The sequence below is a fragment of the Monodelphis domestica genome, chromosome 8, assembly GCF_027887165.1.
Source record: "Monodelphis domestica isolate mMonDom1 chromosome 8, mMonDom1.pri, whole genome shotgun sequence".
Taxonomy (NCBI): Eukaryota; Metazoa; Chordata; class Mammalia; order Didelphimorphia; family Didelphidae; genus Monodelphis; species Monodelphis domestica.
The window spans coordinates 120,140,870-120,285,048 of NC_077234.1; positions in this window are offsets into that span (position 1 = coordinate 120,140,870).

Here is a 144,179-nt window from a genome sequence, read left to right on the forward strand (position 1 = left end):
CTTACCTCAGTTTCTCATCCTGTTATCCCAATAAACCTCTTGACTTGAAAAAGGAAAGAAAAGAATATCTTTATAGTTTACTCAAGTGGGGAGGGAAGGAGTGAAAGGCTTCAAGAAGAACTGGGTGGAGAAAGTTGGTTAAGGGAGGGAGTGAGGGAGGAAGAAGGTTACATAGTAGATTGGTCCATCAGACATCAGTAGGGATCAATAGGCAAACCCCAGAATAAACCCCAGGGCATTCCTTTATAAGTAGTTCCCCTGTGTACCAGTATCCCTGTGTGGTGGCATCCCTCAGCATTTCTCATTTCTACCTCCATTAGAGTCACAGCCAGTTAGAGAACAGCAGTCACTGTAAAAGGAAACAGTTTACCATCAGTTTACCTTTTCTATTTCAATCAGTAGTAGTTTCAGTAAGTTTACATATTCTATTTCAAGGGCAGAGGTCAATGAATTTGATGTGCAAATCAAAAAAACTTGAAAGTGAACAAATTAAAAAACTCCAGATGAAAACTAAATTATAGATATTAAAATAATAAGTAGAAATTTAAAAAATCAAAAGTAATAGAACTATTGAATTAATAAATAAGACTAGTACCTGGTTCTTTGAAAAAAATAAAATAGACAAAGTACTGATCAATCTAATAAAAAAGAAGGAAAGAAGAAAACCAAATTAAAAGTATTCAAGATGAAAAGGGAGACCTCACCTCTAATGAAAAGGAAATTAAGACAATCATTAAAAACTACTTTGCCCAATTATATGGCAATAAATATGGCAATCTAGGTGATATGGATGAAAATTTACAAAAATTATAAATAGCCTAGATTAACAGAAGAAGAAGTGGAATACTTAAATAATCCCATATCAGAAAAAGAAATTAAATAGGCTATCAAAGAACTCCCTAAGAAAAAATCTCCAGGACCCCATGGATTCACAGGTGAATTCTATAAAACATTCAAAGAAAAACTAAGACCAGAACTCTACAAACTATTTGATATAATAAGCAAAGAAGGTGTTCTACCAAATTCCTTTCATGACAAAAATATCATACTGATTCCAAAGTCAAGCAGGTCAAAAACCAAGAATGAAAACTATAAACCAATCCCTTTAATGAACATAAATGTAAAAATCTTAAATAGAATACTAGCAAAAAGACTTCAGGAGGTGATCACAAGGGTTATTCATTATGATCAGGTGGGGTTTATACCAGGAATGAAAGGATGGTTCAATATTAGGAAAACCATCCACATAATTGAGCATATTAAAAAGCAAGCCAACAAAAACTACATGATTACCTCATTAGATGCAGAAAAAGCCTTTGACAAAATATTGCACTCATTCCTATTGAAAACATTAGAAAGTATAGGAAGAGAAAGGCCTTTCCTAAGAATAATAAACATTATATATCTAAAACCATCAGTAAGTACCATTTGCAATGGGGATAAATTAGAAGCCTTCCCAATAAGATCAGGAGTGAAACAGGGATGCCGATTTTCACCTCTATTATTTAATATTGTACTAGAAATACTAACAATAGCAATAGAAAAGAAAAACAAATTGAAGGTAGTGAAGAGAACAAGCTATCACTCTTTGAAGATGACATGATGGTCTACTTAAAGAACCCTAGATAATCAACTAAAAAGCTAGTGGAAATAATCAACAACTTTAGAAAAGTTGCAGTAAACAAAAGAAACCCACATTAATCATCACCATTTCTATATACTTCCAACTTATTCCAGCAGCATGTTAGAGAAATTCCCTTTAAAATCATCCTAGACAATATAAAATACTTAGGAATCTATCTGCCAAGACAAACACAGGAATTATATGAACACAACTACAAAACACTCTCCACACAATTAAAACTAGATCTATATAATTGGATAAACATTAATTGCTCTTGGGTAGGACTAGCTAACATCATAAAAATAACAATCCTACCAAAAACTTATTTACTTATTTAGTGCCATATGCATGAATCTACCAAAAATTTTTTTTTCTGAATTGCAAAAAACAACAACAAAGTTTATTTGGAAGAACAAAAGATCAATAATATCCAGGGAAATCATGAAAAAAAAAAGTGAAGGAAGGTGGCCTAGCAATACCAGATATTAAACTGTACTATAAATCAGTGGTCATCAAAACAATATGGTACTGGGTAAGAGACAGTAGGGAGGAACAATGGAATATAATTGGGGTAATTGACCTTATCAAGACAGTCTATGACAAGCCCAAGATCCCAGCTTTTATGAAAAAAATCCACTATTTGACAAAAACTACTGGGAAAATTGGGAAACAGTGTAGGAGAGATTAGGTTTAGATAGACATCTCACACCCTACACAAAGACAAACTCAGAATGGGTGAATGACTTGAACATAAAGAAGGAAACTATAAGTAAATTATGTAAACACAGAATAGTATACTTGTCAAATCTTTGGGAAAGGAAATATTTTAAAACCAAGCAAGAGTTAGAAAAAAAAATTACAAAATGCAAAAATAAATATTTTGATTACATTAAATTAAAAAGTTTTTGTACAAACAAAACCAACACAATCAAAATTAGAAGGGAAGCAACAAATTGGGGAAACAATCTTCATAACAAAAACCTCTGACAAAGGTATAATCACTCAATTTTATGAGGAGCTAAATCAATTGTACAAAAAATCAAGCTATTCTCCATTTGACAAATGGGCAAGAGACATGAATAGGCTATTTCAGATAAAGAAATCAAAACTCTTAATAAGCACATCAAAAAGTGTTCTAAATCTCTTATAATCAGAGAAAATAAATTCAAAACAACTCTTAGATGTCACCTCACACCTTTAAGATTGGCTAGGACAGCAGAGTGTGAAAGAGAGAAATTGGTAAGCATGCAAAAAGGCAGAAGCAATAGCTGAGTGATGACTTTTCAGTCAAACAAGAGGGTTCTGTTTTGAATGTTATGGAGAGAAACAGTTGGAGGCAAAAACCAACTGATGGCTGGACTCTCTGTGGCTTGTATGAAGGAAAAAGGCTAGATTTTCCTCTTTTGGACTTTGGAGACTCAATCTGAAGGAAGTCTGATGACTTTGAAGGCAGAAGAAAGGAAAAAAGTCCAGATATCTCTCTGACTTGCTCTGTTGATGATTGTGACTGAACCTCTGGACCTATCAGCCATTTCTCTCAATTGAATTATATCCTAACATCCTCCAACCTAAGACTCATTGTAGTATTAGGGAAATCCTCAACCCTCTTACCTCCATTCCTTATCTCTTCCTGCCTTCCCCAAATAAATCCCTTACTTAAGATAAAGAAGAAAAGAATTATTTTCATTTGAAACATCATAAACTCAACCCTGAGTTGATTTAGAGAAATCAGAAGGAGAATCACCATGGGTGGGGAGGCAAGAGGGAGGCTGGAAGAGGAAGGAAAAGGGAGGAAGGGAAGGAGAAAGAATAACTGCCTGATCTTTAGTTATCAATTACCAATCAATGTAGTCCTTTGTTATTATTTATTACAAGAGGAAAGTAGTAAATGTTGGAGGGGATGTGGCAATGCCTTGAGCAGAACCTGAGTCTCTACATTGTCTTCATAGACCTGACAAAGGTGTTTGACACAGTGAACAGGGACACATTGTGGGTGATCCTTAGCAAGCTTGGTTGCCCAGCAAAATTCATCAAACTGATGACTCTTTCATGTCGACATGACAGGGGAAGTCCTATCTGGTGGAGAGACTTCCAATCTCTTCAATATCTCCAATGGCGTGAAACAAGGCTCTGTCCTTGCTCCGATGCTATTCAACCTATTTTTCACCCATGTATTATGACATGCTGTGATGGATCTAAATCTGGGTGTCTACATCAAATACCAACTGGATGGCTCACTATTCGACCTTTGCCACCTGACTGCAAAAACAAAGACAACAGAGAGACTCATCCTGGAAGCTCTCTTCGCAGATGACTGTGCTCTCATGGCCCACCAAGAAAATCATCTTCAAACCATTGTGGACAGGTTCTCTACCGCAACAAAACTGTTTGGCCTGACTATCAGCCTCAGCAAAACAGAGGTGCTGTTCCAACCTGCACCAGGGAGGCCAACTAAGCAGCCGTGCATTATAATCAACGGCACGCAGCTTTCTAACGTCAACACTTTCAAGTACCTGGGCAGCACCATCACCAACGACAGGTCCCTAGACCACGAGATCAATGCCAGAATCCAAAAGGCCAGCCAGGCACTCGGGCAGCTGCGCTGCAAAGTCCTCCAACACAGTGGTGTAAGCACTGTGAGGAAGCTCAAAGTGTACAACGCAGTGGTCCTCAGCTCGCTCCTGTATGGTTGTGAGACATGGACACTGTACCGGAAGCACATGAAACAGCTGGAGCAATTCCACCAATGCTCTCTCTGCTCAATCATGAGGATCTGATGGCAGGACCGAATCACCAATCAGGAAGTCCCCGACAGAGCCAACTCCATCAGCATCGAAGTAATGGTCCTCAAAACCCAGCTATGATGGTATGGACAACATCATCCGCATGGACCCACAGAGAATACCAAGAAAGGTATTCTATGGTGAACTATCAGCTGGACTCAGGAAACAAGGCCGACCAAAGAAAAGATACAAGGATCAGCTAAAGTCCAACTTGAAGTGGGTTGGCATCACACCAAAGCAATTAAAACTTGCTGCCTCTGACAGAAGCAGCTGGTGAGCCCACATTAACAATGCCGCCACCACCTTTGAAGATGAATGACTTCGACATCTTGCCTCTGCGCGTGAACGCCAACACCAGGCCACAACCGCACCTCCAGTGACAACTGGTGTTCCATGGCTCATGTGCCACAAACTTTGCACCTCAGTCTTTGGACTCCAAAGCCATATGAGGGTACACTGTAGATGATAATGCACAAAGACAATAGTTATTCTCAGTCACTGAGAGACTACCACTAACTAGCCATTGGAAAGCCTCACTCAATCCATGATCAGGGAATTACTAGAATAAGAAAGAATTTATCTGGAAGAGAGGGGACTGGTTTCTCTAAACACTGATATGAGTCTCTCCTAAGCCTCAGGTTATTCCATTATGTGGATAAAACCATGCTGTAGAATCCATCCAATAAAGCTACACTTCCTGTCACAGAGTCTGAGTCTTCATTCTTGGAATAAGCTCATTGTCCTAGTCTCATCACTCTGTGACCACAAGAAGATTAATCAAGAACTAGAAAGTTTTTTTTTTAACAAATAAAATGATTACTCTAAGGAGGGAAATAGGAAAAAAGAAATGAAGAGAAATAAGAAGAAAAATATGTAAAAAATATAGAAAAATTGAAAAAGGGGTAAAAAATCTTATCTAAGCAGCAAAATGTAAAAATTGGAATGAATCAAAAAGAAGATAATGACAGAGAGAAAATCAAGTCTTAAAACAAAATCAAAATGTTGGTAAAATAAAAGAAAATGTAAACCAAAACAACTGACATGGAAAACATATAAAGAAGATAAAATTTAATATTGAGCTAAAACAAGACTAGGCATCATATATTTAGAAATTTATCAATGAAAACTCCCCACAGGCATAGTTTATAATAAAAAATAACATGATCAACAAAACCAATTATCTTGGAAGGCAAAAAAGGGAAATATTTAATTGAAATAATGGACTTAAAGATTTCTTGATAAAAAGATTAAATTTTGAGCATAAGGAATCAAGAAAAAAACATATGAAAGTAAACATGGAAAAAGGTTAACTGGATTTCATCAGACTCTTGTTATCATAAAGAATTTGATAAAGTTATCTATTAGAATAGAGAGCTTAGGAGTTGATTTAGTGTGCCATAATGGTCTTAAAATACAAAATGGAAAAGAAGATAATATAATGAGGGAGGTAGGAAAGAGGGAAGAAAAATAAAGAAAAATTATCCCATTATTGGGATCATCAAGGTGAAGAATTAAGGCAATGCAAAAGAGGAGATAGGGAGGGGAACTGGTGAAATTAAAGTTTATCTCCATTGGATCCTTCAAAAGAGGGGAAATGGAAGTACATACAAATAAAATTCAAAGTTGAGAAGAGAACTACTTCTCATTTACTACCTCTTATTTATAAGAAAAGAGATAGCAGAAAAAAAGATAAATAAAAGTTTTTAAGAGGGCATTTGGACTTCCGGTTAAGATGGCGGCTTAGAGAAAGCTAAAGCTCAGATCTCCTGAAAACCCTTCCCGACCGATCTCAAACGATAAGCTCCTAAGGCGCCGAAATTCAAAACGATCAACAGCACAGACCCTGGGAACCCTCCTCCTGGACCTGGACCCGGTTCAAAAGGTACGGCTCCCCTTAAAAGCCAGAACCCGAGATCACTCGGACCTCAGGGGTAGGAGCGCAGAGTCCAAGGCTCCCGGAAGCCGCAGCCCGGCCGGGCTCAGAGAGCAGAACCCTCAGGGCCTTCTACAGTCCCGGTGAAAGTTACTGCCTGGGGCTTCCGCTGCAGAGAGCTGGTCGAAACAACAGCAACCCTCAGGGCGGGCAAGACAGCCTCACGGGCTGGATCCTGCTATCCAAGTCGCAGTGAAAGTCCTTGCCCTAGAGCTTGGGAAAGCTGCAGCCCATCCCCCCGCAGGCCTACGAAACAGCCTCACGGCCAGCAATTCTGAAGGCAACTTCCTGAAAGCGAGCTAGGGGGAGAGTGTGGCCTCGTGGTCTGACCCTTCCATTCCAGTTCCAGTGAGGCATATTCAGTTTAACCCAGGGAAAACTCATAGAACCAACATCTGCCCAGGACTAAGGCCTCGGATCACCAGAGATAAGAAAAGCTAATCCTCCACATTCAGAAATGGCAAACTCCACAGAACCACAGAAGCCCCAAAATACCAAGAAAAATAAGAAGAAAGGGGCGACTTTGGACACATTCTATGGAGCCAAAATACAAAATACAGAGCAGACAGAAGATAATATAAAAGAAAATGCTCCAAAACCTTCCAAAGGAAATGGAAACTCTCCACAAACCTATGAAGAATTTGAATCAGAAATGACCAAAAAGATGGAAGCCTTCTGGGAGGAAAAGTTGGAAATAATGCAAAAGAAATTCACGCATCTACAAAACCAGTTTGACCAAACTGTAAAAGAAAACCAGGCTTTAAAGGCCAGAATCAGGCAGCTGGAAGACAACGATCGTGTAAAAGAGCAAGAATCAATAAAGCAAAGCCAAAATACCAAGAAATTAGAAGAGAACATAAAATATCTCACCAACAAGGTGATAGATCTGGAAAATAGGGGGAGAAGGGATAATTTAAGAATAATTGGACTCCCAGAAAAGCCAGAAATAAACACCAAACTGGACATGGTGATACAAGATATAATCAAAGAAAATTGCCCAGAGATTCTAGAACAAGGGGGCAATACAGCCACTGACAGAGCTCACAGAACACCTTCTACACTAAACCCCCAAAAGACAACTCCCAGGAATGTAATTGCCAAATTCCAAAGCTATCAAACAAAAGAAAAAATCCTACAGGAAGCCAGAAAAAGACAATTTAGATATAAAGGAATGCCAATCAGGGTCACCCAAGACCTTGCAAGTTCTACTCTGAATGATCGTAAGGCATGGAACATGATCTTCAGAAAGGAAAGAGAGCTGGGTCTCCAACCAAGAATCAGCTACCCAGCAAAACTGACTATATACTTCCAAGGGAAAGTATGGGCATTCAACAAAATAGAAGACTTCCAACTTTTTGCAAAGAAAAGACCAGAGCTCTGTGGAAAGTTTGATACCGAAAATCAAAGAGCAAGGAATACCTGAAAAGGTAAATATTAAGGAAAAGGGAAAATGTTATCTTCTTCTTTTACTCAAACTCTCTTCTATAAGGACTACATTTATATCAACCTATGTATACTAACATGTGGGGGAAAAAATGTAATGTATAAATAGGGGGTAAAGAAAGACCAAATAGAATAATCATTCTCACACAAAGATTCACATGGGAAGGGGAGGGGAAGAAAACTCCTATAAGAAGGAGAGGAAGAGAGGGGGGGGGGGGGTTACTTAAACCTCAATTTCAGGGAAATCAGCTCTGAGAGGGAAAAACATCCAGATCCATTGGGATCTTGAATTCTATCTTACCCAACAAGGGTAAGGAGAAGGGAAAACCAAGGGGGGGAGGGGGAGAGGGAGAACAAAAAGGGAGGGAAAGAGAGGGGGGAGGGGGAGGGAACAAAAAGGGAGGGACTAAAAAGGGAAACATCAAGGGAGGGGACAAGGGGGACTGTTTCAAAGTAAATCACTGGACTAAAAGGTAGAGCCGAAGAAGAAAAGGTTAGAATTAGGGAAGGCAATCAAAATGCCAGGGAGTCCACAAATGACAATCATAACTTTGAACGTGAATGGGATGAACTCATCCATAAAACGTAGACGAATAGCAGAATGGATTAGAATCCAAAACCCTACCATATGTTGTCTTCAAGAAACACACATGAGGCGGGTTGACACCCACAAGGTCAGAATTAAAGGATGGAGTAAGACCTTCTGGGCTTCAACTGATAGAAAGAAGGCAGGAGTGGTAATCATGATATCTGATAAAGCCAATGCAAAAATAGACCTGATCAAAAGGGATAGGGAAGGTAATTATATTTTGTTAAAAGGGACTATAGACAATGAGGAAATATCATTAATCAATATGTATGCACCAAATAATATAGCACCCAAATTTCTAATGGAGAAACTAGGAGAATTGAAGGAAGAAATAGACAATAAAACCATACTAGTGGGAGACTTAAACCAACCATTATCAAATTTAGATAAATCAAATCAAAAAATAAATAAGAAAGAGGTAAAAGAAGTGAATGAAATCTTAGAAAAATTAGAATTAATAGACATATGGAGAAAAATAAATAGGGATAAAAAGGAATACACCTTCTTCTCAGCACCACATGGCACATTCACAAAAATTGACCATACATTAGGTCACAGAAACATAGCACACAAATGCAGAAAAGCAGAAATAATGAATGCAGCCTTCTCAGATCACAAGGCAATAAAAATAATGATTAGTAATGGTACATGGAAAACCAAATCTAAAACCAATTGGAAATTAAACAATATGATACTCCAAAACCGTTTAGTTAAAGAAGAAATCATAGAAACAATTAATAATTTCATCGAGGAAAATGACAATGGTGAAACATCCTTTCAAACCTTTTGGGATGCAGCCAAAGCGGTAATCAGAGGTAAATTCATATCCCTGAATGCTTATATTAACAAACAAGGGAGAGCAGAGATCAATCAATTGGAAATGCAAATGAAAAAACTGGAAAGCGATCAAATTAAAAACCCCCAGCAGAAAACCAAATTAGAAATCCTAAAAATTAAGGGAGAAATTAATAAAATCGAAAGTGATAGAACTATTGATTTAATAAATGAGACAAGAAGCTGGTACTTTGAAAAAACAAACAAAATAGACAAGGTACTGGTCAATCTAGTTAAAAAAAGGAAGGAAGAAAAGCAAATTCACAGCATTAAAGATGAAAAGGGGGACAGCACCTCCAATGAGGAGGAAATTAAGGCAATCATTAGAAATTACTTTGCCCAATTATATGGCAATAAATACACCAATTTAGGAGAAATGGATGAATATATACAAAAATACAAACTGCCTAGACTAACAGAAGAGGAAATAGAATTCCTAAATAATCCCATATCAGAAATTGAAATCCAACAAGCCATCAAAGAACTTCCTAAGAAAAAGTCCCCAGGGCCTGATGGATTCACCTGTGAATTCTATCAAACATTCAGAGAACAGTTAATCCCAATACTATACAAACTATTTGACATAATAAGCAAAGAGGGAGTTCTACCAAACTCCTTTTATGACACAAACATGGTACTGATTCCAAAACCAGGCAGGTCAAAAACAGAGAAAGAAAACTATAGGCCAATCTCCCTAATGAATATAGATGCAAAAATCTTAAATAGGATACTAGCAAAAAGACTCCAGCAAGTGATCAGAAGGATCATTCACCATGATCAAGTAGGATTCATACCAGGGATGCAGGGCTGGTTCAACATTAGGAAAACCATCCACATAATTGACCACATCAACAAGAAAACTAGCAAGAATCACATGATTATTTCAATAGATGCAGAAAAAGCCTTTGATAAAATACAACACCCATTCCTATTAAAAACACTAGAAAGCATAGGAATAGAAGGGTCATTCCTAAAAATAATAAATAGTATTTATCTAAAACCAACAGCTAATATCATCTGCAATGGGGATAAACTAGATGCATTCCCAATAAGATCAGGAGTGAAACAAGGATGCCCATTATCACCTCTACTATTTGACATTGTACTAGAAACACTAGCAGTAGCAATTAGAGAAGATAAAGGAATTGAAGGCATCAAAATAGGCAAGGAGGAGACCAAGTTATCACTCTTTGCTGATGACATGATGGTCTACTTAAAGAATCCTAGAGATTCAACCAAAAAGCTAATTGAAATAATCAACAACTTTAGCAAAGTTGCAGGATACAAAATAAACCCACATAAATCATCAGCTTTTCTATATATCTCCAACACAGCTCAGCAGCAAGAACTAGAAAGAGAAATCCCATTCAAAATCACCTTAGACAAAATAAAATACCTAGGAATCTACCTCCCAAGACAAACACAGGAACTATATGAACACAACTACAAAACACTCGCCACACAACTAAAACTAGACTTGAACAAATGGAAAAACATTAACTGCTCATGGATAGGACGAGCCAATATAATAAAAATGACCATCCTACCCAAACTTATTTATCTATTTAGTGCCATACCCATTGAACTACCAAAATACTTCTTCACTGATTTAGAAAAAAACATAACAAAGTTCATTTGGAAGAACAAAAGATCAAGGATATCCAGGGAAATAATGAAAAAAAACACATATGATGGGGGCCTTGCAGTCCCTGACCTAAAACTATATTACAAAGCAGCAGTCATCAAAACAATTTGGTACTGGCTAAGAAACAGAAAGGAAGATCAGTGGAATAGACTGGGGGAAAGCGACCTCAGCAAGACAGTATACGATAAACCCAAAGATCCCAGCTTTTGGGACAAAAATCCACTATTCGATAAAAACTGCTGGGAAAATTGGAAGACAGTGTGGGAGAGACTAGGAATAGATCAACACCTCACACCCTACACCAAGATAAATTCAAAATGGGTGAGTGACTTAAACATAAAGAAGGAAACCATAAGTAAATTGGGTAAACACAGAATAGTATACATGTCAGACCTTTGGGAGGGGAAAGGCTTTAAAACCAAGCAAGATATAGAAAGAATCACAAAATGTAAAATAAATAATTTTGACTACATCAAACTAAAAAGCTTTTGTACAAACAAAACCAATATAACTAAAATCAGAAGGGAAACAACAAATTGGGAAAAAATCTTCATAGAAACCTCTGACAAAGGTTTAATTACTCATATTTATAAAGAGCTAAATCAATTGTACAAAAAATCAAGTCATTCTCCAATTGATAAATGGGCAAGGGAAATGGATAGGCAGTTCTCAGATAAAGAAATCAAAACTATTAACAAGCACATGAAGAAGTGTTCTACATCTCTTATAATCAGAGAGATGCAAATCAAAACAACTCTGAGGTATCACCTCACACCTAGCAGATTGGCTAACATAACAGCAAAGGAAAGTAATGAATGCTGGAGGGGATGTGGCAAAATAGGGACATTAATTCATTGCTGGTGGAGCTGTGAACTGATCCAACCATTCTGGAGGGCAATTTGGAACTATGCCCAAAGGGTGCTAAAAGAATATCTACCCTTTGACCCAGCCATAGCACTGCTGGGTCTGTACCCCAAAGAGATAATGGACACAAAGACTTGTACAAAAATATTCATAGCCGCGCTCTTTGTGGTGGCCCAAAACTGGAAAACGAGGGGATGCCCATCAATTGGGGAATGGCTGAACAAACTGTGGTATATGTTGGTGATGGAGTACTATTGTGCTAAAAGGAATAATAAAGTGGAGAAGTTCCATGGAGACTGGAACAACCTCCAGGAAGTGATGCAGAGCGAGAGGAGCAGAACCAGGAGAACATTGTACACAGAGACAAACATACTGTGGTATCATCGAACGTAATGGACTTCTCCATTGGTGGTGGTGTAATGTCCCTGAACAACTTGCAGGGACCCAGGAGAAAAAAACACCATTCATAAGCAAAGGATAAACTATGGGAGTGGAAACACTGAGAAAAAGCAACTGCCTGAATACAGAGGTTGAGGGGACATGACAGAGGATAGACTCTAAATGAACACTCTAATGCAAATACTATCAACAAAGCAATGGGTTCAAATCAAGATAACATCTAATGCCCAGTGGACTTACGCGTCGGCTATGGGGGGTGGGGGGGGGAGGAAAAGAAAATGATCTATGTCTTTAACGAATAATGCTTGGAAATGATCAAATAAAATATATTAAAAAAAAACAAAAAAAAAAGTTTTTAAGAGTTTCAAGAGAATTGAAAGGATGTCATGTTGCATAAAGGAGGAAACTGAAGGGGAGATAAGTTAAAGGACTCAGAGCTAGAGAAGCAGTATTTTTTTTCAAAGGTAGGATTTAAATCCAGGTCTTCCTGATCTTGAGGCTTACCACAAATATTTATTGACTGACTGACTGAAGCTATCTCCTCAGAGGCAGTATTTTATAACAAGAGAAAATTCTACATAGAAAGAAGTTAGCCATTTAGAAGAGAAGGGCCATATCTGATCCATTTTCCAGAAAACTTAGTACTAACAAACCAAGATAAAATGTTAAATGGTTAATTACTAGCCCTACAACTATCATTTTGTTTTCAAAGATGTTGGTCAGAAAGTAGAGCAGCTAATTATTTTAGTAATGATGAATTAAGTTACTTGATCCAGTTTAAATTATTTTTGTTGATATATGATGTATTTCTTTTTATAATTATTGCATTTTCATAGGAATAAATTGCTTTTCTATACTTGATTCATATTTTACATTGAGGAAGACTTCCGTCTTTTCTTTTCTTTAAAAAATAAGTTCTTTACCTCTCCCTCATGTTTAAAGAGATCATGGACATAGGCCAAAAAGTAACGATTTTCCCTTTGACTCCACAATGAGGTTTTAATGAGCCAATGAGAGTGAGAATATAGAATCTAATTAATCTTTAGACTCTAGCAATGAACTATGAAGAATAGCAATAAGCCAGGAAGGAACAGCTACAGAACTACCTGTGAGTTCCATCTGTTTAGTGTCTCAGTTATCTAAATGAATGAATAAATAAATAAATCATGCTTAGTATAGAGTTGTTCTTTTAAAAATTACAAGTCTAAGATTAAGTCTCATTCCACATCCAGAAAAAAAAATGCAATTTCCTACAGCAAATGCTAGTAGGAATTCCATTGGCCTGGGATGTTGCACTACATAAATGATTCATCAAGGTTGATGTGCTTGTCACAAAGGCATAAAATTGTCATGGTATCTTTTAGATGATGACTGTATATCTCACAGAGTTGCATTAAATGTAGGAATTGAATATTTTTCTGTCTGACCCTACAATGCTTACTGTTAATTTTCTCTGCCTTTCCTGTTTCAGTTGTTATAGCCTTCATTATTTAATTCCATTAGATCTTTCTTGGATGTCAATATGTTCAATATAATTGTGAACTTTTCAAGGTTGACCTTCTTGATTTATTTCTCAAGGCTATAAAGAGATCCTACCACCTGCCTCCATCTGAAACGTAAAATAATTAAATTGAAAGTAGTTTGATGGAAAAACAGTTAACCTTTTGCTTTAGTGCGGCCTGCTGCATTTACCTCAAAGGAACTCTTTAATTCTCCTGTATGAGTTCTGTAAGTCTCTAGATTTGAATGGAAATACTATTTCAATATTGATGGGACAAATAAAATTGCTATATTGTAATTGGGCAGGTAAGATATTTCAATGTTTTTTCAACACTAGGTTGGATCAAATGTACTTTGGTCTGATCAAAATAACATTATAAATGATCCAAATGCTTAAATTTTCTATGTTCTTCCACCCTTCCAAAAATGATCTAAAATACTTATAATAATTTTAATTTGGAAATCAAATATTTTAATTAAGAATAAACTGAACATCAATCTTTCATGTAAATTGAAATACTTTAGTCTTTTAAACATACAATTATTTTACTGCTGCAGGCATAGTCTCTATGGAAATGGCCTGGTATAAGATACAAAAAAGGCAGATACCCTGAAATCAGGGTTTTATTTCAGGTTCCAAAATCACATCCTTTATGATTTATCTTATTATAGCTATGAAAAGGGAATTCTTTGTTCCCTTTGACTATTCCAAGTTCACACTTGTGAAAGGGAATTCTTTATTTCCTTTTTTCTATTTTGAGTTAACACACCTTTTGATTGAATCAACATGAGCTTGAACAAGGTGGAGGAGATCACAAACCACTTAAAGAACTCACACCCTTAGAAATTCAATCAATTAGAAAACTGTGAACCTTTTGATGAGAAATTGACCATCAGATGATGACCTTAGGAGACATTTGATAATAGTTGACACCTTCAGAAAATGAGAAGTATGAATCTCACAGACACTGACCCTGGGTAGTTCTAGACAATGTGGACACTGTGATTGACCCTTGTGAAAGGGGGAAGGGACAAGGAGCCACTATAAAAGGCCCTGAATTTCTGGGGCTAGGGAAGTCAACTCTAAGAAGGAAGTCAGCTTCAAGAAGAAGGTCAGCTCAATGAAGAAAGTTGGCCTCAGGAGTGTGGATAGGAAAACTGAAACAAGTTTTGAACTTTCTGTATCTCAAGGGAACAAACAGCATTTGGGATGTTAGAGAGAAGATATTGAAAAGAGATATTAAGAAGAATTTGAGAGTTGGTAGGGGAAGGGTGTCACTTTGAGAGTGACAGTTGACCTTGAGAGATCTTTTTACTGGCCCTCAAACTAGAAGGTGCGCTCTCTCCCTGTCTCGGGACAGAAGTACCTCTATTCCTGATTTTCACAACTGTGTGCTCTACCTGGATTCCTGTGATTGTGTCATCAAATAAAAGGATTGAAGAGGAGCAGTTTGAACTGTAAGGCTGATCTTTAGGGGTGTCAGCCCAAAGAGACAGCCCCAACCAGCTTTGAAGGGGAGAGCCTTTTCTTCCACTTCCCATCTACTGCTGAAGACTTTGAAATTAAGAAAACTAGCACATATTAGCATAGACAGGAATAAAAGAAACCTTGCACCAGCCTGTGAAGCTGGGTCTCAGCTCAAAAGCTGAAAGAGATTTAAACCCAACTTAGGGAAATCCTGATTCCCTCTTCCCTGATACCTTCCCAATCCTAACTTGTTATTAAAAGTCATCTTTATTTAAATAAACTGAAGTCAGATAAGAAGATTATCATTTCAGGGGGCATAGAGGGAACTGAATCTAATGACAGCCATTCAACCATAAACAGTCCTTATTGAATCCCTGCTGGGTAACCTTGGGCGGGGGCTTGTCCTTCAGGGGCATCTGCCCTTACCTGTTGTGGGGTATCTTCAACATCAATCAATAGAGAAGACATCCCCTCAGGTTATCATAGTTGGTCCATTTCTTGGGAACCCCATTTTTCAAAGATATCCTCTCAAGAGGGATATCTCTCTCCTTTTATCTCACCAGCAGTCATATCCCTTCTGTCCCTTCAACTCCTCCGTGCCCTGTTACAAAACCTTCCTTATCCCCTATTCCTCTTCAATCCCTACAATTACTTTAAATATTACAGGAGTCACCTTCAGCTCAAGTCATCCTCTTGACCACCTCTTAGAGGGAACTTAGGTGAGTGAATAGCTGGATTTTATTTACTGACCTCTGAAGAGAGTTTAATTCCTATTGAAAGTCAACAAGTCCTGGCTGAGTCAAGAACCAGAGCAATATTTAGTTAGATAGGCTTATGTCTTCTCTACCCTTTTGAATCTCTGCTTTCACTCTTTCCAACTCTTTTGTAAATAAGAACTATTAAAGATTACTTCAATTTTGAGCTATAATACATTGAATAGGTGACCATAATTATGATTTATAATTTTCATATATTTAGCCAAACCATTAAAGTTTAATTCTTATAAAACAAATATCTGAGAATCCATCCCCTCTTCTATAAAATGAGGAAGATAACAATATACTGTCCACCTCATATTATATGAATCTTACAGCACCATAGAATGTGAATTATTATATGGCATATTAATGTATTTTTGACCTTTAGTGTTTTCCTCATTAATAAAAGCTGCATAATCCTACATAAGGATCAACTAGAGAAATTAGCTTGAAAGTGAGTCCTACATTATGACAATAATTTTCTGATTGAAACTTGAGGCCATTTAGCTGTAATTTTCCTGTGAGCATTAATTAATCAACAAAAATTTATTAAGCACCTATCATTTGTATGAAGATATCAAAACAAACCTGAAGAAATTTTTACCTTAAGTAGTATTGGAGGTAAACAGCCTTTTTATAAGCATATATATGTATATATGTATATATAAGTACAAAATATATATGCAATAAATATGAAGTCATTTTGAGTGGTGGCACTTTCTGGGATTATTGAGAAGAATCTCAATTCTCAGGTGGTATTTAAGATAAACTTTGAGAGATGTTAGAGCTTCAAAATTGCATAGATAAGTAATATTTACGATGCTGAAGGGACATCGACTAAACACTTGTAATGTGGGAGAGAAGCAGTTGAATTACAAGTGAAAATAAAAGATTTTCCTTTAAATACTCACTATTCCTTTGAAAACCCACTATTTGGCAAACATACCTATGAGGAAATTGGTAAATTTTCAGGGGAAAATGAGACTTATTTCAAGGAATTTTAATCTGAATTACACATGGCTGGATTTCAGGGGGTAAGTGAATTTGGAAGAAAAAAAAATACATCTTTCTTTTGCTAAAATTGGTTACCTTTGTATTCCTATATATTGTTACTGTATTTATTTTAAACCTCACCCTGAAAAGTTATAAAAAGGATATAGCAACTGAAAAGGAGATCATTAATAAAACAAAGGTTAAGAATTAGTCTTATGTCAATATTTCATACTATTTACCACAATAAATTGCAAATGGATGCATAGCCTAAATATAAAAGTGTAGATTATTAGGAAGCAAAAGAATGGAGAAATTCCAATTTTTATACCTACAGTAAAAACATAAAATTGTATTTCTTGCTTTTATGTAATTTATTGTAAAACCAAGTCATCTCATATAAGCGTTTAGTTCATTTCTGTAAGAAGGATGTTAGAGCGCATAGTCCCAGTTGTTAATTAATTGTCTAAGCAGTCATAGATAAGGAGAAAAAATAGCTTAAGAGTTCCTGTTATCAATCTTGGAATGTTAAGTAGAACACAACTTGACTAAATTCTATTTCTGAAAAAAGAAGCAATCATAGAATCAATTGTAAAAGCAAAAACTTACTACTAATATTTGATTTTCTAGGAATGTATGTTGATAACAGGGTCCTCAGATTTTATGACTCAGAGATATGACTCTCTTTATGCTTATGTCTTTTTTAAGAGTTATTGTCTGAGAGTATTAGTTTTAAAATTCTTGGATTTGTACTAGAACTTGTTAGTTCTATTAGCTAACATACTTTGAGTATGTATTTTTTTAATCAATGATTTGTATCAACTAACAAAAGCCTATAAAACAACTACAAACATCCACAGGATCTTTTTCATCACATACTGAGTATAATGACATAAATAAGTATATCTGCCCACAAATAAAGTCAAAGTCAGGTCAAGCTTAGAATTATCTCTCAGCTTTTCTATCTTTCTTATAGTAAAGAAAAAATTAATTTTAAAGGAGAGAGATATGAAAAGATTTTGAGCAGATTAAGCTACCTTAATTAGACTTAAAAATAATTATATTTGACAATAATTCTTAACAGAATGTTTCTCAGATAAATATGTGAGATCAAAAATACATAAGAATTGATACACACACACACACATATATATATACATATATATATATGGGATATTCAATAATTAATAGTCCAGGACTATGAAGAGGCAGTTTTCGAAAGAAGGAAGGAAAAAATGTCATAAAAATTTCAATAAGTAAGAAAAATACGACAAAACAACTCAACAAAAAAAATGAAAACAGTTCATACTATGAGGGGACAGGCATAATAATAGAAACTGGTGAAACTATGCATTGGTGCACTCACTCTGATAAATACCTAAATATATCAAAAGAATAAATAAAATACATTAATGTACAAAAAATACATGCGCCAGTGGGCTGGCAGTTGGAGGTATGCATAGCATTCATGCCCTGACTGAAACACTTTACAAAAATATGACTAATGAGATTCAAAAGCAAAGATTATTGCATAGAAATGTATGACAAAGTAAATGAAGGGCAAGACTATAAAACAAAACAAACAAAAAGAACAATTTAGCTAAAGGTGTAATTTAATCCCAAATTAATGAGGAAGAAACTAAAATTAGCATAATGAATATATGGAAGATGGACAACATCTGCATATATTTTTATGGCAAATTATCTTTGCCATCAAGGAGCTACTTTTGGATTCTAACATCACAGTAATGGATATGCTCCTATAGGAGTTGGAAAATGCAATAGAGAATAAATATGGGAAAGACAGAGACCTTTCTAATTATTCCTCCACATAATATGCCTATTCTCATCTCCTTGTCTTTGTATTGACTCTCTTCATTCATAGAACTCATTCTTCGTAAAGTGGCTTAAACTAAAATGACTTATGTTCTAAGTGGCATTGAATATTGTAAAACACACATGCCAACATAAGGCTGACCACAGTTTAGGTTGATAACCTTTTGTAGAATGAAGTAAAACAAAATAATTAATATGACAAAAATTCATTTTGACCTCCAATAAATTTATATTTTAAGAAAGTTAATGATGGAAAAGCAAAAGATTCATTTTTGCAATCTTATTTCTAGCAGTTCTATTTATGAAAATGGGATGAAAATAAGTATACAATATGAACACAAATAAACTTATTTTACCATAAGAAAAATAGATTATGTATTTTAATATAATAAATGGCAGGGGAATGAAGAACACAAATAATAATTTTCAGAATAAAGCTCTGTCATTAATGACTAATAAGTTCTGGTCTGATACATAGAAAATAAGACAAAATCCGTCACAAAAATAAGTAAGATGTGGTTTCTATGCATTTAAATCAATATAAAGCATATAGTTTTTTCTGTGTTTTAATAGGTAAATAGAAGTTAGATACATTATCGATATATAAATATATAGTATCATTTAAATATATTTTTCCATTTAGTTTTTTCTTTAAATTATGTACTTAATGATTTGAAACATTTGTACTCATCAAGATAAACTCATATTATCACATGGATTTCTGTATCTACGTATATTTGGGTATATATCCAATCTATAAAAATATCTATATTTTTTATATTTTCAAGTACCATGTTTGTTATTTTACCTTTTAAATACTTGTAAACTTTTCATTGTTTAGTTATGGATCTGAAGTAGACCTGTGATTGCACTAATATTGAAATGATGGTAATTCTGTTAAAAAGAAAGATGTAAGAGTGAAAAGTCAGGAAAGACAAAGACTGAGAAATGCTAAAAAGTTTGATTTGTACAGAACTCACAGATAAGGGCAGAAGGATATTTTGGTTTCTATTATCGCATCAGCAGAAATCTATCATTCGTATTTCACAAAGAGAATAGAAACTGTGCTTAGCATTATATGAATTTCAATCAAGTTAAAAAGTTTTTATGAACAAGGCTGATGACAGACCATTTACTGTACAGTTTTGTACATGTGTGATTTACTAGTTATTTAATATCTGTAAAATCAATTAGCCTCTCTAGATCTCTGTTTTCTCATATATGAAATTAATAAATTAGGCTAAATAAGCATTATAGTCTCTTCTAGCTCTATATTCTATATTTCCCTCCTTTTTAGTGGATTGAATATAACAATAATTGAACAACTGACTACATATTTTATAAGAAAAATAGCTTCAAGAAACTGCATAAATATTAATAAAAAATGAATGTAATTACCTTCTATGCTTTAGTCATGATCCCCAATGTTGTAGGTACAAAATGAAATAGTTTCTTATGTGGAAGATCTAATTGTCATTCTAAGAAAAAAAACATGTATATATAAATATTAAGTATTAGTTTGTGATATAGAGATAGAGCCCTGATTTTTCATTGTTTTTGAGAGCTCCCAAGTGACGAATTTCTTTCTACTAAGGCAACTTGGCACCATCTCAGTAATTATAGTTTTAGAGATATTTCTAGAGCAGTGAGAGAAAAAAATTCTTGGTTTTGTAGATGGCTCTATTAATTATAAAATGCTGCCACTAATACATCATAAAAAAACAATAAATCAATTAATAAAGATATATTAAGTGTTTACTCTGTGCTAAGCATGGAAGTGAGGAACATTAAAAAAAGAAGAAAATTTCTAGACTCAAGGAGTTCACAATCAATGGGGAGATAATCTACAAATAAATATATAAAACAAGCTATATAAAAGATTAGTAGGAAATGATTAATGGATAGACAGCCCTAGAATTAAGAAAGATTAAGAAAGACTGCCTGTAGAAGATGGAATTTTAGTTTGGGACTTAAAGGAAAACAAAGAAGTCATAAGGCAGAGGTGAGGAGGGAGAATATTTCAAGCATGAAGATGGTCAGAGAAAATGTCCAGAGCAGAGATATGAAATGTCTTGTTCTCCAAACAGCAAGGAGACCAATGTCCTTGAATCAAAGAGTATGTGAAAAGGAATATGAAGTAAAAAGACTAGTATGTAGTGCATGCTGCATTTTGAAAGGCTTTGAAATCCAAAGGCCTTTGTATTTTATTCTGGAGGTAATAGAGAACCAATGGAATTAATTGAGAAGGGGGATGAAGTTGTTTAGACCTGCAATTTAGGGAAATCATAAAAGTTGGGAAATTTTAAAATCATTCACTTAATGGTGGTTTCATTCAATAAAAGTTGGAGGAACCTGTATAATAAAATTAGATTCTGCACCTAATTCTCATGGATAGGGGGGAACCTGATTGCTAGGGTAGAAAGTCTGAGCAACTTTAAGAGAAGTGACAGGTCCATTCTGAAATTTCTGATGAAGGAGTAGAATGCCAGGAATTAGGGAAGGTAGGAAAAAATTCATGACGGTAATTATATATGAAAAAAGAGTAAAAGTATAAAGGAGAATAGATAATAGAAGGCAGGTCCTTATAACAATTTTATCTTAAATAGATATGGAAAGGAATAGAAAATATAATTATTAAATATAAAATTAAGAATATGAATTATGGGAAATGATTTTTTAAAGTGTAGGCACTTTTGTGGGCAATAATTGGAAGTAGGTTGATTATAAAATTATATTTTTGGGGAAATGGGATGATAGAATCTTATCAAAATAAATTTCAAAAAGATAAAAGATCTAATTTTAAAATTATGAAAAGCAGATAATAATGGATCATTTGAGTTTTCAAACATTTAGAAAGAAGAAAAACAGCATTCAATGAATTAGAAGAAATTATTACTGACAAGATATAAAAATTTAAATACTTAAAATGTTTTAGAACAAAAAGCATTAAAAGAAAGAACAAAAGAGACTGGGAAAATTTAAATTTCTGATAAATAATTGACATACAAAATGTATAATTAAAAACAAAGGATGAGTAAAAATTAGAATTCTGAATATATGAATATACACTTCAAGAGAAATGAAACATATCTTATCAAAACTCATAAATGATTGGTGGCAAAAAAAGTTTAAAATAAGAGAATGTCCTTCAGTTGGGGAATGGCTGAACAAATTGGGGTATATATTGCTGATTGAATACTATTGCACTCAAAGGAATAATAATGTGGAGGAATTCTATGGGAACTGGAACAACCTCCAGGAAGTGATGCAGAATGAGAAGAGCAGAACCAGGAGAACATTGTACACAGAGACTGATACACTGTGGTACAATCTAATGTAATGGACTTCTCCATTAGTGGCAATGCAGTGATCCTTAACAACATGGAGGAATCTAGGAGAGGAAAAAAAAAACATTATCCACATTCAGAGGAAAAACTGAGGGAATAGAAACTCAGAAGAAAAACAACTGCCTGAATACACGGGTTGAGGGGATATGGCTGGGGATCTAGACTCTAAATGATCATTCTAATGTAAACACCAGAAACATGGAAATAGGTTCTGATCAAGGACACATGTAATACCCAATGAAATTGCGCTTTGGCTGTGGGAAGGTTGGGAGGAGGGGCTGGAGGGAAATAATGGAAATCTTGTAACCAAGGAATAATGTTCTAAATTGACTAAATAAATTAATTTTTAAAAAAACCTCATTAATGAGGTGCAAATACTCTTAAATTTAAAGAAAAAAGTAATCAGCATCTCATATTACATTCCACAATAAACTTCAATGGATATATATATAACTTAAATACAATTGGTCATATCATAAACATATTAGTGAAACAGGAAAAGATATGCCTTTCACAACTTTTAATATGGAAATTATCTTGACAAAAAATAAAATCATCCTAGGAGAAATATTAGAAATTTTAAGCACATAAAATTGAAAAAAAATAAGTTTTATACAAACAATATAGAAGGAATAGGAAAAACAATTTTTATATTTATATTATTTATTAAAAGTATCTAAGACTTGTAGGAAAGACATAGGAAAATTTATAGGAAATAATTTCAAATATATAAAAATGGGAGTTTTTTTCTAATAAATAGTCAAATGATATGAACATGCCTTTTCCAAAATAAGAAAATAGAACTATTAACAACCAAATGGGGAAAAGTGCCCTAAATTATTAATAATAGGAGCATTTGAAATGAAAACATTTCCAATTTCCTACAATAATCCTTTAGCATATAAATCATGACCAAAAAAAAAAAAGAATGCCAATTTTGGGAGGAGAAATTGAATGATTTTCCTCTTTGTAAAGCTGTGAATTGGTCTAGACATTCTGAAAAGCTATTTGGGAGTTTACCCTCAAATTTATACACATGCACAAAAAGTATTCATACTTTTTGATATAGTTATACTGCTCCTAGGCATACACAGAGGGAAGCACCCATATATTCAGTTATATCTATAAGAGAACTATTTATGTAAAGATCTAGAAAACAGAGTACTGTCTAGCAATATCAGTTTAGGAATAGCTGAAAATATTATTCTATAGGAATGTGATGTAATATTATTACACTATAAGTAATAGAGAAAGGAACATATGCAGAGCAACCTGGGAAGACTTGTATCAACTGACAGAGTGAAGTAAGCAGAATCAAGAGAACAATACAATAAACACAGCATTATAAGGAAAACCACTTTGGAAATCTAACAAACTCTAATGGATACTGTGACCAACTATGATTCCACATGAATAGTCAATATACGGAGTGATTTTGTATGACTATCTTATTTCTGACAAAGGAAGTCTTTATTTTGTTCTTTTGTTGGAAGTATATTTATGAGCATGAAAAGATGCTAATAGTAATGCCAAAGAAAAGGAGAAAACATTATCAATGACATATTTTTAAATACACAAGAGAAAAGAAGGAAGTGCAGAAGGAGAAACACACAACTCTTCCATAGTGCATTAAACCCATTAAATTGCAAACATGATTGAAATTGATGTGGTTCTAATGGGGAAAGGCATGCTAATATTTAGCTGGTGGAATCAGTGTCAGAGACTCAAAATCAGGGATTTTTAGGCATAAAAGGTATCATGGCACATACAATCCAAACTACACCTAAACAAAAATTATTCCAGAAGACCACAAAAATGATAGTCAAGCCTTCATTGAAGACCTGTCTTTTTAGGGGAACAGGTGACTTCAAAGCATCATATTCACATCTTGGAATTTTTAGGAATGAATGATTAAGCATTTACTATGTGCTGAGTAATGTGATAAGAGATGGGCTATAAATCCAAATATATGCCAGAATCCCCTCTGAAGGAGCATACATTTTACTAGAAGGGGGAAAAATAAGTTCTGGGTGAAGTAGTGGAAGATTGTATTAGCAAGGTGATCTTTTTTTTTTTTTTAGAGATGGATCAAAAGTGATGTAAAGATGAAAGCAGTTGGTTCCAGGTAGAAGGGATTGACAAATTCAAAAGAAACATGCAAAGGTGGGAAATGTAATAAAGAAGCAATGTAGTGAAACAGTGCTGTATTTTTCTAAGCCATCCGGAGTGTTTTGATTAGGAGTTTATGCTATCTCTGAAGACTAATAACAATATTAAAGGTTCCTTTAGGTAAAATGGTAGTAAAAGAAAGTTAAAAGGAAGGAAAAGTCAATCTCCTCTTGAAGTAGCTCTGTCAATGATAATGATAAATGGAAGGAAGGAAGAACCATTCAACACTTATTTTGTAATAGCTTTCTTTTTCATGGCAAATGATCTTTGGATGTTTGAACAAAAATGGTTAGTAAGCAGTTAAAATCCAATAAATTTGAGAGAGAGATGATAAGGTTTCAGTTAACTTCCTTCAGTTATTTTGCATATTTAATAAACTTTAAAATTTTATGGAAAATGTGAAGATGCCAGAGGGCCAGAGTTAAGCAAATGATGTCCTAGTAATTAATTTTTTTTATTTTTCATTTTAAACATTTTTCCATGTTTACATGATTTCTTTACTTTTCCTCCCTGAACCCAGAGCTGACAAGCAATTCCACTGGGTTGGACAAATGTTATCACTTGATATCCAGTTCCATATTATTGAGTTTTTTGCCACCACAGAGTATAACTATGAACATTTTTGAACAAGTATTTTTCTTATTATCTCTTTGGGATATAAACCTAGTGGTGGTATTGATGCATTAAAGGGTATGCATTTGTTTAAAACCCTTTGTGCATAATTCCAAATTGTCTTTCAGAATGGCTATATTGATTCACGACTTGACCTGCAATGCATTAGTATCCTAATTTTGCCACAACCCCTCCAGCATTTATTATTTTCCTTTACTGTTACATTGGCTAATCTGCTAGCTATGAGGTAGTACCTCAGTATTGTTTTCATTTGCATTTATCAAATTATGTGAGATTTAGAACACTTTTCTATGTACTTCTTGATAGTTTTTATTTCTTTATCTGAAAATGCCTATTCATGTCCCTTGACCATTTGTTAATTGGTGAATGGCTTGATTTTTGTACAATTGATTTCGCTCCTTATAAATTTGAGAAAGAAGACCTTTGTCAGAGGCTTTTTTAATAAAATTTTTCCCAATTTGTTCCTTATCTTCTAATTTTGGTTGCATTGGTTTTGTATGTACAGAAATTTTATAATTTACTATAAGCAGAATTATTCATTTTTTATTTTGTAGCATTCTCTATCTCTAGCTTGGTCTTAAATTTCTTCCTTTTCCATACATTTTACAGGTATACTATTCTATGATCACCTAATTTATTTATGATTTCCCTTTTTATACTGGTCATTTGCCCATTCTGAATTAATTTTTATATAGGTTGCAAGTTTGTGATCTAAACTCAATTTCTCCCATACTGTTTTCCAATTCTCCCAGCAGTTGTTGTAAAATTGTGAGTTCTTGTCCCAAAAGCTGGGATCTTTGGGTTTATCAAATACAATCATGCTATTATCATTTACCACACATATCTTCCATTGATCCATCTTCTGTCTCTAAGCCTGCACTATATAGTTTTGATGATCACTGCTTTATAGTATAGTTTGAGATATGGTAAGGTTAGGCCTCCAGAGTTCACTTTTTTTTTCATTAGTTCTCTTGATAATCTTGATCTTTTGCTGTTTCAAACTAACTTTCTAATTATTTTTTTCTAATTCTATGAAAAAAAAATTTGGCAGTTTGATAGGTATGGCACAAAATAAGTAAATTAATAGATATGATTGTCATTTTTATTATATTTACTTATCCTATCCATGAGCAAATGATGTTTTTCCAATTACTTATATTTTTTTATTTGTGTGAAGAGTATATTATAGTTATGTTCATATAATTGCTGAACTTGTCTTGGCAAATATATTCCTAGGAAATTTATCTTATCTAGAATAATTTTCAATTATAAATACCCCCTAGAGAGCTGAGGAAGACTAGTCTCTCCAGTGGGTCTTGTAAACAAACCAGCTTTGAAATTGTAATATTTTGAGGATAAGAGGAAAAGAGAAAAAAAACAATGATTGCTAGGTGTATTGAAAAAAAGACATTTAGGGGCAGTCCCCTTTGGCATAACATATATATATATATATATATATATATATATATATACACAAAACAAATTAATCCAATACCACACAGTTCAAATCACCAAATCCCAAAGTTCACTCTGGATCTTCTGGTGCAATGTATGGCAATGTATGGTCTGTGCAGGCACCTTCATATTGCCTTCTCTAAAAAATTCACTTTCTGGATTCGGAGAGGTAGCATATTTCTTAACCTAAAATTACTCTCAAAAAGAATTTAAACTTTGCAATTTAGAATAATTATACATATTATATATATACATATATGTGTATATATGCATACATAATAAAATATATACATATACATACATAATAATTATACATTCCCTCCTGAAGAGGGTGTTGAAAAACACAGGGATCACTTAGGAATGCATGGCCATATGAATCATTTGGCAAGAGAAATCAAAAACATAAAAAAATCCAAATAAAAAAAGATAATTTCTGGATGAAATATAAAAGATCAAAGTCTTATGTGTAAAAGTTCTAAGTCATGGAAAAATAAATCTATAACAGGTCCTTGAATCAGGGCCCAATTAAAATGATTTAAGCAATTATGCATTTATCCAATCAGTAGCCAGAATTATAGAAAGTTTGCCACAACATGAAAGACAGAAAAGGGACTAGATTATAGGAGCCAGGTAGGTGCCAAATTTGAGATACTCAGTAGAATGTGGGACAAGGAAGACCTGTCTTTAACTCATGTTAAACAAATGCAACCTCATACCCCAAACAAATTCAAGTCCTCTTGTCCTTGGCTCAAAATTTTCATCAGTCCCATCAGGATTGCTTGGACTCTTTGACCTTGTGCTTGATTGGCACTATGCAATTTAGCTTTGTGTTTCTTTGACACTGTGCAATGGCTCTTTTTGTATTTCCTTCTCCTGGAGTGAGACAGAATCATTAAGCAAAGTCCCATAAATTTTTTTAAACAATCAATGGCATCATTTTTATAGTCTAAAACTTTTTGGGTATACATTGACATTATAGCAAATATATTTTAAACATATTACTGCAAAATAAAAAAAAAGTTTATGAAAAATATTCTCATTAAAAGAATGAGATCCATTTCCTTTTTAACTTAACCACTGTGTAAGTACAAAAGATTTTCAGAATAAAACAGTAATATAGTACATAAGCACATTCAAAGGAGTACCAAAGTCCCCAAAATTCACAATAGTCCAGTTAATTACAATAGCAAACAAACTCACTATCATATTTCATATATAAGCTGTTGTATGACATAAAAAACCTATGGACTGATGGATATTTTTCACAATTTTTACAGATATAGCTAATTTTTCAACCTTGGCAAATATACTTTAGAACAAAGAAAAACTTATTTGGGTCTAGAACATCACCAAGAAATCTATATTGTTCTGGTGGAAGTAAATTAATTTGAAGAAGTTTTTCAGGAGCTCTTTTTCCAGCTTCCTGATTCACAGAAACACCTTGGTAAGAATATTTCTTTGTTTCTCTACCTTTAATTTAGCATTCTTTTATATATGTGTGTGTGTGTGTGTGTGTGTGTGTGTGTGTGTGTATAAATCATCCATTCAGAAACTACTAATTATTAAAATTATTTCTGAAGACCCATTAGAATCATGATTAAATTCTTAGCTTATTAAATTCTCTAAAGGTTATTAGTCAGGTTAAGTTCAATCATCTTCTACATGACAAATAACAAATGAAAAATGGGAAAAAAAACTGTTTATGGGCTTTTACAATATGTTACAATATTTTGTTCAGTAGCCATAGAGAAAAGGTAAGAAAATATATCTAATAGTTAAAAAACACAGTAGATTAAAATGATTCGGTGTAACAACAGTATTGAGGACATTAATATATGAACCTAAAACAACAAAATTAAATTTTACACAAAACAATCAACAAAACACAATAAAATACAGAGGCTTTTACAAAACAATGGAATCTGAAAAGTCTCAAGATTTTCACTTCCAGTGTATTTAAAGTTCCTTTTTTAAAAATCCACTGAGATTGCTTTTGTCAGAACTGTGGAATTTCCCATAGTGAGGGAGAACTTGGGTTTGAGGAATCTCAAGCTGGAGGAATCTTTGAGACTGGGCAGGCCCAAATGGCAAAGTGTTGTAGGGGGATGAGTTTCTCCCCTGAATCTCAGGCAAGATAAGTGAAAGGATCAGTAGTAGAAAGAAAAAAAAAACATTCTAAATTTGGAAGCTGTTTGAAATAGGTGGCTCTTTCATAGAATATGCCATGCTTGTAATCAACTTCCTCTTTGGAAGTCTCTTCCTTCTTGTCCCCCCAAGGTAAAATGCTCATTTCCCTAGAGGGAGTTAGGAGGCTAATTGTTGCCTAAGGAAAAAAAAAAAGACACCCAGGGTTGATTTTTTGGTTTTGTTTTGTTTTACCATCTCCCCTGAGCAGAGGCTCCAAGGACTCCTAACAACTCCATGGCAGCAATCAGCCCAGCAGGGTTGTATTGGGAAGGAGGCCAATTTAGGAGTAGAGTCAGAGATCAGGAGAAGGATTTCAGGGGCTGGGGGCTAGGGCTGGGCTAGGTAAGTGATCTGGGTTGAGAAGGTCAAGAGGAAGCTGTATCAGCAACACCAGAGTCAGCAGGGAGGAACAAGTTAAAAAGGAGGAATGAGGAACAAAGGAGGAATGAGGACTCAAGCAGTTGGTAGAGAGAAGCAGTTTATCTCTTCTTAGCCAAGAATCCCCAGGCTAAAAATAGCCCAGCCAGTAGGGAGAGCAACAAACTGGGCAAAAAGTAGGAAAAGGAAAAAGCAGCAACTCCAAAGAGATTTGGAATTTGTGAGGGTGGGTGGGGTGGGCAAACAGTCTTGCCAGGAGATATTGGCTTAAAAAATTATCTAAGCTATCTTAAAAAAAAATTGAGAGAGTCTCTTGTCCCTTTTGGTCATCATTTGGAAATTTTAAAAATTTAATCTCTAATAATAAAAATGTCATATTTTATGGACATTTATTAAAGATCACTAGAAAACAAGGAACAAAGAGGATACAAATGAAAAACCATGTGCAAATGTCTGGTTAGCCATTTTTTTAAATCCCCACTCACCACCATCACTACTGGCTGCAAGCCCAAGAAGAAGCAGTAGTCTCCCCATTCTCATGATATCCTCTTTCTATAGGAGGTGTGTAATGAGACACAGTCATTGGGCTCCCAGGAAATGTAGTTCTTTTATTTTAGGGTAACAGATTTTCAATTATTCAATCAAATGAGTGGATGGGGATATGATTGGTGATGTAGACTTTAAATGATCACACTAGTGCAAACATCAACAATATGGAAATAGGTTTTGTTCAAGGACACATGTAAAACCCAGTGGAATTGCGTGTTGGCCAAGGGAAGGGTTAAAGAATATGATTCCTGTAACCAAGGGAAAATGTTCTAACTTGAATGACTAAATAAAATTTTAAAGAAAGATCCTGAAAAAATATAAACATTAAAAAGTACTAAGTACAAAAGGACTTTGTTTTAAAGAAATTCGAAACACTTGAACTCAGGCATGCAGGTTGGCAATAAAAAAAGTAACAGAAAAATAAAAATACATGAAATAAAAAAGATTAATTACAGGCTACATTCATGCTATTTTCTCAAGTAGCATAAAGTCTTCCAACAGGTCATGCAATCGCACATTCTCTCTGAGAATGTTGGTTTGGGTCACTACATTATCTACATTATTTTGCTCCATGTTTTATTTCCTACATCAATTTTTATCCAGAGTTCTTATTTATAACAAACCAGGTCTTCATCAGAGCCGTGTTTCTCTTTGTTTCATTTAATGCTATATTCTTATTAATAAATGGTCAGAAAGTATGAAACTAGTTATTCTGGAAGCTTTAATCAATCTAAGAAAAGTTATAAAATGCCTAGGAATGTTTCTGTAAGAAATACCTATTAAATATTGGGGTTTGTATTATGCACTATTTTCAATGTGCCTAAAGAGCTCTGATTATATTTGTTGTTTAAAATGAGGTCCTATTATAATCAATATTTTTTTTTAATTCAGGTTGACTTTAGGATTTCAGGAGAGCAATTAAAGGTGATCAGGAAGGTATTCTTGCAATAGGTGAAATTTTAGCTAAGATCTGAAAGAAGCCGGGGAATGTCAGAGACAGAGATAGAGAAGGAAGGCAGTCCATCAATGAAAATGAAGGAAGCAGGGAAATGGAGATTTCTCTAAGGAGTCCGGGTATAGAATACATGGATTAGAGTAATGCATAAAAAAAGATTAGAAAAGGACTAGGTGAAAAAGAGGCCTTTAAATAAGTATATGGATCTCTTGGAATTTTAAGAGCAGGAGGTCATCTCCAAGCCTTTGATCTCACACTCTCTACCCTCACCACCCCAAAGTTCTTCTTAATGAAATTTTCCATTGGGAGGAGGCGTGGAGGCTAAAAATCACTGCACCCAAAGCTTAAATTATCCTGAAAAAATCTGACCTTTGAAACCATCTCAGACCCATGCACTCTTGCTTGCCTCCCGTCATCCCAGATCCCTTTCACTAGGTCTCTGAGCACTAGAGGTAGATAATGTCTAGGTAGGTGTCATATGGATAGAGTTTGGGTTTGGTGTTGGGAAGAACAAGTTCAAATATGGCTTTGTCTCCTGTCTAGCCAGGCCTGAGCCACATGAGGTACTTATCCCCATGCTTCTGCTTTGTTCTTAAAGGGAACTGATTTTCCTCACACTACTTTCTTCCTCTGTTTCCACCTTCCACTTCCCAACCCCTATTTTTAAAGTTTCTCCTTAGGATGTGATTGAGGTTCTGTGATTCTCTCTGAGGTGACATGGCAAAGTCATTCACTTCTATATGGTCTCCTTTCTTGTGTTAAATGGGCAAGAAAATTAATCTTTGTAAACAGTCATTAAAATAGCATTTTGATGACAAAAAATTAGGCTGGCTAAATAACCATCTAAATATTATTGGGGCAAATTGGGTAGTGAAAAAGAGTGCTGAGTCAAGGATGACACCTAGGTTGTCCATATTGGGAATATGCTTGAAACTGGGAATTAGAAACTGAGGAGTTAGAAAAAGGTACATTTTAGGGGAAAAGATAATGAATGAATCCAGTTTGGGAAATGTTGAGTTTTAAATGTCTACAAAACAGGCATTTGATATGTCAATGACTACTCTTTAGGTTTGGGCATTCAAATAGGCATGATTTGATTTATCTTAAGTTCATCCACCTTTTCCACAGGGATATTATGAATAACAAATTGAAGACAAATTCCTCCATCTTTGTAAATTGAGTAGAAATCTCCTCATCTTGGGTTAAGCATTAACTCACCAATTCAAGAAGCTCCTTAACACTCTTCTCACCCTAATGAACACTCCAGAAGAACATTTTGTGTGATAACATCTGTTCAAGGGAACTTCAAACATTTTCCTGATTTCTGGAATCAGCTTGGTTATTCAGGTCAAGGCATCACTCAATAAACTCCCAAACAAGTTCAATACACTGGAGTCTTATTATTAAAATATCATGAGAAGCTGCCAGGTGTCATTTTGTTTTTAATGTAAATGTTTTATTGATGAAGTCACTTTCAGTCACTATATTGAGCATAGTTTTGAAGTCTTTTAATGCTGTTTTTCTTTACTTTCTTTTGGTCATAATATATATTATTTCCTAATTCTTTGAACTTTATCAATACACATCAATCATTACAAAATTCTTCCTCCCAAAAATTTGACTTTAAAATCTACTCTACACCTATGTTTTTGAATCCCAGACAGTTCCATAGGACCATCCAGCTAGCCACTGAACCCTGGCCAACCTCGGAATCTCCTTTTTTTTTAAGGAAATATAAAGTTTCTCTTCCTGAATTTTATCTTCATCATGTTCAATCCCTCTGATTCTTCGTGATCTTGTGAACCTTAACTTATCTATGCTGTCTCTGTTTTTGCTTGTTTGTTTGTTTTTGGAAAGGATATTGGAGGGGTTTATCATTTCTTTCTCTAGTAGACCCAATGCATCCTTTTGTCAGTTAGTTAATCAGATGATTAGAGATGTGCCCAATATTATATAATTAGGAAGTACTTAAGACTGGATTTTAACTTGGACCTTCCTAACTCCAAGGCTAGTACTGTATATCAATTACCTAGCTGCCTCAAATGTCATCTCAAAGAGGTTGAATAACAACATGATTTCCTTTAAATTGACAGTTTAATTAAATGTAGTACTTTCTAGTATTACTGGCTTTGTCCTTCTTATTAGTCCAGTTGATTTTTAACAAATTGGTTATTTACTTTAAGTTTTGATCTAATTCATTAGTTGTTATGATAAGTTCATCACTTAGAATACTTTTCACAAGGATATAGAAACTGTTAAGGAATATAGAAATTTAGGTTTGGTTTTGATTCTGTAAAACAAAAACATGATTTCTCTTTACATTTTTAAAAATTGTTGTCATTTTAAAATTCACTTCCATCTCTTCCTGATTCCAAGGAAGATGATGTAGCAAGTAAAGAGGCCTTTATTTTATTTCAACTTTGATTGACTTGGGTATTTTATTTTGGGAGATTTCCTTTGACGACCACTTAAATTTAGATTTTTTCGGTCTCAACCATAATTTCAACCTTTACACTACAAACTTTCCATTATCCCCTGTTTTTCCAATTCCCATTTCCTTCCTGTGATAGAGGCATGAAGAGAGAGAAGTTTTGCAGGACTTGAAGATCCAGCTGTCAATCAAGAGAAGATTCCAATGGAATGTTCCCAGCAGTGGCAGTTGGGGGTTTGCTGGCCACACTGAGAAGAGAAACTTGGCTTTTGGACTTGGACTTTTGGACTTGGACTCTGTCTCTCTGTCTCTGAGCAGTAGAAGCTGACCAGGAGAGAAGCTTTTGAGTTGGTGGTCTATTTGAGAGTTGAGCTGACCAGGAGAAAAGGAGAGATTTTGAACTTTGTTTCTTTCTGGGTTTAAGTTGAGAGACCTTACTGATTTTTTTTGTGAAGAAGAAGAAAGAAGATTTTGAACTACTCTTGTCCTCTGTCTCCCTAACTGTCTAAGAGTCACACTTGTGACTTCCCAAACCCTCAATTTTACCTCATTTAGATGAGGGATTTCCTCATCCCTCTTACCTCAGTTTCCCATCCTGTTATCTCAATAAACCCCCTGATTGAGAAAGCAACTGGAGTATCTTTATAGTTCACTCATAAGGTAGGGAAGAAGCAAAGACTTCAAGAAGATTTGGGAGGTGAGGGAGGCAAAAGGGAAAGGTTGGTTAAGGGAGGGAGTGAGGGAAGAAGGGGTTAGGAAATAGATTGAAGAATCAGCCATCAGTAGGGATCAGTAAGCAGACCCTGGAGTAAACCATAGAGTAAACCTCAGAGCAGTGTCCCCTGTGTACCAACATCTCTGTATGTGTGGCATCCCTCAGCATTTCTCACTTCTACATCCATTACAAATAAGCAGGTTTAGGTTCCTGTAGTAGCTCTCTCTTTAGTCAAAAGCCAGAGAACAGTTTATCTCTCCATTTCAACAAGTAATAGTTTCCACTCAGTTTACATATTTTATTTCATTCCTCAATAAATATTACATTGGAAAATATTTTAAAAATAGTTTCTTTTTGGTTATTGATAATCAATATTAGCTTTCCTAGATAAACAATTATGATTTCCTCTGTGACTTTTTCTCTAGTGTAAATTACATGTGTCTTTTTTCACAACATGATGAACATAGAAATAAGTATTGGATGATAACACAACTAATTTTTCATAGTTTGCTTTACATTGCCAGTGTCTTTCCTATAGTAAGGATTTAATAAATGCTCTTTGGATTTAATTTAATATTAGTACTACTATAAAAGTTACTTAATTGTTGTGATATGTCACCCATTTTTATCTAGAAAATAATCTGATCCAATTCTTTCCCATTCTTTAGAATTATCCTTTGAGGGGGCAGCTGGGTGGCTCAGTGGATTGAGAGCCAGGCCTAAAGAAGGGAGGTCATAGGTTCAAATTTGACCTCAGACACTTCCCAGCTGTGTGACCCTGGGCAAGTCACTTGACCCCCATTGCCTAGCCCTTACCACTCTTCTGCCTTGGAGTCAACATAGTATTGACTCCAAGATGGAAGGTAAGGGTTTAAAAAAAAAAACTATCATTTGACTTGTTTTCCTAGATCAATTTTTTGGCTGTTTTTCTTTTTTACTTTTCAATTTCCCCTGCCTTTTTATATTTTATAACATAATGGCATCTATCTCAATTGTATTTCTCCCCATTAAACCCTATATTATATTCATCTTCCTATCCTCATTACCTAGAGTAATGCCTAAGCCAGTAATGGTGGACCTTTTAGAGACATTGTGCGGTGTCCCCCACATCATAGTGCTGGGTGCACCCCCACCTTATTCCACATAGGCAAGTGAGAAAACATTTCCATTGTACTAATGGGTAGAGTGGTGGATGAAGTAAGGAATGTCTTCAGTGCTGGTGAAGAGAGGGGGAGGGCAGCGCTCTGAGTGATCTGTGCCCCAACACCTTTATTACCTCTGAGCCACCCACTTTACCCCCTGTGCACTCTCATTAGGCTGCTAGGCAGAAGGGCAGGTGATGTGGAAAAAAAAATGGTGTCAGGTACAGTGGAGAAGGGGAAAGGAGAAGGTCTGCTGAATTCTCTCTGCCTTTTTAGTGATGAACTCTTGGGGCAGAAAGGCATGGGTGCCCACAGACTGTGTGTCATCTTTGGAACATGTGCCATAGGTTTGCCATCACTAGACTAAGCATATAATAAATGTTCATTCAGCCTCTCTCTATGAAAACAGCAATGATTAAGCTAAATAATTTAGCCACCTATTTTTTAAAATTCTAATTATTTTACCAGCAAACTAAAACAAATTAAATACAATTATAACATTGATATCTTCTCCAAATTTCAAATCAGGCTTACCCACTCTAATTTTTCTAGCTTCTATTCAATTCATTCTATCTCTTGCATGGATCTTCTCCTTGGGCAGAGTATAATCACCTCAAATTCAGACTATTTATTTTCTTAATTCATGTATCCCCAAGAGCTGAGTATACCTGCCTTGCACAAAATAGGTACTTAATGACTTTTTGTTGAGTTGAACCAAATTAAACTGAATCTCCAGCATCTTCCCTTAGAGTATTTTAATAAGGTTCCTAAACTTGACACCTTTAATTTCTATAGCCAGATTTAGCTGGCAAGAGCCAAGCTACAACAATTTGATACAATTAAATAAACACTTACTAACTACTTGCTATATTCCAAGTCAAGTCAACTAACATTAATTAGGCACCTACTCTTTTATTAGCCACTATCATACACAATGGAGATACAAACAAACAAAATCAATTCCTTACCTCAAAAAATGTACATTCTGTTGGGAGATAGGGTGGGGTGGAAGAATAACATATACAAAGATAAATAGAAAATATATAGAAGAAAATATATGCAATTCAAGAGTACAATTTCAGAACAAGGAAAGGGTTAATATTTGGGAGATTCAGGACAGGTCTTATGTAGGCAGTGGCACTTTATTTAAGCCTCAACTGGTGATAAGAATTAAAAAAAAAATTTGATTAATAGCATTCTAAGAAACTGGTTATATATACATATGCATATACATACATATAAATACATATATATATATGTGTGTGTGTGTGTGTGTGTGTGTGTGTATTCATTGTCTATATGATAGTTACCAAGTACTTTTGTTTTAAATAATCTTCTGTTCTAAAAAAGCAATATTTGAGCAACCTATTTTTTTAAACCAGTAACATATTCATTTCAAGTTCACATTTGTATTGCCTATGCAAAGCTCTATACTAGGCATGGTCCTCAGGAATACATAGTTATTATATAAAGTACAATTTTCCCACATCCCTTCACTGGTGGATTTTTGTTTTAAAACAACTGTTTCCACATATAGGAATATGTGTTTTACATCGGTTTTATGGTTTTTGAAGACAATTTGCCTCAAAGATAAATAGATTAAATTAATTTGTATTTAGAATGTTTGCCAACATTTATGTGCTTTTAGAATTTGAATAAGATAAATAGAAAAACAAATTATTTGAGAAAGTTCTTTTTTGATTAAAAAAAAAACTGGGGAATCTGGAAAATAGTTTGACAGAAATGAAGTTTTGACCAAATAAAATTGATATATGATTCAATTAGTGTTTTTTGCATTTTTGTTCAGAAGTACCTTCCATATCAATGCTTATTGGGGTGATTTTTAGTATAAAGAGAGTATAAATAATAAAAAGAAAAATTTACCATATCCAATTTTGAAATGTTACTTAGAGATAATCAAAATAGAATTGGTACAGAAAATGTGAAGTGATAAAAATATTTATACCAACACTGATAAAAGTAGCATCTTATTATTTCTAAGATTAAATATATACTTTACGTTTATTTAATTATGTTTATTTAAAAACACAAAAAAATTATGTTTATTTAAAAAAATAACCTTTTACGACCTAATCCCTTTCTATCTTTTTACTCTTCTTATACTTTACTTCACTCCATGTATTCTTTAGTTAAACAATACTAAATTTTTTGACACTATTTGGACATAACACTGATTTTTTTAGAGGATGTTCCCCATACCTGGAATTCTCTCCTCCATCACTTCTGATCTGGACTTATCTGGTTTTCTTCATGTCTCAACTCAAATCTCAACTGCTACAAGAATTTTCTCCTGGTCTCTTTCAATTCTGGTACTTTCTCCCTAAGATTACCTCAAATTTACTCCACATATGTTGTATATGATTGGTCATGTACTTCCTCCTCCCTTATTTCGTGAGTTCCTTGAACACAGACGCTATTTTTATCATCCTCTGTATCCCCAACACTCTGTGCAGCTCTTGGCATGTAATAAATTCTTAATAAATTCAGATCCACTTGGCCTAAAAGGTTTATTTGTTTTAAACAAAGGATAACAGTCAAATTACTCTTAACATGTTATCATTTTATGTGGCACAGTTTTACATTTGTATAATTTCATAGTAGAAATGGATTAGGCAATAGTGAGAAATTGTCAAAGATGTAACATATTGCAGTTTCTGTGTTTCTAATCTCATATTGTAATATCTGTGTTTTTCATTCCAAAATTTTGTAATTTCATAAGAATGTCCTCACTTTAGTTCTAACTGTATAGCTTGTTCTAAGATGGAGTGTGTCTTTTGCTTCCTCTTTAATCTGAACAATTTTTAAAAAGCAACTTCCTTCACTTCTCCCCATCTGAGGACCAGTTCAGCTCTATGGTTTCCTCCTCTTTTAAAACCTTTCTATCCTTCATCATATTTCCAATTATGCCCAGCCAACTTTCAGGCTTAGGTAATTCCCACTATTTGTCACCTTCAGTACTCCAAAAAATGAACAAAAGTAAAGAAAATCATCCAACCATTCTTACAGGATCTGCTAAAATTTTGTTATATATTGCCTTAAATGGGTAATTTTAATATATATTCCTTATTTATGTACTATCTCACTTTCTGTAGCACTTCTTCCAAGTTATTTCATCCATTCTTCCTCAAACTTCCCATGACTTCCCACCACTCTCATCTCCTCAGCTATCTTTGCTCAGAACCTTGCTTCCTTTAAAAAAATGAGACCTTTTCTCCACTCATCTCCTATTTGGTACTTTATACAACTTTCTCCTCGGTAACTCCTATCTGACATGATGAAGAGACCTTACCCCTAACCAGCTAACCCCTCCACTTGTATAAGGGATCTCATTCCCTTCCATCTCCTCCAAAAGATTGCTACCTCTTTTATCCCCAATCGTTCACATATTTTTAATCCTTCCCTCTTTACTTGTTCATTTACTACACTCTACAAACCTGTCCTTTTCTCTCTCATTCTGAAAACAAACAACTTCAATTGGCCCTTCTAACTCTATGTCATCCCGTATCTTGTCTCTCTTTTTTAGGTAAACTCCATAGGTACCTTCCCTTTCTCTCCTCTCATTCTCTTCTTAACCTCTTACAATCTGGTCTCCACCCTTATCACTAATAACTCCACAATTACAAATTGTCTCAGTTACCAAATCCAAAGACCTTTTGTGTCTTTTTTCTCCTTGAGCTCTCTGCTGCATTTGACACTGTTGATCACTCCCTTTGTCCTGATGCTCTCTTCTCTCACCCTTTTTGGGACACTACTCTTTCCTGGGTTTCCTCCCAACTATTCAATAGCTCCTTCTCTGCTTCCTTTGCTGGATACTCCTCTAGATAATCCCCTCTAGCAATTGATGTCCCTTAGGGCTCAGTACTGAGCCTTGTTCTCTTCCCTCTCTAAATCACTTTCTGATCTTATCAGCTCCTTTGAATTTAATTACAATCTTTCTGCTAGTGATTATCAAATTTACCTTTCCTTCCATCATCCCTCTGCTGCCCTGAAATCTTCCATCTTTAATTGTCTTTTAGATATATTGAACTGGATGTTCCATAAAGATCTCAACATCATTTTTTCCAGAACAGAACTCATTTTCCCTTGAAGCCCACCCCAAGCCCCAACTTATCTTCCCTATTACAACAACAATTTAGGAGTCATCTGGATTTCCCACCATCTCTCATTTTCTATATCCAAGTTGTTACCTAGGTCTATTGTTTTTACCTTGACAGCATTTCTTGAATATATCTCCTTCTTTCCTCTGACAATGTTCCATTCTAATACAAGCCTTATTGCATCATATTTACACTATTGCAATAGTCTGCTAGTGGATGTGCCTGTCTCAAGTCTTTCCTGACTCCAATCTATTTTCCATTCAATCTCAATTGCGATCATATTATCCCTACTAAGTAAACTCCAGTAGCTTCCTACTCCCTCTAGGAAGAAATAAAAATTCTGTTTGGCATTCAAAACCCAGCCTCCTCCTATATTTCCAATTTTCTTATACTTTTAGTCCCCACGATGTACTACTCCTCAATCCAGTAACACTCACCTCCTGACTATCCATTGAATAAGACACTCCATCTCTTAGCTCTAAAAAGTGTTTATTTCCCATGCCTGGAATTTTCTCCCTCTTACATTCCAACTAAGTCCTCATGAAATTGTTACAGGAAACCGTTACCACTCCTCTTAATTTGTTAGTTAATTGATTAGTTAATTGATGTATTTCCTATTTGTCCAATATGTAACTTGCTTTGCATATGTTTGTTTGTATGTTGTCTACCCCATTAAATTGTAAGTTTCTTGAGGACAGGAACGATCTTTTGTCTCTTTTTGTAGTTTTGGTGTTCAGTACAGTGTCTGGTACATATCAGGTGCTTAATAAAAGTTTATTGATTGATTCATAATCCCTTTTCTCCATTTTTTCACTTAATTGCTTTTATTTGTCACATTTTGAAGGGAATGAGTTGAAATAACTGATATTCAGATGAAATACATGAATTAATTTATTTTTAAGTTTTAAAACAAATGTGAACAACTTCTATACTCAGAAGTTAATTCATTCATATTTTAGTAATTCAAGTATCTCTGAAGTCACCTTGGAAGTACTTCCTTATACATAGGCTGATATTTGCAGTGTACATTTTTCACAGAAATACCTAAATATATATTAAGTATGTTATTAATTTGCATATGCTATATTAGTACAAAATATTAAATATTAATTTTAAAATAGAGTTGGATGTACATGAAGAAATGTCATCAAATATAAATCCTTTTAAATTCACAAATTACTAGTTTTATATTATATATGTTATATTATATATATATTATATATGGTAGTGTGAAAAAGAAGGGATTATCACAGTCAATTTAATGTAGTATTTAGTCTATACATACCTATCCCCTCAATGGATAACTGACCTCATCACACTGTGGGGCAAAATTTTCATACACATAACCATATTAGAGAAAGCATAATTTGTGAATTTTTTTCTTATTCCCACTTAGAATTCTGGCCTTACCAGGATATGAACTGAAAAAAAAATAGTCTCATCAAAGATTTTTTAATACATTGCAAGTTTGTATTAATTGTTGGTCAATTTCAGTAAGTAATCATTATAGAAATGCTAAAAACTTTGAACTCAGGAGCTTGTTTCATTTATTTGTTCTTCTACCTTTCCATATATATGTCTCTTTTTCTTGGTAGAAGGAGATTCTTCCTTTTGAAGTAGTTCCCTATACCAATAAAATCCTGAGTCTCATACTAAAATAATCTGTCTATTTGGATTGAGTTGAATAAATAGCCCATACAATCAATGTTTTAGGAGAGTAAGTAGATGCTGTTCAAAGTTATCAGTGTTCTTATGCCAATTCACTTCTATCCTGACATTAACCATTCTCTTTTTTTCCCAGAGGATAGGCATGTTTTGTTTTGTTTTTTTTCTGAATAGTTGGAGTCAGCTTCATATGATGGTTAGAGCTGTCATATAATAACTATGATGATTCAGCTAAGCTTTGGGGAAATAACAAAATTCTAATATTCCTTCCTTATAATGATTATTCACACTTGTGGAGTCACAAGAGATGTACTCAATTAGTGACAATATCTAGATTTTATTTCAAAGAGAGGTTAAGTTCTAAATGATTAGACAGAATCTTTCACCTTTTCATTTCCTTACAAAAACAACAAAAGGAAGATAGATAAAATTCCAGTGCGATCTAGACTCCAGATTCAGAAAGACCAATTAAAGCAACAATTTCACCTTGAAAGCAGCACAACCTGACATTTTCTTTCAAGAAAGGCAGTGCCCTTCACACAGGTGATTTCTTAAACCAAATCTCTAAAAAACTTTATAAAATTAAAATATGTTCAATAAGTCTGTCACTTTGGGGGATGAAAGGCTGAACTGTTTGATCCCTGTATTAAAGTAATGACCTCCATTGGGTTGGAAATGAAGGAAAGAATTATGTCTCTCTAAGCATTAACTGACAAGTGATGTCTTATCAAAAGGACATGGGTCAACTTCCTTGATCTGTCTTGAAATCTGCATAACTTTAATTACACTCAGATAAGGTTAGTTATTAATTTAGCAACATAAAAGATGATCTGGTCTAAGGCCAAAACAGGGAATCACAATAAGGGAATGCAAAAGAGATGCTAAGTCTTTAAATACTGTTGATTTCCCATATTCCCTACTCTTTCAGTAATAAATGAATTAGTGAGTAGTAAATCATTTATCAAGTACTTTTTATATGAGAGACACAGTGATAAGTTGCACTAATGAAGGAAATTATGTTGATTTTAATTCAGATCAACAAACATTTGTTCATCTGTGTTAAAGGCAGAGTTGAAAATTACATAACAGCCAATTTCTGAATAAAGAAGATGTGACTACAAATACTGAAATGGGCATATATTAGCTGTGTGATCTTAGAAAAATCACTGATCGAAGTCTTTCATGTATCTTGCTAATACTATACTCTACTTAGTAGAAAAGAAGTCACTTTTTAGGCCATGGCTATGTGAAGGGGAAATAGTGCAGATGGCTTGTCCTTAAAAAGAACTTCTGTAAAAAGTTGAAAAATGTAAATAAATAAATGGTTTAGGTTAGATTAAGTGTAATGGGGGAAAAACTGTGTGCCCTCATAGATAAAAGAAGCATGAATCATAAACTCATAAATTTATAGTTGAGAAGAATTTTTGAGATCATGTAGCAATACATCCTTATTCCATATATAAAGATACTGAGATTAAAAATGGTTAATTACTTTCCCAATGTGATAGAAGCAGCAAGTAGCAGAAATGAGATATAAATCCAAGGTTGTTGACTCCAGATTATACTTGTTTTGCAATATATTTTATGTGGGAGAGTATCATGAAATAATTGGCTTCGTATGTATGCAGAAAATGATTGGACTAGTTGGGAATGGAAATAAGGGAGTCTATTACAAATATAGGGGATTGTTTGTACAACAAAAATGAACATAGTGCCAACTGAGTCACAACACTCTAGGCACAAGTATTTTGGAATGACCCATTCCCTAGAATATCAAGTAAAAATCTTCCCACAACATAGGCTAAAGAGATGCTAAGCCTTTATTTTCTGAGTTTGGCTTGTAAGAAGAGCAGGGAGACCTTGGACTCGGAGCTCAGGAAGGTTATATTATAATATTTAAGCCTAAAATATTTGTGCAGTTTATTTTGAGCAAACAATCCTCAGTGCTTGAAAATCTTGTAGTTTCTTCAGGTACACAGAACCAGGATGTTGAAGCAGCTGGGCACTTTCTACTTTTATAAAACAGGTTGGGCTCTGGTTCTGGGCTTGCATGGCAGTTGCTGAGCTCATTTCTTTTGAATCTAGGTCAAAGGAATGGGTCAGGGGTCTCTGCAGGAAAGGGGAACTCTAGCATATCACAAGGTTAGTGTATTCATTTATCATTTCACTTCCACAATAGGAAAGGGCATGGCGGACGAAAGGGAAAAAATAAATATTATTTTTTTGGTAGAGTATAGAGTAAGTGAATGCAAAACATTCTAGTATCTTTACCAAGAAAAACCCAAACAGGGTCACAATAGTAAGACAAAATTGAAAAATGATTGAACAGCAACAAAGGTTATATGAATAGAAATGCCAATAAACTAAATTTGGCAAAGTATGATGAAAAAGATCATGGAAGAACTCGAATATCAGACTGTAGGATCCCTATCTTATTTGTTAGGAAGAGAGGAATGAATGGCAGTTTTTAATTGGGTGAATCATATGAACAGATTTTGTCCACTATGTGAGAGGGGAGTGGAGAGAGATTGAACCAAGGCAAGACACCAGTTACAGTAATCTTGTGGTGAAGTTTTCACTTGGGATAGTAGCAGGGGAAGTGGAACATGAATCAGAAATGTGAAAAAAATACCCTCTATTATACAAGTATAATCAACTGAAGTTCAAAATTAATTGAATGTAGGATAAAGAGATGTATCAACAATCATTTGGAGGTTTCAGTCCTAGGTCACTAACTGGATAAAAAAACTGAGTTATAAAGTCCATTGTTATGGAACTCCTCTCTCTAGTGGATACACTTGTCTTACACTAATGTAAAGGTTGGGAAGAATTGATAAGAATGTGAAAAAATGTGAAATCCCATATTTTTAGTCCTTTATAGGATCTTTGGGCTCTGCAGGCTCTTTGGATACTCTGGCTTCCAACTCTTAGAGAGAAGATGCATAATGTGAACTTTAGAGCAATTTTTTTTTGAAAGTTTTTTTTTAATTTATTTTTTTCTTCTATATATTTTTTTTATTTTAAACATTATTTTATTTGGTCGTTTTCACACATTATTCACTGGAAACAAAGATCATTTTCTTTTCCTCCTCTCCCCCCCCACCCCCGCCTTTCCCTCTCCCATAGCCGACGCATGATTCCACTGGTTATCACATGTGTTCTTGACTCGAACCCATTTCCCTGTTGTTGGAATTTGCATTATAGTGTTCATTTAGAGTCTCTCCTCAGTCTTATCTCCTCCAACCCTGTAGTCAAGCAGTTGCTTTTCATCGGTGTTTTTACTCCCACAGTTTATCCTCTGTTTGTGGGTAGTATTTTTTTTAGATCCCTGCAGATTGTTCAGGGAAATTGCATTGATACTAATGGAGAAGTCCATCACCTTTGATTGTACCACAATGTATAAGTCTCTGTGTATAATGTTTTCCTGGTTCTGCTCCTTTCGCTCTGCATCACTTCCTGGAGGTTGTTCCAGTATTTTTTTCTGAGGAAAGAATAGGCATCTGAGAAGTCAACATGAGAGGACCTAGAAGTCTACATTATACCTCTCTTCAAAGATTGTTCTTCTAAAAACATTTGGGAATTTTCCTTTTGGTAAGATCTGGGAATCTCTTGTTTGTGCTGAATTACTTCCCTCCCAATGGGAGAATGTTTTCATTCTCTTGTGTCTAGTATATATATTCTGTTATATGTATACTTTTTTCTGATTTCTTCCTGGTTATTAATTTGGATAAATTAGATTTCTGTGCTATTAATTGTATGTGTATTTTGGACAGCTGAGTTATGCAGTGGGGTAGAGCTGTTAGTCCTAAAGTCAAGAAGACCTAAGTTCAAATTTGTAATAGGCGCTTACCATATGTGTGTCCCTGTGCAAGTAACTTAAAGCCTATTTGCTTCATTTTCTCATCTGTAAAAGAAATGGCAAGCTACTCCAGTATCTTTGCCAAGAAAACTCCAAATATTGTCATAAAGAGTGAGACATGACTGAAACGACTGAACAAAAAGAAGAACATTAGTCTGTTATCTTCCCAGATATAGGTAATACACATATCTGTGCAATCAAAAGATGTATTAGAAAGGAAGGGGAGATAGAAGAATAAAAGTTGCAATAAATAGAGTTAAGGAAAGGCTATTTTTAAGGATGGGGAAGAACTAGAATGCCAAGGTAGGAAGAAGTTCAAGAGGTAAGAAGTGCATTGCTTAGGTGACAGAACATTCAATAAGATTAAGAATGACCCTAGCCTTTGGGATAAAAACTCACTTTTTGACAGAAATTTCTTGAAAAAACTGGAGAATAGTATGGTAGAAACTAGGTATAGGTCAATATCTCACACCCTATACCAAGATAAAGTCAAAATAGGAATATGATTTAGACATAAAGAATGAAGCCATAAGCAACTATGAGGAACATGGAATAGTTCACCTGTCAAATCTATGAATAAGGGAAAATTTTACGACTAAGTAAGAAATAAGGAACATTACAATATGTAAAAGAAATAATTTTAATTATATGAAATTTTAGTTTTATAGAAACAAAACCAATGTAACCCAGATTAGAAGGATAACCACAAATCAGGGGTAGGGGATTGAAGAGAAAATTTCTCTGATAAAGACTTCATTTTCAAAAAATAGAAAACAGAGTTAAATCTGTAAGAACACAAGTCATTCCCTGGTTTTCAAATGGTCAAAGAATATGAACAGACAGAAAATCAAAGCTATCAATAATCAAATGAAAAGATGCTCTAAATCACTATTGAATAGAGAAATGCAAATTAAGACAATTCTGAGGAACTTACATCTTACTGGTCAATAGAAGAATAAAGGAAAGTGATAAATGTGGCAATGGATGGGGCAAAATTGGGAAACGAATGCATTCTTTGTGGAGATGGAACTTTATCCAATCATTCTGTAGGGCAATTTGGTATTATTCCCAAAGGGCTTTAAAAGTGTGCTTACCCTTTGATCCAGTTATATCACTACTAGGTCTACATTCCATAAAGACCAAAAAAGGGAAAAGTATTTATTTGTACAAAGATATTAATAGTAGTTTTTGTCGTGGCCAAGAATTAGACATTAAAAAAGGGATATCTATCAGTTGGAGAATGACTGAACAATTTTTGGTAAATGATTATAATGAAATATTATTTCACTATAAGAAATGGTGAACAATTTGAGTTCAGCAAAACCTGGAAAGACCTACATGAACTGATGCAGAATAAAGTAGGCAGAAGCAGGGGAATATTGAGTTACAGTAATATTAATATTATATAACGATCAACTGTGAAGGACTTAGCTATTATTAGTAATATGATGATCCAAGACAATTCTGAAAGACTTTTGATAAAGAATACTTCCATGGAAAGAATCATTGAAATTTGAATGTGGATAAAAGCAAACTATTTTCACTATATTTTATTTAAATTTTATTTTGGGTTTTTTTTTTATTATATGAATATTTTTTCACAATGATAAATATGTAAATATTTTTGTGTAATTATATATTTATAATCCAGATGAAATTGCTTATTTCAGAGAGGGAAAGGGAATGAAGGAAGGAATATAATTTGAAAATTATAATTTTGTAAAAAAAAAGTATATGGAAAATTGTAATTACATTTAATTGGGAAAATTAAAAATTAAAAAGTGGCCAAAATAAAAATAAATACATTGGGGTTGGTATAATAGGGAGGGATAAATTAAAGTACTGGAAACCATATTTAAGGTAAAAAATCTAGAAACAAGCACCTAGAAGTAATACCCTTAAAGTTGTCTGCTACAATGTCCCGTTTTAGAGATGAAATTGAGTTTTGGAGAGGAGCATGACTTGCCAAAAGTCACAAATCAAACAAGTGACAGAGCCAGGATTATATAGAAGTCTAACCTCTTGGTTACTAATTCAATATATTTTTTCTCAATAGTATTCTGGCTCCTCAGCTGCAGAATGACCATGGATATGTGAGGGTAAAAAGTTAGATGATTATGAAGACATGAGAATATTTTCATATGTGAGATCTTGGATGTTGAGTATCTGCTTCATGATTATGGCTAGGTTGTAATTAAAGTGATAGACTGAAGTTGAAAGAGATGTTGGTCATTAAAACTGAATAGTTTAAAATAATAGACATAATGAGCTATTACCATCTTATGGTTCAACCCTCTGGCGATAATCTCTTAATTTTCCTAGACTTATCTAGTACTCATAGCCTTTCCAATTTAATAAATCTTACTTTCATCCTGGCATAGACCTGGAGAATCTAGGATCATATCCATGCTAAAAAAAGGACTATAGTGAAGGAATAATTACAAAACAAATAATGAATAATCTTCATGAGAAGTATTATGGTGTATTAACTAGAACTCAGGATTTGGAGTCCAGAAGACCTAGATTTCAGTCTTGCTTCAGACTCTTACCAGTGTGTGTGCCCAAGGGAAAGTTTCTTTCTCTGGCTCTTAGATTCAAAGTAGTCAGTTATATGCACATTCTAAATCTAGTATACTCTGATCCATGGACATTTTCCTAACTAGCTTCTTTTAAGCTTCCCCCAAAACATAACAAAACAAACTAAAAACTTAGCTAAAAGAAGCAAAGTCTACCCAAATCAGCAGAAGCAAATGCATTAAAGGAGGATTAGCTTCAGGAAGCAATGACAGATGCAAAGTGCTTTGCACACATTGCTATGTGATGTTGAACATATGTTGTCAATTTAAAATTGCTTAAGAAATATTTAGCAAGGCAAATCTAACATACCCCTAGTTTGTAAGAATATATTGAGTTTATGCCTAGCTGCTTCTCCTTTCACTTTTGCCCATTTTACTGTAGGCTAAACAGCACCTTTTGCAGCATGATACCTAATTTATTTGCTAAAGTTATGTTTTAATTAAACCTCTTTGAGAGCTGCATTTTTTTCTGACATTGTGGTGGTTATTAGATATCTTCAGACCCATAGGTGGTAAATGTATTACCACTGTTAGAATTTCCAGGGCTATAGAACATAAACTGCTTAATAGATAAGAAATTAAGTGAGGAAATAGTCATTATCTTTGTGTGTGTGTGTGTGTGTGTGTGTGTGTGTGTGTCTGCTATATTATGCCCACATATACTATCTCACTAATTTTCTATTAGGATGGAGTCATTCCAGAGAACCAGGTCTTTTAGAATATCCTTAGAGTAGCACCTTGGGAAATTACTTAATAATCAAAAGAGCAATTTTAAACAGATATCATAATAGAGTCCATCAACGCTGACCCCTGAATGACATTACAGAGAAAACCACCCACCTCCTGTTCTCTTGGGAAGTGCCTTGGCAAACTTACAAGAACTATATGCATCGTATACAGTACCTAATTGTGTCTACTCATATACAGTTTATAAGGTGCTTCCTTAGCACTAACCCCAACAGGGTCATACAATGAGTATATATTATAATTATTTAAGGAATGAGAGAAGTGAGGTTCAGAGCAGCTACTAAGGACTACCCCCTAGGACTCTCTCTAGTGCACACTTCTTGCCTTTAGTCCTATCTAGCCTAGCCAAACTGGATTAATGTCCATCTTCTCAAGCATGACTGTTTTATTGCATCCTAGCTTTGGTTCATGATCTTTTTATAGTTAAAATATACCCAACCACCTTCATCTTCTGTTGAATCCTAGTTCATCTTTTCAAATCTAACTCAAATGTCAACTTCTTAATGAACTCTTCCCTTAAATAACTCCCCCCTGTCACTAAAAATCTCTCCTTCAGGACCACTTTAAGGCAGATACCATGTTGTTTACTTGTTTCAATACACACTAGTGTTTTCATTGGAAGTGGGAGTTCCCAATAATTTTTAGAGATTTATTTAGATTCCTTTAGTGATTAAGGTATTTGCCCAGTATGGATTAATGGTGGAACTTGAATCCACATTTGTCTAGTGTAAAAAATGGAGATTTGAACCAAAGACTTCAATCCCCAGAAGTCCTTTGTACTTCCCAGAATTCCCTATATTCTTACCTGAGTCCCCACCTGAGCAAGAACACAATTTTTATTTAAACTGGCCTTAACACCTACTTCCGCCACTCTCTTCCTCCACTCAGAGATTGCAACATGTTGTAAGTAGGCTGCGAATGGGCTAATCGTGCCCTGGGCACATGGCTTATTATTTTGTATATTGATTTCTAATAATCATTAATAAATCTCATAAAATGTAATACTTTTAGTAGAGAAACTAATTTAACTTTTACACTACGTATGAATGGGACTTTCTGTGCTTTCAAACTTTGATCAGGCTTTGATCAGATGATATTATAGTGTGTATATATTTGTGGTTTTGATCAGATGATATTAAAATATATAATATTTATGGTTTTCATCAGATGATATTATACTATTTATAAGATTTATGATTTTGATCAAATGATATTATACTGTATATAATATTTGTGGTATCATCCCATGAAATTATAAGTTTATGGAGGCAGATATCATGCCTTACTAAATTTCTATTTCTGCCAATGTGCATCACTCTGCACTCCATAGGCAATTAAAAATTTAGACCCATTGTATTTTATGGTCACAGAACTGAGAGTGAAAAATCTCTATATTTGGGGCTCAATTGTGCCTTTTGAGTATCTGTGTGATCTTGGGCTAATTAATGAATCTCTCTGAATTTCAAATACCTCAATATAAAATAAAGAAATGAATGAAATGAGTTCTAAAATTCATATTTTCAACTCCACAGTTCTTTTAGTTCAATAGTATATTTATAGGACCTCTTTAGGCCACAAAGGAGATACCAACATTATACCAAGGATGTCAGTGATTACTGTCCAATCTCAGTATTTAAACTCAAACCCACACATCTGTGTCACCCAGACAAACACATACATGAATATATACACATACCTAAACCTGGTCCATTTTCTAAATAGATTTAAATAGAAAGTTATATTGGGGTTTTCCCACAGAGATTCAAACATTTATTGATTTTCTTCAATGCACAGGTGATTTAAAAACACAGAGAGCTGCAAATACTCATTTTGAAGACATAATAAGGCTATTAGAATAAATAGACCATTACTAAGCCTCCAGTAGTAAATGGATTTCCTTCATGAGCTTCATTAATGCCAATAAAATGCCCAGACAAAGTTCTCTATTTATGACTATTTATTTTTTCCTACTTGATTTTTTTGTCTTTGCCATTCTCTTCAACAAGTCTCAAATGTTGTTTCCAAAAATAGAAAACTAAATTCAGAATGATGGTTGTTTTTACTCATATTCAGTTCCATAAGTGTGAAGGAAAGTGAACTGTGAAATTACAGGTTAAAATTTTACTACTTAACTGCTATCATTGAGGGTATTCTCCATAGCTTTCTTCATCAACTACTTAAGTTTCCACCCTTTCCCTCACCTCACAGCTATTACTCCTAAAAAAGAGGAGCTCACATGGGGATGATCAGATCAAATGTTCTGTGCAGGAAGGTGAAACTAAAATGTTCAGTTCCTCTAGCCAAAATTATCTCTCTGTTGTGTCCCAATCTCTCTCTACCTCATTCTCTGACTCTATTTTTCTATTTCCCTATACATTTCTCTGTCTCGGTATCAATCTATCTTTGTCTTTGTCTCTTTCTGTCTTTCTCTTTCTGGCTCTCTCTCCCTCTCCATCTCTCTATCCCCTACTCTTTTACCTAATAGAAAGTTCTATAGTCATTAGGATCATAGTATCATAGAATGAGAACTAAAAGTAGCCTTAGAGAGCATCTAGTACAAACTTCCTATTTACAAATGAGAAACCTGAAACAGAAGTTAGATGATTCACCCTTCACTTTTAGAGTAGTAGATGACAAAGCCGGTATTTTAATTTCTTATATCAATCTCATCATTTTCTCAATTCTCATTATTCCCACTTATCAGATCAAAAACTGAATTTAAGATATATTTAAAAGACTCCCTTTTGCCACTCAGGAAAGAAATATGTTTTAAATCCAGACCCTCCCAACTACAAACCCAGATTCCAAGTCAGAGACAACATGCTATAGAAGTGAGTATAAATGGGTTTCTAGTTAAGAAGAGTTGGATTAGAAAATAAATTATCAGCTTTTACTATGTACACGATCTCTGGAAGGTAATTAAGCTCTCTGACTCTCAATTTCTTCATCTATGAAAAGGTCAAAACAATAGCTCAGTTCCTGAAAACCAAAGGAGATAATACTAACAAAATGTTTTATATATACATATATATATGTGAACTGCACTGATTATGTATTCAATTGTTTTGTCCAGATAAATCTTTTAATTCTCCTATATTAAGTAAACTATAATATTGTCATCAATCTGAAAAAAAATAGACAGATATAGACAAATCATTATGTGGCTCCAGGAATAAGTTACCAAAGATCTATCAACTTTTACCTATACAATGTCAAAATCTACCTTTTTTTCCTAAATTGGATTAAATTAACTTGATAATGAGTTTCCTCCATTAACGAAATACCAAAAGAGTCCCTGATATGTATATTTTTCCATATACCAAAAATTTTTCATTTGAAACTTGTGAAATGCTGTGTCAAGTTCCACTTTCCACTATGTTCCTATTCATATTAGGAGTTATCCTCTCTCCCCATCTCAAGCATGAAAGAATGACAGAGGTGAGGTGTGCTGTTTTTGAACTTTCATTATTTTATTGAACACAAATGATTAATCCAGCTCCTCTACATGCCAGTCTAACTGACTCAGAGACAGTGAAAGTTCAGAGCAGCAGGGAAGTGGTCTAGGAGTCAGTGACAGCTGAGGTTGCAATGAACAGATTTTACAGGCAGGATCTGGAGCTGTCAAAGCTGCCAGACAACACTCACATGCTAAATACTCCATTTGAAACCTTTGGCAAACCATTCCTTGTACTTTACCCTGACTTTGTTTCATCTCTGGTCTACTCAGAGATCTGATTCTGGCTGTAGCAAGATACAACAGCTGGAGCAAATGATGAATTTTGGCAAGTATTGGAGGAATTCCTCTCTTAGCTAACCCAGGAGTTCAAGAGGAGTAATTGATCTTCAATCTCAAGAGACTTAACATACTGAATCCCTCAGGGTCCAACACTGTCACTTCTCTTTTTTTACTTCACTCTTTAGTGGAAAGTGAGGACATAACATGGCCTTCTAGGTTTCAAGTGCATGGATGACACCTCTTATAGTATTTAATTTATATCCATTTCACTTGGTGGCAGAATCAAGCCATTGAAATACCAGTTGAAGAGTTCCTATATCTTAAATTCCTCTTTGACTTTATAATTTTCCATAAATTACAAGACTCTTGAAAGTGTCATAAAATATCTAACAATTATAATATTGTTCATAAATCATCATGCTAATTTTGTGGGGAAAATGATTTTTATGCTTAATGCATTTCAGAAATTTACTGACATAAAATATATAGTTTTGAAAAGGATAGTACATAATGCATTTGTTTGGAATGTGATATAATTTGTCAAGCATTTATAATGCCTGCTATGTGCAAGATATACTAGTCCCTGGGAATAAGATAAATAATCAAAATTTTTGGAATTCAAGGAGATACAAAGTTTAATTACTTCTAATAAATATGAAAACAAGACTACCAGTCATTCCATTTCAATAAAAAATAACTGCCATTTAGATAGGACTTTAGAGTTGGCAAATGTCTTTACATAGATTATCTCATTTAAGTCTTACAACAGTTTTTTAAGGAAAATACTAGATTATTCCTTTTTAAACTTTCTTTTATTTGGCAGATTACAAGTCAATACAGTCCTTAATAATTGTTTTCTGGGGGGCAGCTGGGTAGCTCAGTGGATTGAGAACCAGGCCTAGAGACTGGAGGTCCTAGGTTCAAATCCGGCCTCAGCCACTTCCTAGCTGTGTGACCCTGGGCAAGTCACTTGACCCCCATTGCCTAGCCCTTACCACTCTTCTGCCTTGGAGTCAATACTGTGTAGTGACTCCAAGATGGAAGGTAAGGGTTAAAAAAAAAAAAAAACAATTGTTTTCTGATATTTTTGATCCATATTATTCTTTCCTCATTTGAATAACCCCCTTTCCCAGGATGGAGATAAGTTATACATGTGTTATTATTTCCATGTTCATCATATCATCAAAGAACACACACATTACTTACACCAGAGAAAAATTATTTAAGGAAATAAAATGAAGAATAGTATAATTCAATGTGTATTCAAATTCCATCAGTTCCTTCAATGTTGATAGTGTTTTTCATCATGAGTCCCTTACAGTTGTCTTAGAAGCTTGCATTGCTGGTAATTGTTAAAGTATTCACAATTGATCATCATTATTTTAGTCCTGTTACTATGTAAATGTTCTCCCAGTTCTCATCACTTTATTTTCTATCACTTCATATATTTTTCCAGATTTTGGAGTGATCATCTTGTTCATCTTTGCTTAAGGGATAGTAATATTCCATTATAATAACATATGAAATCGTATTTAGTCAACCCCCAATTGATGAACATTCCTTTAGCTTCCACTTCTTTGCCACCACCAAAAGAGCTACTATAAATATTTTAGTACAGGCAGGTCTTTTTGCCTCTCTTTGATCCCATTTGGGATATAGGCCAAGTACTGATATTGCTGAATCAGAAGGTATGTACAATTTGATAGCCCTTTGGGCAGGGTTCCAAATGATTATATCAGATTACTGCTCTACCAATAGTTTTTAGTGTCCCAGTTTTTCCACATCACCTTCAAATTTTATCATTTTCCTTTTTTGCTATATTAATTGGTATGAAAGTTATGATGTGGAACTTCAGAGTTGTTTTCCTTTGCATTTAACTATTTTATAGATCTTTGGAAGGTTTTTTTTTTTTTTCACGTGACTAAAGACAGTTTTTATTTTATATCTGAGAATTACTTATTCATATAATTTAACATTGGTACTTGCATAAAATGTTTTCTCAGCTTGTTTTTTCCCTTTAATCCTAGTTTGCATTGGTTTTCCTTGTGATTTTAATTTAACATAGTCAAAGTTTTCTATTTTCTATCTCATAATGTTCTCTCTATGGTACTGCCATGAAGTCTTCCCTTATCCATAGATGTGAATGGCAAACTATTGTATCATCCTATAATTTGTTTATGTTATCACACTTTATTTCTAAATGTTGGCTTTACTTTTGGTATATGACATGAGGTTTTGGTCTGTGCCTAATTTCTTTCATGTTGTTTTCCAGCTTTCCCATTAAAATTTTGTTATTGTTATTGTTGTTGTTGTTGTTTTAATTAGTGAATTCTTCCAAAAGCTTGGATATTTGGGTTTGTAAAACCCTAGGTTACTATAGTCATCAACTACTGTATAATGAATGCCTAATCTAGTCCATTGATCCACTACTTTATTTCTTAGTCAGTACCAGATTGGTTTTTAATACTTGTCATTTTATAATAGAGTTTGAGATCCATTACAGCTATTTCAGTTGTTGTTATCCCCAATGTATATGTGAAGAAAAAGAGTGTCAGAAAATTTAAGTGGTAGTCACAGAACTACTAAGTAGCTTAAGATAGGATCTGAATTCAGGTTGCCCAATAGTCTACTTACTATGACCCATTATTGTCTGCTGAAGACTTTAATTCGGGAAGTGTTCTCCTATATACTGTGTATATACACAGTACTATAGATATTTCTCCTTTTATTTTTCTAGGAAATTCTCTTGAAATTAAATATTGTATACTATCACAATATAGTTATCATTTCTGACACTTTGGAATTCACATTCTCTACCTTCCACCCACTTCTTCCTCCCTTCTCAAGACCTATATGATATAGGTTGCAAAAATATTGATCATATATTATATATTTCCATTTTTGTCATGTTTTAAACCAAAACATATTGCTTATACAAGAGAAAAACTGATGGAGGAAATAGATGGAGAAAGATATGTTTCAATATGTATTTGAAATCTGTCTGTACCTCCTATAGCAGTGGATAGCCTTTGGTAACATGTGTCCCTTAGAGTTTTCCTGGACCCTTTTCTTGTTCATAATAATCAAGTCATTCACAGTTGAACATTATGCATTATCATTGTAATTGGGTACAACATTCTCCCATTCTTCTGGTTCTGGTCACTTTACATTGTATCACTTCAAAGATATCTTTCCAAGTTTTGGGGGGGAATCATCCTGTTTGTCATTTATTATGGCATAGTAGTATTTGATTAAAATCATATACCACTACTTATTCATCCATTCCCCAACTGATAAACATCCTTTTAGTTTCCATTATTATTTTGCAACCAAAAAAAAAAAAGCTGCCAAAAATACTTTTGTACCAACAGGTCATTTCCTCTTGTTTTTAAACCCTTCGGGATACAGATTTAGTAGTTGTATTAATAGATTTAAATATATTTAAAATTATACATTATATTTTATGTACATTATATATTTATTTATAGAAATATAGTTATATAATATTTATATACATTATATATTTATAAATTATAAATAGATTTAAATCTATTAATAGTGATACTTTGGGCATAGTTCCCGAATGATTGTAACTGAAGCTCCAACAACAGTATCACTATAAAATTATCAATATTGAATGTTTTGTATTTAGCTTTTTTCAGTTACTTTTACTATTTTTCCTAAATTTATTGAAAAAAAAAACAACAATGTAGGTTGCATGGAAAGACCCAGGGACAATCTTGAAATAATCCATTTGTAGCCTCAGATATAATAGTAAGAAAAAGACAAAAAGGACATAAAGTGCTGGTCAATTCTGACAAAAACAGTGATTATCAATTCTTTACTCATCACTATCTTCTATTTTATTATTATTAAAAGAGGATTCTTTTTTCTTTGCTTATTTGTTTTGGGGACGTGAGTTTTAGGTAAGCAAGTTTTAAAAATAAATACTGTAAGCAATTAATAGAACAAATGCAGTCATTAGAAAAGATGCTCAGAATTAATTAACCAGAAACTGTTAATCAATATTATTATATTATTCATATTTTGCATGAATAGTAATAACCTTCTAACATATTCTTTTGAAATATCTGCCAACTCTAAAATTTTTTCCTTCTTAATTTTTCTAAATAAATATCTCCATTCTATTAAAACTGTGTTGCTTTCAATACTGGCCCCCTTAAATTATATTTTAAAAATCACATATGATCTTATCATGTTTGTTCTCCCTTATGACATTATGTTTTATCTTGTCTACTGTGACAGTTTATTTATATATCCATGACTTCCTTGTTAATTTTTTTGCCATTCAAGCATGCATTTCTTTTGTCTCGTTTATTTGTAAGGAAAATAACCTGATATACTTCAAATGCCCCTTTGTATATTGAACTTACTTTTTCATTAATGTTTAGTCTTACTTTTGTAGAGTATATCAATTTGTGTTGAGATCCTTTGATCTTGATATCATATTATTCCATTCCTTTCTTTAATTTATGGTAAATCCACACTAGTCTTGTGTTATTTGAATTTGATTTCCTTTACTCATGTTAATGTCCTCCAATTCACTTGCAGAATTAGTTATTTGCCATTAAAACTGTTAAATTTAACTAGTATGTGTTAGATTTTTAGAGCACAATATTTTTCCCACCACAATAGAAATAAAATCTAAAGATTTTAAAAATATTTTTTGAATTTGAAACTTTTTCTTTGTACAGATATTCTGGTAATATTTTTTGTATTTACTTTTTAATTATAGTATACATGCTTTTAAAATGCTTTATCCTCTTCTAGGAGATCAATGATCTTTGATTTATTTTTACACATTCTGTCTTTGAGATGAATATATTTTTCTTGTAATTTTTTTTCTTTTAAAGTTATTGATTTTTTATTTTTCTTCTTCCAAACTGTCCCTTATATTTTGTGTATTTGCATTTCTTACCTATTATTCCTTCTTTTGTGAGATTTTCCACCATGGATTTAAGGATTACCTGTTTTTTCCCCAATTCTGATGATGATTTCTATTGTTCAGACAAAAAAAAGTCTGATTTTCCTATGTTTATTTCTTTCTTCAACCATTTGGGGACCATTTCATTATCTTTTTTGGAAACCAAAAGTTGTTTCTTTTCTGGTATTGATTACTTTTCCTTTGTCTTGCAATATTTATTGATAGATGTCTAAACTTATTTAGATGATCTAAATATAATTTTTCCTTATGTAATTAATAATTTCCTTTTGGCTTATTTACTCCTGCTAAATTTTAATGATTTATTTTTCTCATTTTTGTCCTCATTTTTAATTATTACTTGCTTTCTGATTTCTTTTCCTTTGAGTAGGCTATTCAACCTTATAAGCTAAAATTCAAAATTGTCTATTCTTGCCTCTTATTCTAAGTTATAAAACTCATTGGGCAATTTCAAGGGCTTTAGCTTCTGCCCATGTGACTCGATGGCAGGCCCCTTTGCTTAAAGAATGGCAAAGGCAAACACATAATGATATCTGCTCCTATTTTCTCTGTTCCTCAATGTTCTAAGTATACCATTTTCCTATTCCAGCCAGAGCGAGCTTTAGGCTTTTTGTACACTGAACAAAGAGGGTAGATTTGCATTTTCTTGCAAGCCAATAGGTTGATAGATGAATTTCTGTCAAAATTTACTAATATCTTGTGGAAAAGATATTGAGTGAGCATTTTAATGTTTAGGAATTAGTCATCTTTACTGTTAGCACACAGGGTATTACATTGTTCATTCCCTAGGAGATTTAGATTGTGAAGACAGCTGAAATTGTTGTATTTATTCTATATAAAAGCCATGACACTCACAGTATCTTGTCCTCTGTGTTATTTGTCATGACTTAGGAATTTCTTGCAATAACAAAAATAGTGTATAATAATCAATTGTGGATAACTTAACTATTATTAACAATGCTAGGATCTGGGACACTCCAAGGGAATAAAGATGAAAAAATGGTATCACTGCCATAGAAGTATCTGAAAGAGTCTGAATGCAAGTTGAATCATACCGTTCTTCACAGTATTTCTCATCAATTTTCTCTAATGTAAGCAACACGTGACTTAAACATGATGGACATGGAAATTTGTATTGTAAGATAACACATGTAGAACCTATGTTATAAAATCTCCGTTCCTGGGGATTGGGGAGTCTTGGTTGTGGGAAGAAGAAAGAAGACATGGATCACTAAATATCAGATATCAGAAAACAGTTGTTGGAAATTGTATCAACATCTAATCTGAAAAAAAATTAAAAATTAAGAAAAAAAGCAGTTTATTGGGATGTTTCTATTTCCTCGTGTGTTGTATTTGGAGACTGGGATAGTTCAATCAAAATATTTTGACTTTATATTGTCATCTATAGAGAAAAATATCTGTTATAAAAATCTCAACAATTTAATTTTTTAATTCTATTGTCTGGTTTATATGGAAATTGTTTTCCATGACTTCACATGTATAATGCATATCATATTGTTTGCTTTCTCAATGGATAAAGGAGATTCTAGAGTGAAAGAGAAAATATGAAAATTATATTTAAAAATGAATATTAAATTACTGTTTTTAAAACCAAGCATTGCTTCATTTTTTACCTTGAGGTAATCTAGTTTATCCTCACAGAAGTTTTTGTAATTTTTTTCTCTCTTATGAGACACAGTCACCTTATTCTTCCAAAATTCCTTGTTAGATTTTACAAATGAACCTATATTCAACCACTGTTGATCTTGATATCCCTCAATTTTGCAGAGAAATTAAATATGTTTTGCCCAAGATAGTTTCTAGGTTTTTATGTTTTTTATTATAGGGAATGTCAATGTAAATCCTTGTAAACATTTGCCAATTTCAAGAGTCAGTGGCTTGTTAAATGGGTCATAATAATTTTCTTAATCACATGCCATGCATTCTTATTTAAATCCTTTGTTCTAATTTGGCATTATGTTTGATCTTTGCCCTGACAAGTGAATTTTCTGACTGCACATGGACATGTGATTTAAAATCATGTCTTCAATGATAAACAGTCCTCTCTTATATATTGTTTCATCTTGTGATATTATTTATTTATTTTTTCATTAGATCTCTTAGTCAAGTTTCTCTTCTGGAAGATAGTAGTCATTACTTATAGTTATAGTTACAGTTAAAAGCATTACTGATAACTCAATCATCTAAAATTTCTTATTTTTATTAACAATCATAGTTTCCAACATATTTTGTCACTATTCTCTTCCATGTCCAACTATGCATTCAACCTGTTATTGACATTGATGTGTTGATTCAATTTTTTGAGGAAACTACTGAGTCCTTCTTAGGATTCCTTACATTCTCATCCTCTGCAACAGATGTAACTATTCAACCAAATTCTTATCATGAACAAAGCAGTATAAAATAACCAATTGTTACATGAGATTTTGTTTATATTGTCTTTGGAAGCATAATTGCACTGATGTTTTCGATTTTTTTTTATTACTCCACATGTGAATCATCCTAATTTATGAGAATACAAAGAATTCCCCAAATGATAAATAAAAATATAAATAAGCAAATCTCAGTCATGAGAAAAAATGCTTCAAATCAATATTCATTAAAGAAATGGCTATTAAACAACTCTGAGACATTGACTAAATGACCAAAAAGGGGAAAGATACAAATATTGAAAATTATGACTCCGGTGCCTTAAAAGCAAATATAGTCTGTTACCATTTCCATAGATCAAACCATTCCATTATGGTAATATGTGGTCAAACTTGTGCTCCATTGTTTGAAGCTTTGAGAATTCAGAATCATCTCTACACTGTCATAACTCACATATTTAGAGGCCTTCTCCTTTCCTAATTGGAAAAAAATATCTGTTTTTAAGGGAAAAAAAAACATAGATTACCATGAACTTTGAACAAAAGTTGAAGTAATCATGAAACACTAAAATTACCCTATTAGCAATCCATTTTTGTTTTGTGACTTGGTTTATACAGTATATTCTTTTAAATACTCATTTCAAGTCAATAATTTAAGAATTCCATCCTCCATTTTATATGTGAGAGAACTACAGCTGAGAATCACCTTTCTGAACTTATTCTGAAAATAAGTAGCAGAATTGCGATTCAAACCAGGGTCTTCTAATTCTTTTTCTTTTTTTTTTTCCATACTATGAAACATTTGCCATGCATTTATTGTTCAGGAAGTTGTCTGATATCCATCATGGATGAATTCTGATGCTATGCAACTTCAGCCATACTTTTTTTTATATCCCTCTATTACATGCTCTCATGTCTCTATTCTTTAAATATCTTTGGGAAAAAATTAGACCGTTAGATTTAAAAAATGCTACAGTATTCCTACCCATGATTTCTTATGTTTGTAAACTCTAAATGTATAAATATGCAATGTAATTCCCTAGCACTCACATTTTCCTCAATACCATAATTATATTTGTGAAAGGAAATTCTTCTTAAATATACTTCCTAAAATGCACAACTCCAAATTTGTTGTACAATATCTTGGTCCATCAACGATGCCTTCATTTTTTAAGTTCTTCCATCTTTTAATTAGGGCAGCTATGTGGGCCTGTAAGTTGGAAGAATCATCTTCCTGAGTTAAAAATTTTGCCTCAGACACTTGCTATCTATGTGACCCCAGGCAAGGGTGTGAGGATACAAATGAGCATATATTTTAGTCATTTAATTATAGACACTTTCTGGAAAGTATTTTTACTTCAAGAGAAATAAAATTTTAAAAGCACATATATACTAATATTACAATTATAATCATTAAAATTCCATTTCAAGTATTGAAACCATAGGACTTTGTTCCTACAATCACAAAAAAAGTGAAAAAAAGGATGCAGAGTGAGGTAATGTTCCTTTGTAGCTGACAGATATATATTATTTTTCCTCTCTTGTTGAAATAAAATATGTGTGTGCCAAATATTTACTCAAAATTGCTCTATTAGATTAAAACATATCATCTTTGGACGTTCAGAAAATGTTATTTCCTCTGTAGTTTTAAGTCAGCTGGTGCCTTGAATAAATTGAGACATATACTTGAAGAAAAAGCATTCCATTATTATTGACTATTATACACATTATTTGCTTCACTTTAAGTTGTCACTTGTTTCACATAGCCTAGTGTTTTACTCTCTAGGATAATGTATTTTATTAGTCCTGTTTTACTATAACATCTGGTCTTATATCTTCCTAGGGAAAAGAAAGAAACAAAAACATCATTCTATCCATTCTACTGTTGACACAGCTGCTTCTCATTCTAAATATCCTAGTAGCAGCAGGGAGATGTCCTGAGTTATAGCTTCTTCAAAATAATAACAAAGTGGTCTGGCATCACTCTCTACAACCCAAAATATGCTGCCAGTATGCTCACTGGAATTAGTATAGAAAATCATATACATGCTCTTGTTACAAGGTTAGGACTCTATTGGATGCCAGTTCTATGATACTCCTTTCTGACCATAGACGTGTTTTGTTACTTCCTCTTTGGGTCTGTTCACTGTGAAATTGTTGACCTTGTCAACCTGTTTTATTTTTCACCTACAGTATAGACATACCTTGTGTCCCTGCTTCTTGTTTGTTTAGAATATAGTATTAGCTACTTTGATATTGAAAACTGAGAGAAATCATACTTATTGAAATAAAAATTTTATGTGCCAAGAAGGTGTATACTACAATATCTAAACTATTCTAGTTTAATATAATTTTTTTTAGGATCCCAGATTCTTAGATTATATGAGTCTTTATATATATATATATATATATATATATTCCTTGCAGGAAAAGTTTCATCTTTTATCTTTTGAATCTAACATCTATAGTTATATGCTAATTTCCATCCCCTTCCTATGGTTTCTGGTATCTTAGTCTATCAATGATTCCCTCTTTTTAAAAATTTATTTAATTAATTAATTAATTAAGAATATTTTCCATGGTTATATGATTCATAATATTTCCCTACCCTCCAACTTCCCTCCTCCTGTAGCCAATAAGTAATTTAACTGGGTTTTATATGTATCATTGATCAAGACCTAATTCCATATTATTATTTGTATTAAAGTGATCATTTAGAGTCATTATTCCCAATCATATCTCCATCAAACCATGTTATCAAGCAGTTGTATTTCTTCTGTGTTTCTACTCCCATAGTCCTTTCTCTGGATATGAATAGCATTATTAGGATATTCCTGGATTATTGCACTGCTGCTAGTAGAGAAGTCTATTACAATCAATTGAACCACAGTGTATCAGTCTCTGTGTATAATGTTCTCCTGGTTCTGCTCCTTTCACTCTGCATCAATTCCTGGAAATCTTCCAGTTCATTACTCCTTTCGGTGTAATAATATTCCGTCACCAACAGATAAAACAATTTATTCAGTCATTCCCCAACTACAAGGCATCTCCTTATTTTCCAATTTTTGCCACCACAAAGAGAGTGGCTATAAATATTTTTTGTACAAGTATTTTTCCTTATCATCTCTTTAGAGAACAAACCTAGCAGTGGTATGGCTGGGCCAAAGGGAAGTCAGTCATTTAAATCCCTTTGGGTCTAGTTCCAAATTGGCTCCCATAATGGATGGAAATTAATTCACAACTCCACCAGCAATGAATTAGTGTCCCAATTTTGCCACATCTTCTCCAGCATTTATTACTTTCCTTTGCTGTCTTATTGGCTAATCTTCTAGGTGTGAGGTAGTACTGCAGAGTTGTTTTGATTTGCATTTCTCTAATTATGAGAGATTTAGAATGCTTTTAATGATTCCCTCTTTTGTAAGTTCTTCTTGATCAGGTCAGCTATTCAGCACAGTGGATAGAATATTGGGCCCAAAGTCTGAAAAGTTCATCTTTCGTATTTCAAATCTCACATCAGATACTTACTAGCTGGATAACGCTAAACAAGTCACTGAATGTTGTTTGCCTCCATCTTCTCATTTGTAAAATGAACTACACAAGTAGGTGGCAAATAATTTGTGTCTTTACCAAGAAAATTGCAAATAGGATCATGAAGAGTTGAATATAACTCAACAGGAAGAAGAATCTTTTGAACTCTAATTGCTTTTATTAGCATTCATTAAAAATATATTTATTCATCTTCCAACTTAATAAACTCTAATCTGACTAACCCTAATAATCCTTAGTATATTTCCTGTTTGTCTCCTTCATTTGTCAGAAGAAAATCTACACTCAATACCTTATGTCTTTATAATCCATTTTGTCCATAGTTCTCCACATCTATCTCCATCTTCTAAAATATCCTCTTCTACGTCATCAGTCATGTTTTAATTGCTAAGTCAAGTAGATTTTTTATTAGCCATTCTTTAGCATTTGATGTAGTAAGCCTTCCCATGCTTCAAATTAATTGAACTTCTACAAAACTACAATATTTTGGTGCTGCTTTTATCTTTATTAAATAACTACTTTCTTCTATTCCCAAGCCTGAATTATTATATATCTGTGATTTTCTTAATGTTCTGTCCATTTGAATCATCAGTTTTCATTGTGATTTTAACTATGATCTTTGAATGAGTAATTCCAAAATATATCTTTAGCTCTTTTTTCTTTAGCTCCAACCTCCAAATATCCCATCAACTTTGATGTGCTTCTGAATCCTTAAACTCAACATGTTTAAAGACACATTTTTCACTTTTACACCCCTGAAATGAAATCTCATTCGAGTTTTCCTATGGATTCCCATCATATTGTGATCCTTGCAAGTGAAGGCCCCCCTAAATCATAGTGTTATCCTCGATGGTTCCTATACTATCTCATATTTTCTTCCCATTACCAATTGTTCACTAATTCTTATTGATAATGTCTTCAAAAATGCTTGTTCTTTCCCTCTATTCCCATTGGTACTATCATAACCCACAACTCAATCATCTTGCACTTGCCATATTATAGGGTTGTATATCTTCTTTCCACGTCTCTTTCTCTTTTCACTCACTGATAGAATGGTACCATATAAATCTTAAGACACCACTTTATTCCTCTTACTCTGTACTAATAACTGATTCCAAATTTTCAGCAAAATAAGATCCAAATTCCTTAGCTAAGTAGTGAAGACCCTTTTATTATCCATTCCTCATCTTATTTCTTTAGCTCAATCTCTCACCACTCCTCCATTAGTCCTAGATCTGGTGGCACTTAGGTTGAACTTATTCAACAATCAATAATATTCTTGGCTCCATATCTATACTTAATGCTGAAATCATTCTTTTTTATACTTTTATCAAAATTCTATATTTTTCTATTGCTATCTGGTTCTAATCTGACTATTTCACACTGAGAATAATATAGAGCAATCAATGGTCACTTTAAATTTTGATCCATCGGGTAAATCAGATGTGTGGATCTTTCTTTGCCTATGATTTTCCTCTGGCTCCCTTCAGTTGTTTTGTTGATTGACTCATCACCACAATCATCATTACCAATATTTCCAAGTGCCTACTCTTGTCAATAGCAAAACTCTCAGTGCTTAAGGTAGGACTGAGAAGCCTTCTGGATAACTATTGCCATGGGCCCTGCTCTAGCCTCTTTTCTTCAGTATATATAGGCTACGTAGAATGGATTTAAAAACACAAATTATATTCTACATGGATAGAACTTCCCAGTTGTTCTACCTATATTGACTATCTATATCATAATGAGAATTAGAGAAGCAAACATTATTACTGTAAGCAAGGATATTAGATATTATCTATTTCTCATATCTTCTGAGGAAAGGTGATAAGGAGACAGGTTAATTTGAATCTATCTCAAAGTGACTTCTCACTGCCTAAAGAGACTTCCATTTCCTGTTGCACCTGCACAATATAACTTCAGGAGAGAATAAAACCAATACTTTCCTCTCATCTAGATAAAACTCCCATCTTTTTTTGTTATTGATATGGTCAATTTACTGACAGTTTTCCTAAGATAGATCCAGACCTACATTATTGGTATAAAACCCACAGTCATAATATTTGATGTTGATGATATATTTTTATAATCTAATTAAAGGATTTTATTGGTATAACTTTTCCATCCCTTCTGAATTCTAGTGCCTTTCCTCTTTTACTCATTTTGTATATTTCATGTATATAACTTGTGTGGATGTTTACATTTGAGGTTATTGTTTTGTTTTTGTTTTTGTAGCTGTCAACTCTTAGCAAATGACTTTGAATTATAATCCTGTAAAAATTCAGAAATGATTTATTAAACAGATAGTACATGAGCATTTATAAAGGCGAATATTGTTGAAAAACAATAAAATATACAAAATCATAGTTAATTTGAGGAATAGAAAAAAACACTTAGGAAACCAAATTACCAGTAACAAAAATAAAAATGAAAAAATTGTAACAAATGAAGAGAAAAATTAAAGAAACTATTGGGAATTATTTTTACCAATTGTAAGCCAATATATCTGACAACCTAAGCAAAATAGATGAATATTTAAAAATATTAATTGCCCAAATTGAAAAGGAAATTAATACTTAACCTAAACCATCTCAAAAAAAGAAATTGAGACTTCCAGGTTAACATGGCTGCAATCTAGATGCGAATTGCTTCCTCTCCCCAGCACCGAATGAAATAGACTACCTCAAAAGAGCATAAAAATCACCTTTGGAAGAACAGAGGGACTCTCCAGTACCCCACAGAAACAAAGGTACATAGGGCTTGAACATTTCCACACTATAAGGAGGAGTAAAAGCTTGCACAAAAACGTGAACTGAGCTGCCCCTCACCCCTCACCCCCCACCACCAAACCAGAGTAAAGTATCAGAGCACTCACTGGGACAGCGAGTGACTAAGGAGCTTCTCTGTCTGGGGGGGCACACCAGGGTCTTTGGGATCTAAAGACTGCTAGGAAATGACCTCTCAGCACGGTTTCACAGGTAAATCCTGCACTGAGCAAAGGGGTGGCCACACTGAGAGGCTGCGGTAAGCAAAGGGGCGGCCCCGCAGAGCATAGGGGCCCGCGCTCTAAGAAAGCTCTTAACCTGGAAAGTACTACTCTGAGGCAACCTAAATTCACAGAAAACCCATACATATCACCCAGACACCAGACCAAAAAGGAAAGGGGAATAAAACCAGGAAAGGGATGGCTCACATAGCCCAAAATCAAGCCTCCAGGAAGAAAGGGAAAAAGGTGACTATTAAAAACGTTTATGGCAGGAGTACCCAAGAAAAAGAAGAGAAAGAGGATGAAACCCAAACAAAATCAAAACATGCCTCACAAAATGGAAATAATCCACAAGCTCTGGAAGAACTCAAATTGGAGCTTATCCAAAAGATGGAAACTTTCTGGAAAGAAAAATGGGAGAAAGAGATCAGCAGTCTGATAGACAAGACTTCACAATTGGAGAAAGAGCTGGAAGCATCTAATAGAAGGGCAGACAAAGCTGAAAAGCAAAACCAGTACCTAACAACCAGAATTAAGAAAATGGAAGGCAGTGAGCATGCAAAACAGCAAGAATTAATAAAGTAAAGCCAAAAAAAAAAAAGGAATTAGAAAAAAAACACAAAATATCTCACTGAAAATGTCACAGACCTGGAAAACAGAGTAAAAAGAGACAATGTGAGAATTATTGGTCTGCCCGAAAAAACAGAGATAAACACAAACCTCGATGCTATACTACAGGAGATTATAGAAGAAAATTGCCCACATGTTCTGGAGAAAAGGGGCAAAATAGAAATAGAAAGGGTTCATAGAACACCCTCTATACTAAATCCCCAAAAGACAACCCCCAGGAATGTAATCGCCAAATACAAGAGCTTCCAAGAAAAGGAGAAAATCCTACAAGAAGCCAAGAAGAGGAGCTTCAGATATAGGGGGGCTCCCATAAGGATCACACAGGACTTAGCAGCTAACACACTAAGAGACCACAAAGCATGGAGCACAATATTTAGAAAGGCAAGAGAGCTGGGTTTCTAACCAAGAATCAACTACCCAGCAAAACTGACTATATACTTCCAGGGGAAAGTATGGGCATTCAACAAAATAGAAGATTTCCAAGCATTTGCTAAGAAAAGACCAGAGCTCTGTGGAAAGTTCGATATCCAAGCACAGAAAGCAAGAGAAACATGAAAAGGTAAATATGAAAGAAAGGGAAAAGGAGATAAATCTTATCTTTATCTTTAAGTCAAACTCTCTTCTATAAGGACTACATTTACATCAAATAATATATATTAATATGTGGGGAAAATGTATTGTGTAACTGTCAAAAATTGTATGCACCATAAGAGTAGTTAGAAGAATCATGCATAGGGAAAGATAGGGTCATAAAGAAGATTTGGTGAAAGGGGGGGGGGGGAAGAAAGGAAAAAGGGAGGGGGGAAGTGTTGACAATACTAAGACTTACTTCAAGAAATGGGGGGGGGACTAAATAGAATGATCTTTCCCATACAAAGATACACATGGGAAGGGGAGGAGAAGATCTTTCTTATGAGAAGGAGAGGAAGAGAGTGTGAAGTGGTATTACTTAAACATTACTCTCAGTGAAATCAACTCTGAGAAAGAAGAACATCTAGATTCAGTGGGATCCTGAATTCTATCTTATCCAACAGGGTAAAAAATAAAGGGAAATTAAGGAGGGGGAGAGGGAAGAGAGTATAAAAAGGGAGGGAAAGAGAGGGGGGAGGGGAAGGGAGCATAAAAAAGGAGGGGCTAGAAAGGGAAGCATACCAAAGGAGGGGACTAGGGGGACTGACCTAAAGTAAAGCACTGGTTCAAAAGGACATAGCTAGGGAAGAAAGGTCAGAACTAGGGGAAGATATCAAAATGCCAGGGAATCCACAAGTGACAATCATAACTTTGAACATGAATGGGATGAACTGGCCCATAAAACATAGACAAATAGCAGAATGGATTAGAACCCAAAACTCTACCATATGTTGTCTTCAAGAAAAACATATGAGGTGGGTTGATACTCACAAGTTTAGAATTAAAGGATGTAGTAAGATCTTTTAGGCCTCAACTGATAGAAAGAAGGCAGGAGTTGCAATCATGATATCTGATAAAGCCAAAGCACAAGTAGACCTGATCAAAAGGGATAGGGAATGTAAATATATTCTGTTAAAAGGGAATATAGACAATGAGGAAATATCACTAATCAACATGTATGCACCAAACGGAATAGCATCCAAATTTCTAATGGAGAAACTAGGAGAATTGAAGGAGGAAATAGACAATAAAACCATTTTAGTGGGAGACTTGAACCAACCACTATCAAATTTAGATAAATCAAATAAAAAAAATAAGAAAGCTGTAAAAGAGGTGAAAGAAATCTTAGAAAAATTAGAGTTAATAGACATATGGAGAAAAATAAATAGGGACAAAACGGAATACACCTTCTTCTCAGCACCATATGGCACATTCACAAAAATAGATCATACACTAGGTCATAGAAACATGGCACTCAAATGCAGAAAAGCAGAAATATTAACTGCAGCCTTTTCAGATCACAAGGCAATTAAAATATTGATCGGCAAGGGTACATGGAGACCCAAATCAAAAATTAATTGGAAATTAAATAACATGATACTCCAAAATCGGATAGTTAGAGAAGAAATCATAGAAACAAATAACAATTTCATTGAAGAAAATGACAACGGCGAAACATCCTTTCAAACCTTATGGGATGCAGCCAAGGCAGTACTTAGAGGAAAATTCATATCCTTGAGTGCATATATTAACAAATTAGGGAGGACAGAGACCAAGGAATTGGAAATGCAAATCAAAAAACTTGAGAATGAACAAATTAAAAACCCCCAGAAGAAAACCATACTAGAGATCCTAAAAATTAAGGGAGAAATTAATAAAATAGAAAGTGACAGAACTATTGAGCTAATAAACAAGACTAGAAGCTGGTACTTTGAAAAAACAGACAAAATAGACAAAGTACTGGCTAATTTAATTAAAAAAAGGAAAGAAGAAAGGCAAATTAATAGCATCAAGGATGAAAAGGGGGATCTCACCTCCAATGAAGAGGAAATTAAGGCAATCATTAAAAACTACTTTGCCCAACTATATGGCAATAAATAAACCAACCTAGATGATATGGATGAATATTTACAAAAATATAAATTGCCTAGACTAACAGAAGAAGAAATAGTTTTCTTAAATAATCCCATATCAGAAAAAGAAATCCAACAGGCCATCACAGAACTTCCTAAGAAAAAATCCGCAGGGCCTGATGGATTCATCAGTGAAATCTATCAAACATTCAAAGAACAGCTAACCCCAATACTATATGAATTATTTGACATAATAAGCAAAGAGGGTGTTCTTCCAAATTTCTTTTATGACACAAACATGGTTCTGATCTCAAAGCCAGGCAGGCCAAAAACAGAAAGAAAATTATAGACCAATCTCCCTAATGAATATAGATGCAAAAATCTTAAATAGGATATTAGCAAAATGACTCCAGCAAGTGATCAGAAGAGTCATTCACCATGATCAAGTAGGATTTATATCAGGGATGCAGGGATGGTTCAATATTAGGAAAACCATCCACATAATTGACCACATCAACAAGCAAACCAACAAAAATTACATGATTATTTCAATAGATGCAGAAAAAGCCTTTGATAAAATACAACACCCATTCCTATTAAAAACACTAGAAAGTGGACTTCCGGGTAATCATGGCTACAATCTAGACGCCACACGCTTCCTCTCCCTGGCACCGAACGAAATAGACTACATCAAAGGAGCATAAAATCATCTTTGGAGGAACAGAAGGACTCCCCAGTACCCCACAGAGGCAAAGGTACATGGGGCTTGAACATTTCCACACTAAAAAAGAAGGAAAAGCTTGCACAGAAAAGTGAACTGAGCCGCCCTTCCCCCACCCCACCTCCCCCACTAAACCAGAGTGAGCTACCTGAGCGCTCACCGGGACAGCGAGTGAGTGGGGAGCTTCTCTGTCTGGGGGGGCACTCCAGGGTCCTTGGGATCTGGGGACTGCCAGGAAAAAACATCTCAGGGCGCTTTCACTGGAGAATCCAGTGGACCTGGACTTGGGGCGGGCTGCGCTGAACAACGCGGACCACGGGCTGATTATCTGGGCGGAGCTGAATACCTGGGCTCAGAGGCTGGGAAGAACTAGTCTGAAGCAACCTAAATTCACAGAAAAACCGCTCATATAACCCAGACCCCAGACCAAAAAGGAAAGGGGAATAAAACCACCAAAGGGATGGCTCACATTGCCCAAAATCAAGCCTCCAGGAAGAAAGGGAAAAAAGTGACTATTGAAAACTTTTATGGTGGAAGTACCCAAGGAAAAGAGGAGAATGAGGAGGAAATCCAAAAAAATTCAGAACACGCCTCCCAAAATGGAAACTATCAACAAGCTCTGGAAGATCTCAAACTGGAACTTATACAAAAGATGGAAACCTGGAAAGAAAAATGGGAGAAAGAGATCAGCTGTCTGACAGATAAGAACGCTCAATTGGAAAAAGAACTCGAAGCATCCAATAGAAGGGCAGACAAGGCTGAAAAGCAAAACCAGTCCCTAATGACCAGAATTAAGCACCTCGAAGAAAGTGAGATGATAAAACAGCAAGAATCAATAAAGCAAACCCAAATAATTAATGAATTGGAAGAAAACATAAAATATCTCACTGAGAAGGTCACAGACCTGGAGAACAGAGGAAGATGAGAAAATCTCCGTATTATCGGTCTCCCAGAAAAACCAGAGGTAAACAACAAATTGGATATTATTCTACAGGAGATTATAAAAGAAAATTGCCCCCATGTTCTGGAGCAAGGGGGCAAAATAGAAATAGAAAGGATTCATAGAACACCTTCTATACTAAATCCCCAAAAGACAACGCCTAGGAATGTAATTGCCAAATTCAAGCGCTTCCAAGTAAAGGAGAATATCCTACAAGAAGCCAAGAAGAAGAGTTTCAGATATAAGTGGGCTCCCATAAGGATCACACACGACTTAGCGGCTAATACACTAAGAGACCGCAAAGCATGGAACACGATATTTAGAAAGGCAAGAGAGCTCGGTCTCCAACCAAGAATCAACTACCGAGCAAAACTGACTATATACTTCCAGGGGAAAATATGGGCATTCAACAAAATAGAAGATTTCCAAGCATTTGCTAAGAAAAGACCAGAGCTCTGTGGAAAGTTCGATATCCAAGCACAGAAAGCAAGAGAAACATGAAAAGGTAAATATGAAAGAAAGGGAAAAGGAGATAAATCTTATCTTTTTCTTTAAGTCAAACTCTCTTCTATAAGGACTACATTTACATCAAATTATATATATTAATATGTGGGGAAAATGTTTTGTGTAACTCTCATAAATTGTATCATCATAAGAGTAGTTAGAAGAAACATGCATAGGGAAAGATGGGGGCATTAAGAAGATTTGGGGAAAGTTGGGGCAAAGAAAGGAAAAGGGAGGGGGGAACCGCGATAATACTAAGATTAACTTCAAGAAATAGGGGGGGAATCAATAGAATAATCTTTCCCATATAAAGATACACATGGGAAGTGGAGGGGAAGAACTCTCATATGAGAAGGAGAGGAAGAGAGCATGAAGTGGAATTACTTAAACCTTACTCTCAGTGAAATCAAATCTGAGAGGGAAGAACATCTAGATCCAGTGGGATCCTGAATTCTATCTTATCCATTAGGGCAAGAAAGAAAGGAAAATCAAGGAGGGGGAGGGGGGAGGGAGTACAAAAAGGGAGGGAAGGAGAGGGGGGAGGGGAAGGGAGCATAAAAAGGGAGGGGCTAGAAAGGGAAGCATCTCAAGGGAGGGGACTAGGGGGACTGACACTTTCTCACTGGTTCAAAAGAAGAAAGCTAAAGAAGAAAGGTCAGAACTAGGGGAAGATATCAAAATGCCAGCGAATCCACAAATAACAATCATAACTTTGAACGTGAATGGGATGAACTCACCCATAAAACGCAGACAAATAGCAGATTGGATTAGAACCCAAAACCCTACCATATGTTGTCTTCAAGAAACACATATGAGACGGGTTGACACTCACAAGGTTAGAATTAAAGGTTGGAGTAAGACCTTTTGGGCCTCAACCGATAGAAAGAAGGCAGGAGTTGCAATCATGATATCTGACAAAGCCAAAGTACAAATAGACCTGATCAAAAGGGATAGGGAAGGTAAATATATTCTGCTAAAAGGAAGTATAGACAATGAGGAAATATCACTAATCAACATGTATGCACCAAATGGTATAGCATCCAAATTTTTAATAGAGAAACTAGGAGAATTGAAGGAGGAAATAGACAGTAAAATCATATTAGTGGGAGACTTGAACCAACCACTATCAAATTTAGATAATTCAAATCAAAAAATAAATAAGAAAGAGGTAAAAGAGGTGAATGAAATCTTAGAAAAATTAGAATTAATAGACATATGGAGAAAAATAAATAGGGACAAAAAAGAATACACCTTCTTTTCAGCACCACATGGCACATTCACAAAAATAGATCATACACTAGGTCATAGAAACATGGCACTCAAATGCAGAAAAGCAGAAATATTAACTGCAGCCTTTTCAGATCACAAGGCAATTAAAATATTGATCGGCAAGGGTACATGGAGACCCAAATCAAAAATTAATTGGAAATTAAATAACATGATACTCCAAAATCGGATAGTTAGAGAAGAAATCATAGAAACAATTAACAATTTCATTGAAGAAAATGACAACGGCGAAACATCCTTTCAAACCTTATGGGATGCAGCCAAGGCAGTACTTAGAGGAAAATTCATATCCTTGAGTGCATATATTAACAAATTAGGGAGGACAGAGACCAAGGAATTGGAAATGCAAATCAAAAAACTTGAGAATGAACAAATTAAAAACCCCCAGAAGAAAACCATACTAGAGATCCTAAAAATTAAGGGAGAAATTAATAAAATAGAAAGTGACAGAACTATTGAGCTAATAAACAAGACTAGAAGCTGGTACTTTGAAAAAACAGACAAAATAGACAAAGTACTGGCTAATTTAATTAAAAAAAGGAAAGAAGAAAGGCAAATTAATAGCATCAAGGATGAAAAGGGGGATCTCACCTCCAATGAAGAGGAAATTAAGGCAATCATTAAAAACTACTTTGCCCAACTATATGGCAATAAATAAACCAACCTAGATGATATGGATGAATATTTACAAAAATATAAATTGCCTAGACTAACAGAAGAAGAAATAGTTTTCTTAAATAATCCCATATCAGAAAAAGAAATCCAACAGGCCATCACAGAACTTCCTAAGAAAAAATCCCCAGGGCCTGATGGATTCACCAGCGAATTCTATCAAACATTCAGAGAACAGTTAATGCCAATACTATACAAACTATTTGACATAATAAGCAAAGAGGGAGTCCTACCAAACTCCTTTTATGACACAAGCATGGTACTGATTCCAAAACCAGGCAGGCCAAAAACAGAGAAAGAAAATTATAGACCTATCTCCCTAATGAATATAGATGCAAAAATCTTAAATAGGATACTAGCAAAAAGACTCCAGCAAGTGATTAGAAGGGTCATCCACCATGATCAAGTAGGATTTATACCAGGGATGCAGGGCTGGTTCAACATTAGGAAAACTATCAACATAATTGACCACATCAACAAGCAAACCAACAAGAACCACATGATTATCTCAATAGATGCAGAAAAAGCCTTTGATAAAATACAACACCCATTCCTACTAAAAACACTAGAAAGCATAGGAATAGAAGGGTCATTCCTAAAAATAAGAAACAGTATATATCTAAAACCATCAGCTAATATCATCTGCAATGGGGATAAACTAAATCCATTCCCATTAAGATCAGGAGTGAAACAAGGATGCCCATTATCACCTCTATTATTTGACATTGTATTAGAAACACTAGCAGTAGCAATTAGAGAAGAAAAAGAAATTGAAGGCATCAAAATAGGCAAGGAGGAGACCAAATTATCACTCTTTGCAGATGACATGATGGTCTACTTAAAGAATCCTAGAGACTCAACCAAAAAGCTAATTGAAATAATCAACAACTTTAGCAAAGTTGCAGGATACAAAATAAACCCACATAAGTCATCAGCATTTCTATATAATTCCAACACAGCTCAGCAGCAAGAACTAGAAAGAGAAATCCCATTCAAAATTACCCAAGACAAAATAAAATACTTAGGAATCTATCTCCCGAGACAAACACAGGATCTATATGAACACAACTACAAAACACTTTCCACACAACTAAAACTAGACTTGAACAATTGGAAGAACATTAACTGTTCATGGGTAGGACGAGCCAATATAATAAAAATGACCATCCTACCGAAACTCATCTATCTATTTAGTGCCATACCCATGGAACTTCCAAAAAATTTTTTTACTGATTTAGAAAAAAACATAACAAAGTTCATTTGGAAGAACAAAAGATCAAGGATATCCAGGGAATTAATGAAAAAAAAATACAAAGGAAGGGGGTCTTGCAGTCCCAGATCTCAGACTATATTACAAAGCAGCGGTCATCAAAACAATTTGGTACTGGCTAAGAGACAGAAAGGAGGATCAGTGGAATAGACTGGGGGCAAGCAACCTCAGCAAGACAGTATATGACAAACCCAAAGATCCCAGCTTTTGGGACAAAAATCCACTATTTCATAAAAACTGTTGGGAAAATTGGAGGACAGTATGGGAAAGATTAGGCTTAGATCAACACCTCACACCCTACACCAAGATAAATTCAAAATGGATGAATGACTTGAACATAAAGAAGGAAACTATAAGAAAATTGGGCAAACACAGAATAGTATACATGTCAGACCTTTGGGAAGGGAAATACTTCAAAACCAGGCAAGAATTAGAAAGAGTTACAAAATGCAAAATAAATAATCTGGATTACATCAAATTAAAAAGTTTTTGTACAAACAAAACCAATGTAACCAAAATCAGAAGGGTAGCAACAAATTGGGAAACAATCTTCATAAAAACCTCTGACAAAGTTTTAATTGCTAAAATTTATAAAGAACTAAATCAATTGTACAAAAAATCAAGCCATTCTACAATTGACAAATGGGCAAGGGACATGAACAGGCAATTCTCAGCCAAAGAAATCAAAACTATTAATAAGCACATGAAAAAGTGCTCTACATCTCTTATAATCAGAGAGATGCAAATCAAAACAACTCTGAGGTATCATCTCACACCTAGCAGATTGGCTAACATGACAGCTATGCAAAGTAATGAATGCTGGAGGGGATGTGGCAAAGTGGGGACATTAATTCATTGCTGGTGGAGTTGTGAACTGATCCAACCATTCTGGAGGGCAATTTGGAACTATGTCCAAAGGGCGATAAAAGACTGTCTGCCCTTTGATCCAGCCATAGCACTGCTGGGCTTGTACCCCAAAGAGATAATGGACAAAAAGACTTGTACAAAAATATTCATAGCTGCGCTCTTTGTGGTGGCCAAAAATTGGAAAATGAGGGGATGCCCTTCAATTGGGGAATGGCTGAACAAATTGTGGTATATGTTGGTGATGGAATACTATTGTGCTAAAAGGAATAATAAAGTGGAGGAATTCCATGGAGACTGGAACAACCTCCAGGAAGTGATGCAGAGCGAAAGGAGAAGAACCAGGAAAACATTATACACAGAGACTGATACATTGTGGTACAATCGAAGGTGATGGACTTCTCCATTAGTATCAATGCAATTTCCCTGAACAATCTGCAGGGATCTAAAAAAAAATACTACCCACAAGCAGAGGATAAACTGTGGGAGTAAAAACACCGCTGAAAAGCAACTGCTTGACTACAGGGTTGGAGGAGATAAGACTGAGGAGAGACTATAAATGAACACTATAATGCAAACTCCAACAACAGGGAAATGGGTTCGGGTCAAGAACACATGTGATAACCAGTGGAATCATGCGTCAGCGATGGGAGAGGGAAAGGCGGGGGGGAGGGGAGGAAAAGAAAATGATCTTTGCTTCCAGTGAATAATGGAATAATGTATGAAAACGACCAAATAAAATAATATTTAAAAAAAACACTAGAAAGCATAGGAATAGAAGGGTCATTCCTAAAAATAATAAACACTATATATCTAAAACCATCAGCTAATATCATCTGCAATGGGGATAAACTAGATGCATTCCCAATAAGATCAGGAGTGAAACAAGGATGCCCATTATCACCTCTATTATTTGACATGGTACTAGAAACACTAGTAGTAGCAATTAGAGAAGAAAAAGAAATTGAAGGCATTAAAATAGGCAAGAAGGAGACCAAGTTATCACTCTTTGTGGATGACATGATGGTCTACTTAAAGAATCCTAGAGATTTAACCAAAAAGCTAATCGAAATAACCAACAACTTTAGCAAAGTTGCAGGATACAAAATAAACCCACATAAGTCATGAGTTTTTCTATATATTTCCAACACAGCTCAGCAGCAAGAACTAGAAAGAGAAATCCCATTCAAAATCACCTTAGACAAAATAAAATACTTAGAAATCTATCTCCCAAAACAAACACAGGAACTATATGAACAAAACTACAAAACACTTTCCACACAGCTAAAACTAGACTTGAACAATTGGAAGAACATTAACTGCTCATGGGTAGGATGAGCCAATATAATAAAAATGACCATCCTACCCAAACTCATTTATCTATTTAGTGCCATTCCCATTGAACTTCCAAATTTTTTTTTTTACTGATTTAGAAAAAAAAACATAACACAGTTCATTTGGAAGAACAAAGGATCAAGGATATCCAGGGAAACAATGAAAAAAACGCACAAAGGAAGGGGGCCTTGCAGTCCTTTATATCAGACTATATTATAAAGCAGTGGTCATCAAAATAATTTGGTACTGGCTAAGAGACAGAAAGGAGGATCGGTGGAATAGACTCGGGGTAAGTGACCTCAGCAGGACAGTATACATCAAACACAGAGAATCCAGCTTTTGAGATAAAAATACACTATTTCATAAAAACTGCTGGGAAAATTGGAGGACAGTGTGGGAAAGATTAGGTTTAGATCAACACCTTACACCCTACACCAAGATAAATTCAAAATGGGTGAATGACTTGAACATAAATAAGGAAACTATAAGAAAATTGGGCAAACACAGAATAGTATACATGTCAGACCATTGGGAAGGGAAAGATTTTAAAACCAAGCAAGCCTTAGAAAGAGTCACAAAATGCAAAATAAATAATTTGGAATACATCAAATTAAAAAGTTTTTGTACAAACAAAACCAATGTAACTAAAATCAGAAGGGTAGCAACAAATTGGGAAACAATCTTCATAAAAACCTCTGACAAAGGTTTAATTACTCAATTTTACAAAGAGCTAAATCAAGTGTACAAAAAAAAAATCATCCCATTTTCCAATTGATAAATGGGCAAGGGACATGAACAAGCAGTTCTCAGCCAACGAAATCAAAACTATTAATAAGCACATGAAAAAATGCTCTACATCTCTTATACTCAGAGAGATCCAAATCAAAGCAACGTTGAGGTATCACCTCACACCTAGCAGATTGGCTAACATGACAGCTATGCAAAGTAATGAATTCTGGAGGAGATGTGGCAAAGTAGGGACACTAATTCATTGCTGGTGGAGTTGTGAATTGATCCAACCATTCTGAAGGGCAATTTGGAACTATGCCCAAAGGGCGATAAAAGACTGTCTGCCCTTTGATCCAGCCATAGCACTGCTGGGCTTGTACCCCAAAGAGATAATAAGGAAAAAGTCCTGTAAAAGAATATTCATAGCTGTGCTTTTTGTGGCGGCAAAAAATTGGAAAATGAGGGGATGCCCATCAATTGGGGAATGACTGAACAAATTGTGGTATATGTTGGTGATGGAATACTATTGTGCTAAAAGGAATAATAAAGTGGAGGAATTCCATGGAGTCTGGAACAACCTCCAGAAAGTGATGCAGAGCAAAAGGAGCAGAACCCGGAAAACATTATATACAGAGACTGATACACTGTGGTACAATCGAAGGTGATGGACTTCTCCATTAGTGGCAATGCAATGTCCCTGAACAATCTGCAGGGATCTAAAAAATACTATCCACAAGCGGAGGATAAACTGTGAGAGTAAAAACACTGAAGAAAAGCATCTGCTTGAATACAGGGTTGGAGGGGATATGATTGAGGAGAGACTCTAAATGAACACTCTAGAGCAAATACCAACAACAAGGAAATGGGTTCGAGTCAAGAACACATGTGATTCCCATTGGAATCATGCGACGGCTATGAGAGAGGTGGGGAGGTAGGGAGGAAAAGAAAATGATTTTTGTTTCCAATGAGTAATGTTTGGAAATGACCAAATAAAATAATGTTTAAAAAAAAAGAAATTGAATAAGCCATCAATAAATTTTCTAAGAAAAAGGCCCAGAGCCAGATGGGTTCACAAGTGAATCACACCAAACATTTAAAGAACATTTTTTTTCAATAGTATATAATTTATTTGGAAAAATACCTGAGGACGAAACTGTAAGAAATTATTTTATGTCACACATATGAAATTAATACCTAAACCAGTTAGAGTCAAAACAAAGACAATTATAGATGAATTCCCTTAATAAATATTGATGTAAAATGTTAAATATAATACTAGCAAGGAGAATGCATCAGTATTTCACAAGGATCATATATTATGACCAGGTGGTTTTTATATAAGGAATCAAAGGCTGGTTCTATAATAGGAAAATTTACAGCAAAATCGACCACATTAATAACAAAATCAACAGAAAACATATGATTTCCTTAATATGTACTTTTAACAAAATACAACAACCATTCCTATTAAAAAATACTTGAGAGCATTGGAATAAATGGAATATTCCTCAAAAGGAAAATGATCAGAACCAGGAGAACCTCTCCAAATTTGATTAAGTTGTCTTCTACATGAAAGATCATGTCTATTCAAACTCAATGACAATCACTAGGTCTCTACTAGAAGGATTTCCATTTCAGTTGGACATGCCTGAACCTATAATTACTAGATTAAAATTTGAAGAACCTATAGTCACCTTAATATCTTGATGAGGCATCAGACTGGGACTTGGGATATATTAGAATTAAGGAGATTAAATCTAATAGTAATACCAATAAAATTATTTAATTGAATTGATAACATGAAACACACTAATACAGAATAGGAGACATTATGATTCCTCTCCCCTACTGGATCCCACTACAGATCTCAGCTTTTTAGGGGACTCCTGATGGGGAAAACCCCTGTATTAATGACCATTAGTACTTTTTCTAGGAAATGATCTTAGACAATTTCTTGGAGGTTGAGAATGTAATTTAGATGGTGCTCTTTATGTGAGATTTTTTCTCAGACCTTATTATTCCATTGGATCAGAGGCAAATTGGCTGGGCTTTTCAAGAAAGAATAGTCCCTCTTCTAAAGCATTTCAGCACACGATTTTCAATCTAGTCTTAGATATTTGACTATGAGCACTGAGGTGTTAAGTGACATGCCCACTAGCATATTCACTGTGTGTCACAGGTACAATATGAAGCCATGACCATGTGATTTCAAGGTTAGCTCTCTGACAGCTTTATTGTGCTGTGAAAGCAATATTACTAGAAGAATAGTGACTAGAATGAAGAGGATTACAAACCTATGGTACTATACAATGCTCAGACTATGCCTGAAATATTTTGGTTATTTCTTAGAAACACATTTTAGGAGGGATATAACACACTAAACATCTTGCAAAGAGAAATATTTATGATGATGCATAATCTCAGAATAAAAGAGTCATAAAATGTTGGAGTTGGGTAAATCTTCAGTGACTATTTAATTTGATCCATAATGATATAAGAATTTTCACTATAACACTTCTAAGAATTAAACAGCCTAATGAAGTTTCAACTTAAAAATCCCAATGATATTCAGCTCATCTAATATTAATACTTCATTTTGCCATTTAGAATAGTTTTGATGGCTGGGATTTTCCCCCTTCAGCTGCATATAAGTTAACTTAAAATTCATTATATCAGTATCGATGAAAAGAATCAGCTGTTAAGTCTAGAGAAGGGAAGATTGGAAGTGTATTATCCCTAATTTCAAATATGTGAAGGGTAAAAGTAATTAGTTATATTATTTTGGAATTAATCAAAATTCAGTTCAATATAATCAATAAAAAACTAATGTTAAATAAAATCTTACTGTTAAATTTGTCCAAGAAATAAAATGATCCAGTTAGAGAAATAATGATTTCCCCATCAATGGAAGGTTTTTTGTTTGTTTGTTTTGTTTCAGGTATATTACACCGATGGGGGAAAAATCACTCTTCAATTAGCCTAGATTATGTGTAAGATCCTATTTAATTTAATTATTCTTTAATTCTATTATTTCTATTTAATCACAAGTAGAGGATTTTCTTTTCTTTTTAAAATAGAGACTTCGTAGTTCATATGCATCAAATAATACTGCCTAAGTCAAAGGTTTTGTTGTTCTTGCTCATGGAAAAGTAAAATAGGAAAATGTAATGAAGAACTAGTTGTTTATAAATATAACCAGTATTTTAAATTCTTGGGGGTAAATTTAGGAGTTTTCACTAATATATTATACTTATGGTCACCAGGTATTAATTCAAATCCCAATAAAAATACTCAAGTCAGTTTGGGAATTCTATGGTGGTTTAATTAACATAGAGGGAAGGGATTAAGAAGAAGAGAGAAGGAAAAGGGTATAAGATTTCTCCAGCCTAGCCTAAGCCAAGGTGAGTTCAGAGACCTCAGCCACAAGGCCTCCTCAGAGATGAGGGGCCTTCTAGGAGGATAGTGTTTTAGAAAAAGTAAAGAAAAAAAAAAGAAATCACTCTAAACTTTGAGAGAGTTCAGGGAAGATGCCTCACTTGACCCACACCAAGACGCCAAGACGCTAAAACGCTGCCATGAGCCAAGCCACTAGTTGAAGCCAAAGTCTTCAAGAGAGAGACCCTGAGTTCAACTCCTCTGCCACCAAAGAGAGAGAAAGCACCATATCATGACAAAAAAGAGATGTCCTGAAAGGAAGTGATGTGAATATGTAGAATTTTTTACATCATTTCCTGCATCTCCCATGTACCAATGATAGCTTAAGCTTGACTTAGGACAGCCCAGGGGGTCTGTCAGTTGTTTCTTATTTGTCATTTGCTAGCACATGTCTGTCATAGGCCATCCTTCTCAACACTTAATGCTTAAGTAGGGGTGTATATATTCCTGATTGCTAGACTAAGCAGGGTGGAGTAAATCTAAAAATTCACAAACTGGTTCAGCTATAGAATATGGTCTCTGTGATATACAATTTTATGTGTTAGTCATAAAATTATATGCTTTCTGCCTCATATTAATATAACAGATGAGCAAAGGTTTTCAAAATGTTCATAAAACAATGTTTTCCAAAATTATGAATTTTAAAATTTGTTATTTTAAACTTAGAAGAAAAATTATTCAATATGCTGAAATATAAAAAGTTGATAACTTCATGTGTCAACATTCCTTCTCATAAAATGAAATAAAAACCATCTCTTGTCGTGAATCAGAAAAATCCTCACAAATTTCCTATTAATTCCTTTGGATCTTTAGTCATTTCACAGTCTAATGAAATAAGGACCATCAGTCCTATGTGAGCAACTGAACTGCCCTGCCCAGCATTTGTCCTCCTATACACACACACACACACACACACACACCTAACTCATTTACCAGCCCCTATTCTGCTGTATTCCCTTCAAGACAAAAAGAAGGGAAATTACTTAAGCAAAAGCAATATCTAATGATCATCTCCCCAATTTTTACCCAAATCATTCATGTCTTGAACCATTTTAGAGCACAATTCACAAAAAATCTTGCAAATATGAAACAAACTCTGTACAAAAATCTTGTCAAATATGAGACAAAATGTTGATTATTCTAATTTTTCTAGCAAAAAAATGGAAAAAGAAATGCAGAAGTGCATGGCCTGATTGGCTTGTGTACATTTATTCATATATGTATGAATATTTATGTAAATAAATAAATATATATGTATACTTCTCTATGTATAAATAAATACATATGTAATATTTATAGTCAATATATTCCTCCCCCTTCTTTAACTCCCACAAAGCCCGTAAAATGCTTTGCTTCTATTTGTGGCTAATGAAGCTATTTGTACTTAAGGAAAGAAGATTTAGTTCCAGCATTGCTGTCATTAAATGTGCAAAGGTAGGAACTCTGTGAATATGGAACTGACATAGTCTACCTCTGTGACATCTCATGCTGAAAGCTTGCCTGCCAGCCTGTCTATCGATTTACACATTTATACAACTTTGACAAGCATGCTATTTTAGCAAGAAACAATAGGAAGTGGAGGACAAAAAAAAATATCCTTCATTGCACTGAGCCTCAGGCTTCCCAGGACCTAAGCCTAAGGGAATTAAGAGGCTCCTTCCTCCTATGGTGAATTTGTTGTCTCGTTTGAAGCTTCCAATAGACCCCAAATTCCTTTTCCATAATGTTGAGTTGGAACATGACCTCAAGGTACAATTTTATATTAAATGGATAAATGACTGCAGGTACTACAGGACAAAAGGCACACAAATGCTAGAAAAGCTAAGACAATAAATTGAATGAACAACCAGAAATGGTATATAAACTTATTCTAACCCTTCAGTATAACAATGTAGTCTATATTGTACTGTGACTTGGAGCTTTTGGGGTTCTCTCCCACTAAGCAGAAATGAGCTTCAGAGAAAGACTCCTGATGACTTCATTTCACAAAAGCTTTTGTTTGGGGCTTTATTTCTCACCAAAAAATGCCATTCATTTCATTTTATGATGTTATAAAAGACTTCCATACCCATAGAGCATTGTCATTGAAACTTATTATCAGTATTCAAACCAAAAAGAAAGGGAGCTAATAGGGCATTTCCATTTTTCATTATTCCAGATCAACAATACAACACATGACATTATTGCTAGCATTCTGACTCAGATCATAGCAAAACTTTTTTACCTTAGGAATTGTAATAAGAATTTAGTCCTTGAACCCTTGCAGTCTCCAAATAGCATATACAATATGACTTCTTTTCACTATTGTTGTTTTCAACAGAATCACGTGAGGTATTTTATAGTTATTACATAGATGAAAGCATGAGCAATTTTTATCTAATAATTAAATTTTAAAAGAAAATTGCTCAGACCAAATGGATTTTTCATCTACTATATAGAAGAAAACATGAGCTGTTAATAACTAATTATTAAATTTCAAAAGGAGAGTGATCAAACAAAATGGTTTTTAGCTCTATAGATTAAGAATTCAATAATCTCTACTTTCAAAGTTTCAGCTAGTTATAATGCAATAAACATATATTCCAGTTGGACTTGGTAGGCAAGTAGAAAGTTGAAGAATATGGGTTAGAAATTTTTGGTTCTTTTGGGGAACTCAGGAGTGCTGGCTGTGTGACCTTGGGCAAGCAATTTAACTTAGCAGTGCTCCAGTCAACTCTATAAAATGAGTAGTTGCAATTACTGAGCCAAATTATTAGAAGGACTTTTTTCATTTGGAGTTCCCTCCATCAGAGATGTCAAGCTCAAATAGAAAGAAGGGCCATAAATCCATCAATATGAATCTTGTAAGTCATATATTGGCTCATAAGCATAAATATTAACATCTCTATCATATTGTACTTTTATTAATTTTCTTAAATCCTTCCCCCTTACATCCTAATATGGCTCCAGTAGCAGTGAGACAACATGTTTGATACTTTTGACTTTGAAATAAAAGGAGGAAAAAAAGGAGTTTGGACTAAAACACTTCAAAGATCCCTTCCAGCTCCAAGTTTTCAAATTCATATAAAAAAGAAATGGCTATATATGGCATTCATTTAGAGTTATCCTGCATTTTCTTCCTGTGATTATGAGGAAGGGAGGAAGAGAGGGGAAAAAAAAACTTCCATTTTAACTCTTCAAAATGTTTCAATTTTCAGTTTTGGTTCCATTTTATTTAAAAAAATATTTAATAAGTGTTTGCTAAGTGAGGAGTTGCTATAGTAATAAACAGAAATATATAGACCCTTTTATATAATACACTACAACATTGACATAATGATCCCTCTTTATTCCCCTTAATTTTTAATCATATAACTTCCCCCTTGAAATATGTTTTTTTTAATATGTTCAATTATATTTATGTTTTAAAAGAGAAACATTTCAGATCTAAACTTTTATTGGTTTGTCAAGGGGTAGTTCATAAATTTATTTTTGCTAAGATATAATCATCATTTTCAAACTTTTATAAAGGTCCCTCCCATTTCATCATCAAGCAGTCTTTAGTCATCCCATTCCTCATTATTTTCAGTTTCATCTTTACATGTATGAAGCTGTATTAAATGGATAGACTATGAATCAAGAACAAAGTGAGTCAGATTATATTTCTTCAGCTATCACTGATTCAATATATGTAAGCATTCTATAAGTATTCTCATAAGTTAGATCATTAGAAATTAAATTCTTGGGGACAACTGAGTAGCTCAGTGGATTGAGTGCCAGACCTAAAGATGGGAGGTCCTGGGTTCAAATCTGAACTCAGACACTCCCCAGCTGTGTGACCCTGGGCAAATCACTTAACTCCCATTGCCTAGTCCTTGCCACTCTTCTCCCTTGGAACCAATACACAGTATTGATTCCAAGACAGAAGGTAAGAGTTTTTATTAAAAAAAGAAGAAGAAATAAAATCTTTTCATTAGAAATTAACATCTTAACAAGTAATGAATTAGATTTCCTTGCTACAGTAAAAGGGAAATGATGTTTTGTGAGTTTTCTTTGACTTTATTCAGAGAAAATGTTTCTTTCCAATGAACATCAGCTGAATTCCATTATGAACAATTTTGCTTGCCAAAGAAAAGAATGGGTAGGATTATATATCTTTATTAGCAGTCTTCCTCCTAGCCATGTAGCAATATACCCTGTACCTGAGCTCTGACACTTATTCCCTGACATTTCAAAAAGCAAGTAGAAAATGTCAAATCCTACAACTCTACTTAAGGGCATAAACTAAGTATGGGCAGAGAATCTTCTCTAGTTTCTCCACCTTTACAGGTCCAGACTATATTAGTTAAGGAAGGGCCAGAAACAAGGTAAAGAGTCATAGTAAATAAAATGAGATTTAAAATGCTTAATTTTGATCCCTTGGAGACACTATGAAACTTACTGATCTTGCTAAGTAAAAAGGGACAAAAACCTAAGGAAGAAACATGATTCTTCAACTCTCCCAAATGTAAGAATGTGGAGTATGGTAGCTATTTTCTCAAATACATTTTTCTTCTTCAAATGAATGGTCCAAGACACTTTTTGATCCTTCTCTTGATTCAGCTCTTACCTTTCAGCTTATAGATTTGAGAAACACTGAACTATTAGGCTCTGAGATTAGAGTGACATGACCCTGAGCCAAGTGGTTCATCTATGTCTATCATAAAAAATATAGCAGACCTTGGAACCACGGAAAAATATTCTAAATTAATCAATTAAATAAAAATTTCCAAATAAAAAAATAAAAATATAACAGATTTAAAAAGCTGTGAAAAATTAATGATTTTAAAATCTTAGATTTTCTGTCAATTGATTCAGCTTTATCTCCTTCCCTACCCAGCCTCCCTTTATATGACTGTCTTTGCACCACGCCTACTATTGCTAACTACTTTAATCTCTCCTGCTATCAAGTTCTGATGACATTGCCTCCTCTTACCACGCTATTCTCTTCAATTTGAACTTTGAACATCCTTGGCTCTATGTCATTCCTATATTCCCAGTTTTTGTTGTGGTGATCCTAATCTTAGAGATTCTGTTCTGAGTCATGGATATGGGATTCCCATCATGCATTTTTCTATGTATCCAATGAACTAGAATTACAGTAATATAAACACATTCCACAGGGATGGATTTTTAAGCCTGCTAAACATATATAGACTCTGAAGACTTCACTAAAAATTAAAGAATCACAATTTTTTTTCTTTTAAAATAGCATTTTATTCAATACCTCCTAAAATAATTATTATAATAATAATTTTCGGGGGGGGGGGGAGTTCCTCACTTTCCTTTTTCCTGAATTTTGTGTTTGAGAATTACATGAAGTCATGGAATGAACACTGATTTTATTGTAAGAGGGCCTGTTTTCTAATTCTGGTTCAGCTAATTTCTATTTGATCTTGGGCAAGTTAATTAAATCTCTCTGAAACAGTTTTCTCTTCTGTAAAACAAAGGCATTGGAAGAAATAATCTCTAAAGTTCCTTCCAACTCTAAATCCCATGGCTCCATGAACTGACCAGAATAAATGAAAATCCAAATCTGCCAAATAAGAGAAAGATAAAAACCTTAAAAGAACACATTAGAACTGAAAGCAGAACTATAGGGCACTATTTCTGTGCTGAAACTTGCTCAGCAAATCCCAATGAAAGTACTACTTAAAGTTGGGAGGGCTGAGCCTGTGCCCTTTCCACTGAACTCCCTTCCATTCCTCCTACACAAGGAGGAAGGGAAATAAGAAAAAACACTCTGAAAAGCCACGGCTTCAATCATTTTCCTCTCTCTTTTCTTTTAGTACTGGATACAAATAGACTTTCTCTTTCCTTCTGTCCCATCATGTGCCATAACCATTTCTTGTCTGCAAATGCCTAGAGGCTAAGGTGATAGGTGATACATAAATTCTTAAATGAAATGGAACAGAGTTTTGGATTGGGGGAGAAGAAAAAAAAAGAACAGGCTCCTTAAAACTGGGTTGCTTTTCCTTTTATTTTGCTTCTATGCCTCTTAAAAGGCTAACAGTCATTTGATTTTATTTTCCTTTTAAATGTTTTTCTATTACCTGCCTATATATGCATACACATATATATTATGCGATATATTGCATTTGTTGTATATTGATAATGATACATATACAAACACAGACACATATGTACATACATTTACACAAAAGCATACATAAACATGATGTCAGCTTTGCACCCAGTAATTTTTTCAGCTGTCACCATTGTTTTCAATTCATATGGACATAAAGAAAAATACTTAATGAGAGCGATAAAAATAGCTTTTAAATTGCTCCTTAGGACCTAACTTTAATACTTGATCCAGTTTGAGATTCTAAATGTCATATAAACTCACAGGCAAAAAAAAAATGGATCAAATACAAATATCCTTCATAAGTATGTTATATCATGTTTTACATTTAAAATACAATGATATATGAGTGAAATATATATTTAAAGATAAAAAAATCCTCTGGACATCTAAAACATACCTTTAACATTCAGAATAAATTCAACATATACATACAGATTTTAATAATTTCTACTTGCAACATTTTTTCATATGGTTTCAGATTCTTACATTTATGAGTCATAGTTGTGTTAGCTGAGGAGTATGAGTAGCAGCCTACTGACATTTCTGTATACACTGACAATAAAACTTGCCTCCTTTTATAACTTCCTAACACTTTGAGTTTTATTTTTTCTCTCCATGCAGACCTTCTGCATTCATGATGGCATTAATTTAAAGTAGCCTTGATAAGATCACAGCAAGAGGTTAGAAAAATTAAAGCTGTCAAAAACATACACAATTAAAATTTGTAAAATTAATGGGCTGCAAAATAGGAAAGGGTTTTCTGTAGGCAATCCAGATGATCAGGACAACAGGAGACACTATTAAACTGATCGTGATAAATGTTGACACAGAAGTCTCCATGTCACAAAGTATACTTATTGGGAAAATCAAAGGCAAAACTCAATTCTCTGCATTATGGTCAACTTGTTTTGCAAATCATATAAATTTTAGGTCATAAGTCTCTGTCCAAAGAACCTAAAGACTTTGGAACTCTCATGTCACTATATTATAAAGAACTTATAACTGGAATATCTTAAGGAATTAAGATAATTCCTGGACTTCATTTTCAATACATAAAATTAGTCAATATGATGTCGCACCTGAAAAAATATTGTTTTTGTTCTTTTGAAGGAAAAAGTAAATATATGTACATAGTATCTGTGACTATATGGATATAATTGAGTCTGTGGAAAAGCTAGGGCAGCTGGGGGGCTTAATGGATAGAGTGACAGGCCTACTATCATGAAAATTCATCTTTCTGAGATCAAATTCTGCCTTAGTCAAAAAATAACTGTGAGACTCTGGGCAAGTCACTTAACTCTATTTACCCCAATTTTGTCATCTGTAAAATTAGATGGAGAAAGGGCAACCATCCTAGTATCTTTGCCAAGAATATCCCAAATGGGATCACAAAGAGTCAGACATGCCTATAAACAACAAAGGGGGGGAAGTTGTCACATAGCTTTCTTTTATAAGTATAGATATTCTATTATTTTAAATTTGGTCTTTAAAAGTCTGAAGGGAAAAAGAGTGTATTACTTACTTTTGAAAATTCTCTTCCTGAACTAGAGAGTCATTTGGGGAAGATATATAATTAAACAACTTAATGCTAAGAAACTTTTAGAACAACTCAGAGGTCAGTAGAGCCATTACTGATAAATCTCTATTATAAAATCATTAAACAGTTATGCATTATATATACAAGTACAACATCTCTCATTTTTCCCACTTTACTCACTAAAATAGGGCCACGTAGAACAGAGTGGGCCCAGTAGAACAATGGCATTAAATTCAGTAGAAATAGTAGGCCACCAAACTAAAAATAATGATCTCCTTGTGCTGTCTGGTTCATCTAGCTGCCCTAGCTTTTCCATATACTTAATCATATGCATATAGTCACAGTTACTTATTTTTTGTTTACTTATTTTATATAAGTATATAAATATATATTTATAATGTTTACATATGTAATGTATACTTATTCTTTCAAAAGAAATTAAACCTTTACTTTTCTAAGTGCAATATATGATGTTGACAAATTATATTTGTTTTAAAATCCATAAATGATAATACATAATTCCTTAAGATAATCAAGTCATGAGTTCTCTATAATATTATAGTATGACAGTTCAGAAGTCTTTAGGTGTTTGTATTTTTTAAAAGATGGCATTTATTTAAAAGATAGCATGTTAATATTATATATTTATTAGTATGTATATTGTGTTTTTATTCATTTTCTTAAATAATTCCCAATTACATGTTAAACTGGTTCTCCAAAAGGGGATACAGTATATTTGGCATCTGTACAGTAGAGCACTAAGAAAATCAAAAATTCACAGACAACAAATAGTGAAAGGGTATAAATAGGCAATTCTAAGATGAAGAAATTAAAACTATCTTTTGTCATAAAAATGCTTCAAATCACTATTTTAATACTTATTATCATACACTTAGTAAGTATGACTAAAAATTTTAACTCAAAATGCATTAAAATTATGCATTAAATTAACTAATTACATTTAATTAGAGAAATACAAATTACAACAGCAAGGTACCAAGTTATCTCAGGTTCATAAGCTCAAATTTCCCAAATACAAATGCTTGAGTCTGGCAAAGAAAAAGTTCAAAATAAACTGAATAATTTTTTACAAAAATATTTATAGCTGCTCTTTTTCTGGTGGCAAGAAATGGAAACTAAAGGGATGTCCCTCAATTGGGGAATGACTGAATAAATTGTGGTATATGATGGTGATAGAATACTATTGTGCTGTAAAATGTAATGAATTAGGATGATTTCAGAATTGGAAAAACCTCTGTGAACTGAGGCAAAGTGAAATAAGCAGAACCAAGAGATTATTATACACAATAACTTAAATATTGTGAAATGATCACATGTGATAGAAGATGCTCCTAACAGCAATACAATGATCCAGGATAATTCTGAGGACTGATGGAAAAGAATGCTATCTACTTTCTGAGAAAGAACTGTTGGCATAGAAATGCAGGTGAAAATATATGATTTATTGCTTGTTTATTTTGGTATATAGTTTGGGGTTTGGTTTCTATAAGATTATTTGCTTACAAAAATGAATATTATGGAAATATGTTTTGTATAATAATGCATTTATAATCCTGATTGAATTGCTGTCAGTCCCAGGAGGGGGGAGGAAAGAAGAGAGGGAACAAATATGGATCATATGACTTTGGAAAACTTATGTGGAAATTTGTTATTAAAATATATAAAATAAAATAAATTACAGAAAAGGTACTTACCTGGGGGTTGAGGGGGGGGAGAACATATGAATATTGTTTATTTTAAATGTCTCTGAATAGTAAAAAATGGAATTTAATCAAGAAATGGGGACTACCAATTTTTGTTTAGTAAAGAATATATCTAATTTTTAATTAAGGGTTTGTTCTTCTTTGAAATCTTTTATGAATTTTTTATCCAAAGATAACATTAGCTAGCAATAAGTGAATATGTTCATCATTGAATTTATATTTTGAAAAAAAGTTAATGGGATTGACGGTATCAAGTGACTCACAATAGCTAGCTAAAGGACTAAAGGAAAAAGGATGAGAAATTTAAAAAAAGACAACTATAAATGTGCATTCTTATAAACCAAAATTCATGGTGGTGAAAAGAAATCACAATCCTAAATAAAAATTTGTAACTTGAGGAATGATTGAATGTTTATATATGGTTTGCCATTCCTTCTCCAGCTCATTTTACAGATGAAAAAACTGAGGTAAGATGTTAACTGACTTGCCTAGGGTCACATAACTAGTAAGTGTCTGAGGCCAGATTTTAACTCAGAAAGGTAAACTTGATTCCAGCTCTGCACTCTACTTTCCAAGTCCTTAGAAAAGAATTTTGTGAATGGTTCTTGTAAAAAGAGCATAGAATTGCCAGCACCATTCAAAGTGCAATAAGCATGGCCGACCCTCAAAATGGGGGCCCTCTAAGGGAATTAGCTAATGGGTAAAAGGTGCCAGCATGGCAGAAGTATATTCTAGCTGAAAAGGTGTTGAAGACTCCCCATGACACTGGAAGCCCTTTTGAGGGCAGAGACTTGGTTTTGTGCCTTCCTTTCTTTTCTATCCTCATTGCTCTACACAGTGCCTACCATATTTTGACTTGGCTTTAAGAAAACCGAATAAACAATAATAGGGAAATAGGTCTTGATCACTGATACATGTAAAACTCAGTGGAATAGTGTGTTGGCCATGGAGGGTGGGGGGTAAGGGAGGGAAAGAACATGAATCATCTAACCATGGAAAAAGATTCTAAATTATTTAATTAATTAAATATTTTCAATAAAAAAGAGAAAACAGAATTTTAAAAATCATTATTTAATTGACCACACACTTTAAGTAAATGGTTTTAATGACTTTGAAAGAAAGAAGATCTTCTACATGAGCAAAAATTTGTTGGTTCTGTTTAGCTTTGTATATTTAAGTGGTTTGCCTATTATTAGATAGGCCAAGGTAACCAAAATAATAGTAGCACAAGTTGACGTGTTACTTGAAGGTTTAAAGAACATTTTCATCAACATCCCTGGGAAGTAAGTACACGTTATAATTATCTCAATTTTACAGATGAAGACATTTATGCATAAGGGATAAGTGACTTTCCAGCGCCCACATAAATAAATTTTGGAAGCAGGATTTAAATCAAAGTCCTTCCTGTCTACAAATATACCACACTTTTAAAATCACCACTCTGAAAATCTCCAGCATTTGGATGTTAAGACAAAACCTGGTACTAATTATATCAGTTTTTGCTAAAGCATAGAATTTGGTATGTGGTAGAGTCTTTTTATTGTTCTTTTAATTTTTTTAACAAAATTGTCAGGTATTTAGTTAATATTTTTGTCTGTCCAATTAAATACCATTTATATTTGCTGTCTCAATCATATGGATTTATAGACATATAGTTTTTCATGTTTCATTTGAATAACCTCAAAGTTTATAAGCTCCTTGAATTCAATGACTGTCATAGTCTTTTAAAAATTTTTATGGTTTAATATGTTTTACCAATTGCATGTAATAACAATTTTAACATATATTTTCCAAAATTATGAGATTGAAATTGTCTCTCTCCCTCCTCTTTTAGCTGACCCTTCCCTGAGATGGTAAACCAGTTAATCTAGGTTATACATGTATGATAATGTCAAATATATTTACATATTGTTCATTTACTCAAAGAAAAACAAACAATCAAAAATAAAATCCAACACAAGTAAAATAAAGTGAAAATGTAAGGCTTGATCTAGATATAAATTCCATCATTTTTTTCTCTGTAGATAGTATTTGATCACAAATGTATACTTCAATTTTTATTTCAGTCAACTAATGGGCATCCCCTCAATTTCCAAGTCCTTGATTCAAAAAAAGAGCTACTATAAATATTCTTTTATGAATAGAGCATCTTGTCTGCCTTGTTTTTATCTCTTTTGAGATACAAACCTAGTAGTAGAGATGCACAGTTTAATAGTTTTTTACACTTAATTCCAAATTGCTCTCCAGAATATATATATATTCAGTTATTTTGCTTAGAATATCATATTCATTAGTATATATTTGGTTAAAATACCTTCTCATGATTACCTTAATTTCTTCTTCATTGGATATTAATTGACCTTTTCAGTTGTGATATTGGTAAATTGATTTTCTTCTTTTTTTAATCATGTTAACTAATTGTCTAAGCATTTATTCATAGTTTCATAGTCAAAACCTAGTCCTATTTATTAGTTCCAGTTTTTTACTCTCAATTTTAATAATTTCTCAATTGTTTTTAGATTTTCCAATTTAGTCTTTAATTTGGGATTTTTAATTTGTTCTTTTTCTACTATTTTTTAACATTAGGTGAGCAATTCATTCATCTGCTGTTTGTGTTTTATTCAGCTAAGCAATTAAATAATAAAATTTCCCCTTATTACTATTTTTGCTATATCTAATGAATTTGATATGTTTCCTCATAGTTGTCATGCTCTTTAATGAAATTATAAATAACTTCTAGGATTTTTTTGACCCACCTGTTTTTTTTAGAATTAGATTACTTTTGGGAGGGCAGAGTCAAGACAGAACGGTAGAGGCAGCAAAAGTTCAGACCTCTGAAAACCCTTCCTTACCGATTACAAACTAAATGCTCCTAGTGTACTGAAAATAAAACCTAACAGCAAGACAGAGCCAAGGAACCCTCCTGATGGACTCAACTTAAAAGGTATGCTCCCAAAAGCTGGCATTTGAGAACACTTGGGTTTAAGGGGAAAGGAGAAGAGAGGTCCCAGGACCCCTGCCCCACCTAGAGTGCTAAGCTTCCAGAGGCAGCTGGAATGTCTGAGTGGGCGAGGGTGCTGCTCTGGAGGCAGTACCTTGCGAGTAATCCTGTGCCAGGCTCAGAGAGTTGAACACAGGTGGTGGGAAAGCAGTTTGAGAAGAAGTATAGAGCATAGAGCACAGAGCAGGCAACCTAGTTCCAGGAGTACATATCCTTCCCCCCTTTCCAAGTTTTTGATCTCAGGGCACATCCAGTTCAACCCAGTTGGACTTAATCCCATCAAAGCCTTAAGAGGGCAGAGAAGATAAAACTCCAACATCCCTCCCCCACAGACTGAGCTAAGTGATTTGCTGACAAAGCTCCAAGGGTGAAGGCTGACAGAAAAACACAAAACAACAAAAAAATGAGAGGAGCAAAAGCACAGGCAACTATAGGGAGTAAAGAAGGGGCAAATATGAGCAAGCAACAGAAAAAGAAAAAAGAAATTACAATAGACAGTTTCTATGCAGGCAATGAACAAAACAAATAGAACAGAGAAGGAAGAGGGAACACCAAACAAACAAAAAAACCAAACAAACAAAAAAAAAACAGAAACTCTAGTGAATTGGATATAGTCTTTGTAAGAACTCAAAATAAAATTCAAAATACAATTAAGAGAGGCTGAAGATAACTGGGAAAAGAACATAAAAAGCAAGATAAGTCATCTAGAAACAGAAAACAGTGTCTTGAGAGCCAAAATTAATCAGCTTAAAAATGAGGCAAAAGAGAAGAAAGATGAGGCAAAGAAGATGAAAGATGTGGCAAAGAAAATGAAAGATGAGGCAGAGAATATGAAAGATGACCTCCACAGAAAATCAGACCAGAATGAGAAGGATGACCAAAAAACCAGTGAAGAAATCCAGTCTGTAAAATCCACAATACAACGATTAGAAGCAAGTAACTTCAGAATGCAGCAAGAAAATATAAAACAAAATCAAAAGAATGAAAAAATTGAGGAAAATATGAAGTACCTTATTCACAAAACAGAAGATTTAAAAAATTGTTCCAGGAGAGACAACTTAAGAATAATTGGTCTACTGGAAGACCATGACAAAAGAAAATGCCTGGGCATCATACTACAGGAAATTATCCAAGAAAACTGTCCCAATATTCTAGAACAAGAGGGAAAGTGGAGATTGTAAGAATCCACTGATCACCTCCAGTACTTAATACTCAACTGACAACAACAAGGAATGTTATAACCAAATTCAAGAACTGTCAGACCGAGGAAAAAAATATTACAAGTTGCTAAGAAGAAGTCATTCAAATACCATGGAACCAGAGTGAGGATAACATATGATCTGACTGCATCTACACTGAGGGACCAAAAAACATCGAATATGATATTCTAGAAAGTAAGGGAACTAGGTCTACAACCAAGAATCAATTACCTAACAAAGTTGACTATATTCTTACAAGGGAAAGTATAAATATTTACCAAAATAGAAGAATTCCAAGCATTTGTCAAGAAAAGACCAGACCTGAACAGAAAATTTGATGCCCAAGTACAGAACTCAAGAGAATCATCAAAAGGTAATTAAGAAAGAGGGGGAAAAAGAAAAACAAAAAACAATAAAAAACCAAGAAAAACTTTTTTTAAGAGACCCAAAAAGTTAAAATGACATGTATCCCTATATGAAAACAAGTCATTAATAACTCTTAAAATATGTTATCGTCACCTGGGCAGCTAGAAGAATTACACTTAGAGGGAAAAGTAACAATCTGTTACTATGGTATGAAGGGTAAAGAGATTGGAGATAGGAAATACTCAACTCTTACATGCATTGAAATTAACTCCAAAAGGTAAAATCAATCTAATACATCCTGGCCGAGAATTGATTTGTGCCCTAAAGGGAAGTAGAAGGGTAACAAATGGACTTGTGGGGAGGGAAGCAGTACAAGGGAGGGAGAGGCTGGGGGGGCTAGTATAAAAAAGACTATAAAGTTAATAAGAGGAGAATAAGGAGGGAAGGGGGATAGAAAGGAACTAAAAATAAGGGTGGGAATTAGGGGGTCTGATTAAAAACAAAACATTGGTGTAGAAGAAAATAGTGAAAGGAGGAAAAGCAGGACTAGGAGTAGAAATCAAGATGATGGGAAATACACAGCCGGTAACCATAACTCTGATTGTGAATGGAATGAACTCACCCACAAAAAGCAAGAGAATAGCAGAGTAGATTAAAAAGCAAAATCCCACCATATGCTGTTTACAAGAAACACACACACAAGGAAGGTAGGCACTCATAGGGTTAAAGTAAGAGGATGGAGCCAAATCTATTTGGCATCAACTGATAAAAAGAAGGCAGGAGTCACAATCATGATATCTAACAAAGCCAAAGTAAAAACAGATCTAATTAAAAGAGAGAGGGAAGGTAATTATATCCTGATAAAAGGCAGTATAGACAATAAGGAAATAACACTAATCAATGTGTATGCATTAATGGCATAGCATTCAAATTTCTAAAGGAATAACTAGTGGAGCACAAGGATACAAAAGAAAGAAAATACTAGTGGGTGACCTGAAGAATCCTCTATCAGAACTAGATAAATCAAACTAAAAAATAAATAAGAAAGAGGTAAGAGAAGTGAATGAAATCTTGGGAAAATTAGAGTTAGTAGATATGTGGAGAAAAATAAATAAGGACAGCAGCACATGGTACATTCTCAAAGATTAACCATGTAGTAGGGCCTAAAACATTGCAAACAAGTACAAAAGAGAAGAAATAATAAATGCAACCTTCTCAAATCAAAATGCAATGAAAATAATAATTAGTAAGGGTACATGGAGAAGCAAATAAAAATTAATTGGAAATTAAACGATATAATTCTCCAGAATATGTTAGTTGAAGAACAAATCATAGAAAAATTAATAATTTTATTGAAGAAAATGAGAATGATGAGACATCCTTGCAAAATCTATGGGATTCAACCAAAGCAGTAATCAGGGCAAAATTTATATCTTTGAGTTCATATAGTAACAAATTATAGAGGGCAGAGGTCAATGAATTGGGCATGATAATTAAAAAACTAGAAAGTTAACAAATTAAAAATCCTCAGATGAAGGGTAAATTAGAGATTCTATAAATCAAAGGAGAAATTAATAAAATTAAAAGTCAAAGAACTATTGATTTAATTAATAAGACTAGGAGATGGTACTTTGAAAAAAAACAAATAAAATAGACAAATTATTGGTCAATCTAATTAAAAAAGGAAAGAAGAAAACCAAATTGACAGTATACAAGATGAAAAGGGAGACCTCACCTCTAATGAAGCAGAAATTAAGACAATCATTAAAAACTATTATGCCCAAATATATCACAATAAATATGGCAATCTATGTGATATGGATGAATATTTACAAAAAATATAAATTGCCTAGACTAACAGAGAAAGAAATAGACTACCTAAACAACCCCATATCAGAAAAAGAAGTTGAACAAGCCATCAAAGAACTCCATAAGAAAAAATCCACAGGTCCTGATGGATTCATAAATGAATTCTATCAAACATTCAAATAACAAATAATCCCAATATTATACAAACTATTTGACAGAATAAGCAAAGAAGGAGTTCTACTAAATTCGTTTTATGACAAAAATATGATACTGATTCCAAAGCTAGGCAGGTCAAAAACAGAGAAAGAAAACTATAGACCAATCTCCTTAATGAATATAGATGTAAAAATCTTAAATAGGCTACTAGCAAAAAGACTTTTATTAACAAGCAAACCCACATGATTATCTCAGTAGATGCAGAAAAAGCCTTTGACAAAATATAACACTCATTCCTATTGAAAAAACTAAAATCATAGGAATAGAAGGGCATTTCCTAAAAATAATAAACAGCATATATCTAAAACCATCAGCAAATATCATCTGCAATGGGGATAAACTTGAAGCACTCCCAATAAGATCAGGAGTGAAACAAGGATGCCCACTATCACCTCTGTTATTTGACATTGTACTAGAAAAACTAGCAGTAGCAATTAGAGAAGAAAATGAAATTGAAGGTATTAAAATAGGCAATGAGGAGACCAAGCTATAACTATTTGCAGATGGCATGATGGCCTACTTAAAGAACCCTACAGAATAAACCAAAAAACTAGTAGAAATAATCAACAACTTTAGCAAATGTGTAGGATACAAAATAAACACAAATAAGTCATCAGCATTTCTATATATTTCCAACACAGCTCAGCAGCAAGAATTAGAAAGACAAATATCACTTAAAATCACCCTAGACAATATTAAATATTTAGGAATCTATCTGCTGAGACAAACACTGGAAATATATGATCACAACTACAAAACACTCTCCACACAATTAAAGCTAGATCTAAAAAATTGGAAAAACATTGATTGCTCATTGGTAGGACGAGCTAACATAATAAGAATGACAATCCTACTGAAATTAATTTACTTATTCAGTGCCATGCCCATTGAACTACCAAAAAACTTTACTGAATTCTAAAAAAAAATAACAAAGTTCATTTGGAAGAACAAAAGATCAAGGATATCCAGGGAAATCATGAAAAAAATGTGAAGGAAGGAGGCCTTGCATTCCCATATATCAAACTATACTATAAAGCAGTGGTCATCAAAACAATATGGTACTGCCTAAGAGATAGAAAGGAGAATTAGTGGAATAGTCTTGGGGTAAGTGACCTCATCAAGACAGTCTGTGATAAGGCCAAAGATTCCAGATTTTGGGGAAAAAATCCGCTATTTGATAAAAACTCCTGGGAAAATTGGAAGACTGTATGGGAGAGATTAGATTTATATCAACATCTCACACCCTACAGTAAGATGAACTCAGAATGGGTGAATTACTTGAATATAAAGAAGGAAACTATAAGCAAATTAGGTAAACACATTACAGTATACTCGTTAGATCTTTGGGAAAGGAAAGACTTTAAAACCAAGCAAGAGCTAGAAAAAAAATCACAAAATGTAAAAATCAATATTTTTGATTACATCAAATTAAAATGGTTTTGTACAAACAATCAAAAATAGAAGGGGAGCAACAAATTGGGAAACAATCTTCATAACAAAAACCTCTGACAAAGGACTAATTACTCAAATTTATAAAGATCTAAACCAATTTTTTTAAAAAATCAAGCCATTCTTTAATTTATAAATGAGCATTTAGACTCAGGAAATGATTTCACTACTTTTTTAATTCAAGAAATGTGAATGTAATACTAAGATTCTTGATCTGAGTTATCATAAGTAAATTATTAGATAGAATGGTTGGTGTGGTTATTTCTGAACTTAAACAAGTGTATTGTAACCCTTGGAAATTCATCTTGTTAGAACTATACAAAAATAATAGAAATGGCACATTAACTTCACTGAAATTTCTGGTTGTCTCTCAAAAATTTTCAACATGCTAAAAATGTTCAGTTAAAGTTCTCAGTATGTGTGTTTCCTAGATTTTTATTTTTTTTTTAATCTATGCCAAGGCCAATATTTCCTTGAGTAGAGATTAGAACTTTAGACTTTCAATTTTTCCTTCTGCCTTTAGCTTGATGGGAGAATAACAATAAAATATTAAGTGGGAAGAATGTTGAGGAAGTTGCATGGCTTGAGTAAATCCAGAAAAAGAGACAACAATAGCATCATGTTTTCACCTCATATAGGGAGGAGAGAATGAGATGAAGATTTTGAAATGAATTCTGATAAAGGTAAGGCACTTCAGGACATCAACTTCCATAAGATGGAGTTTGGTGCCTCAGCTCTCATTCCCCTTTGTAGAAGGAAAGGAAGTCATGAGTGAGCATGTCTTAGAAAGAGTTAAACAGAGGTCATGGTTTCAATGGGATGATGTCATGAAATCAAAAGGGAATAAGTAAAAGATACAATGAAATGCCTATACTAGGCTATAAATTAAAAGTACAAACTCAAGTAAGGTCATACAAAACTGGATAATTTTTACTTATAGGTCTCATGATGGAATAGATGTCTGCTTTATGAGTTCCAGCTTATCCAGACTTAAGTGGTAATTTTTGAATCCTTTCTCTGAATCAGTAAACAGGCTTTTTATCTATTTTGGTTGGAAAAAAACCTTAATATCAACAAAATCATAGATCTTTAGAGTGTAAGGCAGAAGATAATAAAGACTAATTAATGGGGGTTATGTGACTTACCCCAGGTTGCACAGTGTTTAAAAAAATTAAAATGAGAGGGATGTACCCCAATGCAGGAGGCTTGGACCCCGAGGTATGGAGAGAGGGGAAGAGAGAAGAACCTCCTTCTTCCACAAAACAGGATTCAGCAGAGACAGCAGATGTAATGGGTTGGCTCAGAGAGGAGAGGGGGTTAGAAGATTTTCCCCATTCTGCCTTCCCTCTTTAGCTAATGCTGCTCTCCCCAAGTCGCTCTTGTCTCTCTTGTCCCCCCCTCCTCTAATTGAGACCAAAAGGTCTCCCCTTGATGCATTCACTCACACTCAGCTTGGGGAAGAGATAACTTTTAATGTTAACTCAATCAGGTAATACAAAAGGAATAATGGGCGGGGGATAATGGGAAAAGGAAAGTGGGGGAAAAGGGTCCCTGTCTCTAAACCCTTTTCCTTCTTCCTCAAGTTTAGGGGGAACTCAGGCCTTGGCAGCTTGAGCCTCCTGAGAGAAAGTCAGGTTGACTCACCTCTGGGCAACAGGAGCTGAGATAAAGTCTGCTCAGGTTTCTCTTTAGAAAGTCCCTTCAATTGGGAAGTGTTGGGGGAAAGGATTTCTAGTCACCAGCAGGAAAAGTGGCTAACCCTCAGGAGAAAGTCTTTATCCACCTTCTCTCTTCAAAGTCTTCAGACAGAGAGATCCTCACTGTTCTCCAAGCCAGAGTCTTCTCTCCTCAGGATTCACTCCTGGGGCCCCTCCCCCATCAACGTGATCAATTTCACACACTCTTCAGTCTAGCACTTTTTCTCTAGTGACAGCCTCTATCACAACAGCTAGGAAATGGTTGAGGCATGTTTTAAACCCAGGACCTTCCATCTCCAGGTCTGACTTTTTATCCACTGAACTACTTAGCTGTCTCCTATGTATTTTTTTTTTACTATTAAAGAACAACAGTTTTAAGACCAAAATGTCTAGATGATACGATTTAACAGATTTCTAATTAACAATATTCCTTATTGACAATATACCTTTTCACTCCACAAATATTTAAATACCTTTAGGTCAATGGGGAGGTTAATATAGAAAATTATAAAAATCTCAAGAATTGACACAGATACCATATAGCGATCATTCCTATCATTGGCACCTTTTTATCTTCTTTGCTCCCACCACCCAAATCAAGGAACTTTTTGTCTTTCAGAAAATATTTTTGACTACTTTCAGAGATCCTCTTCTCATCTATAATATAATCATGGTAGAAGTAGTAAAATGTAGCAATTAAGAAGCTCCCATCAATAATTTCAATTTTTCCCTCATAGATGGGTATGAATGTGGTCTTTTGAATTACATATAGTTTGTTTCATTCCATAAAGCAGTGTTGTCAAACTCAAAAAATGGAAGCCTGTAGGCTATGTATTGATTTAGAAAAACACAAATTAATATTACTTATGTTTCATTACATATTTTATTATGTATTACATATTGCATTATATTATTTTATTAATTTCTTAAACAGTTCACACATACATTATAATCAAGTTGGGAAGCAAAGATGGCACTCTGGAGTTTTGTAACCAAAGGATGAAAGCTCTTTTGGCTTTGCTTCAGAGCCTAAAGGATACAAGAGATATGACCTATTTTCTCAAAGCATTTATCAATATTCCAATGAAAAGCAATTGAGAGGTTTACTTTAAAAAAAAAAACAAACAACTTACCTTTTATCTTAGATTCATTACTTTGTATTGGTCCCAAAGCAGAAGATCAGTGAAGGTTAGGCAATGGGGGTTAAGTGATTTACTTAGGTTCCCACAGCTCAGAAGTGTTTGAGGTTATATATGAACCCAATAATTCCTATCTCTAGACCTTCCTCTTAATCCACTGAGCCAACAAGCTGTCCCCAAGAAGCTTACTTTCATATTTCTACTATTTACTTTCAGTTTACCAATTGTAAGTAACATGAATTATGTTAGGAAAAGGAGAAAAAATTGTTCTTGTTTAAAGTGCAGATTTAATATCTGATTTAAAAATTTTGAAGGAGGTGACAAAGTTTGGCAGATATAGAAAAAATGACTGTTCAAAATTGGGAAATGATGGAGAAAAACATGTAAGAGTTGGAAAAACAAAATAAAATATTTTTTTAAATTCTCAATTAGGGTGAAAGAAGGTATTGAAAGGAAATTTTCTGAGAAGAAAAGTATTTAAATACCCTGGGAAGATTTAAGGAAGGGCTGCAAAGTAAGAGTGAAGAGCTTACATAGGATTCTCAATCCTGTCATCATACTATGTAAGCTGAAGCCAGGGAAGACATTTTGACTTTGACTTACTATCTCATTTATGCAGGCTGTCCAAATTTAGAAAAAACAAAAATTAAAGAAAAATAGAAATACTTCTATATTTATATTACATATGTTCAGCTGATATTGCTTTCTACTTAATCAAAAGAGAAAACATTTTAATCTCAAAATTGTTAGAGTGAATGGAAAATTATGATTCTCTCTATAAAACAATGAATACCTATTAAAATATTCTTGAAAAGTGGGACTTTGATAGAATCTATATTTTATGTGGATATGAAGATGAATATCCCAGCTTATTTTTATTTCAAAGAATTACACAGAAATGTTCACCCTTCCTTCTTTTGAGGGTATACTAGAAAGATAGTTTAGATTTTGAAAATACACTAAAAATTAGTGACAATAGACTGCTGTCTAGAATCCTTAAGTAAGTAAATGTATTTAGTTTTATTTAAGCCAATTTCAACTACTCCACACCTTAATAGAATATCTTCATGTCTTTCTATGACTAAAATAAACCATTAATGTATAAAGAATTTTGCTAATGAGCCTCCAAGAACATATAATCCCCCCCCCCCAGTACCATATTGGAAGCCTTTCCCCTCCTCTCTTACATGAGGTTAGAAAAAAAATGTCTCTTAAAAGTTAAGGATGGGTCCCATATTAATAGTATTCAAACTGAAGGCACAAAGTTAAAAGAACATTTATCCCAAGAGACTGAAATCTCAAAAACTCAAAAAATCCAAGAAGTTAAGAATAGTTCCCTTTTAAATAGTGCTTTAAGTTTTACAATGCCTTTTTCTCTTAATGATGCTGTGGAATCAGTCATTATTTTCATTTTACAAATGAGAAAAAGAAATTCCAAGGTGTGAAGTGACTTTCCCAGATTCTCTCAGCAAGTGGGTGTCAGGTGTTTTAAATCTAAGTATTCTTTCACTCGAAAAGGCTAAAAAACAGAAATAAAGGACTGAATATTCTTTACATATCTGAATTCTAGATTTTTTCAAGTCTCCTATCAAGACTGTTTCTTCAACCTCATTTTAATAATATTCTTGTGTTTTTTTTCACCAAAAAATTTAGGAATAAAAAGGAAAATATATGCTTTTACAGATTCTTCCCTAGAATCCTAGAGTGGGATTGTAATTATTTTTGTAACTGTATGGGATTTATATCTCGCACAGTTAAGTAAAGGGGATACAGAAGATATTTGGGATTCAGGAAGTCTCTACTTCAAAGCTTACCTGAGATATTCCCAAGATATGTGAACCTGGGGAAGTCACATAACATCTTTCAGTCTGTTTCTATATCTATAATATAGGCTAAAAATAACATATACTTCTCCAAGTTCTTGTGACGTTCAAATGGGATAAAATATAGAAAGAACTTCTCAAATCTGTAAATGCAAAATAGACATTAATTATTACAATTATTATCATCATTTTATTCTAGGATTATTATCTCACAAATTTCATTATGATTTTAATTGAGTGGCCATCATTCCTTTGCTCATTTCTTTATATTTTCCTTTATTATGTATAATCTGATGTTTTCCCCAAAATTTCCCTAAAAATACTGAGATATGGGGCTACTTTAGGACATACATTTTTAATTAGATCAGAAATAATAACTAGCTATGTAATTATAGAAAACCTTTTGTGATTAACACATTTTCACTAGTCTCTTTTTTACTTGTGTAAATATATAATCCTAGCCACACTCTGATTAAAATAAACATTGTTTAGGAACAAGAACTGTACTGTTTCATCTTTTTTATATCTAGTATATAGCACAGTTAGCCATATATACTGGGTGTTTTAAAAATTTGTTGAGTTGGATGAATTTTGAAGTCACTGATGTTACTCAAAACCATCTATAAGTAGATGAAAGCAACAGGAATCAGGACAAAAAAATGCAGATCTTGTCAAGAAGAAATTGTGTCTAGGCATCCTTGAGACTTTTCAAAGGCCATGGGATTAGATATTCCATTAATGGAAGAAGAAAATTAGATGTAGATGTTGCTACTTAGCATTTATATAGTGCTGATTACCATAGTTTCTAATCACTTCTTCATTTGCCATTAATAGAACACAACTTTCTCAAAGACTTCTGCTGTAATTTTGGTAGTTATCTGTTCAACCGTCTAATGCACTGGTTCCAATATTATTCCTATTTGCTATAACAATTCTGGTATTTATTCATTAAATTATGTGTGCAAGGTCAGATGAGTCAGTGAAAGAGTTAGGGGCTTAAATGTTATTTTCCATTCTTACTCATTTTCTAAGGTAGCAATTGCTGTAACATCTTTTGTAAAATGATAAAAATGTTTAAAATTGTGTCTGTCTTGAAAAACAAAGGAAATGTTACAATTAGCATTATTGATTGTGGGACCTGTTTAGACCATCAGAATAGGAAAATTAGTATTTTTACATTCTGAAAACATAGTTTTCCTATGTGGAAGAATAGAGGGGGTCTCAATGACAATATAGAGACAATAGTCTCAGTTTGGTTGTCCTGTAGCATGTAGTAAAAGCTTTAGTCTCTGATTTAGAAGCTGCTATTACCAAAAATACTTTTCAATGGACTTCTGATATTTATTAGTGTAACATGCTGAACAAAAAGATTAAAGAATTTTTTTAGTAGCAAAGAATGTAGTATATTCATGTGATAGCATATTGTTGTGTGATAAAAAACAGTTAATATGAAGTAAACAAGAAAACATGTGAAATTTAAATGATATATAATTAAATAAATTGATATAAAACAAAGTAAAATAAGAATCAGGAAAACATGATGCACAATGACTACAATAATTTTGGTGAAAAAATAACAAAAACAATTTTTAAGTGCATCAAGTAAACTGAGCTTAGCCCTAAATATAAGAAAAGAGAAAAAAACCTCCCTTCCTTTCTAGTAGAGGCATGAAATTATAGATATGGGAAAAATATTTTCCAAACTTAATTGATGTGTTGTTTACTTTTGTTGAATTGATTTTTTACTCTCTTGTTTTAATGTTATAAGGAATATTCCTAAATTTGGAAGGAAAGGTATGAATATCTTGAAAAAATGTTATAAAACTGTTGGATACCAATATTTTTTAAAAGAATAGGCTAATTAAAATTTGTTTATTTCATAAATTTAGTGTCTGCCTCTTTTTTCTCTCTACCTATATTTTCTTATATCTGTACAATACACACATATGTATATAGATATGACATATGAGTACAAATAAATATATATTAATCAGCTAAGATTTTTAATTATTCAGTTTTAAAAATAACATTCACTAAATATTCAATTTTGCAACAGACATCTTTTTTGTTTATCATATCTTCTCCATACACAGTGTTCCAAACTCAATGTTATTCATTTTTAAATAATTTATATTCATGTTGTTCATATGTTGAATAATGGGAAATTTTGAAATCATAACTAAAATACAAATATATTAGATATGTGCTTCACAAAATAAAACCTAAGATAATACAGTAAACATAAGCAAAGGATGCAGAACCACATGGAAAATAATATGCTCAATGAGAAGATCAAAAACAGGAATGAATAACTGTGTTAAAGAATATGATAATAAAAAGCTGAAATAATAAAATTTTTGTGAAGAACTTCACCAAAGGTTGGTATATTGAGTGTTCATGAAATGTAAAAAGAAATCCACATAGAAAACATAGAGTACAAAAGAAGAAATCAAGAAAGGCTTAAAAATAAATAGAATGAAAAAGTTCTTATTAACAAAATCAGTATGTTCTTTAACAAAAATTACAAACAAGCCATTATATCAATTGCTCAAAGAAGGAAAATCAAATTACTAAAGTAAGCTTTGTGAATTCACAACTAATTGTTATACATGAAAAAAAGATCAAGGAGAAACTACTAAACATGATTATATTTCAGGAAAAAGTGAGAATTTTAAAGAACTAGATAATTTCTATAATATAAAATATTTAAATTAACAAAAGAAGGAATAATGATCCTAAATAATTCAATCTCAGAAAGTGAAATGAAGAAAATTAATTGAACTATAACAGAAAAAAAAACCCAACAATCTTAGCAGACCTCTTGATAGCTATGTTGGCACAATCTAGTATGTCCTATTAAGCTTTAAAGTATTCAGGATAGGGTCTAGTGACACACTTCTGTGTTTTAAAATTAAGAGAAGGTTATACCCACAAAATCAGTCCTCAAGATGATGTTTCAAATTACAGAAATTCAGCAAATCATGTACTAAAGCAGATATCTATTATGATCTGTATCAGTGAATCAGGGGTGAATCTATGTATGACTCCCAGGGAGGAATACAGAAATATTTCTAGTTTTCTTTTACAATCCTTTTCTAATGAAGACTTTGATTCTAACCAGAGTGAGCAAAAGATAGGGCCTCAAGGTTATGTAGGTCTGTTTTCTTTAGACAGGGAGTACTAGGTTAAAATTTTTTGTCTGCATATGTTTATAGGCATATTAACATATTTATATATTGTATACTCATAAATATACATATATATATACACACATGGATATGGTATTATATATAAATTCCATGTATAATTCTATATGATTATTAATCTATACATCTCTATATATGATTATAACATAAAATAAATAAAAAGGTATCTATAAACATATTAGTAGCTCTATATGACTCCATCAATAAACATTTATCAAATGTTTATTATGTACCAGTTATTATTAAGAATATGGGATATGAAAAGGGGCAAAGGACTGTCTTTGCCCCCAAGGAACTAACAACATGATGGGGAAGAATAAGTGTGTGATTTTTTTGTTCATATTATTTTTAGATATTAATACCTATAATACCTTCTGAATAACTATCTTTTAAGGGCAGAACGGATTTTATGGTTCAATGAAATTAGGAGAGACACTGTGCAGGGTCACCCAATATGCAACGATAGTAGAGGAGTGTAAACCTTAAAATTTCTTAGACTTATAAATGTTGGAAATTTCACCATTGGGAAATTTCATACTTGGAAAATTTCTTACTGATAATCTATTGGAATGTGAACCCCATTGGCATGGGAGGTTCCTCCTCCTCCCTTCTTAAGATTACTTTAGGACAGAAACCTTTTGCTGAACAATGGAAAGGACTTTGACCTATGCTTAAGCATAGAACAGGAATTTCTTTGAGTCATGATTGATTTTAGAATTGATACAATGGAGATACTTGGAATGACAGAACTAGGTCTTGGAAAATACAATTTCCACCCCACTCAGTCCTAACAGGATTTAGGAAGGGCTGCAGCATAGATCAAAATTGAATTATTCCAATCTCTACCCTACACAGGGTAACAGGATTTAGGAAGGGCTGTAGCAAAGGATCAAAGATTTAATTATTTGAGAATATGACCTTCAACAGACATGTGCAAAGCCAGAGACCTCTGGGCTGTCCTGGGTTAAGCTAGAGCCTCCATTGGCACAGGGAAATTGATGGACAGTGATTGGTAGATGTGAGAACTGAGGGGAGGGAACTTGGATGGTTTCCTTAAAGATAGAGGGGGCTGAAGACTCAAGGGGGTGATTGAGGAGTTGGTCTGAGTGGTTGGAGTGTGCTCTGAGAAGCTTGCTCTGAAGGAAGCTGAAGGTGGGGGCCTTTGAGACTGTTTCTCCATTTTGGTCACGTGAGTAATAGGGACTGATCTCTTTTCTTTGCCCCAGCTATATAAGGGCTTGGGCCTTTTTGGCCCAGCCTAAACAGAGGGGGTATTTAAGCCCTATTCCCTTCTCTCCCCTTTCTCTCTCTCTCTAATTCCTTTCTTCCTCCTGTTTGTAATTAACCTCTATAAAAGGCTGACGGCTGACTTGAGTTTTCATTTAGGAATTACATAGCTGAATTCCTTGGCGAACTTAAATTAATATATATCAGTCTTTTAAAGTGATTTCCTTGTCACAGGAGTTATGACAAAAGGTGATTCACTGGAAAAGAGAATGACAAACAACTGCTCTACCTTTGCCAAGAAAATGCCATGAACAACAATAAAATTAAAAAAAAAAATTTGATATTCAGGTGATGTGCTATGGTCCATGGGATTCACAAAGAGCTGGACACAAGTGAATGACAGACTAGCAAAGGAAAATATTTCACTATATGATACTTTATTATATGAGAATTTAACATAATGGTTTATATAGTATTTAATATAATTTTCTCTAGACTATTTTAGGGGATAAATACCCTTAAGTATTTATCTGTACATACATGCACTATCAATATTTAAAATAGTTGAGAGATATGGAGATGTAGACATAAATATACATATAACTATGGATAGATTTTTTTGACTTTTTAAAAATTACACATAGAAAAAAATTTAAACAATTGTTTTTTGATATTTTGGATTCAGATTCTCTCCATCCCTCCCTCTACTCTTCATTCCCCAAGACAGTAAATACTCTAATATAAGGTATTCCACTTCTGCTACGTAAAACATGTTTCCACATTCCTTATGCCATGAAAGAAGACTCATATTGCACATAAGAGAAAAAAAAATAGTATCTTTTGATCTGCATTCAGACTCTGACAGTTCCTTCTTTGGGTATAGTATTTTCAATTCTGAATCCCTTGAGATTATCTTGGAGCATTGTATTGCTGATAATACTTTAGTTTTTCATAGTAGATCATTGTACGATATTTCTGATAACTCTACACAGTCTTTCCATTGTTCTGCTAACTTCACTTCAGTCCATATAAGTCTTTTTATGTTTTTCTGAACTCATCCTGTTTGTCATTTCTTATGGCACAATAATATTCCATTACAACCACATACCATGATTTGTTCAGCCATTCTACAATTGATGGACATTCACTATGAATACAGAGGGTATACATATTTTGTCCATATACATCATTTTCCTTTTTTTTTATCTCTTTGAAATACAGACCTTGTGGTATGTGGGGGGGGAAAGGGTATGGAGAGTTTTTTTACATATCTATATATCTATATCTATATCTTTATTTATATTTATATCTATATCTATCAACTGGGGAATGTCTCATAATGCTCTCTATCTCTTATTTAGACATAAATTCTTCCCTTTCCTAGAGATTTGACTGGTCAACTATTCTATCATCTATTTCTTTTTAGCTGTGAGGATTAGGATTGCTTCATTGCAAAGGTGGTTCAAACTTGCTTTTGAAGGATAGGAGAGATTCTAACAAGGAAAGAGATTTGGGGGAGCAGAAAGGTATTCAGGCATGGGAAATATATACATATTTTAAAGTCTAAATTTCTCCGAATAAAAGATAAAAAATATCAAAAGAATTAATTAAAAAACATAAAGAAAGGAGGTCTTGAGAGCCAGATTTTAAATTGTATTATAAAACTGTAGTTATCAAAACTATCAGTGACCAGCTAAGAAATATAAAGGTAGTTTAATGGAACAGAACAGACATAACAGAAGTAAAATACTATAGTAACCTCGCCTTTGATGAAAGCATTGATTCAGGTTTTGTGGATAACAAATGACTCTGTGGTAAAAATTGTCAGAACAACTGGAAAGTGGTTTGGCAGAAACTAGTTATAGATTAATATCTTATACCATTCATTAAGATAAGATCAAAATGGATGTTTGATTCTAGACATAAAAGGTGTTACCGTAAGTAAATTAGAACAGGGAACATATTACCTATCAGGCTTATGGATAGTAGAGGAACTTATTAATCAACAAGAGATGGAGAGCAATGTAAAATGAAAAACTGATAATTTTTAATCCATTATATTGAAAATATTTTGTACAAATAAAATGAATATTGTCAGGATTAGAAGGAAAGCAGAAAATTGTGGAGAAATCTTTATATTCTTTATATTTTTAAATATATATTTATAATGGGGAGCCTTTCGGATAGAGGTCCCATATTTATAACATATAGATGTCTTTGTCAAATTTGCTAGAGTAAGTGCCAACCTCTAATTTATAATGGGCAAAACATATGAACAGTTACTTTTTGGACAAAGAAATCAAAGCCATATATAGAGATATGAAAAACAATCCCTCTAAATCACTATTGATTAGAGAAATGCAAACCAAAACAATTCTGAGATATCATCTCACACCTATTATACTGGCTAAAATAACAAAAGGGTAAAAATAACATCCAGCCATATACTATCCAGTATAGCCACAGCAATATTTTCCTGACTGGTCCTACATGCTAGAATAATATACCTATGGAAAATGATTTTCATTCTTCAAGCTAAAATGTTCAATATTATGCTATATTTGAAATTAAAAGACATGAGCTCAAATGCGAACTCTTTAACTTTCAGTTTATGTTAATTTGGTCTTCACTTCTTTCAACTTGACCTCAGTTTCCTCATATACAAAATGAGACATTTGGACTGTATGGTCTCCAAGAAACCATCAAGCTCTAAACCTATTATCCCATAACTTCTTTTTGGAAGTCTACTTTTTATCTTCAAAACAGATCCTTTCCCCTCCAATCAGTGAATTATTGCCATTTTTCTCCTGAATTATATCATGCTTATTACATTCCTCTTTTATTGTAGAGCAGCAATAATATGTATGTATATATATATTAGAAAAGAATCCTGTCAAATGTGTACATTGCATTTTTAGTTCTTTGTTTTATACTCTTATTTAACAAATCAATTTTGCAAGTATAGATTGGAAACCATATTTTTTAAATTACAGATTTATGGAAAATTGGCCTGAAGATGTTAGTTGACTATAAGTTAAATATGAGTTAACAATCACTGCTAATTCATGGCAGACAAAATGATGGTTGCTACTGTAAGCCCTATTGAGAAAGACATATTATTAATAGTATTAAAAGGAATAGTGTCTGCAGATTTTTAGGAAACACATAAGCAAATCTGAATAGATATAGAGTTAGGAAACAGACATGGCACCAAAACACCCAGGGATGTTTTAATATAAAGAAAACAGTATAAAAAAGGCATCTCAGATTGAAGGGAGATTAGACTTACTTTTATTATTTCTATAGACAAAGAAGTAAATGGTAGGAGTTTCAAAAAGACTGATTTATTTTGATGCAACATACTTTAAATTAAGCTAACCACGGTGCTACAAAAAGAGAAAAACAAGAAAAATAGAAAGTGAAAAAAATGAAGCTTTCTTTTTTTCTAGCTTTTTTTCAATGCAACTAAAATCAATATTTTTATAATTTTACATAAAAAATTAATATCAACAATTAAAATAAAGTTAAACAAACATCACAAACACCTCTTTCTTTGGGAAGTAGTAGTTTCCTTACCATTAAAAAAATTTAAGCTCAGGAAGGCCTAACTACTTGCTGGAGATGATGTAGTAGGAATTCTTGCTGAGATAAAGATTAAACTACATGGCTTTAGTGGACCTTTCAACTATGAGAAAATCTAAAATTATTAAAATCTAATTTTAAAATGACTGTTTTAGCACACAACTTTATTTCTTTTGTCTGTTAAACACAGTCATTCAAAAATGTTTATATTAGCCAAAGTGTTAAATCTGAATATGTCCATTAGTAGAGAAAAGATCAACTTTTCTGAAGAAGATGCTATAGAAAGTAGCAAATGGGCAGCTGAAATTTTTTTTCTATTCAATATTACTTTGAACAACTTTGCCTTTTCCTGAGAAAGCCAATTTGACTAACTTAGTTGAAAATGTTAAGGAAAGGATAATATCATTAAATAATTATCCTCCTACTGCCTTATGGATGAAACCTTCTGATTAAGTCTCTATTGAATTAGAATTAAGAAATGAAGCCTGGCATAGTCTGTACAGGGCCAAAGTCAGAGGCAGAAAACCTGTGTTGAAGTCCTGTTTTTGAAACATAGAGGCTTTGTGACACCGGACAAGTAAGTGAAACTTTCAGTATTCCAGATGCTTCTATAAGACTATGTTAGGAATGAATTTCAGATCCACTTTAGTTAAGGGAATTTTCAAACTGGGAGCTCTTCCACTGTGATAAAAATATACCTCAGAATCATCAGCACAAAAATATTAAAATTATCTTTAAGTGCTTCCTTTGATTTCATTATAGCAAATATCTAAAAATGCAAAAAAAAAAAACCCAAAGGTATTGTGTGAGTACCTTAATGTACAATGGAGTTCAAAGCTCAACAGTTTTGAAGGGATACTTTAAATTCTATCACCTCATTATTCTAAAAATAATATTCCAATTATCTCAGAAAATTATTTGACTGTACCCATTGTCATTTTAGTGTAATATGTATATAGCCCACTGAGGGAACCCAAAAATTTTGCTAAAGAACTAATTTATTGTCCTCCTCATATAAAAATTTCAAGATTTCTAACAATCCAGACCACAAAAGGAACAGAAGTGGTGCATGTTATCTTCAAATCAAGAGATAAATCTTCAAGTAGATAAATAGACAAATGGTTAGACTATGGACCTAGAGACCACCTTAGCCAACAAAGTGGCAAGGAGGGTTGAGAACACTACAAGTTTATGCAATAGGTTTTGACAAAATAGCTATACTAGCCCGGCATTGTAGTCAGGCATTTTTAAACAATTTGGGGGTGGGGGACAGAGGCAATGGGATCAGGAGATTTTTGAATCCCTGATTTCATTGGTATGAGTAAACCCTAGTTTGGAGCTATATTCAGTTCCCTTCTAAGCAGAGAAAAGTTCCCTGAAATGGAAGTTGGTTTCTATACTCTCTGAAAACAAAGTTGATGGCTTATGGAAATGAGTTCCACTTCTTACAAATTTTGATTTTTTACAAATAATTAAATAGCTTTATAATAAAAATTCATTCTGTTAAAAAAGGATATTTTTACATAAATCTAGTTGCTAGATGTTTGATATATCCAAATACTTAAAGGAAAATTATTTTATGTATTGGACCCTAAATCCTAGATCCTAGGATATTATCTTGGTTTATGTATCTCTCTCTCTCTCTCTCTCTCTCTCTCTCTCTCTCTCTCTCTCTCTCTCTCTCTCTCTCTTTCTCTCTCCCTTATTCTGGCTTTCATTCACACTATCTTATTCTTTCTCTCTCTTACACACACATATATATATAAAAAGTCATATGTGTATATGAATATATGTGGTATTTGAATATAGGTATTTGATATTGCTCTCTAGAGAAATGTTCCTACAGTTCCTACAGTTCATCATATTGGAATATAGGTTTTTACAATATTGCATATGAAATAAAACGTTTTGTTGTATGGTAAAGCCACTCTACCGCAATGAAATATGTTTGCATTTGAGAGATGTTGCATTTCAATGATGGCCATTGCTCTTTCTTTAAGAATAGCTCAAGTGATTTTGTAGTTTCTTTAGCTATGGGTTTAAATGCCTAATCTATTTTCTTTCTAAATGTTTTTTCTTTCCCTATCTTAACCTTTTATCCAGCTAAATTTAGTCAGTACTGTAAATAGTAAAAATGCTGACTGAGAAACACCTCTGAGAAGAGAAAGGAAATGGAAATTGGGCCTGAAAATCAAGAAAAGAGAAAATAATTTTAACTCTTTGGTGTCATTTAAAAAGAAAAATATTTGGAACAGAAACAGTCCCAACATAGATCTAATGACTCCAGCCATAATATATGTAAGAGACAAAAAAAAAGATTTTAGAATTTCAAAACCAAAAGGCGTTGAAAGTGCCCCCTATCTTAGTTCAACCTTTCATAAATTGGGAAATAGAAAATCTGAGATGTCAAGCTAGTAGTCTGACATCACATAGTGAATTAGTGAGAGAGGTGTCCTGCTTCTCAACTGTGTTAGTTTTATTGAATCATGTTAAAATGAGTGTCATTTTGAACAATTTTAGTGGGGGTGACATATTGTGAATAATATTTTATTCTCCAACATGCTGATTTTATTAAATTTGCTATATTGCCTAAGGGATAGTGGATTAATGCATGGGGAAAAGAAAAACAAGTGAATGATAATTAAAATTTTAATACCAATATTTATAAGGTTGTGAATACATTTTTTTCTCTCTGAATATCCAGTTGTGATAGGGTTTTGATCTTAATATGATTTTATAATCATGCATTTCCTAAAAACAATACTAGACTATACACAGATTTAGAAGTTCTAGGTCTGGAAGGAAGCTTAAAGGTCATTTAGTTAAAAGTCACCATTTGTCAGATGAAGAAGCTGAGGCCTAAAAAGTTAAGTTACTTGAACTAGATCAAATATTAATTGCCAGTCAGGACTCAAAGTTTTGACTCCAAATCCATGGTTATAACCTTGCTGCCTAGCTCTTTGGGAAAACCTGAAGGGACAGAGGAGAGTTCCTTTCCAAGAATTAAATCACCCTCTCTGGTTCTAATCTATCAGCTTCTTAGTTACATAGACTATGGTTATTGAATCAACTCTTGATTTCCTATACCACTTGGTTCTGTCTTCTAAAGTTCTATTTTTCACTTTAGATTTGAAAAGAAAGAAAATCTTAATGAGACACAGAAATTTATACAATCTTAGAGCAAGAAGTGACCTTAGAGATTATGAGGTATCACATGCTTCCTATAATTCTATCTTTTTTTTTCATCAATGCTCTTGGTGCCTTTGTTTACTCATTCATTCTTTGACATTTTGCTACTCCTCACCCTGTTTGCAGTATATATTTCTTGCATTCACTTTTGCCTAAAGTAACACAGATTTTTCACTTCTCTTGCCTTGTTTTGTTTGAAATCAGCATAAAAGTTTTCTTCAAGTTTATGAAATTGATTTTAATGTCAACATCAATGTATTTGGGGGAAATTTAAAACACCAAATACAAGGAAGTTACAGTGATTGAAGCCTTAAAATTTTCTTTTCATTTAAACAAAGTGTATAAGAATTAAAGCCTTTAACTTTTTTTAGTTCTTTATCTATGTATAATTGAAAATCTATTACCCTAAAAAAAGAACTACATTTTCCAGGAGCCCACTGGTTTCCTCATTACATACTTCCTGTAAATAGGGAATATTAGGCAGGCACATGGAAGGTCCCACCTCTTTACTTCCTGTCCCAAGCTTGTTGTTGGTAAGCCAGTTTAAATACTGGCTGATCAGCCATGGCCACATGGTCTTTATTTTCTATCTTCTTTAATATTTGATTTCTAATGATCATTAATAAATCTCTTGAAATATATTATTTTTTAATTATTGAGATTTAATTTTAACTTTTACAATCTATTTGTTAATGGATCCCTTTCCTCCAAATGTTGTCAGTGTAGTTAAATGACCCAATAACTTATGGATTGAATGCTGTATAAAACTCTATTCTTTTTTTAACTGAAGTAGATAATAATAAAAATTACAACAATAATTAACATGAGCTCTCTAAAATTTGGAAAATTCTTCATGTATAGTTTCTCACAACAACCCTGTGTAGTTGATGCTATTATTATCCTTGTGTTAGAAATATAGAACACCTTAAAAGTTCAAAAAGTCCTTTTCTCACCAGAATTCTGTTGACACCATTAGAGTTTAAGTGTCTAGTTTTGATCCACACATTAGTAGAGGGAAGAACCAGAACTGGAACCCAAATGATCTCATTATAAATTCAGATTCCTTTTGAATATACCATAATGGTACTTTCTGGTTATTTTAAAATGTTCTTCCTATTTTTATCTTTGGATGTAGAACTATCTGGAATAAAGAAGATAAACACACACATAAATAAATGTATGTTTACATACGTACATTCACATACACATATGCATACACACATATTGTATATGGCCAATGTAAGAATTACTTTCACTTAACTATACATGTTTGTAATAAGTTTTCATTGTGTCTTTTGAAGGGTAGGGGACAGATAGTAAAGGAGAATTTTCAGTGCCTGAAAACATAATATTTAATTTATAGGACAATTAATTTAAATTTTGAAAACCATATGCCATAATGGTACGTAAGTAACTGAAGAACTTCATTAAAAAAAAACTTGTTAGAACAAAGAAAATAACCAATTGAAAAAGGACACTTAGAGGACATTGAAAGGTTATTAATTGGCTAATTTCAGTGTTGAAAAGTTTTTGTAGACACAAAACCATTAAAATCAAGATTAGAAAGCAAACAATGAACTGGGACAGGGTTAGCAAATTTCTCTGATAAAGGTTTCATTCTTTAAATACCTAGAAAACTGAGTCAAATTTATAAGAATACAAGACTTTCCCCAATTGATTATAATAAAAGGATATAAACAATTTCTCAAATGAAGAAATCAAGGCTATCAATAATTATATGAAAAAAATGTTCCAAATCACTATTGATTAGATAAATGCAGTTAAAATAATTCTAAAGTACCACTTAATACCTATTAGTTTGATTAATATTATAGTAAAAGAAAGTAGCAAATATTTGAAGGAAGGTGGCAAAATGGGGACACAAATGTTTTTTGGTGAAGTTTTGGACTAATACAACCATTCACATCACAACTCCACCAAAAACTTTTGTGTCCCCATTTTGCCACATTCTGTCTAATATGTGCAATTTGAAACTATGTCCAAAGGGCCATAAAACTGTGTAAATCTTTGGTCCAATAATACCACTACTCTCTGTATCTCAAAGAGATCAAAGAAAGTGGCAAAATATCTATGGTACAAAAATAGTTATTTATAGAAGACCTTTTTGTGGTGTCAAAGGATTTGAAATTGAAAGCATATCCAACAATTGAGGAGTGAATGAACAAATTGTAACTCATGATTGTGAAAGATTATGATTATAGTATAAGAGAAAATGAGCAGGATGATTTCAGGGGAAAAAAACACTGCAAAGACCCATATGAGGGGATACAGAGTGAAGTAACCAGAACTAGGAGAACCATGTATACATTTACAGCAATATTATATGATGATCAACTTGTGAAAAATAGCTATTCTCAGCAGTATAATGATTCCATACAGTTCTGAAGGGTTTAGGATAAAGAATGCTATCCACTTAATGAAGAAAGAACTGTTAGAATATAAATGCAGATCAAAGAATACTATTTTATCACTTCATTTTATTTTTATTTTAAGGTTTGGATTTTTTATGAATATTATTTTGCAAACACCAGTATGGAAAATTTTTGTGTGATTATAGATATACAATTCAGATTAAAATGCTTATTATTTCAGGAAGACAAGAGGAATGAGGAGAAGGACATAATTTGGAACTTATAATTTTGGGATATATATGTTGGAAATTGATATTACATGTAACTGGGGAAAATAGTTTTTTAAATTTAAAATTTGAAAAAAATTGAAAATAAAAATAAATAAAATAGAAAGTTCCCACTTCAAATACATCATAACAAAATCTTAGCTTCTTTTGATAGATTAAATTCTGCCTTTTATCATAGTTATTTTGGTTTTATCCTTTATATTAAACTATTAACTCCTTGAAATAGAATTTGTATCTGATATATTTTTTAGTCTCAAAATTTTCACATGTCCTCTTCCTAGGTCCTTAGATTTGATAAATAATTTGTTTGATTGATTTGAAATTTAAGTGAGATATGAAAATAAATAACATAAAAGAATAAAGTTTTATTAAATACTTTTTGCACAGCATTATAGTATGGGGATACAAACAGGAATAAAAAAAACAAGAAAGAACTATTAAGATTCTTTTCCTTTGGAATAAATTGTCAAAGAATATTCCTAATCTCTTTATCAAGGTGATAAAGATCTGTTAAATCAATGTTTGGGGAGAATTATTGTATAGATCAGGGAATGACCAAGTTGACTTTCCAAGTTGTATTATCCCTCTAATTTTATAAAATGAGAAATTAATGACTGAACTAGAATTAAACTTAAGGACATACAGCAAAGGTTTCTTGTTAAAACACCAGAGTTCTCTCATTCAACACTCCACAAATGGCAAGTACATTGCTAATAAGTAATCCCTGGGAATATGCTCATAAAATGACAATTATTATCATATTATCCCTATTAAATTGATTTTTTTTAATTTTATAATATTTTATTTGATCATTTCCAAGCATTATTCATTAAAGACAAAGATCATTTTCTTTTCCTCCTCCCCTACACCCCATATCCTATTTGTGATTCCACTCTGAGGGCTGGTGATAGGATTAACCTCAGACTGAGTATGCCCTCAGGCAGGGACCTTCAGTGAGACTCAGATGGAAGGATCTGGTCAGGGGGCTACAGGCTCCTCCTGTCTCTCTCTGTTTCCCTGCTGTCTGGGTGCCCTCTCGCCTGGGTCAGGTTGTTTTCAGGAATTGGCCTTCAGGATAGCCAGCCCTGAGGCTCTGAGGTTCCCTCTGCTGCCTCGGACTCTGGGTTGGGGGGATGGGTCCTGGGACCTTCCTTCTGCCTACACCTTAGGTCGGAGTGATCTCGGGTTTTGGCTTTTGGGGTGGCCGTACCTTTTGATCCAGGTCCAGGTCCAGAAGGAAGATTCCCGGGGTCTATGCTGTTGTTCGTTTTGAATTTTGGTGCCTTAGGAGCATATAGTTTGATTTCGGTAGGGAAGGGTCTCCAGAGATCTGAACTTTAGCTTTCTCTAAGCCATCATCTTGACCGGAAGTCATCCCTATTAAATTGAAAAAGAAACTAAGATCATATTTTCAAAACTGTAATAGAGTAATCTATTAACTTGTAAACCTGTTCCAACTATATAACAATCAGAATTACAATGAAGTCTCTTAAAAAACTTAATAGAAAGCTTTTTTCTTTCTACCTCCACTACATAGACTGATGCATATTTTTTAAAAAACTTAGTGGTAAGTTTGATAAAATTTTCCAGTAATGTGACATGTGAAAAAATGTGTGAATACATCTGTATTTCATATGTGTGCATACATGCATACCTGTATATAAATATCTCAATATATATCAAAAGTGGAATAAAAATATTATAATTTGAAAATAGTGAGAGAAAGAAATATATTCCAAAAGACTCCCTTAAATATTGTCCCACCTTAAACTACTAAGAAAAATATGTCACAAGAAATTATGCTAAAAGTGTAGCTTAGAATCCTTCTTGTGATCAGGAATCAAGAGAATTAATAGAATTGTAGAATTAAAGCAAAAACTAACAAACAACAAAAAAAAAACCTTTCATATCATCTAATCAAAAATTCTCAAACAAGTGTTGTCCATCTCAAGCAGATTTCCAATATATTCCCAGATATCACAGATATCTCTCTACATTTTATAGGATTCTCAAGGTGAATAATTGTGTCATCAGAAACACTATTTCTGATTTACCTTCATTTCTCCCAATCAGGCACTTGATTGTTAAAAACTATCATTAGATTCCTTCCACTCCAACTTCACACCCTAACTTCTAGTGATGTCAATATTTTTGGATTATTAAAAGGATAGACAGACAGAGAGATCCTAATTTTTTCAGGTGATAAATCTGACACTACACAAAGATCAAGTAACATCTAATATCCACTAACTAGGAGGTGACACAAAACAGGATTGGAGCTACTTGAAAAATCACCTTTCCACCTGAAAGAAAGATGATCTGAATCTAAAATAGGAGCCACAGAAATACAAAGGAATTTCTTTGGGTAGGTTAAAATATTAACAGTTGAGAAAGAGGTAGGGCAGAGTTGAGGTAGAAGTCAGTATATCAGCCAGCATGCATTTATTAAGCCTTTTTTATGGATCAAGCACAATGGTAACCTTAGACATACAAAGAAAGAGAAAAAAATCTCAATCCTCAAAGGCCCAAAAAAATAATAAAAGAGAAACTAAGTAATAATATTTACATTTTCAAAGTAAGGTAATCTCAGAGGAAAGGCACTAGTAGTCAAGAGGCTAGCATGCAATTAGGAGGAATTTTTCAGGAATTTGGGAAAATATTATTTGTCAAATATAATTCACCTCTCCCCTTTTGTGACTGTTGTAGGAAGTGGTGACAGACTGCAATCATCATGCCTCCTACTTACTCTGTTATCTATCCTGCCTCTGTAAAATCAATATTAGTAATAATATCAACAACAACAACAATAAAAAACCCTACAGAGACTCACTTATTTTCTTAGGCATGAAGTGGGGAACAACAACAAGAAAGAGTGAATGGAAGACAAGTCATTGTAAAGTGTGAGTTGATGTATCCTGATATAGTTATGGGAGCTGTGAAGGTCTGGGAGTCATGTTATAAATATGTCATTCTACTCCAAGCAAGATGCATTGAACATAAATATATCAAACAGAAATCTATGGTTATTCACATCCTGAAGTCAAAGCTCAGTGGAAAAGGACTTGGATCAATTGACACAGATGCAATAATAAGCTTAATGTACAGTTTAGGAACACGAACCGAATGATATTTTTTTCCTAGAAGATATCCAAATGAAATCCTTGCAATATCAATGAAACATAGAGCCCATTATTCTATGGAAAGACTACACAGATGAATGTTCCTTATTTGAAGAAGAGGAAACAGCTGGGTAGCTCAGTGGATCGAGAGCCAGGTGTAGAGATAGGAGATCCTGGGTTCAAATATGGCCTCAGATACTTCTTAGCTGTGTGTCCTTGGGCAAGTCATTTAATCCCCATTGCTTAGCCCTTAGTACTCTTCTGCCTTGGAACTAATAAGGAGAATTGATTCTAAGAAGATAAAGACATTTTTTAAAGACAAAGGAAAATGATAGATATTTTCAAAGTATTGAGAAAGATCTCAAAAACTTAACAGAAGTATAATGAAGTGGCAAACAGTAGGAAAGCTATACAGACAGTCAGGAAGGAATAAAGGGATTAGATGCCAAACAAAAGAACTTCATATCTTATCCTAGACTCAATAAGAAGTCATAAAGGATAAAGTGAAAGCTTTGCTTTAACTGTAACACTTTGGCAGCAGTGTAGAAGATGGACCAGAAAGAGGGAAACCAATTACACATTGTTCCTTAATTTTTTTCAGAAGTAGTAAATGGGATGCAATTGCTCAGGTATGCAAGTCAATTGTGTTCACACCAATTTTTGAGGTGTGTATCTATGTTTGTGAAATTTAAAGACTGAGCTCATAGGCACTACAGACTCAGGAAAAGGCAGGAAAGAACACAAAACCAGAAACTCTTGAGGCTAGTAGCAAATTTCAGAGTTGAATCTGAATGGTGAAGCTCCCTACTGACATTCAAAGCAAAGAAAGACCATAGGATTATAGTTATAGAGAGGAATGGTATCTTGGTAGCAACTACTCTGACATCTTTATTTTTCTGGAGAAGAAATTGAGCTCCTGGAAAGTTAATTGACTTACACATATTAACCATCAAAATGGCATTTGAAACCACATCCTCTTCCTCTTGAGATGTTCATGATTTTTGGTATTCTTCCACACTGCCTTCCATTTATACTTAGATTTACTGACTTTTAGAGAAGTTAACACTAAAATGTGTTGTTAAATCTTTAAATACAATTTGGCAATTTATCACATCAAGAATTAGGAAAAAAATTATAATTGGAGGAGAAAAACAAATGTATTGAAACTAAAAGAGTCTTAAGAAGCAGAATAAGAAATGTGTCTTCTGGCCTTTATTTCTTTTCCTGAAATTAAAATCAGGTGGGTCAACAGCAAAGCTTAAATAATACCAAAGAAGCTTTTATTTATTAGAATTTCAGGTCCTCCTATATCTCCATTGTGGCCTCCTAAATAGATCAGCATAACAGTTTAACTGATTCCCAAGCTTACCAATTCATGTTTGCAGTGCAGAATCTCCTCTTTGCCTTTGGGGACTGGTTCTCCATTCTACTAAGGCAAATAATTACACAATAAAATGAATTAAACTCTGCAAAGATAGCATAGGCCAATTCACTTACATGTCTATTTAAAGTTTTAAATGTTGACTGTTTACTTAAACTAGAGAGGAATCTTTTTCCAATAGAACTGAAGCTGCTCTCTGTGGTTTTGATTTCTAATAAGTATAAACTTTAAGGTAAATTTGTGGCATTAGTGTGTTGATTCTGAAGGGATTATTCTGCCAAGGCAGGTCTATAGCAAAATAAATAAATAAATAAATAAATAATAAATGAATAATGAATCATAGACACAAGCTTCTATGTCAAATTTTCTAGGAATATTTGCCTACTTAAAGAAGTGGGTCCAGAAATTATCCACTGTAGAAGGAAGAAAATGTATTGTAAACTATTTAAAGTAAGTAAACAATATTGATCTGCAACAAGATTCTTTGTTTTTTTCATTTCAGTTTGTTGTCTCAGACTCTTAGGAATCTAAGCAGACTGAATCTTATTTCAGGGAAAAGCTGAATGTTCTCTGATAGTTGTGTTAATGTATTTGAAAAGGTGTGTAATTGAAATAACTGCAAACAGCTGGATTTAGCTTTTTTAACCTTAGGTTTATGATATTTTCAACTTTCAGGAAGAGAAAAAAAGCATAAATTCCAGTCTTGGAGGGAAAACTGTATTGGTGATTTTAAAATTGTTAGCTTCAAATACAAGTCCTCATGGAATTTGAGTATAAAATTCTAGATTTTCCTTCTTGGGCTAGATGTTCTTCTGACTCTCCAAAGTTATAAATGAATTGTTTTAAGAAACAGTCTTAAGTCATTCAAGAGAATAAGATATTTATAGTCCTCAACTGTATACATTTACAGAGTTTTATTTTATTATTTAGATTTTTTATTTTATAATATAAATTGCCTCCTTATTTGTACTAATTATTTTTGATATATGACATCTTATGTTTATTATGCATCTTTGCTTTTTCAAAGAGGGATAAAAAGTGATCTGGAATAGATTCATTCTCAAACTCAGTTATTGAATTCATTTTCTTTTAGAGTTTTGTCAGGATATTTGATAATCAGAGGTCAAGTTCAATTTTTAGCATGTGGGGCTTGAACACCTTGAGTTGGAATAGATGTTAAAAGTCACAGGGTGTGTGCAATGAAAAGCACACAATGATATTAACTCCTCAAATTATCTTTCAAGATATAGAAATGAATTAAAACAATATTCTTGACATTAAAGGTACAGAGGAGTTCCAAAGTTGCTAAAAGTATGTATAGCCCATGTTTCTAAGAGAAAAACGAAGTCCTAAATATTTGTGAATATCCTCCAATTTGTTTTTTAATGTAATCAATATTACTTATTTTACATTTTGTGATGTTCTCTAACTCTTGTTTGGTCTTAAAATCTTTCCTTTCCCAAAGGTCTGACATGTATACTATTCTGTGTTCACCTAATTTACTTATAGTTTCCTTCTTTATGGTCAAGTCATTCACCCATTCTGAGTTTATCATGGTGTAGGGTGTGAGGAGTTGATCCAAACCTAATCTCTCCCACACTGTCTTCCAGTTTTCCCAACAGTTTTTGTCAAATAATGGGTTTTTGTCCCAGAATCTGGGGTCTTTGGGTTTGCCATATATTGTCTTGCTGAGGTCAACAACCCCAAGTCTATTCCACTCATCCTCCTTTCTGTCTTAGTCAGTACCATATTGTTTTGATGACCACTGCTTTATAGTACAGTTTGAGATCTGGGACTGCAAGGCCACCTTCCTTTGCATTTTTATTTCATGATTTCCCTGGATAACCTTGATCCTTTGTTCTTCCAAATGAACTTTGTTATGGTTTTTTTCTAATTCAGTAAAAAGAATTTTTGGTAGTTCAATAGGTATGGCACTAAATAAGTTAATTAGTTTGGGTAGGATTGTCATTTTTATTATGTTAGCTCAACTTAACCATAAGCAATTAATATTTTTCCAATTGTTTTGGTATAGTTTTAATTGTGTGAAGAGTGTTTTGTGGTTGTGTTCATATAGTTCCTGTGTTTGTTTTTGGCAGATAGATTTCAAAGTATTCTATACTGTCTAGGGTGATTTTAAATGTAATTTCTTTTTCTAATTCTTGATGCTGAGATGTGTTGGAAATATATAGAAATTCTGATTACTTATGTGGGTTTATTTTGTATCCTACAAATTTGCTAAAGTTGTTGATTATTTTGACTAGCTTTTGGTTTGATTCTCTAGGATTCTTTAAGAAGACTATCATATCATCTGCAAAGAGTGATAGCTTGGTCTCCTCATTGCCAATTTTAATAACTTCAATTTCTTTTTCTTCCCTAATTGGTACTGCTAGTGTTTCTAGTACATTGTCAAATAATAGAGGTGATAATGGGCATCCTTGTTAAATTCCTGATTTTATTGGTAATGCTTCTGGTATATTTCCATTGCAGATGATGTTTGCTGATGTTTTTAGATATATACTGCTTGTTATTTTTAGAAAAGTCCTTTCTCTTATTATAATTTCTAATGTTTTCAATAGGATTGAGTGGTGTATTTTGTAAAAGGCTTTTTCTGCATCTATTGAGATAATCATGTGATTTTTTTTTTGGTTTGCTTGTTAATATGGTCAATTATGTGGATGGTTTTTTTAATGTTGAACCATCCTTCCATTCCTGGTATAAATCCCAACTGATCATAATGAATAATTTGCATGATGACTTGCTGGAGTCTTATGCTAGTATTCTATTTAAGATCTGTGCATATATGTTCATTAAGGAGATTGGTCTATAGAATTCTTTCTCTGTTTTTCACCTGCCTAGCTTTAGAATAAGTACCATATTTGTGTCATGAAAGGAATTAAGTAGAATTCCTTCTTTTCTTATTCTGTCAAATAGTTTTTATAATATTGGGATTAGTTGGTCTTTGAATGTTTGATAGAATTAATTTGTGAATTCATCTGGACCTGGGGATTTTTTTCTTACGGAGTTCTTTGATGGCTTGTTTAAGTTCTTTTTCTGAAATGGGGTTGATTAGGTAGTCTAGTTCTTCCTCTGTTAGTCTAGGCAATTTCTATTTTTCAAATATACATCCCTATCACCTAGATTGTCATATTTCTTGCCATATTATTTGGCATAATAGTTTTTAATGATGACCTTAATTTCTTATTCTTCATTAGAGGTGAGGTCTCCCTTTTTATCTTTGATACTGTTAATTTTGTTGTCATCTTAACTTTTTTTAATTAGATTGACCAGCATTTTATTTATTTTATTTGTTTTTTTGAATTACCAACTCCTAGTCTTATTTAATAAATCAATGGTTCTTTGACTTTCAATTTTATTAATTTCTTCTTTAATTTTTAGGATCTCTAATTTAGTTTTCATTTTTTAGTTTGCAAGCCCAATTCACTGAACTTTGCCTCTAAGTACTGCTTTGGCTGTATCCTATAGATTTTGTAAGAATATCGCATAATACTCATTTTCATCAATGAATTTATCATTTGTTTCTATGATTTGTTCTTTAACTGATTTTGGAGAATCATATTATTTAATTTCCAACTAATTTTTTTTATTTTCCTCTTCATGTACCATTATTAATTTTAATTTCAATGCATTGTGATCTGAAAATGTTGCATTCATAATTTCTGCTCTTTTGCACTTGTTTGCAAAGTTTTTATGCTTTTAGTACATGGTTGAAATTTGTGCATGTAACCTGTGCTGCTGAAAAGAAGGTGTATTCCTTTTTGTCCCTATTTATTTTTCTCCACATATCTACTACCTCAGTTTTCTAAGATTTCATTCACTTCTCTTACTTCTTTCTTATTTATTTTTTGGTTTGATTTATCTAGTTCGGATAGAGGAAAGTTCAGGTCTCCCATTAGTATAGTTTTTCTATCTATTTCATCTTTGAGCTCCACTAGTTTCTCCTTTAGAAATTTGGATGCTATGCCATTTAGTGCATACATGTTGAGTACTGATATTTCTTCATTGTCTATACTGCCTTTTATGAGGATGTAATTACCTTCCCTGTCTCTTTTAACTAGATCTAGTTTTACTTTGACTTTGCCACATATCATGATTGTGACTCCTGCCTTTTTTCCCTCAGTTGATTACCAATAGATTTAGCTCCTTCCTCTTACTTTTATCCTATGTGTTTCTACCTTTCTCATGTGTGTTTCTTGTAGACAGCATATGGTAGGATTTTGGTTTCTAATCCACCCTGCTATGTGATTGTGTTTTATGGGTGAGTTCATTCCATTCACTTTCAGAGTTATGATTGCCAGCTGTGTATTTCCCAACATCTTGATTTCTAAGCATACTCTTGCCCTTTCTTCTTTCATTATTTCTTTCTACATCTATGTTTTGTTTTTAATCAGTCACCCAAATTCCAACCCCCCCTTATTTTACTTCTTTTTCTATCCACTTCTTATTTCCCTCTTATTTATTATGGTGTTTTTAAATTACCCCCCAACCTCTCCCTCCCTTGTATTGTTTCCCTCCCCATCAATCTGTTTGTTACCCTTCTACTTTTCTATAGGGCACAATTCAATTCTTTGCCCCAATGTATTTGATTGTTCTTCCCTCTTTGAGTCAATTTCCATGCACTTAAGAATTAAGTATTTCCTATCTCCAACCTCTTTACCCTTCCAGTATATTGGTGTTCTCCCCCACTCCTGCCATGCACTTCTTTATGACATAAATTTATGCCATTTTGTTTCTTTTACCATTTATCTTAGTATTATCCTCTTTTTTACATCTAGTTATATAATGTGAATCTTAAAATTTCTCAGACTCTACCTTGGAACATTATCTTAAGGTTATGGTTAAGTTTATTCCCCATTTAAACAATGGAGGTACTTGATCAGGAATGTATTAGGAACTTTAAAATTTCTCCACCCATACTTAGGCATATGTTAGGGGAAGATAAAGTTGTAAAACTCCTTACTGAACAGTTAAGGTACTTAACTCATACTTATAGTAAGGCCAAAACCTTAAGCTAGGTCTATTTTTAGATCTAATACAAAAGGGTGCTAAGTACCTATGAAGGTCAAATTAATCACTAAAAGGTCAGGTAACTTCCAAGGGTCAAGCTTAGCAAAGAGGTTGTAACAGTTAAAATTTACTGTATTCGAGTCTATTTTTTACAAGGTGTGAAGTACTCAGAAGATATAATCTACCCAGAGAAGGTGAGAGCTAACAACTAAGAATGGGAAGTCCTAGGAAAAGTGTCTACTGTGTTTGGTAGATGTGAAAATTTAGGGGAGCTGACATAAGAGAAAATTCTCTTTAAAAGGAGCTGTCTGAACCAGTCCAGATCAAGGTTGTTCGAAATAATTCAGCTTTGGTAGCTGAATTGGAGGTCAGGAGTCAGAGGAGGCTGCTGGGTCACCAAACACTAGAGTTTTGCTTGGAAAGATCTTGTGGTGAGTGAATAGAGGCTGACTTAGTTTCTCTCTTAAAGAGAAAGGCCTAGGCCATTGGCCTAGGCCCTAGCCTTTTCCTACTATTTCCTCTTACTCTGTCTCTTTCCCTTTCCTCAATTCCTTCATTTATATTAATTAAAATCTCCATAAAACCCAGCTGACTTGGGTATTTCATATTTGGGAATTTTTCCCATGGCGACCACTTATTTTTGATATAAAATCAAGATGCTAAAAATTATCTTTACCATTTGGGCAATTCACAGTCTTGAAACCCATATTTTTGTGGTCACAATAAATATATATATATATATGTATATATTTATGCATACATATATAAATACATATTTATTTCTTAGCATTTCATTCTATACAGTTTGTCACTGTTTATACTTCAATTTGTAAAACCTAATACTGAAGTACAGTACTTTAGTGAAAATTAAATAAGGGGGTTATGGGGATAGGTTTTTTTTTAATATTTGGTATAATTTATATAATAACTCTATTCAGTAAATATTATTACATCCTTACTATATGCAATGCACCATGTGTTATACTGGGTATAAAAAAGGTAAGTTAACAGAATGCATGATCTTGTAAAGATAATTTTACAGTTGTGACTTAAAATCTGAATCAATTGGTCACCAGGGGAAAATCCCATATAAAATACCCAAGTCAGTCTGGAAATTTATGTTAATTTTAATTAATATAGAGGGAAAGATTTCAAGGAGAAATAGGAAAGAGGGTATAGCATTTCTCCCACCAGGCCTGTGCCAGGGGGAATTCAAGATCTCTGTCACTAGTTCTCTGAAGAAGATTAGAGGTTTCTAGGAGAATAAAGTTGGAAAGGAAAGAAGGAAAACTCAGCCAGAAACTCACCACCGAACAGGACAATAGCTGTAGCTATGCCAAGATGCCAAAAGGCCCAGCATGCTGCCACCAGCCACCTCTCTGCCACAAAAGGTACCAGAGAGAGGAAGTTAGTCAAATATATAGACCTTTTACTCTAGTGTCCCCTCCTCTAAAATTTCACAATTTTCACAATCACATCAGAGGTTTTTTCTCCAGGACTGTACATTCTTTACTTGTCATCTTCTTTGATTAAATTATACCTTTTGAGTTAGTTAACACTTCTTTGTTAAGTTCACCTTTTTTTAGTTACTTAATCATTTTGTGATTAATTTAACCTTTATAGTTACTTTACACCTTTTTGTATTAAGATCTAAAAATAGACTTAGCTTAAAGTTCTAGCTTCACTATAAAGTAAGAACTAAGTACCTTCATTGTTCAATCAGGAGATTATAACTTTATCTTCACCATAAAGTAACATATCAGTAGCGTGGAGTAAGTTAAAGTTCTCAACCTTCAAGTAATTTCTAGTGGAGATGGAGGAAAAAAATAATAACATAGAAATTCAGAAAGTTTGTACTCTCAAAAAATACTTCCATGTACCTATGATACTATCCATTTTATTCTCTGCAATAATATAGATCAGAATCTGTCCACGAAATGGTGACATTCATCTGAGTTCTCCCAAAAGTTCACTGCAAGCCATCAATCAAACATATTGTGATCTAACAAACATTGCTTTGAAAGTATACCAGTAGAGATTATGGACTATTTCAGATCCTTCCTCCATGTGAATGGTATACTTTTTTTCTTCTTTCTTTATTTTGTTCATGTACTCCTTTGATAACATATTCTAATTCATTTCACTTTCATGATATATTATTAATGTTGTAGTCTTCTTTCTACATTTCCTCTCTTTATTCCCTCCCTATCTCTCTCTCTGTCTCTCAACCTCTCTCTGTTTCTGTCTCTGTCTGTCTGTCTGTCTCACACACACACACACACACACACAAATATAAACATACAAATTCACTCACCTTTCCACTGTAATAATTAAAATAGTGAGAGCCATAAACTGTAAGAGTTAAAATGGTTGGGTGTCATAAACTGTAGTGATTAAAATAGTGGAATATATAAATTATAGTAGATATAAGAGTGGGTGGGTAAATTGTGACTGCAGAAAATGTTTCCACTATAGTGTCTTGTTTTAAATCAATATATATGGTGGTCGCCAGGGAAATATTCCCAATTATGAATATACCCAAGTCAACTGGGTTTTATAGAGAATTTAATTAATACAAATGAGGAATTAAAGAAAGAGAGAGAGAGTAAGAAAGGAATAAGTATGAAGGGCCTTAAGCGAACATGGCCTAGACCTGAGTCTTAAGAGAGAGAGATCAGTCAGTCTTTTATCACTCACCACTAGATCTGTCCAAGCAAGGATTCTAGTGACAGAGTCTTCCCAGAGAGAGTTCCAGCCAGAGTCAGCCTCCCTTGAAAGACTTCCTAAGAGATTGTCTCTCAAGAGCCTGTCTCTCCAGAGCTCTTTTTTTCAAGAGCTCTGTCTTTCTCTTATATAGGGTTTTTTTTCCTATGTCACCTCCCCTAAGTTCTTCCATCTACCAATCACTGTAGATGTTTTCCATAGGACAGCCCATTCTGAATTCACAGCTGAGTAGATTAATCCTTTTAGTAATCCACCCCTGAGTAGGTTAGAATCTCTGAGTAAGTTTCTCACCTTTTTGTCCTGGCAAGTTTATAAGTTACCTGACCTTTAATAGTACTTAATATTAATTATAGGTATATATATTATAGGTACTTTGTATTAATTCTAAAAATAGGCATGGCTTAAATAACTTTTTGCCTCATTATAAATATGGGTTTAAGTACTTTCATTGTTTAGCAAGGAGTTCTCTCCCCTAAAGCAGTCCTAAGTACAGATGAGTAGAGGTCCTCCCATTTCTGATCCAAGTAGAGTTCTCATATTTTAGATGGGGAATGATCCCTAATAGGGAGTTGTCCCAATGGAAAATTCCCCAATGGGGAATTTTTTAATATTCACAAGTCTGAGAAATTTCAAGATTTATACCACCGACCTCTGAGTCTTTAAAAAGTATAGTTCCTCATGTCATATAGACATTCAATAATGAAAACTAGTTTGGTAATTAAAACAATGAGTCCCTATTTCAGTGAGAATCTTGGCAACATTAAAGAAAAAAAAAGTTTAGTCTCCCAAATGCAATTCAGCCTAATTTTCTTCACCTATACAATTCTGGACCTAGTTCAGTGTCCCTTTGTAGTGTCCCTTCAAAAAGGATAAAAAGTATGTATATATACATACATCCACAGATCCATGTAGACACATATGTATGTAGACATATATATATACACACACATTTTATGTCTCTTTATATTCATGAGTGTATACACATTTATATATAGATAGTGAAATAGGAAGAAGAGGGGCAAGAGAGGTGAACAAGGGAGAGAGGGGGGAGAAATAAATAGAAATCAGAATACTACTGTTCTCTTATTTTCTTGTGTTTCTAGAGAACTTCACTGCAAGGTAGGGAATATTCCTACACTGAAGCATTATGAGAAATCTTCTTTCTCATGGGAAATCTTGCTGCCCAGTAGACTATAATCACTTATCTGTTAATATTTACCTTTCTCTGAATATTCCAAAAACCTTTACTCATCTCTGAATGTCAGTGATTACTGTGTATATTTTCATTAATCCCAAACTTGTATCAATTTCCTTATTTTGTTCCTTCCCTCTACCTTCATTTAGCTTTCTAATTTTCAAAATATTATTTTAATAAATAAACATTTCTTAATACATACTATTTTCAAGGCATTGATTGAGGTACTAGTAATTTAATTGCAAAGATTCATGATGGATGTCCTATGTGAGAATATAGAGGCCTGTTTGGTTACATCAGAGAGGTCAGTGGGGTAGTCCAATGAACCTGTAAAAATACTTTGGGGTCAAGTAATAATTGACTTAAAAAGTTAAAAAGAGAAGTTTAAATCTCATCCTAGAGCCCATAGGAAGACACTGGAAATAACTGAGTAGAGAAGATATCTATTTAGATCTATACTTAAGAAAAATTATGTTGTGTCAGATGGACTAGATAGTGACAGACTTTAATTAAGGAGGCCCATTAGGAAACTGATGCTTCTTCAATATTGCAAATGTGAAATATTTTGAATAAAGAAATTCCTAAAGATAAATCAAAAGCTTTTTTTCCTTTAATAATCAAAAACAATAAATGTAGTGTCCATTTTTCTATTCCAAATATTCTGACCAACTGACATGTTCTGCTGGAGTAGTTAACATTCAAAACCTTCTCCATTTATTTTAATATTCTAATCAAGATGTCTTCAAAATTTATTTAATTATTCTCAAAATATGTTTATATCTCATAACATATTATATCATATCCTCATAATACATAATATAATATGTGTGCTTTTTATAATAAGATTCCTGAGGTTTTTTTCCCCCTGAGGCTTTGGTATTCTTCTATTTTTAATATATGCTGGTAGCTTTAAATACTTTCTAAGACTGAAGGCAGGTCTAGGGGCTATCAGCTTCTGAAATAGCATGAGACACAGTCTCACCTAGAAGATGCTTGAGGTGCAGTCATGATGGTGAAAGTTCCATTTCTCTTCTCTCATTAGTTGAACCACTGTGATCTGATCCTAACATGCCCAGATATATTTACTCTGTATACCCAATTCCTATCAACTCATTCTCATAAGAAGAGTTATGCTGAGTGTACATTTACCTAAGGCTATTATATTATTTCATTGTATTTCTATGTTCAGTTATTCTGTTTCTTTATGGCTATTGTGTTTCATGGCTATTGTGTCCTCATGATAGATTGTGACCAAAAATTATATTCCACTGTGAATCTTAAAACTTCTCAGATTCTACCTTAGAAGATTTGGTTAAGGCTATTCCCTTATTGTAACAAATGAAGGTACTTGATCAGGAATGTATTGGGAATTTTAAAATTACTCCATTCTGTTCAGACAGTGCCTCAGGGGAAGATAAAGTTGTAAACTCCTTACTGAACAATGAAAAGTCCCCAACTCATACTTATAGTGAAGCTAAAACCTTAAGCTAGGTCTATTTTTAGATCTAATACAAAAGGGTACTAAGAACCTTTAAAGGTTAAATTAATCACTAAAAGGTCAAGCAACTTATAAAGGGCAAGCTTAGCAAAGAGATATGAAATACTCAGAAGATATAATCTAATCACAGAAGGTGATAAGAAAAGAAGATGTGAACTAAGAATGGACAGTCCTGGGGAAAACATCTACTGTGATTGGTAGATGTGAAAATTTAGGGGAGGTGACATAAGAGAATTTTCTCTTTAAGAGGAGCTGGCTCTCTGAACTTAGGGGAGAGTTTTTGGAGTTAGTTGGAGGAGCTGGGGCTCTGAACTCAGTTCAGGAGTTGAGAATTTCAGTGAAGGATTGGAGTTTTGCTTTAGGACGATCTTGTGGTGAGTGATTAAAGACTAACTAGTCTCTCTTAAGGCTCAGGCCTAGGCCATTTGGCCTAGGAGCTTCATACTATTTACTCTCTACTCTCTCCCTTTCCTTAATTCCTTCATTTGTAGTAATTAAAATCTCCATAAAACCCAGCTGACTTGGGTATTTTCATATTTGGGGAATTTTTCCCATGGTGACCACTTATTTTTGATTTAACTCAAGACACTAAAAATTATCTTTACAGTTTTGGCAATTCACAGTCTTTAAACCCACATATTTGCGCTCATACCACCTAATTTCTTCTTCTTTTTTATTTTTTTAGTCTTCTGGGGCAATTAGACCCCTGGCCAAAGAAATGGTGGGAAAATGGGAGAAATGTTAGTTTCTGATAGCTTTTGAGATGCTTATAATTACTTGGGAGCATAAAGATTATTAAATGACATATATCTGCTTTGCCATCTGTCTGCTGGTAAAGATCAGGGCTCCCTAAAGAGTGCCTACACTTGCCAGTGTAGTTTTAGCATTTGAAGGCATTTGTTCTTTTTATTCTGTCTGTGGATAGTTATTACATCGTGCCCTTCTGTCATCTCCCTTTGGCAAAGGGCACCTAGGGAACTCTGCAGAAGAGAATTTGGAATATAGGTAAGGACGACCAAATCAGGAGATGGATTGTGGGATGCCAAGATTTCAACTGCATAGTTGGGTTACAGGAGGAACCTTGAGCTCCCATTCATCCTATTATGTAAGGGGAAGATTTATGAACATTCACCTCCTTCCAGCAAGCAGGTTGCTCCATCTTGCTGGCCCTGAGAACACCCTTATCCTCACACTACCAAGAAAACATGTATGCCCAGCTGTCATGCATGCTTTGTTTGCTCTTCGCTATAAAAGGAGGCCTCTGAAAGTAGGATGTCATGGGTATTCACTGGTCTTCACTGCCCATGTGGAAGCTGTCTTCAGTAAACTTCTGTCTTTTATTCATTTTTATTCATTCATTGGCTAGTCTGGTTTCATTCTTTTGTATTTCTTTCACTTCAGTTTACTGGGAACTTTTTGTCCTCAGTCCCTCCTGTCATCCCATAATTGGTGTAGTTGGCAGGATACCAAAAGAATGATGATCAGATTAGGAATGGGTAATCCACCAGGGGAAATACCAGGGTGGCCTCAGACTTCCATGTGGCATGACATTGCCATCTTTTTTGATCTCTGTGGTCTACTGCATGCTTCCAGGGCATATTGGCATGGTTTGACTGGTTATTAGGTGAAGTAGGGAATTATAGATTAAAGGAGAAGAAAAATATATTTTAGTTATAGTGGCTCACTTGAGGTTTACACAACAGGTTTTATTAAAGAGTAAGAGCAAAATAAGTCAAATGCAGGAGGAGTTTGTCTATCTTTTGCTTGGAAGAGCTAATGGTTTAATGGCTTTGGGCATTTCCTTGGATTATGGTTGTTAACTTGGAAATAACACAGAACTATTAAGTAGTCAGAAAAACCAAGTCTTTAATCAGGATAGGGATAAGTCCAGTATTTAATTCTTTACTCAGAGTCAGGCACCAATACTTATTCAGAGTATAAGCCCTAGACTGTGGGGATGTTATCCCTGGGAGTGCCACAAAACTAGATGAATCCTCCCCAAGGAACAAAATAATTTAGTGAACTTATATAACATTTGGGGACTCCAAAGACAGGGAAAGATGATTGACATCACTATAGCTACAAAGAAAACGGGAGTGTTCAAACTACACTGACAGGATACAATCAAGCTTGGGAAAGGAATCATAGCTAGAGGCTTGGGTTTAAGAGAAGGGACTATTTACAATGAATACTAAAGGGTCCTTAGCATAGGCTCAGTCCCACTCAACTGGGATTGTAATTCCTCTGAGGGTCCCCCACTCAGTCTGAAACTGCTAGCCTGGAATTCCCTTCAGGGTAGATTCCCATGGGAACCGGGAACAAGGACAAGCTTTGGGGGTCTCCAACCTACAAGGTAGTCCTGAAACTTGGGGTTCATCAGATCCCACTAGGCCATAAGTTTGGGATTCCTAGATTCCTTGTTGACATGTTTGATAAAAGTAACTTGCATAATTTTTGGCCACAAAATGGGGGAATCTTTCAGAGTACAAAATTGTTTAAATGTAGCACACTTTAAATCTCAATGTAATTTAAGTTGCTGAATTATTTTTTTAATTGACCACACAAAAAACTGTAGTTTTGTAACTCTTCTTTGGGTTTACATCTCTGTGACTGTATAATTTTATTTAAGTATGTAGAAAGTGTCTGTGAAGCCTCTAAGAGATAGTAAATTAGGCAAATATGACTTGGGGGAGTGTTAACTCTTTCATGTCTGTCTTTATAAATCTGTTTTGGTCTATTTGAGTGCAAGTGATCTTTTGGTTTTTTGTTTTTAATTTTTTTTCTCTCCCCCCCATGCATTCTTGAATTTCTTGAATGGTGAAGATGTTTGAAGGACAAGAGTGTGAGAGCAAAATGAGGGGTTAAAAAGTAATTATGGGTGAAGTTATAAATCCTCAATTATTTAAATTATTTTATAAAATTGGAGGTATCATATAGTGTTTTGAGTTTATGCTTCTTCAACTCTAAATGAAGATAAATCAATTTAACAGGAAAAGTAAAAACTATACCTCAAAATTCTGAATTAATTTTTTTTAACAGCTGAAAAAGTAATGTCATTCTTCTGATTAAGCAGAATGGACTTGGCAGAAATAATCAAGAAAAATTTCAGTAAATTAGGAATTAAAATTAATTATAAGTAAGTTATTAGTACATTTGATTGGACCTTCATAAAGTTTTAAATTAATCAGAAATTATTTTTGCATTTTTCAGAAAATTTACTGTAAATTACACATACACATGAATATATTGTCATTTATTTAAATTCTTAATAATTGTTTTTATATCTTCCCCTAAGAGGAGAGAAGTTTGTTCAAGGAAAAGACTGGGATTATATGTAATATTTAGTTAGGTAAATTATTTCTATTATTCTGGCTGATGAATTTTTAGAACTTAATTTTTATTTAAAGCATTTCTATACTTGCAAAAAGGAATCTTAAACATTTTTAGTGCTTCCATCTCATAGAGAATAGCGAAATTGACAAAAAATTTAAGTTAATAATTAATTGTATGCCAATTTAGGAAGGAAATAAATAAATTAAATATTGGAGATTTATCTATTTGAAATGCCATTGGAATAAATATTAGTGAAAGGAGAATAGTTGGTGGAAATTTTACCTTTGGGAAGTGTGGAACTTCACATGTGTATATTGTTAGGAACAATGGTTTGATTTTAGGGTATTATCAGGAAAAACTATAATGAGTTAGGACTGCCCTTGACATGGGCATTGTAACCCCAGAAACTTAGGCGAAATGTTATCAAGGAAACTCCCTTGCTCCCTTATATCCTTGTGACTCTGAGCCTGAAAACATCCAATGACCCCTCTTAGGTCCAGAGATGATCATCCTGCTTTGATTGTCCTCTAGATTTGAGATGGACAGAGAGATGCACCTCAAGGCTACACCTCAATCCTATTAGGCTACCTCTCAGACATCTGTTTGTTCCCTAAAACTAAGGAATCTTTATGTCTCCAGGCAGAATGATCACCCCACAAATGCCTGGGTGACTAACACTGTTGTAAAAAGTTTAAAATCCCCAGAACTGATGTGGGGGAAGAGTTTTTCCATCCATGCTGTCCTCCCAGGGAATTGCTCCCCATCTTGCTGTCCCACCTTGCTATCCTCCTGGCCATTCTCAACATTACTTCCTAAATTAATAAATTTCTCTTTTTGTTTTTAAGCTCAGTTTTGGAGTCTTGCATTCTTGATAAAGGTATCCTTCCTGAAACCCAGGGGTACACATCTGAACCCCACAACACCCTGAAAGCAATGAGTTCTTAGTGAAAATTACACTTGAACTAAATGTAATTATGTGCTATTAAAAAGGGGGGTAATTGGAACAGATGAAAACTTCATATATGACTACTACATTGGCAATTGTTCATTGTTTAACATAGAACCTGGGATATTGTAATAAGAATCATCTATCTGCCTTGATGTTTTAATGATTGGCAGTAAAAGTTTCATTCTAAAAAATTCTGCACGAAGTTTTCAATGTGATTGGTTTAAAATGTAATTAAAATGTAATTTTATACCATTTATACCATATATCCCACATTTATACCATTACATATGTATATATGTGAACATATAATATTCAGTTAAATAAAATGTAGATATCAGGAATTTTGTTACATCTCGTATGAAATGTCATTTATTAGTACAAAATTAAACTGTATGTAAATTAATCCCTGATATGAATCTGATAAGGTTCTCTGTTGAAATTACTTTTTAAATGGTAAACTTTTAAACTATCAGTTCCTTTGGGTCACTGATTATTTTTATAGCTTCAAATGATGAAAGAATGATTTAAATTGTTTGAAACTATGTTTGAAAATGTAACGTGTGAGTTTTAAGTAAGGAGAAAGGAGAAACTTGAAGTTTTATAAATGCTAAAATAATTTGATTTAAGGTTAATTTGTAAGCTTCTACCTATTTTGTGATTTGTTTAATTACTATTCAAGAACTTTTATTTCTCCAGTATAAAAAGAGAAACTTTTTTAGGATAAAAGTGGATCAAAGTCTAAGCCCTCCTAAGAATTATGAACTTTAATGGTATGGAAAAATCCTATCAGTTAGGTCCATTATTGAGTGGTCAGAATTGGTAAGGACTGAAAAATATTAGGAAATGAGTAAAGAAAGAAAAATGGGTAATCAACCAAATGAAATAGCTAAAAAAAAAATTCCTGTAGTTTACCTTCATCTAATCTATATAAACAAGATCATCAGCATTGTGAAAGAAAAGAATGAATTTCTAAACAATAAAACTGGGTTACTAAGAATGTACAAATCTGTTTAAAATATAGAGATTAATTCTGATTGATTTTTATACCAGGATGAATTTGTCATTCAGAAGAAAAGGAGAGATCTATCCCCTACATGTATTTTGATCCCTATAAATTTATTATTATTATTATTTTACTCTATGAAAATAAACTTAATGGAATTCATCCATAAGCTGTAGATAATGAAACTTGCCATTTGGAGGTGAGAGCTTTTGCATCTATATTTTGAGTTCTGAATTCAGATATAGTTGTCTGGTAACTCATTAAGTCAGTAATCCACCATAAGAGAAAAAGCCCCAAGTTACTCAGACATAGTATGGTCCTGAATTATTATAGATGGAGTTCCTTTCCTGGAAGAAATTGAAAATGTTGGAACGGTTAAGTTGGGATCTTTCCAATTTATGGGAATAAGAATGGTCCCACTTGATTAAACTTGAATATGGCTGCGAGGTAGAATTGTTAATGCATGATTGTCAACTGTGACTCTTGTATGAACTCAAAGAAAGTTAAGAATGTTGGTATACATGACAGGAATCATTTTGTGTCTTTAAGGATTATGCCTAGAAGGACCAGTTTTGATGCTGTTTTACAATCCTGTCTCTGATTTTTCCTTTTATAACAACTTTCTATAATTTAGAGCAAGTGGTTAATAAAAGATAGGAGCACAATGCCATTCTACATGTGGATCAGTTGAAGGAACTGAGGATGTTTAACTCTGATAAGATGAGGAGAAGAATCTTGGGAGAGAGTGGCATATATAGTTGCCATGTTCAAGTATTATTCAAGAATAATGGGTTTCTGTAAGTGACATTAGGCTTTTTCTGCTTTTTTCTTAAGAACGGAATTTGAACCAAGGCATGGAAGGAATAAGGAGATAGACTTATATACTTTATTGGAAAAAAGAAGAGAAGTTTTCAAAAATAAAAACTATCCAGAATTGGAGTGGATTCCTTTGAAAAAGTGAATTACTTACCCCTGGAAACCTTCCATTTTTGATAGTGATTTGTTAGAAATAATGTGAATTCATTTTAAATTATATATTTTACAATTCTTAGATTCTAAGGAGAAAAGAGAAATAAAGTTAAAACAATAAGAAACATATTATATTTGTATCTTTGATTTTGACTCTCACTAAATTAACCTTCACATTTTATTGTAAAAGTGACAAATTTTCATTAATTTTAATTTATCATTTGGAACTAATTTTATGATTAAAACTAAAAACATGTCATTTGTTTTAGTTTTCCTCTACAAATATTGATAAATAATGATATAGTAGCTATTATTTTCACTTAGATTTAAGGGTGAACTGAAATAAAGTACCTACCCTGTTCAATTAAAGTAAATCCTCAATTTTGCTTTTTTTTTTTTTTTTAATGACTAAATGGACAACTAGAAAGTATATTGGATAGAGTACAAGGCCTAGTGTTAGGAAGATTCATTTTCTGGTGTCAGATGCTTACTAGCTGTGTGACCCTGTCATTTCTTCTTGTTTGACTCAGTTTCCTTATCTGTAAAATGATCTGGAGAAGGAAATGGCAAACCATTCCAGGATATTTGCCAAGAAAAATCCATATGTGTCATAAAGAATGGGATTCGAATGTTAAAGCAACCCTTCCAGAAAATAGTCTGTTCCAAATACAACATTTTAACATTCATCTTTTTGCTTATACTAATTCTTTTATGTTTACTACCTGTGGGTATATCCCTTAACCTCCCTGGTTCTCAGTTTCCTTAACTGTAAAATGAAAGAGTTGAACTAGGTAGTCTCTGAGATCCTCCCCTATAATTCTGAATAACTGAAAAATGACTGTACAAAAAAGTGTATTTAACAACCTCTCTTTCCCTCAGAATTTATAAACATACAGTAAGTTATTTCCACAATATGGAATATATATAATCCTTTGTTTCCACATAAAGTCCTACTTTGATGACTATTGAAGCTGACCATAGAGTTGACTCCATTTTGTAGTACCTTGCAGATAGAGAATAAGTCTTAGAAGAGTTAGAGAGCTGAAGAAGTAAAAAATACAAACTTTGTGATAAGAGATTAATTACTGATGTCTGAGAACCAGGTATCAAAGTTCAGATGACTAAGACAGCTGACCAGGAAGTGATTTCCACCCCTTCATGTTTATTCACAAAGATAACTAGTTGACATGGTGGATTGAGAGCTATTCTGAGTTCAGGAAATCTGATGTCAGGAAATTAATAGGTTTGTGACCCTAAGCTAGTTATTTAACATTGGTTCCTCTCAATGTCCTTTTTCTATAAAGTAAATATATTAATGTTACCTACTGCCCAGATTTGTGAGTATAAAATCACATAATATTTGTAAAAATGCCTTGCAAACTTAAAAGCATCATATAAATGCTTGTTATTATTATTATTTTTAATTGCTCTCCCTGACTTGAGTTTCTACCCACTCCAAGCCCACATTGCTGCTAAAACAATTTTCATAAAGTCCAGATCACCAGACTTTCAAATAATTGCCACCTGTTATGTATTATATATTACAATTCAATTTTATTTTCTTCACCATCTGATATTTTCCAACCTTCCAACCTTTCCAATCTTCTTTTACATTCTCTCTTTCAAAACTTAATTGACTTCAAAAATTAAATAAATTTTCTTTCATATTGATCTGTTTATCCATGCTGGCTTTTAATCAAACAATACATTCTACCTCTTCTTTTCATACCTTTGCCCTTTCTGTTCTCCATGCCTAGAATTCACTCCCTCCTCATCTCTGCATTTTAGAATCTATTATTTCCCATCAAGGCTCAATGTCTATTTCTAATCCCTGTACCATTTTTCCTCTCTCTTCTAAACTGAGATTCTATTTAATTTGTATTTATATTTTTTATGTTCTCTGTATGTACATATGTCTCCTTTATTGAATTTAAGCACCTTGATGGCAAGGACTACTTCTGATTGTTCTATGTATCCCAGGACTTAGCAGTTCCTGGCAGAAAATGTCTCAATAAATATTTGTTGATTGTTTGAAAGATTGACTAAAAAATTTTAATAAACATAAGTTAGTAGCAACAGTGACAAAAGCATGAATCCTTGAAGTAATTATTTTAAAGTCATTACTTTTTAAAACCATTCAAAGGTTTTTTTTTCATATATTAAAATTTTAAATAGGCAAATAAGAATAATTATTATATATTTCACTGGGTTTTGCTATAATAGGTAAAATAGTTTTAAATAAATTTTCATTCTATAAGGTACTGTCATAAATTTTAATAAAATATTTAATATCATCGCAGGTGACATTCAACATTTTGTGTTTTATTAGTATATATATATTTATATGCTACAATGGTTTATATATGATATGCTGCCAACTCAAATGCAGAAATCTGTATTATTATTTAATTATTATTACTTACACACACATACACAAAGAGGAAGTGCTAAATGAATCCTCTCTGTCTTTTTCACACATCAACATTGAATTATAAAACTTTTGATGATTTTTTTCTTCAATATTTCTGTGCATAGTAAGTTTCTAATGACTGCTTTAGAACTGAATTTTTTAGGACTAAAGAGCTGGCATTTAAAAATCTACATTGTCTATTATTCACATCATTCACATGCACACATAGATATGTGTATGTGATATGGATGCTGCTGTGTGCTATGTAGATTGTATAGATAGGCTCATTGCCATTTACTAGAATAATATAACAATAAATGAATTTGCTTGATGACCTCAGATCGTTATTATCACATTCTCCATAAAAAAATCAAATGCGTATTTTTGTCAAAGTTATTGGCCACCATGATGGAAGAACTCTAATCCAGGGTCTATGTCAAATAGATATTCCTCATTGCCAATCATCCATTCCTCTTTGCAGCTACTCTATGTGTTAAATCCTAGGATATTGCAGTGCTACTTGGATAACAACCATAACTTCTGAAAAGGACTAGCTTGTTCTTATAATAAATAAACAAGCAATTATTAAGTATTTGCTATATATCATGCACTTTGTGAGGTCCTGAGCATATAAAACCAAAAATGAAACAGTCACTGCTTTCAAAGAGTTTCCTGAGGGATGGGAAAATGGTATATTCATTTATAAAATAAGATAATGCAATTTTGTGGTGAGAATATTAGCATCTGGGTGGCTTTATTGTGGGACAAGTATTTGAGCTGACTTGTTTATAAGGAAGATAGAAACTCTAAGGGATGGAACTGAATGAAGAGTATATTCTAGGCATTGATCCTAGGACACAGACAAAGACACTAAAAGAAGAGATGGAATATTATATTTAAAAAAGCAAATAAGTTCATATGAATGGAATTAGGAATTAATGGGGAAAGGATTATACTCATAAATATTGCTTTTGCTGGGAAAATGTACGCATAACACACATTCAAGTTTAATATTCATGAAAAAATTGTTTTTCTCATCATTATCTTAAGCCTCAACAAGCAACAATTTCTGTCTCCTCCCTGACTTCTGCCCTCATACTAGAGAACATAAAAACATGTTGACTATCCCTCAAATATCTAACCACTCATATTTTTCAACTTACTCATTTCTCATCTATCTTTCCATCTCACCTCAGCCACACATCTAAATAGTCACACCCTTGATTTACCAGGACTTAGAAATATACCTTGCCCATATTCAAGAAAAAATAAGTGAAAAACAGAAGAAAAAATAAAAATTTATTTTAAAAATTATTAAAAAAACATTTTAAAAATTGTTTCTTTGAATCACTTTTCCTCAATAGAGTTCTGCATTATGTCTCCTAGTACTGTATTTAAAATTTGGTAATAATAATAATAATAACAACCAAAAAATGTTTCTTTGATCAAAGATGGCAAAATCATAGAAGAGAGACCTTAACAAATCAAATGTGCTTATTTTAAGAGCAAAATTTCACTAAAGACAACAAGAAAAACAGGAAAATTGAATCAAGTATACATAGTTAGAGGATGTTTACTAAAGGTACTATAATTCTAAAAGGGCTGGATAGATAAAAAGGGAGGATAAATATATCCTAAAAAGGGAGTTTAGATATAAAAGATCTGCAGGAAGAGAAAATGCTACAAGCACAGAAAATGTTTCAGACTAGTAAGAGCCATTTTAAAGAAAGGAAATCTCTGGATGTGGTATTTCAAAACACAAAAGAAAAATATATATCAGCAAGAGGAATTTACTGATAAATATGAATATCACACAACACCACATATGGGGAATAAAAACACATATCTTTAATGGCACAGAGGACTTTCAAGCATTCCTGATAAAAACAGATGAATAGAAACACTGAAATGCAAATGCTAGAATCAAGAGAAAAATAGAAAAATAAAGTGGCTAACCAATAATAAAATGTTTACATTGTAAGAAATCAGGGGAGAACATTTCCTGCCAGTAATATAGTGAGGCCATAGAAGTTGAGGGGCATGAGCTATTGAAGAAGGGGCATTCTAGAACAGGACATAAGCAGAGCAACTAAAAAGGCCCTTACAGATCAAGAGTAGAATCTAGCTCATGAGGGCCACAGAAATTCAAATCTATTGTTAAATTAACAAAAAATGTTTACCTGAATTTATATAGCAGCTTTCTTTTTCTTCTTTATACTAGAATTATCTCCATTATCCATGAACATTTTCAGGACATTGAATAGCCCACATAATTAAGACTTTGGGTAACGACAATTTCTCAGAGATAGTACAAATTATGAGTAGAAGAAAATAGCCAAACTTTATATGTATTTGTTTACATCAAAATATATTGTCTTCTTAATTAATATTTTCTTTCATAAAAAATGTTTCAGATAAATGAAGCTACTCTTTCTATAGATAAAAAGGAAAAGCATATACCTAAATTTCTAAATATCACAACTATTATTTTCGAGTAATGATGTGAATTACATAGAAGCCATCTTCAGTTGCTATTATAGGAGTAGCTGTTATTCAAGTCAACAAAACCTAATTATACAAACAATACATTTTACTATATATTTTAATAATATATGTTGATAGATATACATACACAAATATATAATTATATATGTAAATGTATGTATAAATATATAGCTAGTTAATGTATAATTGAAAATCTGTTCCCCTAAGAAAAAAATACATTTCCAGGAGCCCACTGACTTCCTGTCTTTATGTACTTCCTGTAGACAGGGGATATTAGGTGGGGATGTGGAGGGTCCCATCCTCTTTTTGGCCCTTATGGGAAGCATGTCAGTGATGAGTAGGGATTTTGAAATGGCTAATCAGCCATAGGCACATGATATTTATTTTGTATCCCTTTTATTCCTTTATTTCTAATGATCTTGAATAAATCCCTTAAAATATAATATTTTCATTAATGAGATCTAATTTTTAACTTTTACATTTATGGCAACCACAGGTCGGAGAAAAACCTCTCAATTTTTTAAGATAGCCTAGATAATTTTTTAAGCCACATTTTTCCTACCAAGTCTTTTTGTACACCCCACCCACCCTCATAAACTCTAAACTCTTTTTGGAACTGCTGCCTTTTTCTTTCCCTACTTTTTGTCCGGTGATCTCCCTATCTGACTAGGTTATTTTTAGCAGGGGGACTCTTAGAGAAGAAGAGATGAACTGCTTCTCTCATCCATCTGCTTGAGCCCATGTTCCTCAGTTCCTCACTGCTGCCTCTGGCATTACTGCTCCTGATTCTACTCACTCTGGCTGCTAAATCCTAGTGGTCTGCTTCTTGTTCATGCTCCTGCTAATTCTGGAAATCTAGCCTCCTGGGTTGTACCAGCCATCTGCTCCTGATCTCCTTGATCCCAATCAGTACTCCTTCTACTCAAGCCCCAGCCCCAGCCTGGTCCTAGACAGTGGTAGTTGCCACTGTATCATCTGAACTCACAAACTTGGAGCTGCTCTCTGGGAAGCTGGTAAAAAACTGGAGCATATTTTCCCTAGGCAATAATTTGCCTCCCCATGAAAGGGGACCTCAGAAGGAGAAAGGAAGAAGGAAGGTACTCTTCCAAACAGGAAATAAATTACAAGCATGGTGCTCTCATTGAAAGAGCAGTGCATTACCTATTACAAAGAGCTTCCAGCTTTAGGATGTTTTTTCATGAGTGCACTGATCCTTTTATTTAATCTTGCCTGAGATTCAGGTAAGAAATTCATCTCCCTATAACCTTTTGCCATTTGAGCCTGTCCAGTCTCTAAGAATAATCCAGTTTGGAATTCCTCAAACCCATGTTCTCCCTAGTCCCACAGTTCTGATAAAAGGAATCTGAGGGGGGATATATATACATATATATATATATATATATATATATATATATATATATATATATATATATATATATATATATATATATTTGTGTGTATGAGCATAGGATAAGACATAATCATTTAAAACTGATGAAATATTAAAAGATTTTTAAACATGTTCAAGTTGACTTGTAATTCATTTACCAACAGGAATACTTGATCAATTGTCATTTCCTCACATCAATAGTATTAGGATTAAAGCTCATAATAATTATTGTGAGCTGAGATGCAGAGATGCCTTTAGAATTGAGAATTCAAACAAATTCCATGTATTCGGGGGTGACAAGGGCATTTTATTTGTTCATAATTATATGAAATTTCATAATTAACATACATTTTCAGAAAGGTAAAATATATAAAATATTAATCGCTCTATTAACCAGCACATTTGAATAAACTGAACTCCCTATTCCCCAACCATGCAAGAAAACAATTTGCTCTATCTAACACTATCAATTAGCTTTTGATCCCTGGAAACTCTGAGTATTAAATATCACAGTTTGCTTTCAGATACTCTGGCCAAGGCAAGTGCTGATTTTTCAAAAGTTTTATTCTGTCTTTGGGAGATAAGATAATGATCTCAAATAAAACATTTCACAATCCTGCCACACTTCCCTCATTTTCCAAGTTGAACCCCTTGTCAGTTTCTGGA